Source organism: Amaranthus tricolor, chromosome 12, assembly GCF_026212465.1.
Source record: "Amaranthus tricolor cultivar Red isolate AtriRed21 chromosome 12, ASM2621246v1, whole genome shotgun sequence".
Taxonomy (NCBI): domain Eukaryota; kingdom Viridiplantae; phylum Streptophyta; class Magnoliopsida; order Caryophyllales; family Amaranthaceae; genus Amaranthus; species Amaranthus tricolor.
In genome coordinates this window covers 11,670,289-11,807,788 of record NC_080058.1, presented here as the reverse complement: position 1 = coordinate 11,807,788, position 137,500 = coordinate 11,670,289, and the positions used below count along the sequence as shown (strand labels likewise).

Genomic DNA, 137,500 nt, shown 5'->3' with positions numbered 1-137,500 from the left:
TTCGTGGGAAGGGGGGTGGCGCTAAATGAAAAGGGTGGCGAAATATAATAACTCCCAAACAAAACCCTGTACAAATATCATAAAATGGGCCTTTCGTTTCTTATTTGAAGTTAAATAATTGATTATAATAAAATTTATACTTATTTTTAGAAAAAAAAAAAATTCCCGTCTTGTATTAAAGTAATTTTGGTAAATTTGAGAAACATTAAAGGTAAACAATCAATTATAAATAACATGACACGAGGTAGAGAACTTAGTTAACAAAAATTAGCATTAACAACATTGATAAAAATAGTACCAATTTATTATAAAACTGAACACAATATAAACTAATTCTCTTATATTTAAAAAAAAAAAAAAACTCAATTCTTAAAGATGAAAATAACAAATTTAAGTTTGTGTTGAAGGGGAGAATTAATATAAAAATAAAATTAATTACAACGTATACTATTGTTTTAGAATCTAATTTTTTTTGGTGTTATCTAATACTCCCTCATTTCTCAAATGTTCTTCCATCATATTATTATACATACTAATAAAAATGTTGGAAAATAACAAGTGTCATCTTTAGAAGAGCCTTGACAAATGTAATTATTTTAGTAGATGAAAGTTGATTACACCATAATATTTACCTAATTTAGAATTTGATTTTTGTAAAATTGGAGCTAAATTAGGTAAAGCATTTATATTATTATGATTGCATATGCCTAATTTAGAATTTAATATATTTAATAAAATAAAAAAGTGGTGTATTCGATAAATTATACATACTACTAAAATGTTGGAAAATAACAAGTGTCATCTTTAGAAGAGCCTTGACAAATGTGATTATTTTAGTGGATGAAAGTTGATTACACCGTAATATTTACCTAATTTAGAATTTGATTTTTTTTATTTAAAATAGAGCTAAATTAGGTAAAGTATTTATATAATTATTATCACATATACCTAATTTAGAATTTAATATATTTAGTTAAATGAAAAAGTGGTGTATTCGATAAACAAAATAATAAAAATCAATATTTAATTTAAGCTTTTAAAAGTCATTATTCGATAAATTAAATCATGATAATATATACTTGCATTATTTTTTAAAGTTTTATTTTTAAATATATATCATACTAATAAATTCGTGCATTGCACGAGTTTTTATACTAGTTTGGGACACAACAGTATTTATGAAAGTTTGCCAAGGTTGGCTACGGGGATTTTTCATCTCTATCATGTCCTGAAAGTTGGCTATGGGCAATTCCCCTCTCTATCTTGTCGCAATCTGTCCCGAAAGTTAGCTACGGGCATTTTTCCTCTCCATCCCGTCGCCATTAATATTATGTGAGAATTCAAATTCGCGGGAGGAGGGAACTTCATCATCATCCAGTCTATCCCGCTCATAAGAAAACTATGATCAGAGTCTGGGGAGGGAAGGAAAACGACAACTCATACCCGTAAGAAGAGTGCGGTCAAAGAGTCTCTAGGCTCAAGAAAGATCTTCAAAGAAGCATGAGAACCTGTAACTACCCGGAAAGCCTACAACTTACACACATGATGACCATTAATAATAATAAAAAAAATAAAAATAAAGTACATATAAATAAATAAAAATAAAATTAAAAATAAAGATAAGAAGATAGAAATTTAAAAACGAGTAAAAGAGCATTATGTAAAAAATTAGGGACCATGATAACGAGAGCTAAGAGGTACAGAGTCAGAAATCTAAGACGTGAATACGACGCTGCCAACTAACCCTATCTCTGGTCATGTGCTTAGAGAGTTGTAGGTTCTGCAAGTCACTTTTAATTTAGTCTTCCCATGTTCACCTAGGTCTTCCTCGACTTCTCTTACCATCCACTATGATGCTTTTGATCCTTCTCACTGGGGCGTCATAAGTTTTCTCCGCACATGCCCAAACCATCTCAACCTGTTCTTACGCATCTTTGCAGAAAGAGGTGCAACCCCTAACTTATACCTAAACTCCTGGTTTCTATTTCTATCTATCATTGTGTGCTCATATATCCACCTCAACTTACGCATTTTTGTAACTTCCATACTCAACATACGCATTTTTGGAAGGTGAAAACTTGGGGCTATAAATTTTTCACTTTCACTTTCACTTTTATTTTTTTACTTACATCTTCAATCTCTTACACTTATTCTTCAACTTTTAACCTTCTTCAACCTTCAACCTTCAACATTTATTCAACCAGCATCATCCATTTTCAATTTGTTATCTAACATTTTTTAGTTTTTTTGATACTTCATATGTCGTTGTTATTTGATGATAGTTTATATATAGATTTGTTTTTCAATTTGTATGTTATTTGTAATTTTCACTTTGTGCTTCATGTTTTCTTTTGTTTTTTAGTTTTTTTCTGTTAATTTTATTATTTAATTTTGATAATTTTTTATTTGTATGTTGTTGTATGTTTTGGTAATTTTTATTGTTGGTAGATTTCTTTAATTTTTCTATTTATATGTAGATTTTTGTCAATTTTTCTCTTTAGATAATAGATATTGGTTTTTAGTTATTTGTTTATTTGTAGATTTTAATGTTAGTTCACATTGTTGTATGTTGATGTTGGTATGTTTTTGTTAATTTTTGATAATTAATTTTTTTTTTAAATTTTAGATAAAGTCCCCATGCATCTGGTGGTTCAAGGGAAGACAACGAGTCGAATTTAGATCAAATCCAACTGGACCTGAATCCAGATTTGTTTTCATAAAGAGGACCCAGATGAGGACCCAAATCCATAATTGATAGTTGTATATTTTATTGAGAAAAAGTTTATATGTAAATTTAGTATTTTAAACTTTTTGTAGGAGTATAATGTTTGTTACTATTTTCTAAATTAATATAATTAGTTTATTGTTTATATATTTTTTGTCGTATTTATTTTATTTGTTATTTTAGTTTTATGTATTTTTTAAATATTAATTGTTATTTTAATTAAAAATAAAACATAAATTATAAATTATAAACTCTTAATTCTTATTAATTAATATTAAAATATTAATAATAAACTTATTAATAATATTAAAATAATAAAATAAAATAATATTATCGCCAATATGACGCCAAATATGGCTACGGGTCCATTTTGTCTCCATCCCGTCGTCATATGGGTTATCGTAATAGGATGGAGACAGAATGGACTCGCAGCTATCTGGTGTAATTTTTTGTAGTAACTAGCAATTTTAAACTCTTTAAAAACTATTTATATGTATATGTATTTTGGTTCAATTTAGACGCATATATAGCCTACAAAATAATTTTAATACTAAAAAAATAATTATAATGTAAATGGTATAAAATTAAATTAAGATTCATTTAGAACATAGTAGTATGAAACCCATTTTACACCCTATACCAATCAAACCCATTGGGTCTAGTTTTGGGTCAAAAATTTTAGGAACCTAAGATTATTTATAAGTCTATTAAAAATTAATAGATCTAAATTTGAATTTGGATCCAACTCATGATCATTTCTATAGTCAACGTCAAATAATTTTAGGAACCAACGTCAAAGAGTTTAGATTGACAACTTGATATTTCTTGTGGGTTATTGTTAATTAATCCTCATGTTTTGAAAGTATAATTAATTAACCTTTAAGTTACTCTTAAAAAAATCATTAGATTAATGTAAAAAAATTTATTGTTGCTTTCCAATATTATAATAATTTATTTGGATAAGCTTTTTAAATAGGGTGTTATTTTACCCTTTGTAATTTTTTTAATTTAGTTTGGTCATTTATAGGGATGGTAATGAATTTCGTTAGTTAGATTGTGGATCAAAATGCGTTTTATTATGTATGATAAATTAAGTTTGAGTGCAAATAATAAAAATTGAAAAAAGTATATTATATTATACTCAATTATGATAATAAATCTTTTATCTTCATTCTATTAATAAAAGCAACTCATATCCTCAAACATGCTTTTCATTTACGAATTTTCACTAACACATAATACCACTAATCTAATTGTAACGAATAGGAAAAAAATCGTGATGAAATTAACAATAATAAGAATAGGACAAACATGATAAAAACCTTATGAAGTATTTCCTACATTTTCATATGTTCTTCTCAAATAGAATATATGAAATTTTGTGTCAAACTTTGACTACGATTGCCTATCGTTCTATAAGAAAAAACATATTTACGTGGAATCTTGTTATTAGATTCATCTCATTATAAACTTTCTAAATATCAACTTTTTAGAATTTTTAAAAACTCACAATTAAAATTATTTGATTTTAAAATTTGCATTGGAATCTGAAAAAAGTAAATGAGAAGAATGTTTAAAAAGGGGGTAATAATTCTAGAATTACATTGAAGTTGTCATCATTCTCACATATAATTATCAATAACAAATGAGTAGTATAATTTGACAAGTCTCAATACAAAATTATTTGTTAACAAATAAAGGGTACTTTACTAATTTTGATATTGAATTTGTATTATTTTTTATTTTTTAAATTTTTGTGAGAGAATTGAACCGGCCTATTATATATTTTTACAAATATTGTAAGTAGGCATTAAAAATGATCATTAGTGAAAAAAACCTCATTTGCTGCGGTTTTGGCCCCAAGCAATAGTGATAGCAGCAAATGTCCTACTTTAAATGCTGCGGTTCAAAACTGCAGCAAAAAAGGGCATTATTTGCTGCGGTCAAGCCAAAACCGCAGCAAATAAAGAGTAGTATTTGCTGTGGTTGCTGCGGTCAGGAACAAAACCGCAGCAAATAAGTGGCATTATTTGCTGCGATTTTGTTCCTAACTGTAGCAAATACCTTGTATTTTTTTTTCCTTTTTCGTTTTATCCTAATGATAATCCAATAATAATACAATGTAATAACAATGATTAATCCAATAATAATCTAATGATAATCACAAATAATCACCAATAATCTCTTTGTAATAATAAACTCTCGATCGTATATATAATATAATATTATGTACGTGTATATATATATATATATATATATATATATATATATATATATATATATATATATATATATATATATATATATATATATATATATGTATATATATATATGTATATATGTGTGTGTGTATATATATATATATATATATATATATATATATATATGTATATATATATATATGTATATATATATATATATACACATATATATATATATATATATATATATATATATATATATATATATATATATATGTATATATATATATATATGTATATATATATATATATATGTATATATATATATATACATATATATATATATATACATATATATATATATATATATATATATATATATATATATATATATATATATATATATATATGTATATATATATATATATATATATATATATATATATATATATATATATATATATATTTATATATAATATACATTAAAGTCCTAAAAAATCTATACTAATTACAATTTATCAAGGACAAAAATTAGCAAGATACGCGGCAATCTTGTCTTTTAATTCACGCATCTCTCCACTTCTCAGAGGGCGTGTTTCCCTCGGAATGTCGTTTAAAACCTATAATATAATATAAAATTAAAAGATTAATATAAACATTAGATTTTACCAATAATAATTATTTAAGAACTTAACAAATACTTATATTTTCGACTCCAAACTCCTTCGCGAATTTTTCAATATCGTCCATGTACTTCAGTGCGTAGTAGCCGCCTTCAACGGAAGAAGAAGGTTGTTGAAAGCACTAAGAGAAAATAGATGTTAGTATCAAAAACGGTTAAAAATGCATAAAATTGCAACTTAACACGTAATTTCTAGCATATGACTATGATTTTCAATTCTAACCACTTCAACACAATGATATATACCTAATAGTATTGTGTGCCAAGTTTCGTGCAAAACAAACCATGTTTGAGCTATTTTATGCGCAAAAGTGCCAAAAAAGCTTTAAAACGCATAAAATCGCAACTTAACACGTAATTTCTAGCATATGACTATTATTTTCAATTCTAACCACTTCAACACAATAATATATACCAAATAGTGTTGTGTGCCAAGTTTCGTGCATAACAAACCAAGTTTAAGCTACTTTACGCGCGAAATTGAAAAAAACGCTTAAAACCCTTAAAATCGCAACTTAACACGTAATTTCTAGCATATGACTATGATTTTCAATTCTAACCACTTCAACACAATAATATATACCTAATAGTGTTGTGTGCCAAGTTTCGTGCAAAACAAACCATGTTTGAGCTATTTTACGCGCAAAAGTGCCAAAAAAGCTTTAAAACGCATAAAATCGCAACTTAACACGTAATTTCAAGCATATTGTAACGGCCCGGTTAAAGTGACCCGGAAAAATCATGTGAAAACATGAATCCGGTTCACAAACGGACACAAGAAAACTCATCTTTACTCGGATCGTCAACGTTCCAACGGTAAAGGAATATGGTCAACAAAGAAAACAGCGTCAAACAAAACAAAACAAGTCAGCGGAAGTCTTTACATACAACTCGAGAGCCCACCGGCTTCTAGACTAACTAAAAGTTGTACAAGATAAAAGAAAACATCATAAACTTTGGTTACATAAACTGAGTTATTTCGACTCATTACAAAGTATGTCTAGACTTGATAGTTACGGGTTCTAAGCTGAATCCTCACTCCAGCCCCCTCCTGCAGTCAACCTGCTGCACGTCGTATGATAACACGTAGCAGGTTCCAAAGAACAACCAGTACACGTCAGAGACTTCATACATATATTAAACAGGTTGAATACAAGCATTGTGTTTACCCTAGCATGCAAAGGCTCTAATACATATTCTTTATTCAATATATTTCCAATCTTGTAACGTTGCCCGTCCTGTTCGGGTCGTACAAGTATAATTTCAAATTTGTTTTGGTGGAATACACTTGGGAGAGCTAATCCCAAGGCAACCACCTACCTAAGACGTTGCCCGTCCTGTTCGGGTCGCCAAAGGCTAAAGTATGCATACCCCCATGGTGACCGTAATGATCCACAACTGCCATGGGAAAAAAATGATTGATAATATTCCAATTCATTGTTAACCCTTTTGGTAACTTAACCATAAATTCTCAATTTCCACATAATTATTTCATATTATTTGAGGTGTCTAATCCTTATGTGATTACAATGCCACGATTAGGAATAAACCAACATTACTTGCACAACCATATAAATAGTATGGTCTAAGCGTGTACCTTAAACGCTGCAAACACACGTTGCTCAAGCACAATAGGAATTTCGCCCTCTTATAAATCGAGGTCCTATATAACACACACAAAACGATCACATATTTGATCGTGTTTACACATTTAATTCACTCCATACTACTAAGATATCACTAAGACTTGATAATTTTAAATGTTTTCATCCAATTTCCAATGATTCCAAAAATTAATTTCTGACCAGAAACTTTATTGGCCATTTCAGACAGTTTAGAAAATTCAAATGAAAAATCCGACTTCGCCGTTGCGTTCGGAACGCGTCAATTACCTTGGGTACCAAATTTTATAATTTCTAACATCCATTTACTATTTTTAATTATTTTAAGCGTTTAACGAGTTTTTAACGCAACGGTGCTTAAAACAACGGAAAACGACTAACGTTTCCGAGTCGGTACCTCTAACGAGGCGGAACAGCTGCTGCCGCCTACATTTATATATTATTATTATTATTTTTTTTTTATTCATTATTATTATTAGTTTATATATACATTATCAACCCTTTTTAAATCTCATGACCAAAATAACTCTTGCAAGGTCACATTCACAAAATCCTTCAAGAGACTTGAAATTTCATAAATTATGATAACTAAATTAAATACTTAATTCTCTTAACAAATTAAATTTTGTAGAGAATTACAAAACTAAATCACCCTTTTAAATCAAGACACACATATATATAAATATAACACAATCCTTCAAGTAAATCAAATTTTGCTAAAGGATATTAAACCCTTGGATGACTACATAACTTAATATATACCAACTTAATTTCTACTAACAAATTGAAATTTAGTTAGAGAAATTTAAACCATAAAAGAAATTTATTTGAATATCAACAAAACTCAATTCTTATAAAAAATTTAAACTTTGTTAAAGAATATAAATCAAGAACATAACTTAATCTTTTTAACAAAATTAAGGTTTATTAAAGGATTGTTAATGAAAATTACATAAAAATATACTCAATCCTCCTCAAAGTCATAGGATATCATCATACATAAAATGTAATTCATCTTAGAAAACCTTGTATATAAAATCTATAACTAGCAATTCAATTAAACTTACCTCTTTGATAAAAAAATTGAATAGAAGAATAAGAGAACAATTTTTTTTTCTTGAAATGCCGAATCACAAGCCCAAAGGAGAGAATTTTTCTGATTTTTTTTTTGTTCAATTGGAAGCTTAGAAGGGTGAAGAACTCAAATGGTTTTCAAAAGGATTAATAGGCAATTAAGGGATGAGCTTAATGTGCCTTAATACACACTTATGAGAGGAGTTACAAGACTCCTCCCATTCCTTCACACAACCGGTCACCCTTCCCCTTCCCTAATCTTTTATTTTTTTTATTAATTAATTAATTAATTATATAATTGTCTATTTTTTTTGTTAAAAGCAGAAAAGAAATATTACGCAATAACAACGTATGCGATAAAACGCGTTACCGTTAAATAAACTTACTTCGTTTCTTATAATTAAGCATGTAAAATAATATAATTTAATATTACTTATTTATTTTATTTTGTTATACTTTATTTTATTATATTTTATTTATTTTTAAACCCGATAATTTACGGGGTGTTACAGACTACCCCCCTTAAAAGAAGTTACGTCCTCGTAACTTGCATGGCAACGGAAAACGCTGAACACACATGTTATCATAACACAACACTTGCAAAAAGGCAAAACTACCAACCAAAAGATTTATCATTATTCGCGCGAAATTCCTATCGCCCTCTACCCCCCTTAAGAAGTTACGTCCCCGTAATGCTACTAACCTGAAAGAGGTGAGGGTACTTTTCTCGCATAGAGTCTTCCGTTTCCCATGTAGCCGCTTTATGCTCGTGATTTGACCACAGGACCTTTACCATAGTTATATTCTTTCGTCGTGTACTACGGACCTTCGTGTCCAAGATTCTAACCGGTTTCTCAGAGTAAGACAAGGATGTATCCAAATCTAAAGGTTCGGGATCTAAGACATGAGAGGCTGCGGCATGATATCGCTTAAGCTGCGACACATGGAATACGTCATGTACCTTTTTTCAAGGAGTTTGGAAGGGCTAACCGATAAGCCACCTTACCCACACGTTCCAAAAATTTCATATGGTCCTGTGAATCGAGGGCTCAACTTTCCACGAATACCAAAACGTATTACTCCGCGCATGGGTGACACGCGAAGTAATACGCGTTCGCCCACGGTGAACTCTTCTGGTCGTCGCTTCAAATCAGCATAAGACTTTTGACGATCCTGTGTCGCTTTCAAACGATCCCTTATCAACTTCACTTTTGCAGTCATCTGAAATAACAACTCAGGTCCCAAGGTCACCGCTTCGGTGAAATCATCCCAATAAACCGGACTACAACAACGACGCCCATACAAAGCCTCAAATGGAGCCATCTGTATAGATGCCTGATAACTGTTGTTGCAAGAAAATTCGACCAGGTCCAAATGTTCATCCCACGACCCTTGCCATTCCATGGCAATAGCGCACAACATATCTTCTAGAATCTGATTTATCCGTTCCGTCTGCCCATTCGTCTGCGGGTGGGAAGACGTACGATAAAGTAACGTAGTGCCCATTGCTTGATGCAAGGTTTGCCAAAATTGTGACAAATACCGTGTATCTCTATCGGACACAATAGTACGGGGCACACCATGAAATCGCACGACATACTTAATGTAAGCTCGAGCTAACTGTTCCATCTCCCAACGACAACTGATAGGGATGAAACGGGCTGACTTAGTCAAACGGTCCACTATGACCCATAATGCATCATTTCCCGCCTTCGTCCGGGGTAAACCCACAATAAAATCCATAGAGATATCATCCCACTTCCATACCAGTATCTCTAAAGGTTGTAGTAAACCTCCTGGTCTTTTATGCTCACTTTTAACCTTTTGACAAGTCAAACAGGGCGAGGCATAATCTGCAATATCCTTCTTCATCCTAGACCACCAAAACATTAGCTTAAGGTCTTGATACATTTTGTCACCGCCCAGATGGACTGAAAATTTTGTACAATGGGCCTCATCCAAGATACGTTCCTTCAAAGATTCTTCCCCTGTCAGCAAACACCAGCGACCATTGAACCTCAAGCTCCCATCTTCATGAACAAAGAATCCCTCCACATTTCCTTCCCGAGCTTGCTCCTTCAACTTCAATAGTTTCGGGTCTTTATCTTGGGAATTCAAAATTTCTTCAAAGAACGAAAGTCGAATAGACAAAGCATTCAGACATCCCTGTAATTCACCCTTACACACCACTTCCAAGTTCAACCTTGCAAAATCCCGATGCAACTCTTCAACTCCGTCCAAGGCGGACAACGAGTGATTGGACTTCCTACTCAACGCATCGGCTACTAAATTTGCTCGTCCCTCATGATATATGAACTCCAAATCATAATCTGTCATCAACTCTAGCCACCGACGTTGTCGAATGTTTAAATCGGGCTGAATGTAGAGATACCTCAGACTCTGATGATCAGTGTAAATCCTACATTTGACGCCATACAAGTAATGCCGCCATATTTTGAGAATAAACACTATAGCAGCTAACTTCAGATCATGGGTAGTATAATTAACTTCATGTACTTTCAATTGTCATGATGCGTAAGCAATCACCTTACGGTCCTGCATCAGTACACAACCCAATCCTTTCTTCGATGCGTCACTGTAAACAATATAATCCAACTTTGGGTCAGGTAGAGTAAGAACAGGGGCCGTAGTTAACCTTTCCTTCAAAGTCACGAAGGCCTGTTCACACTCGTCAGTCCACTTGAACTTCTTCTCTTTCTTCTTCAATGAAGTCATGGGCCGAGCAATACGCGAGTAATCCTTAACACAACGACGGTAATACCCGGCCAAGCCTAAGAAACTTCGCACCTCGGTGACGTTCTTGGGTGACGAACAACTTCGAACTGCCTCCACCTTTACCGGATCCACCGAAATACCTTCCTTAGAGACAAAATGACCCAAAAATGACACCTTATCCAACCAAAATTCACACTTTGACAACTTCGCGTACAACTTATTTTCTCGCAGGGTTTGCAGGACAAATCGTAGATCTTCCTGATGTTCTTCTCGGTCCTTGGAATAGACCAATATGTCATCGATAAAGTTAACGACGAATTTATCCAAGTACGCACTAAACACTTGGTTCATTAAGCACATGAACGCAGCTGGAGCATTTGTCAACCCAAACGGCATCACTGTGAACTCATAATGTCCATAACGTGTTCTGAAAGCGGTTTTATGTATATCCCCTTCAGCTATTCTTAGCCGGTGATAACCTGACCTTAAGTCAATCTTCGAAAAGATCTCGGCTCCTCTCAATTGATCAAATAAGTCATCTATCCGGGGCAACGGGTATTTATTCTTAACTGTTACCTTGTTTAACTCTCTGTAGTCGATGCATAATCTCAAACTACCATCTTTCTTTCTCACAAACAAAACTGGAGCGCCCCAAGGTGAAACACTAGGTCGAACATAACCCTTATCCAACAATTCTTCAAGCTGAGACTTTAATTCCTCCATCTCCTTCGGAGCCATACGATAAGGGGCCTTAGAAATCGGCCCAGTCCCAGGTATCAAGTCTATCGTGAAGTCAATTTCCCGTTGAGCTGGCATACCGGGAATCTTGTCAGGAAAAACATCCAAAAATTCATTCACTACAGCAATATCCTTGGGGTCCTCCTCCTTCTTTCCCCCTTGGCTGATATGACGTAAGTACAAAGGGTGTCCCTGCCTCATGAGTCTTTGCAATTCTAAAGTCGATACCAAATTCGTTCAGGGTCCTTTTTGAAATTTTCGATATCTAACCTTTTCCCTTCTTGGTCCTTCTAGCGTCACTCTCTACTCCTTACATTCTATAGTGGCTTTACATTTTCCTAACCAGTCCATCCCCAAAATTACCTCTAAGCCTTCCAAATCTAACACATACAAGTCACTAGGAAAAATGACCTTCCTTATTCTTAAGGACACTTCCTTATACAATCTATCACAATTGTACAATCTTCCCGATGGAACAACCACTATATAAGAAACTTTTTCAAATGTTCCTAAATTCAACTCCTCTACTTTACTCTTTGCAAGAAATGAACATGTTGCACCCGAGTCAAAAAGTACATTAACAACTACAGAATGAATGGTGAACGTACTTGTAACTACATCCGTTGCTTGGTCAGCTTCCCTTGCACTGACCGCAGTTACCCGTCCACCAAACGACTGTGCATTTATTCCTTCCACTTGATTACCCCCACGTTGCATACCTGACCCTTCGATTCGGTTTCCATCCACCCGGCCTTGTCCCCTAGTAATAGGTCGCTGAAACCTCTGATCAGTGTTTCCATGATTACCATTTTTGTACTGCAGGTTGACTTGCCTTTCGGAGTTATTCAAATTCTGCTGCCGGTGCTGCCCACCCGGCTGTTGACTCCCACTCCCTTTCTTGATGTAGCATTTATACTCCCTATGTCCCCTCTTGTGGCAAAAATTACATTCAACCAAATTCCCATCACAATTCTTTCCAAGATAGTTTCCCCTACATCTTCTACAGAAATATTTTCTTTCATTGCCATCTCGGTCCAGTAATGGCTTAGCAGGCTTCACGTCTCCCCTAAACCCAGAATTTGTACTAGATCTACTTCCCTAAAAATTTCCGAAAGTTCTAGCTTTCTTTTGATAAAAGTCCGACGAAATCCCTGATGTCTGGCCTGCAATCTCCTTCCTCTTCTCAGGGTCCTTACCCTTCTCTTTTTTGTTCTCCTTCCTCAGAATGTTCTCTATTTGAGACGCACGCTTGTACATCTGTTCCAGGGTGTTATAGCGGTCACTCTCAATATGTTTTTGAATGTCATATGACAATCTCAGTTCAAATCGCTGCATCTTTTTCTCCTTAGTGGGAACATCGTCAGGACAGTACTGAATATATTCCATAAACTTTCGGTAATATTCATCAACAGTCATGTCTCCCATCTCCAAACGAGCGAACTCGTTTGACTTATCTTTTCTCACGTGCAAAGGGTATAATTTCTCTCGCATAGCCCTTTTAAACAAATCCCAATTAAAGATTCCATTAGTTTGTTCTAATAACCCAGATCTATTATTTTCCCACCAATAGTCGGCTTCACCAACCAAATAAACGCAGCCTGGTTGACCTTCAGTTCCTCTGGGCATTCAACCACATCAAAAAGTTTTTCAAATTCCCTTAACCAGAGCTCGAGTTCCGATGGTTCCCCCTTACCATTGAAAGTCGAGGGTTTGCTCTGACTGATCCTCTTACTCATATCAGAGGCTAATTCCGACACAGATCTCTCTCGTGGAGTGCCCACATCCGTAAGAGCTCTTACTAAACTCCTTAGTGTACGATTGGCACTGTTTCTAGAAAGTCTCTTTCTTGACAAAGGAGGCATCTTATTTTAACGCCAAGCGTCCCAAGTGTCAGCACTCTCATCATAGCTTGCTAAGTCAAAGTCCTCATCATTTGCATCTTCCCCAGAATTAAAGCTGGAGTTCGAGTGCGCATCTTCTGATTCACTATCACTATTCCTAGGGTGGTCTATTGGTACTTCCTCCACGTCTTCTTCAGGATCCTCTTCATTTGAGCAACCCCTATCAAACCCAATCCCATATCCATACAGATCATAGTGCGACCCCCAAATGCCACTCTCATCTTCGCTGGAAATCTCTATATAATTAGGTGGTTCTCGCTTAGGCTCCCACATTTCGACATCACTCTCCGATTGAACCTCGGTTTCCACTAGTGGAGGGTCGGGTAGGTTCCGCTCCATCAAGGGTTCCATGACCACATCAGCGTCGTCCGATATGTGGGGCTCGCCCTCCTCCTCGGGTTCTACATTTTTCCTAGATTCGGACAAACGACGTAACTCATTTAGGTCTAAATCTAAATCATAACATACCCTATCAGCCTTTGCCTTAACCATACGCATCCTCTCCCTATAATCTTGGATACTTTCACCACTCCTTATTTTCCATATGTCAGCATTGGAGACTTCCCTTCAGACAGTTTCAGGGTCAAACATCGGTACCTCCCTCGATTCACTGGGGGTGTGTGAGTCCATAGGTGTCCTTCCCGTATTCATATTCCTGAACATATACACATAACGAAAAGGAATCAAGTAAGAAAATTGATAACTGCGGACACCTAGAACACTATATAACCCTAATGGTCCAAAGCAAGCTACATCACAACAAACACATTCAACGTTTTTTTTTTATCACATTCGACCATTCCCCAACTCTCATTCCTAAGGTCTGATATTCCTTTAGCTCCTAGGGAACGTTGGCTCTGATACCAATTGTAACGGCCCGGTTAAAGTGACCCGGAAAAATCATGTGAAAACATGAATCCGGTTCACAAACAGACACAAGAAAACTCATCTTTACTCGGATCGTCAACGTTCCAACAGTAAAACTCATCTTTACTCGGATCGTCAACGTTCCAACAGTAAAGGAATATGGTCAACAAAGAAAACAACGTCAAACAAAACAAAACAAGTCAGCGGAAGTCTTTACATACAACTCGAGAGCCCACCGGCTTCTAGACTAACTAAAAGCTGTACAAGATAAAAGAAAACATCATAAACTTTGGTTACATAAACTGAGTTATTTCGACTCATTACAAGGTATGTCTAGACTTGATAGTTACGGGTTCTAAGCTGAATCCTCACTCCAGCCCCCTCCTGCAGTCAACCTGCTGCACGTCGTATGATAACACGTAGCAGGTTCCAAAGAACAACCAGTACACGTCAGAGACTTCATACATATATTAAACAGGTTGAATACAAGCATTGTGTTTACCCTAGCATGCAAAGGCTCTAATACATATTCTTTATTCAATATATTTCCAATCTTGTAACGTTGCCCGTCCTGTTCGGGTCGTACAAGTATAATTTCAAATTTGTTTTGGTGGAATACACTTGGGAGAGCTAATCCCAAGGCAACCACCTACCTAAGACGTTGCCCGTCCTGTTCGGGTCGCCAAAGGCTAAAGTATGCATACCCCCATGGTGACCGTAATGATCCACAGCTGCCATGGGAAAAAAATGATTGATAATATTCCAATTCATTGTTAACCCTTTTGGTAACTTAACCATAAATTCTCAATTTCCACATAATTATTTCATATTATTTGAGGTGTCTAATCCTTATGTGATTACAATGCCACGATTAGGAATAAACCAACATTACTTGCACAACCATATAAATATTATGGTCTAAGCGTGTACCTTAAACGCTGCAAATACACGTTGCTCAAGCACAATAGGAATTTCGCCCTCTTATAAATCGAGGTCCTATATAACACACACAAAACGATCACATATTAGATCGTGTTTACACATTTAATTCACTCCATATCACTAAGATATCACTAAGACTTGATAATTTTAAATGTTTTCATCCAATTTCCAATGATTCCAAAAATTAATTTCTGACCAGAAACTTTATTGGCCATTTCAGATAGTTTAGAAAATTCAAATGAAAAATCCGACTTCGCCGTTGCGTTTAGAACGCATCAATTACCTTGGGTACCAAATTTTATAATTTCTAACATCCATTTACTATTTTTAATTATTTTAAGCGTTTAACGAGTTTTTAACGCAACGGTGCTTAAAACAACGGAAAACGACTAACGTTTCCGAGTCGGTACCTCTAACGAGGCGGAACAGCTGCTGCCGCCTACATTTATATATTATTATTATTATTTTTTTTTATTCATTATTATTATTAGTTTATATATACATTATCAACCCTTTTTAAATCTCATGACCAAAATAACTCTTGCAAGGTTACATTCACAAAATGCTTCAAGAGACTTGAAATTTCATAAATTATGATAACTAAATTAAATACTTAATTCTCTTAACAAATTAAATTTTGTAGAGAATTACAAAACTAAATCACCCTTTTAAATCAAGACACACATATATATTAATATAACACAATCCTTCAAGTAAATCAAATTTTGCTAAAGGATTATTAAACCCTTGGATGACTACATAACTTAATATATACCAACTTAATTTCTACTAACAAATTGAAATTTAGTTAGAGAAATTTAAACCATAAAAGAAATTTATTTGAATATCAACAAAACTCAATTCTTATCAAAAATTTAAACTTTGTTAAAGAATATAAATCAAGAACATAACTTAATCCTTTTAACAAAATTAAGGTTTATTAAAGGATTGTTAATGAAAATTACATAAAAATATACTCAATCCTCCTCAAAGTCATAGGATATCATCATACATAAAATGTAATTCATCTTAGAAAACCTTGTATATAAAATCTATAACTAGCAATTCAATTAAACTTACCTCTTTGATCAAAAGATTGAATAGAAGAACAAGAGAACAATTTTTTTTTCTTGAAATGCCGAATCACAAGCCCAAAGGAGAGAATTTTTCTGATTTTTGTTTTGTTCAATTGGAAGCTTAGAAGGGTGAAGAACTTAAATGGTTTTCAAAAGGATTAATAGGCAATTAAGGGATGAGCTTAATATGCCTTAATACACACTTATGAGAGGAGTTACAAGACTCCTCCCATTCCTTCACACAACCGGTCACCCTTCCCCTTCCCTAATCTTTTATTTTTTATTAATTAATTAATTAATTATATAATTGTCTATTTTTTTTGTTAAAAGCAGAAAAGAAATATTACGCAATAACAACGTATGCGATAAAACGCGTTACCGTTAAATAAACTTACTTCGTTTCTTATAATTAACCATGTAAAATAATATAATTTAATATTACTTATTTATTTTATTTTGTTATACTTTATTTTATTATATTTTATTTATTTTTAAACCCGATAATTTACGGGGTGTTACACATATGAATATTATTTTTAATTCTAACCACTTCAAAACAATAATATATACCAAATAGTGTTGTGTGCCAAGTTTCGTGCATAACAAACCAAGTTTGAGCTACTTTACGCGCGAAATTGACAAAAACGCTTAAAAACCCTTAAAATCGCAACTTAACACGTAATTTCTAGCATAAGACTATGATTTTCAATTTTAACCACTTCAATACAATAATATATACCTAATAGTGTTGTGTTCCAAGTTTCGTGCAAAACAAACCATGTTTGAGCTACTTTATGCGCAAAAGTGCTAAAAAAGCTTAAAAACGCATAAAATCGCAACTTAACACGTAATTTCTAGCATATGACTATTATTTTCAATTCTAACCACTTCAACACAATAATATATACCAAATGGTGTTGTGTGCCAAGTTTCTTGCATAACAAACCAAATTTGAGCTACTTTACGCGCAAAATTGATAAAAACGCTTAAAAACCCTTAAAATTGCAACTTAACACGTAATTTCTAGCATATAACTATGATTTTCAATTCTATCCACTTCAATACAATAATATATACCAAAGAGTGTTGTGTGCCAAGTTTCATGCAAATCTAATACAAATGTGGTTGTATCAAATGAAGATACCAAAGGAGCCCACACAAGGCTGCATACAGACCTCACGACACAGCAGCAAACTAGCGACCAGACCACCTTGCACGACACGTGGAGACCAAACCTATGCATCCAGGACCTAGGCTAAAGTGGAAATGGAATCTTGGTACTTGGATCTAGCTATCAAGGTCCTAAAACCATTCTAACAATCCCCGTGGACTCCTAGAAGCTGAGCTGAAGGAGGGCTGCTCGACAGTTTGCTAGATCAGAATTGTCTAAGTTGTTTGTGGTTGTTTCGTGTTCTTTTCATGATCATTTGTAGTTTTTTTTTCTGTGTCATTAATCAAAGCTTCCGCACAACATTAATCCTTGCATAACCAAGGCCTTAATCAGCCCCAGTTTCGCATCAAAACCAAGGACACTCTTCTAAGTTCTCGTTTTCATTCCGATACAAATATAACCGCAGTAATTAATCTTGCAACTGCTTATTTGCTGCGGTTAGGTACTAATAATGCAAATGATGATACTCACAAGTATGGCTTTGCCATTGATAAACATTAATTATTTCCTGTTTTATCCTATCTTAGCATGCACTTCTAAGTTCTAAACCTGTATTATTTACTAATCTAATTCATAGCATCATTTCAGAAAATTTCGTTCGTTTCAGTCGCAAATAAAATAACAATATGGTTTTCCAGTTGTAAATAATTGATCCATCAGTTCTGATATCCACAACCATGCTTCCAAGGACAAGGAGGACAAGAGCAAAAGCATTTTTCTCGACTCATAATCACTGATCTCTGAAATTCTCTTCAAAACAAAATCTTATATAATAGTTTGAATCGTTGCACAAATCATGTTGTTAAACAAACAATTAGAAATAAATTATTAGAAGGCATTAATACTATGAAAGCATATAAATCTAGAGGAATACATAAATTAAGCAATCAAATTTTAAATCAAAGCTTTTCCCAAACAATGTGATACAATTACCACAAGCAAATTGCACTGAAATTTGATCCCATTAAAGGGAGATATCAAAGCACACAGAATTTCCAGTTTCCATTATTATGTTTCTTCACTTTCCTTTTAAAACATTACTCAACATAAAATAGGTCGCACAAAAAAGATATCCCAGCCAATCTCACTTAAAAGTCTCTTAGAATGAAAATGAGGAAATATATTCATTGAAAGGAAAAATGACACCAAAAGCTTTTTCATGAATATCTTGCAAAACTTAAATGCTTAACAAATTAAAAGGAGAAAAAATACCTTAATGTCGTGGGTTTTGAAGATGAACAAGACCCAAGTTTGCAGATGAAGATGAAGAACGACTTTGAAGAAACGAACTGCTGTACGTTACTTTTGTGAAGCGTTTTTTCAATGGAGAAGATGATGAAGTTTGATGAAGTTTGATGAAGAGCAGATATGATGAAGTTTGATGATGAACTAACAAGAACAGTAGAAGTTTGAAGTTTGAGTATGGAGAAGATGAACCGCTGTGTTCGTCGTGCGTGTGTTCGTTTGTGGTAATGAAACAGAAGCTTAAGGGTTCGTCTTATGAAAATATAAACGTTAAAAAGCTGGGCGCCATTTTAATATATGCTATTTACTGCGGTCAAAGGGATAAACCGCAGCAATTGAGTGGGTTATTTGCTGCGGTCACAAGCATAATCGCAGTAACTAATCTTGCAACTGATTATTTGTTGCGGTTAGGTACTAAAACCGCAGCAATTAATGGTTTTTTTTTCTTATTCTTTTTCCTATTTATTGCTGCGTATATACAATAACCGTAGCAAATGATAAGTAGCAAATACGTTTTTTTTCCACTAGTGGATTTAAGTAGACATTTAAGATATAAAAAGTAAGCATTAAGGATAAGGTAAATAAGCATTAAGGATAATGTAAGTAGAAAATAAGAATATGGTAAGTAGGCATTAATCTTTAATGGTTTGGGCTTGAGATACGTCTCTCAAAGAGACGGTCTCTCAAGCATTAAGGATAATCTAGGAGGATTGTTTGATGAGCACAAGTCGTCGATTAATGCTGCATATGACGGCGACATGGACTCCAAGCTCCCAGATGACCTATTGAGACTATTCAAGACCATGGCCAAAAATGGGTTCTCATGGAGCAATGAGAGAGGCCCAGTGTCCCAGAGTAATAATGCTGAATCCGAGACCATCAAGGCACTCACCAGACAGATATCCAATATCACTAAACAGATGGCTAAGGTAAGCACGGTAAGCTCCTCCTCTAGTTCTAATAATGCTGCTAATTTATGTGATACTTGTGGTGTCCCGGAGCACTATTCGAGTACTTACCCCCAAGTTTACGAGGATACAAACGCCTTGTATAGTAAACCTCCTAGTGACCCACATTCTAACAGATGTAATGCAGGTTATAGGCACCCTAATTTGTCCTACTCAAGCACTAATGTGCTAAATGCACAGCATCAGCAAGCTCCATACCAACACCCTCCGCCGTACAAGCAGTACGCTCAGCCAGCTCAGCCTAGTCTCAAGTTTGAGATTGAAGACCTACGAAACTTTTTGTGTACCTACTTCCAAAACAATGTCTAACAGATGAAATTTCTCGAGACATAATTAGCTCGGGTAGCACAGCAGATCAATACTCGTGCTCCTAACCAGTTTCCTAGCCAGCCTAAACAGATAGGCAAGGTGCCTAGCCAAATAAATGTTTTGATCGAGATGGAAGGTAACAATTTGGCTGACATTCCTCTTCATGAAATGTCTTCTATGAAGCCAATTGGTGATACCAATTATGATACTGTTTGCTTTGAATCTGTTGAATTGAGACCTGACCATGAAAATGGGAAGAAGTCTAGAGTAACTGACATTAAAATTGACTTTATCCCTTTCCCTCAGAAGTTGGCCCAAGCCAAACTTGAGAGGAAGTATGAGAAGTTTTTTAAGTTACTCAATGACAACTCTTTAGAGTCGTCTTTTCTAGACATGCTAGCCAAGGCACCCATAGTTCCCAAAATGTTTGAGGACTTATTGTCTGATAAGCATGGGGGGACTATCACAGTTCCTAAGCTAGGAGACCCCGGTAATTTTAGTATTCTCGTTACTATTAGAGGTGTTTTAATAAACAAAGCTTTATGTGAGCTGGGTGCAGGTGTGAGTTTGATGCCATATTCATTGTATAAGAAGCTAGGAAATGTTGGTAAACTGGCCCCCTATGAGACTAAACTGCAACTTGTCGAACGTAGTCTTATCTACCCCAAGGGGATTTTGATGGATGTGTTGGTGGGTTTTGGATGGTATGTGGTCTCTTGTGATTTCTTAATTGTAGATATACCCGAGGACCCTAAGACCCCAATCATTCTAGGGAGACCATGTTTGGCAACTTATGGAACCGTGGTAGATTTTGCTAGGGGTAGAATTGTGATGGAAATAGATGATGCTAAGCATGAATTCAATATTGATAATTCCCTTGATTTTTCTCTGTCTATTGAATCTATATGTCACGTAGACACTCCCACGAAATCTAGTTATGAGTTAGATGTTGATGCTTTAGAGGCTTTTCTTGAAGGCACCAGGGGGAGCGAAGAAGTACTGAGTTGGGAAGGTATTTGTGATGAAAATTTTGATCTAACCCATGAGTTGTTGCAAGATGATGAATTTGGGCAGGACAACTGAGTTGCAAGACGAAAAGTCAATGCATGAGGAAAAGGAGGTGACAAGGGAGAGCTCCACACCTCTCGAGGTAATTTCTAGTGAACTTTTATCCATACGGAGCACTAATGTAATAGTCCAGGTTGAAGTGAACCGGATAAATTCATACAAATATGAATTCCGGTCCATACATCGGACATTAAATTAAATCACTTCTAGGACCGATGACGTTTTAGTGATAAAGAAATAAAATAGTAATGACGAAATAACAAGTCAGCGGAAGTCTAAAATTACAACTTGAGAACCTACTGGCCTCTTCAAACCAAATACAATCCAATTCAAAATGTACTTACTAAAATAAAAATAATAAAGTTTGGATGGATGAAATTCTAATAGTAATTTTGGGCACGATAGTCAGCTCGATTACAGGTTCTATTAGAAGAGTCCTCACACACTAGTCTCCACCTGCAAGTCAACCTACTAGTCGTCGAATTAAAACATCATAGCAAGTTCCAAAGCACATAACAATACACGTCAGAGACAACATACAATGTATTATGAGTTACACACAAGTAATGAGTGCATCTTAGCATGCGAAGGCTCTATTAGTTAAATGTCACGTTTGACTTTCTAGACTCCAACTCATGTCGTTGCCTGTCCAGTTCGGGTCGATAGTGTGTTCCCAAAATTTTGGAGGAATACACAAGGGAGAGCTAATCCCTAGGCAACCTCTGACCTAAGACGTTGCCCGTCTTGTTTGGGTCGTCAAAGGCAAAAGTATGCATACCCTCATGGTGACCGTAATGATCCAAAACTACCATGGGAACAATAACAATGGTATTCCAATTCCAATTAAATAGCCCCATTTGGGTAACTACTCAACCATCCTCAAATTTCAATTTAAAACTCTTTACAAATATTTTGGGGTTTAAATCTTACATGATATACAACATCACAATATAGAATGAGCACAACATTACTTTACATAACCGATTACAATTGTATGGTCTAAGCGTGTACCTTAGTAGCACGATTAAAGCAACTCAAGCGCTTCGTGATTTGAATCTCAACCTCTTATGAATCGAGGTCCTAAACACAACACACATACAAAAATCACGTATTAGAACGTGTTTACACATTTAATCCACTCCATACCATTAAGGCACTACTAAAACTTTATAATTTTAAATGATTTCTCCCAAATTTCAAAGGTTCTAATATTTAAAATCTAACCAATAACTTAAACGGCCATTTCGGACAGTTTAGAAAATTTAAATGAAAAATCTGACTTCACCGCTGCGTCCGGAAGGCATCAATTACCTTGGGTATCAAATTTCATAATTTCTAACTTCCATTTACTATTTTAAACTAATTTTAGCGTTTAACGAGTTTTGAATCCAACGGATAAGTGAAACGACAACTAAACACTCTCAACATCTCAGATCGGGGCGCGACTGCCAAGACAGTAGCTGCTGTCCCGATTTTTTTTATTATATATTTTTTTATTATTTAAATCATTAAATCCTTTTAATCATATCCTTATAATTACATGATTAAACCACAATACATACAAACCCACATTCACTACTACTAATTGAATCTCAATAGTGAACCAACCAAAAACTACTAAAACATACACAACCCAATATATATATACATCTACTCATATACAAAACTTCATTATTAACCCAATTCAAAATCAAGACATGAATAATCATCAAATTAAAATATTCTCATAAGTCATAAATCAATTTTTTTTATTCCTTTTAACATAAAAGAAAAATCATGAACTCATAAGTTGTGATAACTAAATAAAATAAATCCACAATACATAATTCTCTTAACAAATTAAGATTTTATTAGAGAATCATAATCTAAAAAAAAAAAAACAACTTCTTCAATCAAGATATATATAAACACAATCCTTCAAGCAAATTAAATTTTGTTAAAGGATTATGAACTCATGCGTGACCATATAAATTGACTCATATATTTTAATTCCTTCTAACAAATTAAAATTTTGTTAAAGAAATATAAATCCTAAGAACTTATTTAAAATCAATATGAATATAATTCTTATAACAAATTTAAATTTTGTTTAAGAATTACTAATCATGGAAAGCTATATATATAAAAAAATCATGACTTAATCCTTTTAACAAATTAAATTTTGTTAAGGATTTATAAATCATAGAAACTATATAAAATAACTCATGAATTAATTCTTCTAACAAAACAAGATTTTTGTTAAAAAATTATAAATCATGGAACTATATAAAAACATCATGACAAAAATTCCTCTAACAAATTAAATTTTGTTAAAGAATTGTAATCATGAGAAAAGATGCCCATGGATTCAGCAGAAGTTCGAAAGGTTGCCCTATTCGGGAATCTCCGGATCTCTAGAAAATAACTCATGACATAATTCTTCTAACAAATTAAATTTTTGTTAAGAATTATAAATCATGAAACTAAAAAAAAAAGACATACACAAACACAATTCCTTCTAGCAAATTAAATTTTTGTTAAAGAAATGTGTAATATATGAAAATAACCAAAATAAAACTAAGAACAATAATTCTTTTAATACAAATAAAAACAAAACTTTGATTAAAGAATTAAAATTTCAGAACTTAGAATTTCAAGGATTGAAGATTGAATAATACAATTGAACACCCAAAACTCAACTTAAGAATTTTCCTCACTTTTCCTCTCAATACTACACTTTGGCCAAAAATTTTGAAGCTAAATGTGAAGAAAATTTTCAGATTTTTTTGTTGTGAGTAGAGATTCAAAATAAGTTTAATCATCAATCTTAATTCCACCCTTAAGGCCTAGCTAATTACCCCCTTAATTAGCATTAAGGGAGGAGTTACAACCTCCCCAAAAGTCACTCACAACCGGCTCCCCCTTCCCCAAAATTATTATTTTTTTTAATTTTTTTAATTAATTAATTAATTAATTGTTCGTTTTAATTGTCAGATGAGAAAAACTGTTACGCGATAACACGCACGTACCACTTAAATAATTAATTTAAGTTAAATATTTAAACAATCAAATATCTAACTAAATTAAATAATCAAATAATAAATTAAATTAAATAATTATATTTTTCCGATATTTTAACGGTGTGTTACAAACTACCCCACTTAAAAGAAGTTACGCCCATATAACTTGTACAAAGTCCCAAAACAAGGGACTCTGACATGTAAACCCAAATTAACAACATCGACTTAAAACACGACAAAAATAAGATTTTTGTTTAAATTCGCGCGAAATTTCTATCGTCCGCTACCCCGTTAAGGAAGTTACGTCCCCGTAACTTTACTAACCTGGAAAAGATGTGGATATTTTTCACGTATGAAGGTTTTAGTTTCCCAAGTAGCCGCCTTGCGCTCATGATTTGCCCATAGTACTTTCACTATTGTGATATCCTTTCTGCGAGTATTACGGACTTTTGTATCTAGGACGCGAACAAGTTGTTCCGTATAAGATAAATTCTCATCAAGCTCCATGGTCTTAGGATCCAAAACATGCGATGTCGCAGCAAGGTATCTTTTTAGCTGGGACACATGGAAAACATCATGAACTTTCTCCAAAGAGTTGGGGAGAGCTAACCGATAAGTTAGCTTACCTACCCGTTCCAAAATTTCATAAGGGCCGATGAATCGAGGACTTAAATTTCCACGAGTACAAAAACAAACCACCCCACGCATCGACGATACCCTTAACAATACTTGTTCCCCTACTTCAAACTCTTCTAGACGTCGTTTCAAATCGGCATAAGACTTTTGACGATCTTGTGCTGCCTTCATCTATCCCTAATCAACTTTACTAGTTTTGTCATTTGAAGTAACAATTTGGGTCCTAAAGTAGCTGCTTGGGTGAAATCATCCCAAAATACCGGGCTTTGGCAACGACGTCCATACAAAGCTTCAAATGGAGCCATCTGGATTGTTGCCTAATAGCTATTGTAATAAGAAAACTCCACAAGATCCAAATGCTCATCCCACGACCCTTGCCATTCCATAGCAATAGCGCGTAACATGTCCTCTAAAATCTGATTTGTCCTCTCCGTTTGTCCATCAGTCTGCGGGTGAAAAGACGTACTACGCAATAGTGTAGTCCCCATGGTCTGTCGTAAAGTCTTCTAGAAATGTGACAGATAACGAGTATCCCTATATGACACAATTGTACGGGTTACCCCATGAAATCGTACAACATACTTGATATAAGCACGAGCCAATTGTTTCATCTCCCAACGACAGTTCATAGGAATGGAACATGCTAATTTTGTTAGATGATCCACTATGACCCATAGAGCATCATTACCCGACTGCGTTCAAGGGCAAATAAAGTCCATTGATATATCATCACACTTCCATACCGGTATCTCCAAGGGTTGAAGCAAACCACCCGGTCGTCTATGCTCGCTCTTAACCTTCTGACAAGTTAAGCAGCGCGAAACGTACTCAGCGATATCTTTCCTCATCCCCAACCACCAAATCATAAGCTTAAGATCCTGGTACATCTTATCACCCCCAGGGTGAACGGAGAATTTCGAAGTATGAGCTTCATCCAAGATACATTCCTTCAAGGTCAATTCTTCCGTTGGCAAACACCATCGGCCTTTAAACCTCAAACTTCCATCCTCATGAACGGAAAATCCCTCCGCTTTTCCCTCACGAGCTTGATCCTTTAACTTCACAAATTTAGGATCCTTATCTTGTGAACTTAGAATTTCCTCGAAAAACGAGGGTTGAATAGCCAATGCACTCAAGGAATGACCCCCTTAATTAGCATTAAGGGAGGAGTTACAACCTCCCCAAAAGTCACTCACAACCGGCTCCCCCTTCCCCAAAATTATTATTTTTTTAATTTTTTTAGTTAATTAATTAATTAATTGTTCGTTTTAATTGTTAGACGAAAAAAATTGTTACAAAATAAACTTGTTACGCGATAACACGCACGTACCACTTAAATAATTAATTTAAGTTAAATATTTAAACAATCAAATAACTAACTAAATTAAATAATCAAGTAATTAATTAAATTAAATAATTATATTTTTCAGATATTGGGGTGTTACAACTAATGTTGCCCCCAACAAAGATCACAAAAAGAAATGTTTTAAAAAGAAGTCTTGTAATAGAAAGAAAAAGAAAAGGCTTGTTGGGGACAGTTTTAAAAGTGTTGATCTTGTTGACGATGACACTACTTGGGTAAAGTACCTAGAAAGTGTGAAATTGAACACTTGTATTGAAAGCAACCTTTTCCTTTGTAATGATCTTGAGCCTAGTTGAATTTCATGGGTTGAGCTGAGTCGAGCTATAGACGTTAAACAAGCGCTCTGCGGGAGGCAACCCGTACTTTTTGCTAGATTTTATTTATGTTTTAGTTCTTTTTACATTAGACTTTCCCTATCTGTGCTTAAGTTTTTATGGTCATGTCCCTTTGCTACGCTGTAAAGCATTGAGGAAAATGCTTTTGATAAGCATGGGGGGAGTCTACACCTATTAGTGTAGATTTTTATTGTTTTTTGTAGTTTAGGATTTCTTTTTTTTTTTTCTCTTTCTTAGATTAGGATTTTTATTGCTTTTGTTATTATTTTTGTTTTGTTTTTCCTTTTTGTTTATCCCTACCTCAAAAAAAATAAAAATTAAAAATAATTTTAAAAAATGAAAAAAAATGAAAAAATGAAAAAATTGAAAAGAAAAAGAAAAGAGAGAATGCTAGCCAATAACCTGAAGGAGGTCTAGGCAAAAGGAGAATGAGTGTTCATCAGCTGCTATCATTGTTCGTCCTTTGCCGTGGCGCTTGACAGGTATATTTCTATTCCTATCTCTATTCTCATCTTTCTCTATCTTCTAGCTGCACTAGATTGTCATACCTTGACCCACTTAGCCATCCTCACTTAGATTCTCGCACATCATCTCTTATTTAACCATTGCATGTTATATGAGCTAAAAATTTTAAGCAACAATAAGCCTCCATCCTTTTTGTTCCAAAGTAAGTTTATTGGATTGCGAGATCCAAGAGCTCTAATATATAAGCCTTACAGTTATGGAGTTTGGGTGTTTGTTTTGGTAAATTATGCTGTGGTTGTGATGGCGTTGTGTGTTGTGATGGGTATGAGGTTGATAAGGGGTTTGGGATTTTTATGGGTTTACATGTGAGATCATTTTATAAGAGAAAAGGAGAGTAAGATAGGAAACCTCTTACTTTTGGGGAGTCATAAGTAGAGTCGGTGTTTCATGCTTTAAGAGGTAATGTTGTAACCGATGGTGCCATCCCGGTTTCAACATTGGTGTTTCATTAGGTAGGTTGTATTCTCTACATTTTGTGCTTTGATTCTCATATCCGGGGTTACTAAAGACCTATTTTTATAAGCATTGCAGAACACCCTATTGCTACTCACCATGAAAAGCAAGCATGGGGTAACCTATTACTTGCTTATTCATGTTTTCTATTCTGCGTTTTTTTGTATAGATTTAGCTAGTATATGCATTGTAATTTCAATTTCATTATAGCTAAATTTGTACTTTGTCTTTTATTGGAAAAGGGAAAAAGAAAAAATGCTTGAAAAGAGATAAGCCCAGCTAGGTTGAAACTCGAAAGGGCGACCTAGGCAAAAGAGCGGCATTGAGTGGGTGAGTAAGTGAGAATTGAAAAAAAAATTAATAATAATGAGTGGCTAGGACAAAAACCCAAATATAAGTTTTCAGGCAAAATGAGAGAAAAAGAGAGATTCAAATGTTCGTGTATTTCATCTTGTATTGGAGCTGGCGACATAAGAAGCGGAAGCTATAAGGTAGGCATTTGAGTAGGTCACCATTGGAGGGACAAGTATAGAAATTTTCTTTTCTCATGTTCTTTAGGAGACATAAGGAGTAGTTTAGGAACCGGAGACCGTGTTTTAACCTTGATTTCTATGTATTTTCACCTTAATTTGCTCGAGGACGAGCAAAAGTTAAGCATGGGGGAGTTTGATAAGTGCAACTATTTGCACTTATTATATATCATTTTATACTCTTTAACGATGGTTATTGTTAGTAATTTCGTGCTTATTTTAAAGAGTTATGCCACTTTACCCATTTTGGTTATTCATGTTGATTTTGAGCGATTTTGATCGTTTTTAAGCATAATTCTTATGGTTTTAATGATGACGGGTAAGGAGATTATTTCTCGTTTGAAGATGTTTTACAATGAAGATGGGTAAAAGAGTTGAAAAGTATTTAAAATACAAAAGCTTTGAGGTGAAATTTGATATATGCTCACTCTTTTGGTCATAAATTTTGATAGAAAGATCACATTAATGTTTGCGACATTAGAAAGTAGACTTCAAGAGCTTTTCAACGGTATATTATATGTCCAATTCTGACAACCGAGCAACAAATGACGACTGTTTAAAGTTCGCCAGTCAGAAGCAAAGTGACGAGTCGTCGCCTGAAAGCCACGACTCGTTGTTCCTGATGTGACGACTCGTCGCTTCTTCACTGAACTCTCATACCCAGGCAGAAACAAAGCGACGAGTCGTCGCCCCTGATGTCACGAGTCGTCGCATGTTCGTTAGAGCCAATTTTGTGCGTTTTGACGGTTAATTTTTGGAACCACTATATAAAGTGGCGGTTACCTTTTTAAAAAGACAGTTTTTTCTTTAGTTTTTCTGTGTTGAATTTGGAGTTTTTTCCTTTGTTTTTTCCATTAAGCTTTGTTATTGAACTTCATTGTTACACTTAATGTCCTTGCAATTTATTTTACATTCTTCTCCATTAGTAAGTTTTCTTTATTTATTGCTTATCATTTACTTTTGCGCATTGAAATCATTCATCATCTTCATGTTTACTACTTCAATTAAGTCTTTTTTCATCATGAATGGCATATTTACCATCATGTCTAGTGAGTAGTTTTCTTCTCTAGGGTTAGGGTATAATCCCTAACTCAAAGCATGGGATGACATTTTATCGATTGATTGTATGAAATTTTGGGTCTATAATTAAATCTACACTTAATGAATCTCGGTTTAAACATCTTTATTAACCTTTTCAATAAAACGGAAGTTTGAGATTAGGACTAATTTTGGATTGAGATATATTTAAGTTAAATTCCTACTAGTTTAGCCAATAAAACGGAAATTTGAGGATTAGCACTAGTTTGGTCTTAAATCAATATTAATCAATAGAGCAGAAGCTTGAGATTAATTAGATCACATTTAATTTTGCCAATGACTCAAGTTCATATAATCATGAGAGTGATCAACTCCCATGTTAGAATTAGGTGATGCCCGACATCCTAGAGCTTGTCATATCATATTCATCTTCATATTAATCATTGTTTTAGCTTTAGTTTTTGCATTGTAGTATTAGTTTCTCAATCAAACTACTTGTTAATCCGTGTCTTGTAGTCATAAGGCAAACAAATTAGTTAACTCGCCTCCTTGTGTTCGACCCGTAGCTACACGTACACCGTGCGCTTGCGGTAATTTAAAATTTGCACCATCATTTACCAATAAGGTACCTATATGGTGTTGGATCTTGCAAAGAGGTGCCAACATGTGCAGATAATTTCATATTTATTAGAAGTGGTGTTGCCACTTTCTTATGATCAGAGATTCCACAATCACTTAGTAGATCCTTACAAAACTTGTTTTGGGTTAGAATGATGCCTTCTGGGAAGTGCTAGTAACTTCTAAGCCAAGGAAGTAATGCAATTTCCCTAGGTTTTTGATACTAAAAACGTTGTCTAAGTGTTGTTTTATATTTTGAATCTCAGCTGTATTATTTCCAGTAAAGATGATATCATCTACATAAACAGCTATTATAGTAATGTAGTGTCCTTGTTTCTTAATGAATAATGAGTAATCATTCTTAGATTGAACATAATCTTGATGGATAAGTTCCTTGGTTAATTTGACAAACCATTGTCTTGACGCTTGTTTCAAGCCATACAATGATTTGTTTAGCTTAAAAACTTTGTTGCTGATATTAAGAAGCCCTTGTGAGGGTCTCATGTAAACTTCTTCTTTCAAATCACGATGTAAGAAAGCATTGTTTACATCAAGTTGATGTAAACTCCAATGTTTGCTTGCTGCAATGGTAAGAATACATCTAATGGTAGACATTTTAACAACTGGGGAGAATGTTTCATCATAGTCTTCCCCAAACCTTTGATTGTAGCCTTTGGCCACCAACCTTTCTTTGTATCTCTCTAAACTATCATCTACCTTTAACTTGACCTTAAAAACCCACTTGTAATCTATGGCCTTCTTGCCTATAGGGAAGGGAACAAGATCCTAGGTCTTATTTCTTTCAAGTGCAAGAAGTTCTATGTCCATAGTATTTTTCCAAAGGGCATTGAGAACTACTTGCTTATAACTCTTAAGTTCAATGTGTGTATGAGTTTGTGAGATAGTTGAAGGGACAATCAACTTAACAAGGCCACACCAGTGATCAGAAATATTACAATGAAAATCATCTAAGTAAGCAGGAGGTCTGGTTACTCTCTTTGATCTCCTAGGAGAGTTTTGTGCCTCTGTGTGACTATTCTTCTTCTGACTGGAATTGGTTATCATTGTTAGTATCAAGATTAGTATTAGCAGAGGTGTTGAAAGGATAATAATCCAAATCAGTAACAATGGATGTAAAGTCATGGTCAGAAGTTTGAGTATCAGTAGTGTTCTATTTGTCAAAACTTATGGGTAAGAAAATCTGATGTATTGCTTCTAAACTTGACTTAGGTTTTTTAAAATGATATGGAAAAAATCTTTTATAAAATATAAAATCTTTTGTAATGCTTACAACTTTGGTTGTAAGATTATAAACTTTATATCCTTTCTTTGAAGGAGAACAACCAATAAAAACACATTGTTGTGCTCTAGGCATAAACTTGTGTCTGTCTCTTTTCAAAGTGCTAATAAAGCAAAGACATCCAAGCACTTTCAAGTGTTGATAATTGGGTTTCTTCCCAAATAATTTTAATAAGGTGTGATTCCACCTAGCACAGATAATGGCATCCTATTGATTAGGTGCACTGAACATTTTATGCAATCCCCCCAAAAACTCACAGGGAGATTTGGTCGAACAAAAATGCTTCTTGCTGTTTCAAGGATATGTTTGTGCTTTCTTTCAACCACCCCATTTTGTTGGGTGTATCTGCTTAACTTAGTTATTGCTTGATTCCATGATGAATACAAAGTTGTAAGGCATCTCCCTCAGTTAACTCTTTTGCATTGTCTGTTCTAACACACTTAACTTTCAAATCAAGTTGATTTTCAATAAACAGCTCAAATTGAGCAAAAATAGAAGCAAAAGCAGATTTATTCTTAACAAGATACACCTAAGTCATCCTACTAAAATCATCAACAATGGTAATGAACTTGTTACACTTAGTTCTTGTATAAAATTATAAAGGACCCCATATATCTATATGTAACAATTGTAATGGTTGTGTTGATTTACATGAGGAGGTAGGGTATATATTTCTAGTCTGTCTAGCTAGGGGACATATAAATAGGGAGATGACCCATTCTAAGGTGCCAAAGCTTGGCCTTGTTGATCATCTGCTCATGAGAATTTGAGCTTAAGCTTCTTGAACAAGAGGCAGCAGCAGCATGGTTGCAAGATGGCATATGATTCAAACCATCATATTCATCCCAGAGTTTTAATCTTTATAAGAAAAAAATCAGAAATAGATATCTCAAGGGTCTGAATTACGTTGTTCATCTTTTCTTGGAGAGAAAACAACTGGGCATTAGAGCTTTGCCCATATCTTTCACAAAGTTCAGTCTAGATTTCCCTTGATGTTTTTTAATTAGTTACTTCTTTAATTAGTTGATGGGCTGTGTTAGTCTCCATTAATTAGTTGTTGGGCTGCATTATTCTCCATTATTCGATATTTTGATGCTTGCCTTTGATTAAAGACGAACCCGTTTTCTATCTGTATGTTTTTTCTGAATTTTTTTTTTGTTTTTTACTTATTTTATTGTTTTTAAATATGATGCTAGTTATTTTGCAATTTAATTTTATCATCGTTAGTAATTTTGCATATTCAAAGTTAAACAGTCATTGACAATTTGAGATATAAAACTGACTGAATTTTGATAGTTTGAAGTTCTTGAATGATATTTAATTGTTTATTATTTTGCAATTTCTAGATCTTAAATCGTAATGTCTTGTTCTGGTTCTAACTCTGGTAAAAATAAGAGAAAAAAATACATTAGGTAATCGAACAGACCCAGGTTGGGAACATGGTACTAGTGTTGATAAATTTAAAAGAAAGTAAAGTGCAACAATGATACAATCACCCATTGTTTTAGACGATTTACCATCTGATGATGAATGGATAGCTGAAATTGAAGATCATGTTCTCCCATCTGATGGACAGTGGTTGAATGCGCTAGATAGAGCTGCACGAAGGTTTACTTGATCGGTAGCACAGGAGATTAAATCAATGATGGAGAATTCAATGACAATGAAGGTATGGCTTTTTCCTTAATTTTTAGCTTGCTAATGCAACTGTCCTTGACAAGTCTTAAGGCACTGCAGACGCAGGCAAGATACTTAACAGTGATGGAGGCTGTCCCATTTGTGATCAAGTGCTATCTAAGAGGTGAGCTCTTCAGGTGAACTTCGTTGACGATTTTCCATGGAATTTACTCCGGAAAGTTCAGGGCACAGCTGCAACTTTCTATTGACTGCCTATTATCTAGAAGTTTCATAAATGGCTGCCTTTTTTAAATAATTATTAATTTATTTGTCTTTTATTTTCCATGTAGTCTTATGAGACCTGTGGATATAAATCCAAATGATGAATGGGTGAATGTGAGTTACTGAGTTTGCACTTTTCTACGTTTCCCTTTTATAGGCTTGTCTGTTTAACTTTCATATGGTTACATAGGCAATAATTTATGTATTTTTTTGAGTTCATTTTCTGCTTGATAATTACTTATAATTACTGCGTTTTTGCTGGTACTTGCAGATGGTAATGGCAGGAATTTCACCGCAAATTTGTATCCTTAAACCTTCAAAAGACTTCTATAGAGGCGTTAGATTATTGCTTGCCACAAAACTTCAGTGATTAATATACCTTAAATTTGTTGGCCATTTTAAGATTTGCAAATTCTTTCTATAAAAGGCCGTTTTAGTTTTTCTTTTTTGTATTATTTTGTCTTGCTCATATGCTTAGTCTTTCCTTGAACAAGGCTAGTGATGAAGAGTGCATACAGAAGTGTGATGTTTTATATCGGGCAAAAAGAACTAGAAATGCAATGCAAAATGAACGGGTTAGTAACTCAGTGCCGACAGAAATGTGAGGCGATGCAAGAAAGCTTCAGCGAGAAAATGGAGCAGGTGCATACTGCTTACCAAAAAATGGCGAAAAAGAGTCAAATGATGGAACAAGAAATTCAGAATTTGTCCAAAGATAAGCAAGAGCTACAAGAAAAATTTGCTGAGAAATCTAGGTGGATATTGTTTGGCAGCCTTATCACCTTCAGGCCTAAATACTGATCATATGTCTATCTGAAAATCTTTCCGTACTTATAATGCTGGAAATATGTTTGATTACTGGTGCCAGACAGAAGAGAAAACTTGATGAAATGTATGATCAGTTGAGGAGCGAGCTTGACTTAGTGAAATGTTCTGCCATACAACCAGCAAATGATTTCTATTCCAGAGCTGACCCTGATCTCTTTTCCAACCCCACAAACTTGATGGATAACCATGATACTCTAAGAAAAGGTAATATCATCTCTTTGTTTACTGTCATATTATAGATGCCCATGCTTATTTCCAATGAGAAGATTTTGTGTTAGTTTCAGAAAGCTATCCCTTTATAGTCAACAATACGCCACTCATATTGCTTCCACAATTTTTTTTTTTATTTTTGAAAGAGCTTCCTCATTTTTTATTTGTGCTTCCTTCGTTTCGATTTTTTGGCAAATGAGTTAAGTAAATGCTAGCAAGCAAATTAGATATGTAAGCTTCTTTACGGTTTCCAATTTATCATCACCTAAGGAAAAAAGCAAGTTGACTTATGTATTGCAGATGGATTGGTTTTTACTCCTGAAACTCCAGGGCGGTCAAGGGAGGATGTCTGGCCAGCAACAGCAAGGCAAAATAGTTCCAACTCTGGAGGAACGTTTGATGTCTCGGCTAATTCACCATCAAGGCGAGGACCAGTTCCCATGGATACTGTAACCAGGACTGGTGGCTATCCACCCTTTGGAACAGGAAATACCAACCCTTCCAATACTCTCAGGAATCTGGTTCTTTCTCCTATAAAACGACCTCAGTTATCATGCAACCGCCCTCATCTTTTTACGTAGGTAACATCTGTTTTTTCGAGGTACAACCAGGCACTGATTTGTTCTGAAGTCTTACATTGTTTTGGATTTGTCTTTTTCAGGATGTAATTAGGACATATATGGCTATTGCTTAACATTTCTTTTTCTCATTGTGAGCATTTCTGCCAATGAAGACTGCATTTACAAAGGAGAATCCGATACATGACATTCTATCGATATTTCAAAAGTCAAATTTGCAAATCGGGAGCAGACAGAGATTTTATTATTTTTGAAATCCATTTTTGTTAAAAAGTACTTTTAGTAGTGATTTGGAAAAGGTTTGATTTGACTCAAATAGTTGGTTTGCAAAAATGCCCGATTTGGAAAAGGTTTGATTTGACTCAAATAGTTGAGCTTACAAAAATGCCCCCATGCAGGATCGAACTACAGACCTTCAGTTTACAAGACTGACGCTCTACCACTGAGCTATAGGGGCTATTGATAATTACTTTTAACCTTCCTTTTAATAAATCAGCTAGTCTCTTGAGGAACAGTCTCCAATACAGTTCATTAAAGCTTGATGTCTACTTGTTGTATTTTTAATGTCAGCTTATATATCATCCTTAATGCATAATTACAGTATCCTTAATATCTATTTACAATATCCTTGATACATACCGAGTAAATGTGCATTTTTTTTATGGATCAACTTAATTTGAGATATTATAAGTACTGCACGTTTAATGCCACTCCCACAAATCTGTGTTAATAAATTTGAGATGAACACTTAAAAGAGACCATCGCCCACAAATTTGTGTTAATAAATTCCAAACAAACAAAATGTGATAAGTAATGCGAGATAATGGCTACTAAGAGAGAGGATCATCTGCTTCATATTTCTTTGATAAAAAAATAATTTATTAAACTATAATGTTATTTATCAGCTTTTAATTTTAGTTAATGCAGATGAAATTGCACTGAATAGAACTTAGGTGTAAAATTATAATTATATTATAAATTTGACTGTATTTCTTGATATTCTATTCCACATGTTTAGTGGTGGCCATGGTAAAGGAGGGACTAGGAAAGAGATTGTCAACTTTTTTTTAAATTCGCTAATATAATTTTCTGGTATCGGATTTTGAACAACCCTCACACACTTAACAAGGCTCTATTAACTCAAAAATGTAAAGCCATAATATCTGTAGCAAAAAATAAATATATCAAAAAGCCTATATGCAATTGTTTGCAACACATCCAAAATTTGAAATAAATGAGATTATTTATCTACTTAATTCCAAATATAAGATTCGGGAAAACTTATGTCCCAAAATAAGCTTCCGTACGTCCAAGCCTAGCCTCGGGTAAGTCGCTGTTACTAACAGCGAATAAGGGGAAAAAAAATTAAAAAGTTGAAAGTTGCTGTTACTAACAGCGACTATCAGGTTTTTAATTTTCCAGACATGTTCTTCCTCAGTTCATTTCGCGTTTTTGTTTTTCATTCGCAATCCCTACGATTTCTCCTTCTTCATTCCAACCTTGTAAGAAACTTCAATCATTCAACTAAAGTCATCAAATTTCAAGTTTGTACCAGTAATTAGTGTTGTAGTCTTCCTAGATCGACCTAAGGTAATTTTTTTTGTGTTTTTTTTCAATATTCGAAAAATTAGGGTTTGTTGTGTTTTAATCAATTTTCACATTAATGTATGTTGACAAGCTTGCAATTAAGTAATTCTTCTTGATCTACAGCTAATTGAGGTTCGTTTTTATTATAAATTTTTTCATTTGGTGGTGATTTTAAACTGTATGTCATGTATAGTGGGCATTTACACTTGAGCTCTACGATTATGTCAAATGTAGTTGTTATTTACATTGATCCTCATTTTTAAAAGTTTGTTCCAGAATTTGTTGTTGAATGTAAAATGTATAGTGGTCATATATTTATGAACTTGATGATGATGTTGATTTTTTATGTGTTGTTGTAGAAATGGCTTCATTTCGTGTGACTGTTGTATGCTTTGGAATGGTTCAATTCGATCAACTAGTAACAATGTTAAGTATGTTGGGGGAAAACGTAAACTGTTTGCATGCAACTCATACATGGATTTGAATGAATTTAAACATTTTATATGCTCTAGGATTGGCATTGACACTACAAAAAGTACTGTTAATTTAAGTTTTAAATACAATCTGAGTGGAGATTTGTTAACTTTTCCGGTTGAGGATGAGGAGGCTATAGATGCAATGTGGGAGTATTCAAGGTCTACCCCTAGTCATTCTTTAGAGTTATATGTAGAAGAGGTCCCCTAGGGAACGAAGATGTGAACGTTGTGGAAACAAATGCATTTATGAATATAACTTCTTCTACCCCTTCTCATACGCCCTTCCCTACCCAAGAAACCGAAAATCCCTTTATTCCATCTTCCTCTTATCCTTGTAATGAACCCAATCAAGTTCAATTTCAAGTCTCAAATGATGTTACTTTTAACTTACAAGATACAAATGAGCCTTGGGATGATGTTAATAGTGAGAGTAATGAATTCGTTGAAGCTTCTTCTGAGGACGATGTGGGTGTTGACGAGGAGGCTCTAGCTAATGACATGACCTTAGGAAACATTCCAACAATCGTTGCTCCTACACCCTATGCACTGGTTCCCCCTCTAGATGAACACTTTGAGGACAACTCTTGGAGGTCTTGGGATTGTGATACAACCTACACCGACGAAGGAGAGTTTCAAAAGGGTATGATGTTTGACAACAAGGATGCCTTGTTGGACGCTGTTAGATTGTATCATATTCGTAGGAACGTTGAGTACCGAACTGAGACTTCAAATCAAACCGTGCTCACGTTGAAGTGTAAGAGAGGGTGTGGTTGGAGGCTTAGGGCTAGGAAGAGCTCCTATTCACCGTCATGGGAGATTATTACTTATAAAGGGAAGCATGGGGGTTGTGTTTTAAGTACTGAAAACGTGTCAGCTGGGCACATTCATTTGACATCTTCCGTGATTAACTATCGTATTAGAAATTGTGTTGCTCAAGACCCATCAATTAAGGTTTCTGTTGTCCGTCAAATGGTGAAAGACCAATTCGATGTCGAAGTGACCTATAAGCGGGCATGGTGTGCTAAACAGCAAGCCCTTCTCTCCATCTATGGTACGTGGGAGGATTCTTATCCTCTTCTTCCACGCTTCCTGAAGGCACTGCAAATTTCAAACCCCGGCACCGTAATTGAGTGGTTCTTTAAGGAAGAGAATGATGTCGGTGTGTATGTCCGTCCTAGTATTAGAACTTTCCAACGCGTGTTTTGGGCTTTCCAACCTAGTATTGAGGGATTCAAGTATTGCAAACCCGTTATTGCCATTGACGGAACACATTTGTATGGTAAGTATCGCCATACGTTGTTGACTGCGATTGCCCAAGATGGGAACAAGGGAATATTCCCGCTTGCCTTTGCTTTGGTCGAAAAAGAATGCATAGCCGCGTGGTCTTGGTTTATGGGCTGTGTTCGTAAGCATGTGATGCATAGTCCAGGGTTATGCGTTATTTCCGATAGGCATGCGGGCATTCTAGCAACCATGGAGGAGCCGGAATGGAAACCTCCAAACGCCCATCATAGGTTTTGCTTGCGGCATTTGTTAAGCAACTTCAATCGTCAAATGGGTAATGTGAAGTTGAAGAAAATGTATGGTAGGACTGCAGAGCAAAGACAACCCAATAAAGTCGTCGAGGGATTGAAGGCCATTGGTGTTGCTAATCGTAAAGCACTTTTTTGGATTGATCAAGTTGGTGATATGTCTAAATGGTCAATATGTCACGATGGAGGGTATAGATACGGTGTTACTAATACCAACTTGGCCGAAGTATTCAATAACGTGATGAAGGGTGTGCGTTTCTTGCCTATAACTACTCTTGTGGAGTTTACCTTCTATCGTGTTAATGATTATTTTGTAAAAAGACGCGAGAACGCAAACGCATGGTTAATTGGGGGAAATAAGTACACTTCACACGCCACTAGAATTATCACCCGTAACACCGAGAAGGCAAACTACCATGAGATCATCGCATTTGACTACAGACGAGGCCTTTTCCAAGTTAAGACTGGACGTGGTAATAGAGGATCGGCCAAGGGTGGTAAAATACAAAGTGTGGATATGAGCGAGATGAAATGCACTTGTAACAAACCATCCATATTTCACTTACCTTGTTCTCATGTTCTTGCCGTTTGCATTAAACGACACTTATCCTATGAGGGTTTTGTGGACTCCTGCTACAAGACCCAGAGCTATGTTAACACATATGAATGCATATTCTTGCCGTTAATTGATAAGAGGGCATGACTTCAATACACCGGTGTTGAGGTGTTACACGATCCAGATCACATTCGTGGATTAGGAAGACCTAAGTCCAGGAGGATCGCGAACGAAATGGACGAAGGATCGCGGAGACGCAACGCTTGTCGACGGTGTGGTATTGACGGTCATAACACTAGAACTTGCACGTCAAGGTAAATAGTATCTATATTTGAGGAGGTTGACTTAACGTGCCCGGACTACGGTGCCGGGTCCTCATAGGGTGCCACATCATCACACTATCAATCCCCTCCCCTACCCGAGCGTCATTCGACTGCATCTTACTATCGTAGGAGGCGTCGTAAACCGTCAGAATTAGACAGGGTACAGGAGGAGGATTAGCATTACAATAGTTTTGTAATTATTGAACATTTGTACATACTCATTTGTAACCGTTGGTCTTTTGTTTGTAAATTGTAACATATATGTAGATGTATATATTTTTACCGTAGTATCACACGTTTATTATGAGTGAATTGATGTTAACTACTCAGACTTTTGGGCGATGAATCATTCCGCGAACAATGCAGCATGAATTTAATCAAAAACAAACATACAATCATATTCAAATAAGGATGTTGCTATCCAACATTCAACACAATTTCAAGCAAGTTCAACAAATCCAAATCCAATTACATACTTCATGCATTAAGTTAAACTAGCGTCCGTAACTAAGAAGGCTTATTTAACTTTCTCATAATTCTTTCAGTCTCTTCTTTCCTATGTGCCATATCATCCATTTGTCTCTTTAGATTAAATACCTCATCTTTAAGCTCTTGTTTTTCCTTCTCAAGCCGTATTATTAAGTCTCTCTGCCATTTTGTACCCTCCGGAGCAATCCAGCGAAAGTATGTGCATCCTAATCCGTCAGCCAAGTAGAAAGGGCAAGCAACAAATTCACGCCCTGGATCGAAGTCGCTCCAATCAGTATTAATCTCAACTTCATAACCACAATCACAAAGCTCTTCAATACAATGCTCTTTTGACATCTACATAATACATATAATATAGTAACGTAAGTGAACTTTCAAAAATAATATTTACATTTATAATAATAAAACTAACAAAATACCTTATGTTACCTTTAACAATTGATTGAAAAGAAGAAGAATGATGTAGAATGGATAAAATGAAGTATGAGAAATGATGGACCTATTTATACAACAACATTACAACGACTATTTTCACATTCCTAATGGCTATTTTTCTAATTAACAACGGCTAGTTTAGTTTTTAAATAAAAATAAATAAATAAAAACCTGATAGTCACTGTTAGTAACAGCGACTTTCAACTTTTTAATTTTTTTTTTATTTCCCCTTATTCGCTGTTAGTAACAGCGACTTACCCGAGGCTAGGCTTGGACGTACGGAAGCTTATTTTGGGACATAAGTTTTCCCGAATCTTATATTTGGAATTAAGTAGATAAATAATCTCAGTTATTTCAAATTTTCCAACACATCAGGCTATTCAAACCCACCCTTACAGATCATTTCAAAAAAATAAAAAAATAAAAAAAGCCACCCTTACAGAAGCAAAGAAATAATTAATTCATCAAACTAAAACTTCCAATTGACTCCCATATAAACCTCCATCGCCTTCTCATTCCCCGTACACCACTGAATGCACCACCTCTGCCTCCCATGGCATTTGCAGCAGCATCTCCTTGAGCACTCTCTGACTGCAGTACAAAAAATTGCCAAATTCATTATCTAATGTACCAAAAAAAAAAAACTACCCAAAACTTTTATGGACCATGAAAGTGCCTGGCCCCTCCAAAAATAACTAAGGTCTCCAGTCATATAAGCCATGATTCCATGTAGACGTAGATAATCCAGGACTTCCAAGTACTAAAAATAAGCAAAACTATATTCCCTTGTCCATGTGAGTTTGCCTCACCCTTTTGTTTGTGATAGCATTTTCTCCTTGGTGAAGTAATCTACCCTTTTGTTTGGGAGAATTTTCCTCTTTAGAACAAACTCAAGCGAACAGAGTATGCGTCATGAATCCCATGTACAACTACAGTCATTGTAAGCAGATCGGCAAGAACTGCAGCTAGTCAAAATAGCTGAGATTTTCCGGCAATAGTCCTGGAATGCTGTCTTAGGTGTCGACTAATTACCATCTAAACACAAAAATCAAATCCGCACAGAAATTAGCATTTCAAAACGCCACAACAAAGCTACAACGGCATTAGATCGCATACATCTATGGCGCCCCCACCAGGAACAACAGTAGAGTTCTTAACAGCTCTTCTATCTATTATGATAGCATCATGCAGGCTGCGTTCTGCTTCTTCAATGAATTATAATGACAAAAATGTTCTTGTCAATGCAAACTTCATAATAAAACAAGTATTAACAGCAGACTAGGTGACCAGTCACGCACCTGATCGGCTCCACTACGAAGAACGTTGGTGGCTGTATGACCAGATGGGCATCCACTGAAAATATTGAACCTCTCATTACCAACTTGTTTCTCCTCAAAAATCTCACATGAACCAAGAACCTTTCAATAATTCACATTATTCAATACATAAAAAAAATTAAATTAAATCGGAGGAATCAAATTAAGCACACCTCATCAATTACGTTGTTGACTGATGTTTGTACAGTTCAACCAGTTGCAGCAACAACACGGCCAGCACAGAAGATATCTCTATCAGCAAAATACTGCATCAAAGAAAAATTCAACATGGTGTTGAGCTAATATGGATGCACCAGAAACACTGAAATAAGGACTTACACATTCATTTCAATTTTCAGGAGGAAAAAAAATCTCCAAAAAGATAAGGGGAAGAAAAGGAAATCACAAAAAAGCAAGATTGACTACACTTGGAACCTAAGAAATAAGTAGATACTCCACATTAGGCATATTAAGATCAAATCACTTCATCAGGAAACCATGCCACATACGCCTAGAAATGATAGAACTTCTAGGGCTTGAGGAATATCCATAAGAGAACTCCTGACTCAACTAATTCAGAAGAGAGAGCCTAGAAACACAACAGAAACAAGAGAGAGCCTAAATTACCCCTTCGTAAACTAATTATTCCAAATAACTGATCATTGCAGTATCATAAAAATTGTTAAAATTTTGTGGGTAAAAGTTAATTCTCATCTTAGGAAATCTTACTTTTGTCCCTTTATTATTTCAAGTCTCAATTTACTGTTTTATTGAATTGGTCAGTTCATAGCAAAATGTTCCTATTCTTCGTATACCCTTTAACTCCTTAGATAATCCTTTATTCAAAGCTGCAAACTACCTTACCTGAAAACTCAATCCATATCTCCAAATATGTTATCATTCTCACCATTACCACGTATATCGGGTATCCAGATTATTTTTCGGATACCAAATATTCGTTTCATTTTTTTGCGTTTTTAGAAATTATTTTGTTGTTTTTTACACATTAAAATTTAAGCTCATTTCATTTTTTTCATCAATCAAGCTTATTTTCTAAAAGTTTGAAAAAAAATCATTTCTAAATATGATTGGATATTCAAAAGTCTAACTTAATTAACAATAAATTAGTTATGCAGCTTAATTGTAGTTGAGAGTTGTAAATATTAGTACATTTAATATAAACAAAGTTTTCTTATAGGCAAAATATATATATTAAAAAAATAAAATAGAAAATCGGATATCCAATTTTGCCAATATCCAAATCCGGATCAGATTAAAAAACCGGATATCTAGTCGGAATTATTCGAATTTCAAAAAACTGGATAAATTGTCCTGAACCGGATATGTTCTATTTTCAAATTAGTTCTACACAAACTGAAAGCCTTTTATGCTAAAGCGTTTCTCCAAACTCAAAATCCATAAATGTTTTCTCTTGCTCCCAGAAAAGCAATCAGCAACAATGGAAAGCACCATCTTAACGATTTTCTTTCTAGATCTATTCATAAAGACAACAATGAGGAATGTGTTCAAAGCTCATCCTTAATTTTCCCTTACATCAATAGTAAAGTATTATGTGATTACTCATAAAATGTGATTCACACATATGACTACCAAAATATCAGTCTATGAAGAACAATGGAGTAAATAAGAATTTGTGTACTGTTTTTCTTACAGAATGTTTATTACATCACTATCTATTTACAAAAAAGGAAGGAATATATATATATATATATATATATGTACAAGTACAGAAGCAAAGTAGAGTGCTGCACAAGAAAGCAAATAACAGAAAGTAGAGTGTTGGAGGGAAGGTATTAGGTGTGCTGCAGTGCTGTGGCTTATGGTGAGCCTTAGGTTGGTTATCATTAACACTTACACACTACAAAACTATCCTTTTCCCGTAACCATCTTCTAAAAGAGATAAACACCAATAATGAACGAAAGCAAGCCACTCAGTCTTGAGTCAAGATGTTGCAAAGTCATTACTTGTAGGAACCTTGGAGTTAAACTCAATCTGATTGGCTTATGTATGTTTTTCAATATACACTTAGGGGTTGTTTGCAGGGGCGAAGCTTGTGGGTGGGTGGGTGTGGGGGGCTTAAATATGTTCCTTTGTAATTATGGTTCGGCCCCCTTAGTAATTTATAGTATATGTATAAAAAAAGTCTAATATCTAACAAAGAAATTGGTGTACTTCATTGGTCAGTTTGTTTACCTTGAAACTTTAGGTATAGGGGATCAAAACTTAGCAACAACTTTATTTCTTTAAAATACTCAAATATGCAATGCAATTGACGGCTAGCCTAGTGTAGCCTACTGTATAGTAGTATAGGCAACATTATTATTATTGCCTCATTCCCAATCCTGTCTCCGTTACATTACTCAAATTAAAATTATAACTACTCAAATTCCTTTTTTTTTTTTGAAACTCAAACAAAATTACCTTTAATTACTCCATTTCGTTTTACTCCATTTCTTATTGCTCAAGGAATTCCTCCAAAATTAAAATTGAAGTATTGATCTCTAAACCAAAGTTGAATTAGTACTCAAGAAGTTTCTCAAAGCCTTAAAGGTAAATTGTTTCTAATTCTTATTCATTAATTATAATAATTCATTTTTGTTTTGTTTGAATTATTGGTTTGTAATTTGTAAACTTAGAATCAATGGATCATTGTTTGTTTTTATTTGAAAAATTTGTAATTGAGAATTTTGTGTTTTTTAATTTGTAATTGGGAATTTTGTGTTTTTTATTTGTAATTGGGAAATTTGTGTTTTATTTGTGTTCATACCTAAATAACATACCCAAATTGCTTTGTTTTATTTGTGTGCATAAATTTGCTATTAGGAGAATTGAGAAATTGTTTCCATAAATTTGTATTCATAACTTAATAAATTACATCATTGTGTTTCTTTATTTTAAAGTTGGAGTTTTAAAAATTGTCATTACTAGGTGAATCCATGAATATATAATAGATTAATAGTATGAACTATGAAGTCAAGAACACTAGATTTTTTTTTTCAAAATGTCCAATGTCGGGCAAGCTTCAATTTCAACTGTTCAAAATGAAACTCATGAGCAACAGCAAAATCCAGAAGGAAGAAAAAGAAATGACATTCCCACTACTAACAATAATCGTCCTCATAAATTTGTAAGAGTTGAGTTAGGTGATAATGGTAACCATTTTGTTGTTGAATGCAATCCTGGATTACGTAAACAAATCAATGAGTATCATCCCAATGATCGTGAAAAAGTAATGAGGGAGTATGTTAAATTGAAACCATTTCAACCCATTCTTGTTACATATTCACTATCTGGACGAGACAACCATTTACGTTCATTTCAGTCCACTTGGTTTTAAAAATTTCCCTGGATAGAATATTCAACAAAGGATGCAGTCTTTTGCTTTCCTTGTTTTCTTTTCACAAAAAAGTCTTTTGGTTGTTTTACACATGTTGGCTTTAAGAATTGGAAAAAAGTTAATAGTGGGAAGGATTGTTCATTTTTAAATCATATGGGGAACAAACCTGATTCTCTACACAACATTAATCAAAAAGCACTTGAAAGATTGGACAATACCGATCAACATATCAAATTTGTTATTTGATATAAATTAGTCCTAACAAAATAAGGGTATCCATTACCCTCAAGAATGGGATTGGGTTAACCTGATATTATACCAAACAAAATATGTGGAGTAATGGTAATTGAATTCCTTACTTCACATTAACAAAGTTCATACCAAACCCCCCCTAGTGTATGTATGTGTATCATTTCTTGTCGCTCATCAAGAACGATCCTGATAATAGTGGAAGGAGGTCACCTTTCTGATACGATCTGGCATTTCCATTGTCATATCACATTCTGCATCTATCTGTAACTTTTGAAGACGTGGCAGAGCTCCTGATATGCTTCTTAGACATTTTGTATCAGAAATATACAAACGCTTGAGACTTCTGAATCCATGCTCACCAAAGTCGAGTGTGTTTACATGTAAAAGATCGAGGTGAAGTGATTCAAGACTGCTCAAATTGTGAAGTACTTGAAGAGGATCCTCTAGCCACTCGTCCGAGAAACAAAACGACAAACTAACTAACATATTTAGCGTCTCCATCCAACTTGGAAATCTTGTTCGTCCTAAGTTGCCATGTATGACAAGTCGCTCGAGCTTTTGTGGGAGTATAATTGAGTTTAACTCCAAGGTTCCTACAATATTATCGACTATACTTGCATCAAGTGATCGAAGTTCATTCATTTGTTGCAATGCAGGGTAGAATATTAACCACGAATTCTCATCTATGTTATTGATTTCCAACTTCCTCAGTTGATTTAAACATCTAATTTCCTCTAGGCCATCACTAAGCGCGTCAACTTTTCCTAAGGTCTGTAACTCAATCAAGCTCTGTAAAACTCCCCTGGGGAATTTTGCTTTCCAATTTACAAGAAGGTGTCGTAGCTTACAAAGGCGCTTGAACTCTCTTGGTACTTCAATGGATCTACCGAACGATGAGTATTTTATCTCCAAGCTTTCTAAGTTTATGAGCTGACATATGAACCCTGGAAGCTTGTCAATATTACAGAAACACAAGCATAAAACGCGCAAGTTTTGTAGTTTTCCCACCTCTTTTGGGATGTCTTCATCAGTTTTAGTATTGTCTTCTAGATAAAGTATCCTTAGACACTGAGCAATCATGGGGAGTGATCTTAGCAGCATACAAGGCGATGCTCCATAGCTTATAGATATGATACTACGGATGCAATTATAATTACTAGCTTTGATATATGACACAGTCTGTTTACTGCAAAATTCACTGATATTAATCACTGATAGCCGCCTACACATTTCAAATTGAGTCAAAGCGTTACCTGACATAACGTGAGAAAAGATTAGATCCTCTGATTTGGACAATATTATTTCATGTAGAATATCATGAACCTTGATCCACCTAGCTTCGTAACGTGGATGTGAATTATATGAAACAATAACCAAGCCACTTTCGATTAGTTCATTAACATAATTTTGTGCAGTTTCTTCAAGAGTGTTGTCTGTTTGACCCTTTATGAAACCCTCTCCAATCCATAACCGTATAAGCTCATCCACCTCTAACTCTCGATCCTCAGGAAACATGCCAAAGTACAAGAAACACGGCTTAAGCTCATATGGCAACTCATGGTAGCTATACAACATTATCGTTCTTGTATCTTTAAATTTGGGGCAATTTCTAAGCTCACGTCCAAGATTATCGCGTACTATACTCCACTCTAATTGATTTCTCTCTTTCCTCGAAAGAACCCTAGCGACTGCCACAATTGCAAGCGGCAAATTCCCACATTTTCTCACTATATCACGTGATATCTGTTCTAATTCGTGTTGAGAATCAGAACGAGGTTTCTCCTGAAATAAATACTTACGGAACAGAAGCCGCGCATCTTCATCACACAACGGATGTAGAGTATAGATCTCCCCGCATAATGATGAGTTTGCCCAGTATCTTGCAACTTCTTCTTTACGGGTTGTCATCAATATTCTACTACCCGTTTGGCTAGGAAGTAAGGCACAATTCACGCAGTCCCATAACTCGTAACCCCAAACATCATCAAGAACAACAATGTATCTGTAAATTCACAACCAAAAACAAATTTAGAATTCAACATCATTATTAGCCTGCTCTAATATTGTAATTAGGAGTGTTTAATGGGCCAAATACGAGTCGAGCTACATTAAAGTAAATATGGGTTGGACCGGAATGAGAGTCCATCAAACTTAATAGGGGCTTTATATTGGGCCAACTTTGAAAACCCAGTTCAACCCAAGTTTATTAAAATATTCAAGCGGTCTTGCACGAGAACGTCTTAGTAGAAGACGGCTCATCTTCCTCCCCAGCCCAATTCCATTACTGGTTAAAAAAAAAGAAAAAAAAGCGAAAATATAATAACTGCCACGTTTGAAAACGCTATTCATGGAAATGATTTTCTAACCGCCAAAACTTCAAGCTAGACATTTAGGAAACAAAATCAAAATGATTTGCATATTCAATTCTTTACAAATCTCTGTAAATATTCAAGAAACTATCAAGAAATCGACATTTCATTTGTAAAACACCAAAAATCTCTCTAATCGAAGATTTAATGAATAAATCGATTATTGAAAATTATAAGTTCAAAATTGAGTTTGATTATAAAACATCAATTATCAATTTTATACGTCACAATTTTACTATTAACATACTCCCTCCGTTCTTTTAAGTTTTTCCACTTTACTATAACGGATAGTATCATAAATTCTTCCACTTTAGAATACTTTCTATTTTTAGAAAATTTTTATCCCACTTTTACCCCTTAAAAACCCCCCTTTTCTTTTAATGAACCCGGAATCATCCGGATACATTTATTACTCCTTCTTTGCCTTTGCATTTTTCATTATCACGCCTACTGCCTTCATGAACGGTCATTTCTTCCTCCTCCTCTTAAACAGTCATTTCTCTTTCTTCATGAACACCATTTTCATGGCTTTTCCCCTGTTTGTTCTTCATTTTTAGTGCATTTTAACTGCATTAAAATGTAAATCGGTTTATTCTCATCATTTTGAGGTTTGTTTTGTTTTTTTTGGCAAAGGTTCAAAATTTAAAACTCCCTGTTCTTGAATCCACCATTAACTTCTTGTTGAACCTTTAAGTATTTGCAATAGAAAACAACGAGTCTAAGAGTGACTCCACAATTCCTTCATATCTTTATGACGGTCTATGCGATTATGGTGAGTTGTGTTCTTGTTCCCTCAATGGTCGTTCCCATTCCTACTCCAATGAAATTTTAAAGTGGTCAAAAAAAGATCTTGAGGCATATCAAAAGGTACTTGAAGATGATGCCACATCTGTGTATCATGAATCTTCACCAACTTCTCCTATTGTTGAAAAGGTACTTGAAGAAGATGACATCAATTTGGTTGTCCCTGACACTCCTGAAGATGTTATTGCGTCTAGGGCAAAATTGAACACCAAAAAACGTGCTTAATGATTGTAAGGTTGTTCTGATTTTTCGTTTTTTTTGTTAATTAAATTTGAAAAATTGGAGCTGGTTTTATCTGTTGTTGTTTGATGCTGGATTATGATGATCTTGTATTTATGTTTGATGTTTGTTTTTTCGTTTGTTTTTTATGTGTTGTTGATATTGTGTTCTTCTGGTTTATTTGGGGTTTTTTCGTTCTTCTGTTGGTATTATGTTGCTGGTTTTAGGGTTGATGTTTGTTGCTGGTTTTATGTGTACAAGCCCCTGTGATGTCAAATTGTTGAACCTCTAAATTCTGAAAAAATTACTTTGATTACTTGGTTGAGTAGCATTTTGTAAACCATAACCCGTCACTTGATTTTTTAGCATGTTTAGTTACTTCATTTGTTGATGATAAATTGTAATCTGAGAGGTTTCATAACCTCTATGAAGAATCAGGGGGCTTTTTTCTGAAATTATGTAAAATAATGAAGTGACTTGCTATTCATTAACATGGGTTGTGATTAACAAATTGTTGCTCCTAAGTTTTTAAAGCTACAATTTTAATGATGATTTGAACAAAATAAACTGAGGGGCTTTGATGTTTGTCATCCTTGAGTTTCTTCAACTGCCTGATCATAAGCTTCTTGAATGATCTCTGTTGTTTGTGCAGCATCCTCATTTTCTGTTAATGCTTGTGTTTGTTGTTGATCCCTATTTGGGTTAAGAAAAGCTACAACTTCTCTAACCAATTGTATTGGGATTCTCACTTGAATCCTTAACCTGTCATTGTCTTCTTCAACCTTCTTTCCAAAGTGTGGTTGTATATAGTCATTAGACCCCTTAACTTTTAAAATCTCATTTAAATAGTGTTGTAATGAGATCCACACATTAGTTAAGGTCTTTGGATGTAACTCTCCGAATGCATCCTCAACTGTGATTAATTCTGTAATGTTTTTGGGCATCTTTTTATGTATAAGTGATTGTATGCTCCTAAAGAAACCCAAGTCTATAATATTACAATCCGGACTATTTGGAGGTTGTTGAGTAAGAATGAAAGTTAAACCCCCTTGCCTATTGTGTTGTTGCCATATTGGATTATCGTTTGTGATATGAACCCTTGCATTATCTTGTTGAATAAAAATAATGGAAGGTCCTTCACTTGGCCATTTTCTTAGTATGGCCGAAATCAATTGTTGTATGAGCATACTCCTATAAACTTCTTGATTAACTAATTCGGTTGATTTAATTTCTATTGAACCATTTGGTCAATTCTTTAAATCTCTTTGTGCTGCCACCGTATTGATAAAAGGGAAAATTTCAATTTTCGCATCAAACATACATTGACCAAAACGATTCCATCTAGGCCTAGCCACGGCCCCTAAGAACATGGCCTTAGGTATAAACTTTGATGACTTCGCTGCCATATATGGGACCTTTTCTTTGTGTGCTAAATAAACCCTTTGCGTTTACTTGGTTAAATAAAACCACTTCTCATCAATGTGAATATAATCGTACATTTCTTTGTAAATCGGGTGTCTTTGAATGGTGTCTTCTTGGATAAGGCTCAAAATCTACTCCACCCTCCTTATTTTGTTGGCATCGGTTAAAGCCGGGTGTAGTGGATTTGAATGAGCCTTTATCTCGCCTCTTTTTATCAACCTCCACACCGTTGATGGTGCCAAATCTAAACATGTTGCAACATCTCTAATGCAAGTGCGTTCGCCAATGGGTCTAGACTCAAGTAAGTTTGGTGGTACGACCACTCTTTTTCTTCCACAATTTTTGTACTTGGATTCCACAATGTATGGTTTGTTTGCTTTCTTGGTTTGTATTGCTCGTTTCCATAAATCTCGGATGGTTCTATGTGTGTAGCCATATTTTTGAGCTATGCGTTTGAATATACAATGAGGAAGTGAGTCACTAACCTTTAGTGACAACATCTCTTGGAAAATAAGTTGCCTAACTCATTCGTGAGTCTTGGCTTATGCTGATTTTGTTGCTGTGATCCTATTTTTTCCATATTCTGTTGCTCTTCTTCTGATTCAGAACTGGACTCTGGAACGTATGAATTCGATCCAAAGTACCAAGCCCCCTGTTGCTCATCTTCACTTCCTGAAGCCATTGAAGGCTAATGATGCGATTGAAGAATTTTTGTAAGTTGTTTGGAGAATTTTTGGCTACTGATTTTTGTAAGTTGTTTGAAGAATTTTGGCTACTGATTTTCAGCTATTTGAACAAGTTTTGGCTACTAATTTTTGTAAGTTGTTGGAAGAATTTTGGCTACTGATTTTCAGCTGTTTGAACAAGTTTTGGCTACTAATTTTTGTAAGTTGTTGGAAGCATTTTGGCTACTGATTTTCAGTTGTTTGAACAAGTTTTGGCTATTGATTTTTGTAAGTTGTTTGAAGAATTTTGGCTATTGATTTTCAGCTGTTTGAACAAGTTTTGGCAATTGATTTTTGTAAGCTGTTTGAAGAATTTGTAGGCTGTTTTGTGAAATGTTAATATAATATGATTAGGAATATGTAAAGTCATTTTTTTTATTACAAGCTTGTAATTTCAGATTTGAGGAAAAATTAATATCAATCCATGTAATTATAGATTGCCCAATACAAGGCTCTTTTGTTTTTTTTTTTTGTATGGAGGGCTGAATTTCCCCTAATGGTTGCTGCTGCTGGAAGCTCCAAACTTTCCTAATTTAAAAAGTTTGTTAATTTCCCTCCAAAATGTAAAGTTCTCTCTCTCTATCTTCATTAATAAAATCGGAATTTTTTTTTCATTTAGTTTTATTTATAATTATTTTTTCTCCTATACTTCTAATACAATCATTACTTCACACTACTATTTAATTATAATAATACCCACTATAACCCAAAGATTCTATCTTCCTTAATATGTGTGAAAAACCCAAATAAAAAGATCTTAAAAGAACGAAGGGAGTATTAAATTTGAACTAAATGTTGTACAATCTATCTATGCAATTTGAATACATAGTTTTTAAAACAATAATTAAAGATTATAATTCCAAATTTGAGTTAGATTATAAAACATCAATTATCAAATTATATGTCATAATTTAACTATCAACATATTCAATTTGAACTAAAACCTATACAATATCTTTATAGACTTTGAATACTTGTTTTTAAAACGATAATTAAAGCTTATATGTTTAAAATTGAGTTAGATCATAAAACATCAATTATCGCTTTATATGTCATAATTTAACTATTAACAATTCAATTTGAACTAATTACAAATATATATAAACGTGTTTAGCAATGGTGAAAACGTGATAATCAGTTGATTATAAGTAAACATAACAATTTTTTAGGGTTGGAATTAATAAAATATCCCAACACTAATTATTGGAGAGTAAAAATTAAATTAATAAAAAAATTACATTATATTAACAAGGACAAGACAATTATCTTAAAAATTTGTCGTCGGTGATACTTGCAACATCTGAATTTCACCTAGGATTTAAAATGTAGTTGCATGATTTAAAATCCCCTTAACCCTATGCCTCGAGATAATTTATACATTTTATATACTCCCTTGACTTCTTTCATTTTTTTATTGTCTACTTTTAACAAAATCTATAACAAAAAGATTCAAACTTAGAAAATCAATAAGGAATGAAGGAAATATTTAATATATTAAGTACGATCTTTTAAAAATTCACATGCTATATCAATATTTTATTGAGATATTACACCTCCAAAAGAACCACATAAAAATCTTTAAAAATTTATTTATCATATAAAAATGAAGAAAATATACTTAACACCTATATATTGATTTGCTCAAAACCAATAAACAAAAAAAAGTGGATAAAATAAAAAATGATAACATATTGAAAAATAAAAAACTAAATTTAAGTATTAGTCGTCGAAAAAATAAAAGCCTGAATTTAAGTATTAGTCGTAGAAAAAGAAAAAGCCATAAAAAACATTAGAAATAATTACTAATTCAAGTTCACTAATTAAGCTCTACGTAATCCGCTTTGATAATCATATATTTATAATTCTATAATTACAAATCAATGAACAATTATCATTAAAAGTACTTTGGTTTGATGGTTAAGTGCATAAGTGCTTGAAGTCTCAAGTCTGATCGTTCTAAAGATAATTTCTTTCTAATTTTATCATGGGTCCTGGATACATGCGTATCTTGCCTTTGCCCAGAACCGGCCCTTAATATCTTTGCATTAAGGGAAAAAAAAAGAAGTTTAAAGTGCAAAGAGAGCGAGAGTAGACTTGTAAGTTTAAAGCTCAAATATAAAAAGTTGAAATTGTAGAAGCGTACCTGGTGGCTTTGTTATGCGACAAGTAGTTCCTAATCTTGTTTACAATAACCTTAACATCTCTCTCATTTCCGAAATCTTGTAGTATATGAACTAATCTAAATTGCTCTAAAATTTTCAAAAGTACATCAAGTGGCCTATCAGATTGAGAGACAGTGACCCACGCCTTTAATTGAAATAGTTGTTTCACCTCGTCATACACTTTCTGAACAAGAGTGGTCTTTCCAACTCCTGGCATACCCTTCACAGAAACGATCAAACGACTCTGATGTGTAGCCATTTTCACATCTAACACCTCGATTAGCTTCGCTTTTGGCCTATCAAGCCCAACAAGTTGAGACTCATCGATGTACTCAAACCACATTCGTGGGTCGCGCTGCTGCTGAGAGGACTCTGTTGGATAATTTAGAATATATATAGAAAGTAAAGTATAAAGATATAAGTATACTAAGTATAATTAAGAAATAAGAAGTAATATTATTGACAAGTATTATGAAAATAGTAAGCTAAAAGTACTAAGAAATTAGTAAGCAGAAGGGTAAAAAGTAAAAACGCATATAAATAAAATAAAGCAAAAATTGGAAAACGGAATAGCCCTTCGCGGCTCGCGAACCTCTCATCACGACTTGAGTTCAGAGTTCAGACACTTTCTTTTTTTTGGCTGCTATTAGTCGCCGCTCGCGAGGCCTGGACCGAAATTTCGTAGACTTTATTTACCACGACTTTTTGTGGTTTTTTTTTACTTATTAACTAAAAGATGCTTAAGCTTTAATTTACCTAAAATAACTTTTCTAATCCGTCTTTAATTAACAACGAGAAGTAGAATCATGGGAATATGGAGTTTAGGTCCTATTTCTATACTACATTCGTTTTATAATATTTGCCACATTTTTTATTTTTAACAATTCATAATTTTTATTTTTAGTAATAAAACAATCATATAAATAACAAATATTTAAAATAAAAATAATACAAATTAAATAACAAACTCACCGGTTTGGTGGGTCCAGACCTCATCACTCCCCCTCAACTGGTTTATTTCCTTTTTCATTTCTTCAATGGAGTAACCAATATCATACTTAGATTTAAGTTGCTTTAAATGTTTCATACAACCAGAAACAAAATCCAACTGATCATGCTCTTGTCTAAGGAGATCATAGAACTCAATTACATCCTCAAGGTTGTACATGATGCGTCTAACTTTTTTAACTTTCTTCTTCACGTCATCGTCGTCGTCAGCATCTTTCTCAGCATTCTGCAGGTATTCATGGATTTCTTTCAACTCCTCCTTCATCTCCTTAATTCCATTGGGGATGCCTTTTATTAACATAAGCTCTACCTCCAAAAATTTTTTAGCTTCGTTCCATATAAAAGGCAAACTTTTCGCTGTAGGAAATTTCCACATTTTCTTTTTTTTTTTTAAACAAAAAGAAAATTTTGATAAAAACTAAAGAGAATAAATTTTGAAACCTTTATAGTTGATAATGAAAAAATAAGTCTATATGAAATTGTTCATCTCAGTAATGGATTTTTATGGAAAAACTAAAGCAGAAAAGTCAACTAACTAAGAAGCTGACAGGAAATTGTAGTAACATAAATATGGTTGGAAGCCCTAACGCCACAACCACAAACATTACAATGAAATAAAAGATATATCATTTTTTTAAGTCTACTATAGAGTATCATCTTTTAAACAAGAATATTTTTTTAAATAAATTATTGTTACCAAGGGCCAGAGGTGTGCAATGGCCCGAGGCCCATCAAACTCCAAACCCAACCCTTTATTAGTCGGGCTTTCAATAGATCAGCTATCATGACGATGAGACCATATCTAACAAGCGTCTACTTTAAACGGGTCGAACTGGGCCGGGTGGGCAATAAAGCCCAATCCCTTTAGAGCCGCATCCAGTTTCAGAAGATCGAACCCAGCCCAACCAGTTTAAGTAGGGTCTGGCACATTGCACAGGTCTAGCATGGGCATGCCACGCACACTCACTCAACAAACAAACCTTCAATTCACCTTTCACAGATAATTCTAATGCTTTGGTTAATTAATCTTTAATTAATGTTAATCTTTCATTAATCTTTGATAAAGACTTTATTTTATTTATGTTGTGTGTTTTACACAATGCGGTACCTTATGTCCTTTTTATATGTATTTATTTTTTGGAAAAATTATAAAAAAAAACTATCTAATTTATTGGTCTATTTATAAAAAGCTATCTTATATTTTTTTTTGCAAAAAAACTATATGTTCATTTGTAAATGACTATCACTTATGAAAAGCGTTAGTTGACCATTAAAATCAAGGGTTTAACCGATTGTAAAGGTTGAATAGTCCATCTAGCTATATCCAATTGGTCCTTATAATTTTTTTAATTAATTTTATAATAAAACATACAAATTAATAAAAATTGGAAAAAAAGGAAAAAATCTCAATATGTACACCTACTATTACCATTGCCACAAACATTCCCACATAATGCGACAAGGCCCATAACCATTGCAACCACCCTCACACACTCTCAAATTCGTCTGGCGGTCCCTACCTACGCTGTTAAAATAATCTAGAAAAATCTAAGATTTTTAATTAAACATAAAAATATGTAAATTAAAGAATTAAAAAATAAAAATATCTAAGATAATATAATAGAAAATCCTAAAAAAAGTAATTAAAAATAAAAATATCTAAGATATTTTAGTAAACCTATAACCAAACTCATCACTCTAAATACCCATTGATGTAATGAATTTTGGCAATGAAGAAGAATATTCATTTTATATATTCACTCATCTTCCTCTCCAAATAAATCAATTTACTATTTTACCATCTAAATTTTCCTACATTTAGTATAAAGAGCTAATTAAAACCATGACCTCTAAACAACCTAAACACATTAACCAATATACTCCACAATAAAATAAACCTATAAACACAAAATAAAAAATGACCTTAACCATTAATTACCCCCAAATTAATTGGGTTTCCACGTTTAAGGGAGAAAAATATAAACAATGGGCTAGGGCTGGCAAAAGCTGACCCGACCTGGTAACCTGATCTGAAACCGACCCGAAATTAGCGGGTTTGGGTTTAGATTTTTGACCCAATTAATTAAATGGGTCAACCCGACCTGATCTGTTTATTAAATGGGTTAGGTTCAGGTTGAATATTTAAACCCGAAAAAAACCTGTTTAACCCATTTATTAAATGGGTCAATCAGGTCAGGTCGACCCATATTTTAACCCATTTATTAACCCATTGAAAATTTTAAATAAAGTCATAAAGATGACTAGATAAGTGATAAATCATAAACCCTAAAAATCTAAAATAATCATAAACCATTAAATCCATTGAAAATTTTAGTCTTTTTATTTGGTGTCTACGAAAGAATTTTGTAAATTCAGTTTTATTACTAATCATCCTAACTTACTCTAATGTAAAGATCAGTTAACAAGGGATTTCTTATTTCTAATTCTCAAAATACTACATTTTTGGAGTACTTTCAAAAAAAAAACATTGTTGTAGTGACTAGTGAAAGCACAATATCCCACATCGGTCAAGAAAAAAGTACATTGTTGTAGTGACTAGTGAAAGCACAATATCCCACATCGGTCAAGAAAAAAGTGCAAGGTAATGCTATGCATATAAATAACAAAACCTGCTTCTATTTATTCTCACGCAACAACGCAGTGAGCACAAAGCAAATTATTCTTTTGCCTTTTATTAAAGAATACCGTGTGCTCGCTGCATTAAGTGGCATACGTTTATTTCTGGAGGAAGCCTTTAATTAAGGTCAAATGGGTTAAATGACCTGAAATATATGGATTTAATGACTTGAAAAAAAAGTAGGTTAAATGGGTCATTAGCAGGTTGACCCGACCTTGTTACAGATCAGGTCGGGTTTTAATTTTTGACCCATTTAATTAAATGGGTCAGATTCAGGTCAAGGGTTTATTGACCCATTTATATATATGACCCGAATCTGAAAATGACCCAACCTGACCTGTTTGACACCCCTACAATGGGCTATGCAAATTAGGTCGATATTTATCTCCCAAGATTTTTGGGAATTAGTATAAGAAGGTTATGAGCAACCACCCAAAGATGACACTAAAAAATATAAACAAAATAGGATAAGGGATAACTATGCCCTATCCCTATTATATCGTGGAGTCGACGAGGCAATACTTACAATGATCATGCCCGCAAAAACAGTTACGGAGGTTAGAGGATCCTAGAGACAAAATACAGAGGTTCCGAAAAGGTAATTCTTTTTAAACTCCAATCACTATAGAGAGAATTTGATAATTTACTAATGTTAGAAAATAAAACAATACATTCTTTTTTTGACCGAGTCACTAATACAATTTATCAAATAAGATCAAATGGTGGTAAAATAGAAAATGAGAATGTGATTCGAAAAATATTAAGGAGTCTATCACAAAAATATAACATTATTGCCACGACAATAGAAGAAGTTAACAAGAAAAATTTATCTCAATTAAGTATACCCGAACTAATGGGATCACTACTTGCACATGAAGATAGATTAAAAAGATTTAACGAAGAACCACTAGAACAAGCTTTTCAAGCTAAATTAAAACTTTCTAATAGTGAAAATAAAAATGGTCATTGTAAAAATTATGAAAAAGGACAAACATCAACTAATCGTAGGAAGGGGAGAGGAAATTTTAAAAATCAAGCGAGTCGATCAAATAATCAAACTAACCTTTAATGTAAATTATGTAAGAAAATTAACCACAATACTAATGATTGTCAGTATAAATGTAAGAGGTGTAAAAAACACATTCACTTCGATAAAGATTGTTGGTATCGACAAAAAGAAAAAGCAAACTATTCAGAAAACAATAATTCCGAAGAACAAATATTTTACACTAGATTGAATGCATAAGAAAAAGTAAGTGACATATGGTATATTGATAGTGGTTGTTCAAATCACATGACTGGCAATAAAAATTATTTTGTCACTCTTGACGAAAATGTTAAAACACACATCACACTTGGTGACGGTAAAAAAGAAGATGTCGCCGAAGAAGGGACAATCGCCCTTAAAACAAAAAATGGCTCATCAAAATTAATTCATGAAGTTTTCTATGTTCCCGGAATTGCACAAGATTTATTAAGTGTAAGCCAATGAATTAAAAAAGAATATATGGTTAAATTTAAAAATAACAAATGTCAAATTTATGATAAAAATAAGGGTCACATAATAACAACTGTCGAAATGGCTCCCAATAAAATATTCCCATTAAAAATGTCATTTGAAGAAAACTTGACTTTAAGCTCAATAAATGATGAATCCACATTATGACATTTAAGATTTGGACATCTAAATTTTAAAAGTCTAAAACTATTAAAACAAAAAGAAATGGTAATTGGACTATCATCAATAAAAAATGAAAGAAAATTTGCGAAAGTTGTATATATGGCAAGATGCACAGATTGCCATTTTCTACCGCATCTTGGAGGGTCAAGGCTCCTCTAAAGCTTGTTCATGCAGATATCTGGGGTCCTACGAAGAATCCGTCTTGTGGCGGAAAAAGATATTTTCTTTTGTTCGCAAATGACTACTCCCGCATGATGTGGGTATAATTCTAAAGAAAAAATCATAAGCTTGTTCCCATTTCATGCAATTCAAAGCCCTCACAAAAAATTAAAGTGGACATTTTCTTAAGATTCTTAGAACGGATTGTGGCAGAGAATTTACAAGCAACGAATTCAACAGCTTCTGTAAGAAGGAGAAATTAAAGGCGTACACCTCAACAAAATGGTTTGGCAAAAAGGAAAAACTGCACTATAGCAGAGATGGCCCGCGCATGATGTAGGGTAAACATCTACCCAAAAGATACTGGGCCAAAACTGTTCACACGGCAGTATATATCCTCAATAGATCTCCCACAAAAGCAGTTAAGGATTTAACACCATATGAAGCTTGGCACAAGAGAAAGCCAAGAGTAGAGCACCCTAAAGTGTTCGGATGCGTAGCTTATGCCCACATCCCGAAAGAGAATTGGGAAAAGCTCGATGAGAATGGAGAAAATTGCATATTCATTGGATACAGTCAGAAACAAAAGGATATCGCCTCTACAAGTCTGAATCTAATTTTATTCTACATTCTAACAAAATTGGTCTTTTGTTTAATTTCTTATATTAAAGTAATAATAAATGTCACCCTTTTAATTAGATGGAGTCAAGGAAAACAGGCCAGTTGCATTCATTAGACATAAATTTCTGAGATGAAAAAATGAGAAAACATGGAAAAATTAAAATTCAGTAGAGAATTGCAGTTAACATTTGATTCCAAGTATCAGGAACTCCAGGAAGGCACCAATGACTACAATCAGAGCCATGATCTCTAATGTTTTGGTTCACTTGTTGTTGAGCCATGTCTCTGTTATACACTGATGGATGACCGTCCCTCCGAAGCCCAGAAATGTTGGTGATATCTTGCAAATATACTGGAAATCTCATCTTTCTTAATACTTCTTTTAATACAACTATTGGTTCCGCAATATGTGGGTGGCTGAAATATAATAGTGGCTCCTTTTGTTTGTAGCATTTCCAACCATTTTCACTGCCATTTTTAATTACAACATTTTATCAAGCTCCCGTACTTAATCAAACCGTCTAATCAATGATATCGTCATTTTTAACTAAGTTTGCTGCATTTTGTGTACAAAAAAATGACTACCCTTAAACCCCTTTCATTTAAAAACCAATTGGTAACTACAAGTAACCCTTTAAGGTTATATGTTAGTCAAGCTCATTCCAATAAATTTCGATGTGGAATCACATATAAGTTATTTTCCTTACAATTTTCCAATAAACTCTAACAATCAAAATTTTGATGTTACAAACTTAATGAAACAATGCTAGTATTCAGGGTCGGTTTTTAGCCCATTCCAAGTAGCCGACAGCATAGGGTCTCTAAAAATAAGGGGCCACATACATTGTGGTGTTATTTATGTCGGGTTTTGAGCAACCTTTTTTAAGTGATTTGTTTATAAACTTTTTTATATTTGAAGTAATTTTAAAATATAATGTTAGAATGCATCCTAAATTATTTTTCTTAAAGTGGAAAATTTATATCTTTTGATATAATAAAGGGTCTCATATTAAAACAAATCTTAAAAAAAAATAGAGCCTATAAATTTTTGCTTTGGCCCTATGTTAGAGTATATAACATATTCTGAGACTTCAACCATAAGCTTAAATTTTTAATTGAGTTGGTTCCTAGACTGGTATCAGAATCTTTGATTCGATCAAAAAAATAAAAAACGGTAGGTTCGAAAAAATGGCGTTCCTACCCTAATTGTTTACTCCCACATATGAACTTGACGGGGTCCACATGTGAGGGGGTGTTGTGATGGTTTGTCACTCATCCACAAATTGAAAATGGTGTGCACATTTTAAAAGTTATTAAAGTCCTTCTCATTGCCATATAGTTTTAGGATGGTACATATCACCTTGGCTTATGAAGTGTGTGCACCCCGTGTCTCTCCATTAATATGCTGACGTTTTCTATAAGTTCAGCCTAATTTAACTGGTATCAAAAGCCAACGTGATAAAAGGTCACGGGTTCGAATCTCAACCAGCCTTTACGCATTCACAATTCTATCCCAATGGGCTCTAATGTGAGAGGACGTGTTAAAATATATAAGATATCTTAGAGCTTCAACCATGAGTTTTAAATTTTTGATTGAATTTATTCCTCAAGACCCTACTAATATTAATTTACTATTTTTGTCATATTATGCTATAGCGAATTTCAGAGTTTACCTGTTGTGCCTGGGTGACATGGTACGAAAAATGACACGAGTTTTGCGAGGATTTAAATTAAAATCAACCCAATTAGCCCAAGTTGTGAGTCCTTTTTGGTAGGCAAGCATTGGATTTAAATTGCTAATTACCCTGTTTCCTTCCATGAAGTAATCCCACCTGAAAGCATGTCATTTAGAATTAATTAAGCGTCAACCAGAGTTGTTTTTGACTATAGGCAAAATAAGCATTTACATAGGGCCTTGAGTTAGAAAGGACTCTAAAATCTAAAATATTTGGTTGATGAAATAAACACTTAAAAATTTGCAATTTATGATTAATTTCCTTATCAAATAAACACTTTTACGTTTATAATGATAATTATAATATTTAGGGTCTATCTCTGTTATTTTTCCAATATTCGTTAAAGTTTAAAATCAACCCTCTATAGAGAGGATTTATTTTTTTTAATTCACTTAAGATTCATAAAATATCAGAAAGTGCCAACTCAAAAATATATAATAAAAATTTAAAGGGGAAATAAAACTTACGTTCTAGTATTGATTGTATGAGTCCACCAATGTGCTGAATCGAATACTAATACATCAACCCCTCTCCAATATTTTGCATTTTCTTCTATTAAATCCAGATGTAAAACTCGCTTCTTTTCTGAATTTCTTTTTAGCTCCACTAATAATGGTGCCCATGAAAATTCTATTGACATCTCAAAATCCTGAAATTAATCACCATTTTTATTAATTAATTAATCATCATTCTTAAAGTTGGAGTATAATTAATTCATTCACATCATTTTATTATTTAATGATTTTTTATAATGTTTATCTACTAGTATTCTAACTTTAAGAATGTAAGAATTAAATATCCTTTCTTTATCCCTAATTTCAAGCTTTTTATATTTTCTTTTATTAAAAAAAAATTTCTTGCAAGCTTAGTTTAAAAGTGTTTTTATTAGATAGGAGGAATATATTTTATAAAATAAATCTCACTAAAAATAATTTATTTTTCATATAAATAAATTTTAAAATTTTATTTACACTTTCTCTTTCTCACTTTTTTGGACAAAATAATAATAGTTTTATTTTTTTAATATTTTCACTTTAATTACTATTACAATCGCATATTGTTAGCATTTGTTTATATCTATCATTACATTTCACCCAAATTTGATAAATTTTATAGCGTAAAATATACGTAATTAAATTTACATAATTTACACACTTAACATCCGTGCATAATTATTAAATGATTTAAATACTTGTTATATATAAAAGTGGAAGAGATGTAATTTTAATTACCAGGGAATGAAAGGCCATTGTCGGACCTTTGTAAGTGATTCTCTTATGAGCAGTTGGAATGACTCCTTGCACAAGGCATACAAGTGATTCCCATTGGTTTCTCATTATGGAATCTCCTACCAACATTATTCTCTTTTTCCTCATTTTTCCCAGAAATTCGAGTGCATCAAATCTTCAAAATACAAATATATTTGTATATTAAACAAACAAAAGACTTGGACTTTTCTTAAGCCAAACTAGTATTTTCTTCTTGAAATTCCATGTGCTAAACAAATTAGAGAATAAAATAAAGAAAAAATTACTCAATTTTTTACTGATTTCCCGAAAATAATCTCAATAATAAAAGATGTTCATTAAGAATGCACCAAATTATCTTTTACCTATACAACAAGTCATTTTACATAATAAAAAAAAAGTCTGTAAAATTAAGCAATACAAAATCAAAAAATTTAAAAAAGAAATTGAGTTAGTTTATTTTTTTATTTTAAAATTTATTTTTTAATATTTTTGATTTTTTTACTATTTGGGCAACATGTTCTTAAGTGATCAAGAATTTCAGATTATTTATGATTAATAAAAAATTTAGATTATCGTAGATTAATAAATAAAAGATTTGATTGTACTAGGTAAATTTTCCTAGATAAAAGGCACATATACATGTATACCTGGGGATAGAACAATGGAAAGGTTGCCACCTCCACTTTTGATAGTCAGAATCAGGGCGTCCGTTCTTGAGACAAGTTACAGCCGAGCTAAGATAAGGACAGCTTGGTTCATAAAGTGGGTATGATTCATCAAATACCCATTTTCCCACTGTATAATCACACGACCCGCCCCTGCCTTTCCAATTCGGTACCCGGTTTTGACTTTGGTCTTCCTCTTTTAGCCAACTTTCTTCCTCATCGTAGTCTGATGTTGAATTTACATGCAAAATGCTCCAACTAATTATGAATAATATGAAACATAATGTAAACTTCATTTTTTGAGTTTGTAGAAGCATAAGGTTTGAGTATCATCTATTATCTCTCTCTCTATACATATATATATATATATATATATATATATATATATATTAATATATATATAGAATAAAGGCAAATTCTCGTGAGAGATGATCTCTGTAAAAGTTAACTTCTAATTAGGCCGTCTCATTATATATTTTTTAAAATATTGTAAGTATGCATTAAGAGTGACGTAAGTAAACATATAAATTATTAATAGTAGGCATCAAGAATACGATAAGTAAGCATTAAGAATAATATAAGTTGATAGTTAAAATATGATAAGTAGGCGTTAATCTTTAATAAGTTAGACTTAAAATACGCCCCTCAAATAAGAAACAGACTCTTAAGTGACTAGAATAAATACATACAAAATGCTACTCCAAATGGAATCGGATTAAAAAAGCTCATGCTTTCAAGTTCTTACTTGGGTCAATTGCCAATTTGCCATTAATTGCGCTGGAATTGAATGCCCCCTGTTCTGTTTACATTATTATGCTCATTGCTCACTTCCTTTATGTCCGTCTCTCTTTTGCTTTTCTATTTAGGATATATAATTACTATGTTCAGTATATCTGCTACATCTAATTTTTATGCAGTTTAATACATTAATTCAAATTATTTAATTATAAAAAATATAATATCAATAATCTTTATGTTGAGACAAAACAAATAAAATCTTACTTGACTATGTTTTAATTTATACTATTAGATAAAAACTAATCACAATAAAAGATGATGAGTAAATAGTGCAAATATTACAAGTAATTTAGAATAATGGAAGTGGTAAATAATTAGCCTGAATTTATATAATTTTTTTTGGTTATGTTATTATTGGCTTTAAATTTATTTTGCATTGTCTTATCTTGGTTTGTTTTGGTTTCCTTTCGAAAATCTACTTGCTGGAAATTAGGCGAATAAGTACTTGTTTCAACCGAATTTCCGAAAAAGTTATCCCATGATGGATAAAATGAAGTTAAATATCTTTTCTGGCCTACGTGCCGGAAAATAGGCGAATAAGTATTTATTTCGACTGGATTTTTAAAAGAATTACCCATAAGGATAATCGTGACGTCCGCTTTTTAAAACGGTATAGTGGGTACACACAACGTTAAAGTGCTAATACATAGGTATTACCATTGGTAATTATGAAAGTCAAAGGTGATTAATTATGATTGTTCAACATAAGTCAAAGGTGATTATGGATGGTCAACAAAAGTTGAAGGTGATTAATAATGGTCAACGATCATTTAGGCTGGTCAAAGGTCATTTGAGTTAGTCAATAATAACTTAGCCTTAATAATATAGACTTTGATACTTTAATAATCGTAATTCACTAAAATTAAATTTTTTTAAAATTTAAAGTGTCTACTTCAAAGACTTATAATAAAAAGTCACAAATAGAATTGGAATTTTAAATTTGGATCAATATTAACATTGGAAAAGTTCTACAGAATAAAATAGGCGGCAGCAGCAAGCAACATCTACTGCAGTGTCTTGGTTTTAATTATTCACTTGAAATACTAACTAGTAATTAGTAATTAGTAATCATTCAGTAATGGATGCCAAGTGGACAATGTTTTTGGTAAAAAGCATTTGGTTAGAAAAATGTTTAGCTTAGATAGCGCAATTTTATTTGCCGTGACTTCAGGAAAAAGTGGAACAAACGTTAAAGTTCAAAATAGATTCGATGATTTCATATTTATTTAATCATGTAACTGAATTATATATAATTAGGTTTATTATAATTATATAAAAATTAATATGGACATAAAATTCGATTTTAAATCGACCTCAAACACATGATCCGAAATTCATATAATGACCAAAATGAACATCTCAAGGGGCAATACTCAATTATAAATTATGAATCTTGAAACAATTATGCACTTACATATTTTCAGTAATCACTAAATAAAATGAAATATATATTAAAAAGATAATAATTGTTGTATGTTAGTGCTCTCTCGATCTTTTAATATTTGTCAAAAAGTCAAAAAAAAAATTAAAAAGAATCTTGTGTTATTATGGAAGAAAGAAAGTATAAATGTAGTTAATAATTAATAAATTATTGTTTTTTCTCATTTGTCATTTTTGAACTATAATTAAAATAAAGACAAAAATGTGAACTTTAAGAATTTAATATACTAGAAACGTTTGATTATGTTAATAAAAGAGAAATAGCAAAATAATACCAAAGATAAGAAAGTTGAAGAGCGAGAGAGGAAAGCAAAAATTTTAAAACTTTCTTAATTAAAGAGAATGAGAGCATTAAATAAAATCAAAACTTAATAAAAATTATGACTTTTATAAGTATCAATTATGGATAAATTTTTGATTTTGTAAACAAACCAAGGACTTTTTGTAAAAACCTTACTGATTGGCTGTGTAAGACAGGTCATTACGGGATTTACTTACCCGAAGAACTCAAATTTCAAATCGTAATTCGTATAAAAGGTCACCAAATGTAAAACATAACTGTAACAACTAATACTAAATTCAAATATCTAAACCCGAACCCGAACTCGGACCCTAAGGTCACGGACCCAGATCCGACCCGGATCTATGGGGTCCAAAAAAAGTGTATTCATACCCTTAAAATTAGGGTCAGGTCAGGTCAAGAGCTCAATTGTTCGCTTTGTGAGATCTTAATATTTTGAGATTCGAAAGATGAAAAATATGATAATCTTTTATTAATCTTAGCATAATTGTTAAAGTTTTATTTAGCAATTTGCAACTTACAAACTCAAAACAAAAAAATAAAACAAAAGAATAATGATATTTTGTGTTTTTATGGCTGCCATGCTATGTATATTTCAATATCTAACTGTTTTATTTGAAGTTAAAAAGTCTTCCTGTACAAATGTCGAACCTTAAAGAAATTTACTTTCCCATTAAATTACTATATACCCTTAATTAAAAACGTTCCCCCAATTTATTACAATGATTCCAAGTATTGTCTTGATAAAATTAAATTACGAAAAGTGTTTGAATTTGGCTATATGCCCTTCATCTCATTACAAGTTGCTTATTTTTTTTATATTAAGTCACTTCACTACAAGTCCTCCATTTTTATTTATACACTTTTTCTTTACTTTTATAAACCTTATGACACCCTTGCATTTCTCAAATCATCACCACTTAAACCATAACCTAAACCATTAATAAACTAAACCTAGGTTAAAAAAACCTAAAACTAATTAAGCTAACTAATGATTTCCTCCTTGTTTATTACCCTAATCACATCGATCTCACACTTAACTTGCTCCCTCATTTGCTCAATTCTTCTAGAGAATTGAAAAAATCATGCATCTTACCAGAGAGTTATTATAATTGGTATTTTAAAATAATATATTAAAATTATTTAGAAATAATAATGCAAATGCAAATTACAATATGGGAATTTGTATTTTCCTTTGTTGATGGCTAAAGTACACTTACACAAAAGCATTAAGAAATAACTTGAAGATGATCTTTGTAACGACAACCGTTTCCCGAAAACTTGATACTTGTTGTAGGCGTGTAATCACTTTCCTTTTGTGATATTTCCCCCACAAAGATAATTGGGTTTTGACTTGAAAATTCAGAATGAGATACAAACAACACAACACCCCCATGAAACTTAACAACAAAGTGTTTAATGAATTATAAACTTTGGAAGTTCTAATAAAAAGTTTATAACTCTTTGAAAGAACACAAGTAAGAGAGAAAGCAAGGATATAAGAATTCAGAAATTGGTGTAAGTGACATCCTTCCCCAAGCCCCTATTTATATTAGTTCATGTATACTAAAAGGTCATGGACATTTAATCACCCATTGATGATCAAGTATAATGACCATCAATCAATACCATTATGATTATGGTATTCATGAGCATTATTCAACTATTAAGTCACTTATAACTTCATAATCAAAACTAAACAAGAATAGAATTCATTGCTCATTGATCAAAGAATACGAAAAGGCACATTTTTGTTCCAATTACTCTTTTGTCCTTCCCTTTGACCCCTTTGGACCTTGTATGTTTAGTACATTTTGTCCCACTACTATTTATAGTACTCGATGATAATTCTTAGGATTTAATATACATTAGATGTTCAATAAAAGTTGGCATTTTAATTACTTAAAGTTGGCATTTTAACTAAATTAAGTTAGTATCTTAATTAAATTAAGATAATAAACATTTCAATTACCTTTTTAATTGCCTTTGCTGTTGTAAAGTCTTGATCAATGAAACTTAACACTAGAAACTTATTATTCATAACTTTCTTAAATTGTCCAAAAATCCATTCAAATGACTATACCTCCTCTAAGCTATAAATACACAACCAAACATAACAGTACTCCAATAATTATTGATGACTACTATTGGACCACATATGAGATTATATTGATTAATTTGTTCGATAACTCGTATCAAATATTACCACATCTCCAGAAATTATATAGCCTTTCCACATCATAAAATCACACCAAAATAATGATGCAAGCTGTCCCTGATCATTTAGCTTTACATGGTAGAAAAATTCAGAATCCTTCTTTGTCTTCTCTATTAATTGTCTAATCACTGTTTGTGCATCTCCCCCTCTATAGCCTTCATCCTTAGCCTGCAATAAAGTAGGTATTTTAGCATAATAAAGTTGGTATTGTAACATTTCAATGTAGGCTTTTAAATAGTCAAAATGGTAAGCGTAATAAACGTGGGATTTTAAATAAGTTCAGTTGGTATTTTAACATAATAAAGTTGGAATTTTAACTAGTTTAATAAAAATGATGTTATGTTACCTGTTGAGAAACTTTATGTGATTTGATAATATACGCCCAAAAAACTCATCTCCCCCTGCATCTTGTGACTAAAATCTATAAGTTATGGTAGGTCTAATGTTTGCTTCTTCAAAAGATTTAAATGTATCAATCATCCACTCAAATCTGTGGAGATGTTGCCATTCAACCCTTGTTAGTTCATGTGTATGGAAGATTATATGTTGCTTAATATAGTATAGGCCACTCGCAATATCCAACTTTATTTTTACCCTTGCTTTACAATCAGTTCTTGTTGTTGGAACAACTTTGATCTTCTTTGACGTCATAGGATATTCTTGTATTTGTCTTGTAAGAGCTAAATGATGAGTTTTCCCTTCACACGAACAAACCAGGTACTTTTCAATGACTTAGTTTTTACTATTTTCTTTAGTCTATTTTCTTTATACTAAATCCAATTACTCTTATTGCTTGTCATAGGTATAATTGTTCAAGGTCTTAAAGACTTTGAGATGTAACTCCTTTAAGGAACCTAAATATGTCAATTTTTGATAAGTCAATTAGGATTCTTTCTTACAGAATCCGTCAATCCAATACTATCATCATTGTTGTTTATCAAGTCATCTTGATCTCATGTTATTTTAGGATAATAAGTTGTCATGTTATAAGTAACACTTAATACAAAAATATTTTAATATGCTAATGTTGGTATTTTATTATGCTGAAGATGGTGTTCTAATAAGCTAAAGTTTCTATTTTAGTATATTGTAGCTTGTATTTTAGTTTGTTAAAGTTGATTTTTAATATATTGAAGTTGGTATTTTATTATGACGGAGTTGGTGTTTTGATCTGCCAAAGTAGGTAATATAATATGCTGAAGTTGGTATTCTAGTATGATGAAGCTGATGTTTTAGTATGCTCAAGTTGGTTTTTCAGTATATCAAAGTTGATATTTTAGTATGATGATGTTGGTGTTTAATATGCTGTAGTTATTGTATAAATATGCAATATTTGGTGTTTTAATAATATGTAGAAGTTGGTGTTTTAATAATATGTAGAAGTTGATGTTTTAATATGCTGAAATTACTATTTTAGTATGTTAAAGTTAGTGTTTTAACAGGGTAAACTTGGCATTTTAATTAGTTTAAGGTTTTTGCTGTAACATGATAAAGTTGGTATTTTAAATGTTTACATTTGGTAATTTAGTATGCTGAAGTTGGTATTTTAGTATACTAAAGTTAGTGTTTTAGTATGATAAAGTTGGTGTTATAGTATGCCGAAGTTATAGTATTAGTATGTTGAAGTTGGTGTTTTAATATGAATATGCTGAAGTTGATGTTTTAATAGGTTAAATTTGGCATTTTAACTAGTTTAAAAGTTTTGTTATAATATGATGAAATTGGTCTTTTACATATTTAAAGTATGATAAAGCTAGTGTTTTAGAATGGTGAAGTTAGTATTTTAGTGAGCTGTAGTTGGTATTTTAACTTAATTAAGTTAGTATTTTAGCATGATAAAGTTGAAATTTTAAATAGTATAATTAGTTAGTTTGCCTCCATACAAGAAAATGATATTATTGTCTTCATCAACAATCATATTCTCTTCAACAAACATAATCACCAGTTGTTCAATTGATGAATCTTCATCAAACAACAATATCTATCCCAATGCAAATTATTTTATTGAATGGAACAATAAGTAGACATGGGCAATTTTGGGGCCGTGCAAGATGCCCAACCGCACGGGGTCCCCAAACCTAAAGAGTGTCATACTAAAAACTTTTAGTAAAATAACATACTATTGGATAAGAGTAGTTGGTGGAAGTTTTGCTTAATATATCAATGATCATATGTTCAAAACCTATTAATTACATTTTTTTCTCTCCTTTTTTATCTCTTTGCAAAACAACTCTTTACCTTCTAAATATTTTCTCTTACCCCATTTAATGTTTTACACATTCATCAAATATTAATTATCACTAACTTAATTTATAAAAATAATCAACAATTTATTTTTATAATTTTCAATCCTTCAAACTTCTATTATTAGTCATCAATCTATTATTATTTTTTCTCTTTCATTTTAACATTAAATAAGAAAGTTTAATTTTTAACAACTTAATTTAAGTTTAAGAAATTAAAATTGTGTTGAATTTTTATTTTAGTTTAAGACAATCTTTTTTTTTTAATTATGAAGGGCCCCAATTTTAGAAACTTATGAAAAATAAACAGGGCATCGGAATTGTTTGCTCTTGCCCTGTAAGTAGACATTATAAATCATATGTATTTAGTTGTCAAACTTATTCAAGTTGGTGTTTTGATTATCGAAATTGAGTTCTTTTCAATTAGTAGATTTAATTTGTAAGAACCAATTTGAAAAGAAAAAAAAAAAAAATATATATATATATATATATATATATATATATATATATATATATATATATATATATATATATATATATATACACACACACACACACGTTTGGTTTCCTTCGTGTGTCTTTTCGCATTGAACTTGAGATGAAAAATTATAAAAAATTCAAGACAAAATCTTCCATTCTAATCTTATGTTGACGATTTGATTGAATTTTACTTGATGATTTGATTAAATTTTGATGATTGAGAGAATAAATGTAGGGGTAAATGACTCAAGAAATGTTATTTTTCAATTTGAAATTCAACATAATGTGCATGAGAGAGAAAAAAACGATTTTCTTTATAAAACACGTGATTAACTTTTAGTTTTTTTAAGTAAGCTACATTGGATTGGGCCTCTTAAGAGGTGCATCCTTGAGAGACAGTGTCTCAAGAAAGCGGTTGTTCTTATTTTTTGTGTCCTTAGGATTTGGGCCAAATCCACCTTTTTCAGAGTAATCAAACAAATATTTTAGCTTAAATAATCCATATTTGCAAATGTAACTGAGTTTTCAAAAGAGTCATAAACAATTTTGTGAAATGATGTAAAAAAGGTTACAAACTTCTGAATATTATTTCTTCTCCCTGTATGTTTCAATTTTGATTTTACAAATTTATGTTCAATATTTTCTTACATAATTTTTATTAGTTTTGCGTGCTCTTATTTCATGGCTCATGACATGTTTGCACAATCTTGATCATGGCACCGACTTCCAAGATTTTACCTCAGCCACCTTTTCTATCTTATACAAAAATTAGATAGCGCTCAAGAGAAGGATTTTCAGGATTTGGATAAATGTGGTCAAACATGTAATGTATTGATTAAGATAGAAAAAAGGGCCAATGAAATTTTTACAGAATTAAAGGTGAGGAAAATGTTTTTTTTTGGGGGGAAGTGATGCAAATGCATCAAGTGATCAAGACCTTGCAAATAGCTCACAAGTACAAGACAATGTTCCTAATTTGTCACCTACGCCAATTGTACATGAAGGGCAGAACCAGGTCAAGGATGCTTTCCAAAGACTAAACATGACCTCAAGATACTGTGTTGGGAACAAGGAAGCCAAGACAACAACAAGGAACAACAGTATACACTTGAAAATGGGAACAGTCAGCAGGACCCAGGCCACAGGACTTTCTGACGACCAGTAGACCTTGCTAAGTCTCTTGAGTGCAAGCTCGGCCCATCTAGACCCTGAACAAGCTTGGGACGTCATCCTTGCACATGGACCAAGCCACCAAGGGTCCAGGATCTTACTAACAGTCCACGAAGAATCCTAGAGACTAAGTGGAAGAAGGGTTGCTCGACAGTTTTTGCCGAGTCAAAATTTGTCTAAGTATTTTTATTTCTGTTTTTTGTTTTCTGTTTGGGCGCATTATAAGCCTTGTAATTAACACGTGTTCTTTAAATAGGCGTGTGATTAGGATATAGCCGTTAAGGTAGTTGAGGACTCTATATAAGGAGGGCCTCACCCATGTAATAGACGTGGTTCAAGCATTTGATTTCATTTGATTCAATACGAGTAGAGGAATTTCAGAAAACTTGTTTCTGTTTTCCTTCTTTGAAGTTGGCGGTGACTTCATCAAAGGTATACGGTGTATCCTTTGATCCTTGTAGAGCCAAACGTTGTGGAGCAATCATTGATTCTGCAAGGAAACCGTGGGTACAATACCTGGAAGGCATTTTACATTAATCGCTGGCATAAGGACGTTGATATAGGCACTGATCATCATCATCAGAAAACCAAGAAAGGATTTCTTGGTTCTATTTTTGTGTGTTGAGTGTTCTGTTTATCATCAATTGTTGTTTTTGAGTGTGTAATTGATCAAAGCTTCCGCTACACATTAATCTCTGCATAATCAAGGCCTTAATCAGCCCTGATTTTGCATCAGGAAGGGAAGTCCAAACCCAAACCAAAAGGCTACAAGAGTGCAACATTTACATTTTTTGAAAATCATCACGATTAATTGTTTGGCATTGTGACACTATACAACATGGCCACTACTTTAACAAATGCGCAAAGTCACGTCGACCACTAGGCATTGCCCACAATGGCTTTGGCATGGCTCTTTGCCTTTGTCCAAGTAAACATAATGTCGTTTGGTGACACGTTGAATGAAAAAGTAATTCTTTTGATTCTAGATTAGGCTAGAGAATTTTAATAAAAAAGAAATTCATTCTATAAGTGTTGAAAATCGAATAGGCTTGTCAAAAACTTCATGTTGGGTCGAGTTAGGGTTTGGGTCATATATACACAGGTCAAAAACCCCTAGATCCATGCTCAATCCGTTTAGTTAATTGGGTTAAAAATCACAACCCTGACCCAACCTGCAACAGATCAGGTCGACCGGATTTCGACCCACTTAACCCGCTTATAGTTTTTTGTTTTCATTTTAAGGTTTCTAACATTGATTACTTCTAATTTTTTAGGCCTTAATTGATTTTTTTTGTTTGTTAGTCGTTTATTTTGCATTTACTATGAAAATTAAGAAAATATTAAATGAATTAAGTTTAGGTTATAGATATTGATTTAACTCAGAATTAAGTCGTTTAATTAAATGAGTTATACAGGTTTATTTCAGGTTTTAAAATTTTAATCCTAAACCTAACCCATTTAATAAACAGTTTAGGTTGGGTCGATCCGTTTAATTAATTGGGTTAGAAGTCTCAATCAAAACCCACTTATTATACGTTAGGTTCAGATCAAATTAAGAGGTCGTATCAACTTTTGTTAGACCTAAAATCAAATGATGTCACAAGAAATAAGAGAAACTAGGATTATACCCGTGCCATGCACGATGTAGATTCACTTTTTTTTTTTATATAGATTATTGTTTGGGTTCATATAACATGTACAGCTAGTCTCTTAAGAGACCGTCTTTTTGAGAGACGTACCTCAAGCCCAGCCCATTATAGATTAATGCTTACTTACCGTATTCTAAATGCTTACTTATATGATTCTTAATGCTTACTTACTGTATCCTTAATGCCTACTTTCAATATCTTTAATGTCTACTTACATCATTCTTAATGCCTACTAACAATATTTTAAAAAATATATAATGGGCCGACCCCATTAGAGATGGTCTCTTAAAAAGACCGTCTCTCACAAAAATTTGCGTAATATGTAAGAACTTTGACAAAATTCAACAAAGTCCTCCTATAGAAGCTTTCACCACTTCCTGATAATACATGATAATTATCAATCAAACAATAGCAAATTTATATTGAGTATAATCATATACATAATCATACTTAATTAAAGTGATAAGGATGTTATCATAGTGATACAGTTGAATAGTAGTATGATTAGATATTACCTCTTAAAACGTATGTTAGAATTATATATTGGAAATGAATACTTGAATTAGTGAACTTGTATGTTTTTGTTGATCATTGAAAATAGTATTAGTTGAAAAATCTTCAATCATACCATATGATGTTGCTACCTGTGTGTCTTGTTTGTGTAAAACATACTAAGGGTATTTTTGATGGCTCCTTGTTAATTTATAAGCTAAAATAAGATTGTATGAGTTACTTCTAATGTATACTACTTTAACTTTATTTTTCAAACTTTTAGCCTTCAACAAATTCTTAGTTGAGACCGTCCATGGTAAAGACGCCCTATACTGGGCCGGCCCACTTTTCAATTTTACAAAAATAAAATCAAAAATAAACTGAAATACGTGTAAAGTAATCACACCCCATCATAAACTTTTTCAATTTCCATTTCTCTTTCCGGACAAAATCCCTCAAACTACCCAATATAATAACTCTTTGAATTTCAGTCTTCAATCGCCATTTTCGACCATAAAGCTTTCCATCTTCAACATTTGCTTAGTTCTCATCAAAGGTATGTATCTTCTTCAACATTTACAAGACCATCAAAGGTATGTATTTATGCTTCATCTTCACCATTTTCGTTTTCAAATCTTTCATTATCATTTTTTTTGGGTTAATTGTGTTATATATTAGTTGGAATTACAATCCTCTTTTTTTAAAAAAAAAAATTAAGCTTCATCAATTGTGGAAATAGTGATGTTGAAGAAGACAACAATGGTGAAAAGAGTGATGTTGAAGAAGGAAAGTAAGTTGGTGTTTTAACCTAATTAAAGTTTGTAGTTTAATATTTTAAAATTTGTTTTTTTTTTGATTTTACTTGTTCTTGATTTTAGGGTTTAAAAATTAGAAAAGATAAGTGTTGGTGCTGTCTGGGCTTCTGTATTTACAAAGAAGATCATAAAGATTCCTTTTAAGGATTAAAATGACAACCCTCAACAATCAAAGGTGGCCGATTAAGTACCCAAACAAAGGGCTTATAGTAGCTAGATTATAATATTATGTATTTGGATTTATAATATTGTGTATTTGGGTTTATAATAGTAGTATTTGTCGTATTGTTATGAATGCATGTTTGGGATTATGTTGAAAGTATAATAGTGTGTATCTGGATTTATAATATTGTATATATGGGTTTATAATAGATTATATTTGTGTTTATAATTGTGCGTAGTTTATAATATTTTGGATTTATAAAGTAATGTTATAATCCCAACTAAATAATTTTATACTCCCAACTAAACAATGTTAAATCACAATTAAGCTATGTTATAACCCCTAATAAACTATGCTCTAATCCCAATGAAACTATGTTATAATGCCCATTAAACAATGTTATAATCCTAACTATATTATGTTATAAAACCAACTAAAAATGATATAACCCAGACTACACAATGTTATACTCTCAACTACATCAACCTATGTCAAATGTTTATATTTATAATACCAATTATATTATGTTATAATCTTAAATATAAGTTATTATAACCCCGAATATACTATGTTATAGCTCCAAGTATATTATGTTATAACGACAAATATATTATGTTATAACCCAAAATATATTGTTACTACACAATGTTTACTCCCAACTATATCAACCTATGTCAAATGTTCACAGTTATAATACCAATTATTTTTTGGTTATATCCCCAAATATATGAACATATAACCACAAATGCTTTTATTACAATTCTCCTAAAATCAGCCATTGTTGTCTTCTTCAACATCACTGTTTTCCACCATTGATGAACCTTAATTTTTTTTTTTTAAAAAAAAAACAAAAGAACCCAATAGCTTTTATTACCTTTCCTAAATAGTATATAATGTTATCTTCTTCAATATCATTGTTTTCCACCATTGATGAAGCTTTATTAAAAAAAAAAACCCACAATCGAATTCAAGCATCATCTCTTCCATTGTTAGACAAGATTTTCAGGTTGTAGAAGGTGTATGTTCGATGGTTAAAGAAGGGAAATGAAAAAAAATCAGAAAACATTTCATCTTTCAAAAACACAATAGTTTTTTTCTCTTGGGAATGACACGTGCGTGGTTTTTTAAAAACCGTAGCTTTTTTTTTAAATTAAAATATTTTCTAAATATAGTAATGTGGGCTGGGTTCTTTTGAAAGGCGTCTATATTATAGATGGTCTCTCAAGAGAAGGTCTGTTAGCCTTCTTTTGTGAACTCTTAATTTATAGTAGGGATGTTCAAAAATATCCGGTTTGGAAAACTCGACCCGGATTATCCAAAATTTGGTTCCTAAAACCTATTTTACCCGTTATCAAAAAGCGGATAATTCCGATCGGGTACCCAGTTTCCAAACTTGATATTCGGGTCGGATACAGATAGTTTTTTTTGGTAAATCCGGGTATCCGGTTTATTTTTTATTTTTATTTTTTAAAAATTTTAAATACAAATAGTTCATAATGCAACGCCTCCTAATTTCTGAAACCTGAGTTCAGCGCTTCTTTACTCCCTTCATTGTTAATTTTTGTCTTAGTTTCATTTAAAGCGCTAGTGAATTGGATGCTTAATAATGTATATGAAAAAGCTTTTGTCTTAAATTTATTATAGTAAGTGGGATTCCTAATTACTACAATACTACTTTACTATAGTGACTGACTGACCGATATCATTTTAAAGCCCTTCTGTCTTAAATTTTATGTTTTTCTCTTACATTTTAATTTTTTATTATTCATAACTAAATTAGGCAATGCTAGACAAAAAAAATAAATATAAAAGCAAAAACATTCTAATAAAACCGGTTAACCGAAATCCGGATATCTAATTTAATCCGGGTCGGAATCGGATCGCATTTTCAGATATCCGAAAAATACATTATAATAGTGACATGTGCTTATAAATTAGTAGATTGTACGATGCTAACGTATAAAATTATCCGAAATGGAAAAGTAATTAATCAACAACTCTAAGCTCTCGCAGTCTTTATTCAAAAAAAAAAAAAAAAAAAAAGAAAAAAAGGCTCTCGCAGTCTAACCTAAGGCGTAACCATCTCTACCCAGCAATTTAAAAGTGTTTATTATCTTACCATATCTCCGCTTTTGTCAATTTCTCACCTCTATCTTTGCCCTTACTTTGTTTTTGCCAAACCCTAATTCCCGTACCTCAATGAATTTCAAATCTTTTACTCAAATCAAGGTTTCTTTTATGCAAACAATTGCTTTCTGATGATCACATCAATATCAAATTCCTAGCAACTTCAATTTGAGAAATGAAGGGAAGTTCTGTTGAAGATCCTGAGTCATGGGAGGTAGCAGATGTGGAGGAAAGTATGAAGAGATTAATGCTTTCTTCCTCTGCTAAAGATTCTGCTTCTCTTAGCAATACTATTTCTGTTAATGATTTTACCTCTGCTTCGCTCAATTTGGCTTCTTCCAGTGGCGCTAATGCTGAAAATGTTGGAGGTTCAGGGATATCCGATGATGCTATTAATCAAGTTGATCAGTTCCTTCGCGAGGCTTTACAAAATCCCCGTGAGCGATTATCAAGTAAGATTGAATCTATATTATCATCTTTGTGATTTATATGGGTTGATTCTTCTGCTTCGTGTGATCTATTGATTGTCTGGCATTCGTGTGCCTTTTTCTTTTAAAAGGTACCAGAACAATCCAAATTGTATTATCTTCCGGTGCTTGATGAAGATACATAGACACAAGCTGATTCTTAAGGTCTTAGATATATTCTGTTATTTGTTGTTTTTGTTTGTTAAATAATTGCTATTAGTTTTTTCTCCGTTAGTTAGTAATCTTGTTTTCTTGTTTTTATCCGTTTTTGTCCTTGAGCCTCTTTTGTATAAGAGCTCTCCCTTTGTAGCATGTTCGATACAGATAGAATAATATCCATTGCATTCATTCATGTTCTGTTGTGTATCTCAAACCAAGCTTCTGTTCTTTCCAATTCAAAACACCTTATTGTATCATGGAATCAGAGCAGTCATATTGCTCTTGATCTTTCTGTTCTTTTCCTGGTAACCGTGTAGCTTTCTTCTGTTTCTTTTGGTTTACCTCCTTGTTTGCTTCTTTGTTCTTTCTCGTAATCAACCAAGAATCTTCTGTAATATGGAGCAAAGTACTCGTGCAAAATTAAACTACATTTCAACAAATAACAGAATATATCTAAGGCCTTAAGAATCAGCTTGTGTCTGGACATGTATCTTCATCAGTGCTGATTGGGTTCTTAGTGTCTGAAATCAGGAACTTTGGCTGAATTATTACTATTATGTTAATGTTATTCGTTGCTGCTTGACTGAAAATGGCCAACTCTAATGCGAATTTGTTCTAATGTAGTATGACAGCGTCTTAGATTACAAAGTCGTGTTGGTATGTGTATTTCATATTAAATAGCGCTTTTGAAGTTCCTGGAGTTAATATTCATCATCTTGGATCAATGTTTGTTTTCTTCCCCCCACAAGGAGTGCAGAGTGCTATGTTTTAAAAGGAAATGTTTCTTCTATGTGTCATATTAGCGTTGCATGTTAGTATAGGACTTTTTGGCGATGCTAATGGACTTATGATTCACCAGTCAATATCTTTCTAGAATATTCTGTAATATTTGGTGGATGATCCTTTCTGTTTGGGGTTCATGACTTGTGTGCACAATGGCTGTGAGTGCTAAAAATCAGGGGAAAGAAGAAGGTAATGATAAAAATGAAAAATGGACTCTTTGTTTAAAATAATTTTTGCCCTAATTTTGATCTTTTGGATTTTTTTTGTGTTTTAAAGCCATCTTATATATTTTTTCTAACATCATTGTTGGATAACTTTTATAAGGGGAAGGAGAAACTTCAAAATGCTGTTATGGGACACTACACTACAAGTGTATAATGATGCCTCCTAAGAATGCTTTGTAGTTCTGTCTCCAGACACTTAGAATTGCTGTTTGTCAAAGATTCTTTTTTATTTTATGAACTTTATAATTCATCTATTTTCACACTATATCTTGTGAAGTGCACCATGATGGAGGTGCTTCATTACTGGAAGGTTTAACGATTAGGTGTATTGACAAATGAGGTTTTGGTGATGATGTGCATCAATAAATAAAAAACAAATGTTGTTGGTCAGAAGTTCATCACATCAAGCAAGTCCATGAATGTGGTTGTTCAAGATCAAGATGTTATATGTCCCTACTTTTAGAGAATGTGGTGTGTTGGATGTGAGTCAAACTATTCAAATGTTAGGAAACTATGTCATTTTGGTGTTGAAACTATTGTATAGTGGCAAGTAGTGTTGGTCTCGGGGCGGGTTACCCGAAATCGAATCGGTCTTGAACCGTTGAAGAATCGTCCTAAAACCGCTACCATCGAACCGGTCCGAACCGCAAATCGTTCAGATTACAATGAAAATTCTGAAGACCCCATGAAACCGTTGGCAAAAACCATCCTGTGGAACCGCAAACCGTTAGGGTTCAAGTCCATTTTTTTCCCTTTTTTATTAATCATTTTTATTATTAATTTATCAATTTTTTTATTAACTATTTTTTCCTTCGATTTAGCAAATATTTTAAAAATGATTGACAAACAATAAATTTCGATAATAATCAATAATGGTATATCTACATTATTATAGTACTTTATATGATTTTTTATATTTATATTTAAAAAACATAAAAAAAGAACTGAATCGATGATTCTAACCGCCCAACTCTTTTGAATCGTTAAGGAACCGTCAACTCAATGGTTTGAATTGTTCCAATTATTAGGAATCGAAATCGGACCGGAATCGGAACCGGTCCAACCAGACCGTGGCCATCACTAGTGGCAATTTTTTTTCTTGGCTAATAAGTACTTTTTAGTTTCTTTATTTTCAATTATTTTGTATGTTATATTTAATAGTGGTAGTGTGGTACGTTCTTTCATAATGTGGATATGCATTGAAGGACTTCTTTTTCTAGGTTTTTATTTTCTTCAATCCTCTAAAGTTCTGCATAATGATGAAGAATGGATTACTTAAGAGGAGTGTCAGTGGTTGACTACATTGGTGGTTTTAAGTGCCAAAATCTTTTTATTCCTTGTTTTTGCTACTAATTTTTTGTTCAGCTGAGAAAATAATGATTGAGCTCCTTAGTTTGAATAATTTGGCAATTTGCACATTAAGGAATTTTTGGTGGTGTTTGTTTTTACTAGATAAAACATTTGATTTTCTTTGAGTAGTCCAAATATTTGCAACCTATTTAGTCAAACTTAGAATCAAACAACAGTCAAGGATACACTCATGGATAACAATTGAGCTGAAGATGATGGTGAAGTTTTGTTAAATGCATGCATTCTCAAATCGATCATCTCTTTTTTAAAGTGGGTTGAGATGGTGAGGTGGATTGGTGCACCTTATAATTATTGACAAGTCGAGTTTGATCGAAGTTGAGACTAAAGGATGGTATAATTATATCTTTATGGTTCATTTGTGCAATAGTTAAAAAGGCTTATGATGTCTCTTTCGCCAAACAAGTACTCTAATCAGCTTGATTTTAGATGGGGACATAGCTGCAAATAAATTTGATGAGTTTCACGTAGAATTTGATTTTTAAGTTGAATTTTTTTTCAGGAGCAGAAGTTTAATTGATGAAACAAATTGCTATTTGGAGTATGGGGTTGATTTTTGTAGTTACTTTGAATTTGATGCTCGTAGAGTTCTTTAAGGGATCACATTGCTGAATAATGCACCAAAACACTAGTCATTGGGTTTCTTATAATGCCTATTATGCATCATATAGTACAACCAAGATAAAATAAACACACAATTTTAGCATCGAGTGTGTGCTGCAACTCTAGTGTGATAACTTCTTCATTTAGTGTAATCATTGAATAAAAATGAGGTCAATCCATTATATAATGGCTGCTTTGTTACGGAATTGGAGCTTACCATTCCTGAAAACTTTGTTACATAACAACCAGTTGTTATTCTTACATATTAGCCATTATAATCTTCTTTAATATGTATTAGGTTCTAAAACGTCTATTATAAGCTTTAATTTTAATATATGTTCTCGAAAACTTGAATTACTATGATAAAATAGATTTATTCAAGTTAACAATTCACATTGCGTCATTTGATGTAGAATGATTCGTAACACTGTGAGGTACCTCATCCGTGACATTGCCACTGTTCAGCAATTGATTGTTTTCTATGAGCTTAATTACGTCTATCCAAAGTCTGATAAATGTGCTGATTTCAACTTCACTTTGTGTTTTTTGAGCTAAATAATATCTTTGAGAAGGCAAATTGCTTGCATTTTTATTACATGGTCCTAGTCCTTAGATTAATGAACTTCTTGTTGCTAAAGTATATTAGTGTGGGAATTGCCCAATCACTGCTCGACCTGAAGCCTATTTACAGTTTACTTCACGCTTTCCCTCGTGTATCTTCAGCTTTAATTAAGTTCCAGAAAATACTTTGCATGGTTATTTTGGATTTTGTATGAGTATTGTGAAATTGTTTAGTTCTGAATGATCTGAGTTTGGAGTGTTTCCTTTCTTAGGCATGTCTACATCCTTGTGAATTTTGTGTGCGGTCATTGTAACTACTTCATATCTACCTGTAGTGTTGCTAGTTTTGGCATAGAGTTTGGTGGTATAAATACCCCTTGGAACCAGTTAGCTCAGGTGAAATACGTGCTTGAGAGCATCTGGTTTTTGAGCAATCTGAGTTTGAGACTTAATCTTCTGAGCTCAGCATATATAGAATAATTCAGAATGTTTTTTTAACAAAAATTAGTTTTTTATTTTTGGTTATTTACTATAGAAGACTTATAATTTTGCTACTCATTGAGCATGATAATGTGAGAATTTCGCTTGCTTGCTTGCCTTTTAGACAGTAGCGACATTTCAGTAAATTAAGGTTTTTTTATACTGCCCCTTGACGATCTGATTTAGCTTAGGAAAATTTAGCACCTTTTTTAATCTATTGTCATTAATTATTGCAGTCGCTCCACAAGCAGTGAGGATCTGCTCTGTTATTTTTCTGTTTTAACTTAGTTACTTCAACACCATAAGTTTCACTTTTATTAATGTCATTGGCATCAGAAGGGAATTTAATTAGTATTTAATTCATGTTATTTTAAATCATGGTCTTCTCTTTGTTTACTGTTTCCTGTGATTTTGCCATACAAAATCATTTTCTTTACTAGTTCTGATGTCTGGATGTAATATTTGCATTGTCCAGTCTTGCGGATGGAACAAGATGTTGAGAAGTTCATTCAGGATCCTACTAGACAACAGATGGAATTTCAACAGCTTCCAACTTCTTATTTAAGGCTGGCTGCTCATCGTGTGGCTCAGCATTACTTTCTACAATCCATGGTCTTGCTAGATAATAGTCTCCCTGATGGATCTGGTTCTAGAATTATTGTCCAAAAGACTACAACTGAGTGTCGGTTGCCTTGTATACGTCTTGCTGATATTCCTGTAAGTTTGCCCCAAGAAGACAGTGGTGCCATCAAGGTCGCCATAAAACAGAGGCCTCAGAAACATTCAAGTTTGTTAGTTGGTTGTCATTCAGGTTCTTCAAAATCAAATCACTCCAAAAGTGTTGAGGAAAGGAAAGAAGAGTACAACAGGGCTCGTGCACGCATTTTTAACTCAAATAACCATATTGGTTCTCCTAGTGTGAAAGCTGAAATTGAGCCTAAAAAAACAGATAGTTTACAGCTCACTTCTATGGGAATGGCAAAGGTTGATGATAAATCTGCTCCAGGAAGCTCTGATGTGAGCAGCGGAAGGGCTGTTACTGTAGTTGATTCTTCGAGCGTTAACAATAGATCAGCTAGAAATAAGACAGAAAAGGACCCTGTTAATAGGTACAGAGCCAATAATAGGGTAGCTATCTTTAGAGACCGTGAAATCGACCGCAAAGATCCTGATTATGACCGCAATTATGATAGGTATGCTATGCTTGTGTTTTATTGAGTCTTCCAATTTAAATAGTTTGCTTCTCACTCCCTTAGATTCTTTCCTGTTAATTATTGGTTTATGTACTTTATCACAAAAAAATATCATTGGTTTTTGATCAATCAAGATGGCAACAGTTAATTTTGCTAACCTTGAAGTCTCCCTTTTATTTCTTGAGTGGGGACGTTGGCCTAAGTCAATAATAAAATGCCACATCTACACCCCCATATCCTCAATCCCCCATATCACTAAGAGAATAATGGAAAAGAAAGGAAGAGCATGACCGTAAGACAGAATACAATGGAAGCAATCCTTGTAGCGTGAATCTAAAAGCTTTCATATTCAAATTATATGCCCTAGTAATTAGTATCCATGTGTCCAGGCAAAGAGCCAAATGAATGGTAGCACAAGGAAAAAACTAAAAAGTACATTGGTGGCAAATTAAAATCATATAAGCCTCAATTCCTCAACCATCTTCAAAGCAAGCATGAATGCACGTGCCTGTGAACCTACATGTGCATTTGTGTGTGTGTGTGTAGAAAGGAAATTAATTTGAATTACATTTTCTTTATTTGAGGGGCAGGATGTAGGTTTCTCACTGGGTTAAGCTATAATGCAGACTCCATCAAAAAAAGTTCAAAGTAGACCTCTGATGGTCATAGAATGAAAATTTGGGGTTTTTGGCTGATGTGAACTGAACCCGATGCATTATTGTTTTTGGTCAGCAGTGCACTAGAATGAAGCATCTTGCAGAGTGGAGATAAAAATGGGGAAGAGAGGGGAAGTAGAGAGCCGAGAGGGGAGTTGTTTTGTGGGAGAAGGGAGAAAAAAAGTCAGCCTTCAGTGTTAATCTGCATAACTATTTGCACTTCTCTTTTAACCTTTCTTTTAAAATAATTTTAAATAGTTAAATAATGCGTCCATTGTAGTTCTTGTTCTTGTACGTTGGAGTTTTTAGCATTTCAAGAAATGTGGTTGGGAGTAGGAACCACAATGATCTTGACATATTTGCTTTAGTAAAGGGGAATGTTTTGCGAAAAACCGAAAATCAAAAGGATGAAAAATATACCCCAAAATAGAAAGGAGCAAGTTAAGAATAATACCAGCAATAATAAAATTTTATAAAATGTATGCAACTGATCCCATGTTCTTGTGTCTATATTTGCATTTTGGACTCTGAAATGAGTTCCAGCTCCCTTAAATATAGAATTTCACGTGTCTAACTCTTGGATACGTACTAAATCTGGGCTTTATCCAATTTTTGAATGTAATCTGCTTGAAGTTTATATCAGTAGAAAGGCAGCCCCCTTTGAATTACAGTTCTCTGTTATAGTGGACGGGAAGACTTTTTTAAACTGCCAGAAACTGCTTTATGCTGCAAAATTTCTGTTCATTTATACATTAATAATTATGGATCATCACTCACTTTTGGCTGATATTTCTCTAGTATCTCTGGGGACTGCTTTTAGATATGTTCTAGCTTTTTTAGCCTTTTAGCTTCTAGTTCTGGAAAGTTACCTTTTTTGCCCTTCCAAACTTTGTTTCTGAGATCTCATGTAGTGCCAAATAGGCTAGCAGTCAAGTTCCATGTCGCTTTTGAGTGGCCCCTATTGATAACTGATCATGGGTGATTCTATTTCTGATTCTTTGGTCGCTTCTGTCTGTCAGTAATGCAGAATTATATACTACAATATTCAAATAGAATTCTTTGCCTCTAGTAATCTTTCTGGTATTACATAATGTTTCTGTTGTATTGTGAAATCCCATTTCTTTTCACGTTTTGAGAACTAGTTAAAGGGAACTGTTTAAAAGCACCATATATACCACATCATCCTAATACTGAATGGTGTCAATAATACAAAATATTATCACTTAATATTGAAAGTAATGACCTCAAATACATGTCAATAATTAGATTGCCAAATGAGCTATTATTTTGGTGTACTTAATTTGAAACAAGATGCTTTAATAAAACATGGCTCTTAGTTTCTCTCAATTTACATCTTAAATATAATGCAAAAGCTTCCGTTCCCTCTCTAATATTCAAGGATGGTACTTTTTCCAGGTACGTTCAAAGGTTTGACCCTGGATTCGGATTTAGTGCTGGACCCTATACCGTCCAACCAATGTACTCTCCGGCCCTTAATTACAATACAGAATTTCCTCAACTTGGGTCAACTCCTAGGCCTCAGATTTCTGCTGATCCACCACGGCCTCTCCCACAGCATCTACCTGGACCATGGGTGTCTCCATCTAATCCTGCAGGTCTCAATTATGGTCATCCAGAGACTATGATGGCCGCATATAGTCCAAACCATGTCAATCCTCGTTCTGCATCTGCTATTTATCTACACACCACTCAGTACCCCCCTTGTCAACGTCCTGGAATACCATTCATTCATCCCCATGAACATATTCACCAAACATATCAACAGGTATGCAATTATTCATTACATTCTCTGGGATTTAATGTTGGGAGTGGGAGCCAAGCAAAAAAATAGGTTCCTTTGTCATAATTTTGGGTTCTCTTTCTCCTATGGAGCCAAAGAGAGACCGAGAGAGATGGGATCCTACTTTGCTCAACAGCGTTTGTCTACCCAATTAATTCCTTTTTTGTTACAGTTGACTGTGTCACTTACCCTTTGCCAAAGTTTTAATTTTCTTGTCATACTCTACTCCTTTTTTGTCTTTTGAATATCATTTTTGGTCGGTGTAGTTCTTTACATAAGTGTGTGAGGATAATATTCCCTTTCCCCTTGTATGATTTGTTTTACTTAATCTTCTTCAAGCAAATTTTAATGGTTGTAAATTTTCTCTATAGATCATCTTATGGTAGTCTTGTGCTGCCTCTCTTGTGTTATGCTTGTTTGCATGTTCAGGTGCTACTCTAGTGAAAATTTCACTTTACAACTTTTCTGCTATTTATCACTGACCAGTTGTTTTTTGCTTTGTTTTGTCTCTATTTTAACAAGTGGGTAGTTTAGCTTTAGTTTTACGCAAAAGCATGAGAAAGGAGAAAATACGTGAAATGAATGAAAAAAAGAAGTATGGTTTGTCACCTTTATTCAGTTATGGGGCATACTATTATATATTTCTAATCTCCCATTTTTCTTGAAAATTTTCATGGTTTTGTAGCAGTAAGGCCTGTGTGGGTGTAAATGTTAGGGTTTTTTTTCCTTTTGGTTTGGAAACAGAACATGGTTTTACCTTTTAAGTGTCAAGTGTGTTCAATATAAGTGGGGTAGTGGAGGGTATATCAGGGACTAAGCTTTTTTATAGGATGGTATAAGAAAAGATGTTTTTCAAATTGCTTAGTTTGGATCAAGTTTCTCTCTCTTTTTTTCCTTTTGGCTATATATTCAGCAAAACAGTTGTAATATTCCTTGCAGGATGAAATTACCCTAGCCCTAATCCTTCTGTCCTTCCATTTCATGCTAATAATTAGTGTCTTCCAAAAGCAATCTTTGTGCATTTTGAGTATTATAATTATAATTATAATATAATATTCATTAGTGTTGTCAAGATTTCAGGTGTAGCCTTAAATCTTCTAAATTGCATAAACTTTTTTGTGTGTACCTTTTCAAGATACCTCCAGACAATGGTTAGACTTTAGAGCACCACTTGCATTGCAAAAGATTTCAGATCTTGACCTTTACTATGGCAATTGCAAACATGTGATAGTAGCTCCTACTTCTACCTTGAATTTACCTGTTTGCATGGGTGGATTCCTCATGATTAAAAAAGAAAACAAAAAAACGTATGAAGTGTGTTTCCTGACTAAACGTCAATACAATATAACGTGTTTGGAACTGGAGACACTGGTTAGACTTTAGAGCTCCACAGTCCACATGCGTTGGAGAGGCCTTGTGACCTTGGACATAGCAATTGCAAACATGTAATAGTTGCTCCTACTTGTAACTTAGATTCATCTAGTTCTATGGCGTGGGCTACCCCATGCAGACCAGGTTTCTGAAAAGTTTATTCAAAAATTGTACGAAGTGTGTATCCTGTTTAAACTCGAGCAGTCAGAATTCTGAATTAGATGCTTTCTTTCCATATTGGTTGAGGCATGTTCTATTGGGCTTGAGAATGGGTAACTATACTGAGCTGGTCTTGGAGCATATTGGAAAGAAACTTTGGTAGACCAAAAATGATACTATTAATGATTTCCGTCTTCCTGGAAGTTGAGAGTTGTTTTTCTGGAAATGATATACTTGAGATTGTTTTATTAGGTAGGAGAGAATAGAGAGATAAAATGGAAGGCTTGAATAAGATTTATGTTAGCTCCAAATTGAAGAAACGGTAATCCAGGTGATCAGTGGCATAATGGGTCATTGTGGTGCACACTTTCCTGCATTATGTGGAGTTATATTTTGAATTAGTAAAACCATGCTTTCCTGAATCTCAATTAAAGTGTTATTGCCAAAAAGAGAGGAAACCTTTTCCAATGAGGAGGACGTTTGGTATGGAGGATAAAAAGAAATAGAATGGAAAGGATTAAGTAAAGAAAATGGTATCAATAAGTGTTAAACTTATTGGTTGTTTGGCATTAATATGGTAAGGGAAACACTAAGGTGATTTCCTTTCTTCTTGTTATACTCAGAAAATGAGGGGAATCAAAACAAGGGTAATGATTAACCCAAAAAAATGGAATCGGTTAAATTTTTTTTTACTAAACAATAACTAATTGGATGCTTTAACTCCTTCCATTACCCAAGTCTAAAAAATTTATACCAAACGGATCCTAAGTGTATTATTTCTTGATTTTAGATAGGATAAGTGATTAGTGGGATTTTAAGATTGTTAAGTGATTCAAAACTTTTGGATCGTTAAGGCCTTGATTCTATGTATTTCCATTTGTAACTGATATTTGTGTAGTCTACTAGGAGCCATCAAACTGTGTTTGCATGAATAGCTATTTGGCAATGTTTTCTATATTTTCTCCCCTTTTCAAAATGCTTGGATTGCCTGCCACCTATCAAGCTGTTGGATCAGGTTCCAAGCCTTGAAAAGTTTAGGGAAATAAGCGGAACAAATGGATGTATAACAACAATGTTATTACTATATGGGGAACAAATGGATATTTACTTGCTGGTTATTATTAAATACTTTGTTATTAATTGTGTGCTCTTACTACTTTGTGCAGTTGCAACAGCAGCACCATGATGCATCCCTTGGGTTAGCCCGGCCCCGTTGAGGGGCTTGGGCTTGTGCCTGCACCCTGCTTGCATGGAATTTTGTATGGCAGCACATTCTATGTGGCAGGGTGTACAGGCATAAGAACTGAGGCTGGCTGGAATGATTACAATTGAAATGCTTGTGCAACAATTAGCCAGCCTGTCCTTAGTTTGCGTTTAGGCTCCTTGCATAATTGTGCAGGGCATCCTGTGATTGGGAGGCATCTCAATCTATTGCTGCCATCGGTGACGAAATTGTGAGAACAGAAAGAATTAAATGTATTAGCCTGGGCAGGTGCGAGTTTGTTTGGATAAGGTACGTTAAGCACTAATACTTCATTCAATTTATATTGTCAACCTTAACTCTTTTGTTTGGATACATGTGTCATGTTGATTTACAAAACTAAGTTATCTATTCAATTTTTTGATGGAGGACGGAAACATATAACATGAAGGATCAAACCAAAATTCTGGTAAATGTTCCCAATAAATGGTGGTGTATCTTTTTTTTTTTTTTTTTTTTTTTTTTTTATGATTTAAAAAACCTTGTCATCCATCATGAATTGGGGTGAAAAGGAATTGCTTAACTAATAGTTTTGGACACCATCTTTTTCAGAACATATCTTTAGCAGCTGATATTTTTGTAATAGCTGGCTGAAATATATTTAATAAGAACTTGTAATCTGTAATGATTTGGGAGAGGATAGAATTGCTCCACTAATAATTCGAACGTTTAGCTACATCTGTTTTGAACATACTTTAGCCACTGATATATTAGTATAAATGCATTTCTCTTTGTAGTAACCGAACAAGTGTGGAGAGGGAGGCAAAGCCAAACTGGAATTTACTGCTCATTTAGTATCACTGGTTTGGACTCTGGATGATCAAAGCGGTGTCAATATCATGAGGCAATGGGAATAGCTTATAGTTTCAGAGATGTTTAATGGAGATAATGGATGCATAGCATATCATTATTTGTATTAATATAGCAGTATTTGACTTACCAATGCATCTGCTATGACAGTATAAGCCCATTTTACAATTTTCCATACTAAACCAGATTGACCGACTGTTCAACACAATGTATTAATGTGTTAAATCTCTTTTTATCAGTTCACTGTTAGGCCCCGTTACCCGTGCAATGTAGGATTCTAGGACGTATTGATTTGTCTATATTGGTCTTCATGTCGTATTTTTGTACAGAATGAGCGTTATTTGGTAGGGTGTAGAAATTGAAGTTCCGTCATCCCTGATGGCCATATCTTTGTTGGCTCAATCCATATTAAACATTGCTACATATTCTGAACTGGAACCCCACAATATCAGCTGTCTTGGTTAGTACCTCCGCAAATTGCACAAGCGGAGCTACGAGCTTCCATAGATATAGATTACACATTTTGGAAGAGTGTTGCCCACCTTGACTTCAGAAATTTTGCGGTTAAGGCTTTCACTTCATGAAGTGCCTTTGCTATTAGCCCTTGTTCTACCTCCACGTGGTGTATTTATTCAAAACCTTTTCAATCTTTGTTCTCGCTTGGTATAAAGATATTTTGCATTGGAAATTCGATACTACTATTAGTTATTCCAACTAATCCTTATCAACTCAAATTACGCTCTAACTATTCAAGTATAGGGGTTGTTAACTGATAAATATATCTAATTATTCTTTAATCACTCAAAATACATCCTTATTATTGTTGCTAAAAATAAAGGTGGTTTGGTCATTACGCGATAGTTGGGTGTATATTGAATTAATTGATAATATTGTGTTTTGTGCAGGTCAAATATATTGGGTTTATTAATATTGAAATTTTGTTTTGTATAAATCATCCCAATAAATGACACATGTTCAATGTTTACACTTCGCTCTAAAAGAACAAAGTTGAGTGAGAGGATGAGCTTGTGCCTTAAAAAGACACATTCTTAACTTAGTCTTGTTCATGATCCATCATCCATGGGTAATCCTACTCTAGGAATTAGAGATTTTTGGAGTTGTTAAGCAAAAATAAATAAATAAATAAATAAATAAACTAAGAATTAAACATTTTCCAAAAGTAAGCGTGAAAATCCCAAACCTATGGTTTGGAGCTATTCGCAGTTAGTAACTGCAAACAGGTCAAAAAAGACAAAATAGCTGTTCGCAGTTAGTAACTGCGAACAACTATTTTGACCTGTTTTTGTGCAGCATGCTGTTCGCAATTACTAACTGCGAACAGGTCAAAACAGGTCAAATAGCTGTTCGCAGTTAGTAACTGCGAACAACTATTTTGTCTTTTTTGACCTGTTCGCAGTTACTAACTGCGAATAGCTCCAAACCATAGGTTTGAGATTTTCACGCTTACTTTTGGAAAATGTTTGATTCTTAGTTTATTTATTTAATTTTTTTTTTGCTTAACAACTTTAAAAATTCGGAATTAGAAGTGGTAGATTGCAAGTTTTTGTGAATGGAAGTTAATGGTCTTGAAGGAGGTAAATGCCAAGATAGCTACATTTCCCTATATAGGCCCTCTCTTGAGAGACTGTCTATAGTATAGATGCCTCTCAAGAGTCCAACCTACATCTCCCTTTTAAGTTGTTTTTTTTTAAAAAAAAAAAAAACTGTTGCTTTCTTCAAAACAAACTGTTGCTTTCTTCCTGCGCGAGTGTATTATATTCGGGAATATGAAAAGTCTAATCATTAACTGCCTCTTCCCCACGCTAATTTATCCCTTGAAAATGAAGAAATTAGTTTTTCATACTACAATGGAAGATTTAGTGCTTGAATTCGATTGTGAGTTTTTTTTTTAAAATAAAGCTTCATCAATGGTGGAAAACAATGATGTTGAAGAAGACAACAATATATACCATTTAGGAAAAGTAATAAAAGCTATTGGATTCTTCTGTTTTTTTTTTAAAAAAAAAATTAAGGTTCATCAATGGTGGAAAGTAGTGATATTGAAGAAGACAACTATGGCTAATTTTTGGAGAATTGTAATAACAGCATTTGTGGTTATATATTCATATATTTGGGGATATAACCAAAAGATAATTGGTATTATACCTGTGATTATTTGACATAGGTTGATGTAGTTGGGAGTAAACATTGTGTAGTAACAATATATTTGGGGTTATAACATAATATATTTGTCGTTTATTTGGGGTTATAACATAGTATATTCGGGGTTATAATAACTTATATTTAAGATTATAACATAATATAATTGGTATTATAAATGTGAACATTTGACATACGTTGATGTAGTTGAGAGTATAACATTGTGTAGTCTGGGTTATATCATTTTTAGTTGGTTTTATAACATAATATAGTTAGGAGTATAACATTGTTTAATGGGTGTTATAACATAGTTTCATTGGGATTACAACATAGTTTATTAGGGGTTATAACTTAGTTTAATTGTGATTATAACATTGTTTAGTTGGGGGGTATAATATAATTTTGTTGGGATTATAACATTACTTTATAAATCCAAAATATATAAACTACGCACAATTATAAACACAAATACTTCCTCCGTTTCTTTTTGTTTTTCCCATTTACTTTATACACAGTTTTCAAAACATATTTTAAACCTCAATGTTGGCTCTCTTAGGTTTTGATGATGACTATACTTTATATAAACAAATGTATTTTTAGAGATTGTATGCAGGTCGATATCCGATCGTGATTAAGATCGTTGATAGTGTCTATGACTTTGTCTATGAACGTGTACTCGTCAAAAGAATCTAATGAAGTTAGATAAGGTATATCGCTTAGGATGTCAAATGTAGACAGGAGGTCTACTGCTCCCAAGTTTGATGATCTGACGTTACTGAAAAATGGAAAAAGTACATTGTTCCTAGACTGGAGTCTGAAGAAGTTAGTCTGCTGGAAAATTCTGATTATTATATTTTCTGATTTTTTAGTTGATGTTTTAGTTAAAATTAATTTGTTGTATTATTTAATAATTAAGTTAATTGGCAAAATATTTTTTAAACCACCTTAAAATAAGCGTGTGATTTTAAAATAGTGGAATATTTCTCTCCTTAAAAATAGGCATTTATTTTAGATCTAAATTAAGTGAGTAACTAACTTACCTATTATTAGAAAAAGGGGAACCGTAGCTTTTTGCTTAAGCATCAAGCTTCCACTTATTTCTCCTTTGTTATGGGAATAATTACAAGTGTTTAACCGTGAGTTTTCCTTGTAATTCAATATCCATATTATTCTCCTTAATTTTAGGGATAAGGGAATAATGGGTAGTTACTTTCTTTTTATTAGCTAAATAAACTCTATAATTAGAGGACTTGTTTGTTCCTCAATTTTTGCATTCGTATGTAGAATCTATACGAGAGAGATTGATAAAATAACAAGAAATATTTTGTTCAAAAATTGCCAATTAACTTATAATATTTTCTTGTGCAACTCTTTAATTTTATCTTTAGAGAATTTATCCTTGTAAAGGGTTTTTGAGAGAATTGTTGTAACTAGGCTTGGGTAAGTCTAGGGGAGAATTAGAAAGCTTCGAAGAGAATAGCTTTGAGTAAAGCTAAGAGAGAAGCTTCGAGTGAAGCAAGAGAAAGAGAAAGAGAAAGAGAAGTTGGCCTAGTAAGAGAAGCTTCGAGTGAAGCAAGTTGTTTTATGTAATTGTAACGAATTGCCTAAAACATATTGGAGAGTTTTGAAATCCAGAGGGGTCGTGGTTTTCCTTCTATTTAGGCCTAGAAGGTTTCCACGTAAAATTGTGTTGTTTCTTTTACTTTTTCGCACTAAGTTTAAGTTTTAATTCTTCAATTTAATTTCGCAAAAACATGGCTAAATACTTAAACTTATTAAAACAACAATTCACCCCCCTCTTGTTGTCGTTCCCATCTCTAACACTGTTTACAATTGGTATCAGAGCCTTGTTCCTCATTTGATCAGGAAACCCTGAGAGCAATATCCTGGTATTTTTAGAGATGTCGATAATGAATGAACGAATGGAAGAAGGGTACTCTACTCAAAGGCCACCTATGTTCGATGGAAAATTCTATACATATTGGAAGAATAGGATGTAAATCTTTATCAAAGCCGAAAACTATCAAGTTTGGAGAGTTATCGAAATTGGAGACTTTGAGGTAACAACTACAAACTCCAATAACGAAATCATTCCCAAACCCATAACCGAATATGAAAAGGAAGATTTTCAGAAAATGGAGATGAATGCTCTTGCCATCAAGTTACTTCATTGTGGTCTTGGACCAAACGAGCATAACCGCATTATGGGTTGCAAATCTGCCAAACAAATTTGGGACCTGCTGGAAGTTACCCACGAGGGAACAAGTGCAGTAAAGTGTTCCAAGATTGACTTGTTGATGTCAAAGTATGAACGGTTCGTTATGAAACCTACATCCAAGAGATGTTTACAAGATTCACAAACATCACAAATGAACTTGTCTCTTTTGGAAGACATATTCCCACCGATGAACAAGTAAGGAAAATTCTAAGGAGTCTCCCTCAAGATGAATGCTGGAGAGCCAAAGTCACAGCAATCCAAGAATCAAAAGATTTCACAAAGTTCAATCTGAAAGAGTTGGCTGGTTCCCTTATGACTCACAAATTACATCTGGGAACAGCAGACAGTTCCCGAAACAAGGGAATGGCTCTGACAGCAGCTGATCAAGAAGAGTCAGAATGTAATGAAGAGGAGGTTGCCATGTTGGTACGAAAATTCAAGAAGTTCTTCAGGAACAGCAGATACACCAATCAAAGAAACAATAAAGAAAGAAGATCTGCCAATACAAAATCCAACCTTGAATGCCACAAATGTGGAAGTACAGATCACTTCATCAAAGAGTGCCTTATGTAGAAAAATGAAAAGGGCAAGGGAAAGGCAAGGGATATAGGAAGACTACCAAACAAAAGAAATCTCAACAAAACCAACTTTCGCAAAGCCATGATAGCTACATGGGGAGAATCCGAGAGTGATGCTGAGACCGAAAACCCCGAAGAAGAAAAAACAGCTAATTTATGTCTCATGGCCTCACACGAAAGCAAGAATGAGAAGTCCAAAGGAAAAGAGGTAAAGTCTTCTAATTCATTTCCTAACCATCTGTTTAAATTAAATAGATATAAATTAATTGAGTTGCTTGTGGAGACACAAGATAAATTGAAAGAAAATAATGATAAATGTCTCCAACTTGAAAAAGACCTTAAGATTAGTAAAGACCATGTTTCTTATATAAATACCTTTAGATCCGATGTCCAAAATAGATTCTTTAATTTGCTAGATCAAAATGTCATTTTAAAGGAAACAATGGAAAGAGTAAAAAAGGAGAAATTATTCTTAATGTTGAATTGACTCAATATAAATTACTAAGCTTAAACAAGGAATTAAATGACGCATCTATCAATGATTTATGTTCTGATTTTCAAAAATTGAAAATCAACTTAGAATCCAACCAAACCGACAATGATAAATTAGAACTTGAATTAAATTCAAGAAGAAAAGGGAAAATAAAAAATGTTCCCAAATGGATTCTAAATGCTAAAAGTCAAAATTCAAAAGGCCTAGAATACCATAAGAATAATAAAAAGAAAAAGGTTTATGTTGATCTTCTAAGTAGCAAAGTCTGTACCTTTTGCGGAAAAACTGGACATCTAAAAATCCAGTGTGCCAAAAGGGAACTACATATTGTCTCCAATAGAAGCTATGTCGATCGTATTTGGATTAAGAAAGTTGATTCATGTGAAATCGACAAGGAACCCAAGAATAACTGGGTTCCTAATTCTAACAATTAATTTTTCTTGCAGGTTCTAATGAGGGGGAACAACTCATGGTATCTCGACAGTGGGTGTTCCAAGCTCATGACAGGTGATAAATCAAAATTTCTCTCACTGGAAACCTATGATGGGGGAACTGTGACTTTCGGTGACAACATGAAAGGTGAAATCATCGTCAAAGGAAAAGTAGGAAGGTCAAGTTCCCATGCAATTGATAATGTATTGTTGGTTGAAAATTTAAAACATAACTTACTAAGTATTTCTCAGTTTTATGACAAAGGTAACTCTGTAAACTTCACTTCTGAAAAATGTATTATTTCTAGGAGTGACACAGGAGACACTGTTCTGGAAGGGATCTGAAAAGGGAACACTTTTGTTGTGGACATCAACACTTTTCCCAGAGCCTGACTTGTCTCAGTGTCATAGAAGAAGACACTCTTCTTTGGCACAAACGTCTAGGTCATGCTAGCTTTTCTTTGATTAATACCTTAAGATCAAAAGACCTAGTAAAGGATTGCCATCCATAAAATTCCTAAACGATGAAATTTGTGATCCTTGCGCCAAAGGAAAACATGTGAGGTCGTCCTTTAAACCAAAGAATGTAGTGACCACTTCAAAACCGCTTGAGCTAATCCATATGGATCTTTGTGGACCTATGAGAATCCAAAGCCGTAGTGGCAAACAATATGTATTTGTTATTGTTGATTATTATAGTAGATTTACATGGACTTTATTTTTAGTAACTAAATATGAAGCTTTTAATGAGTTTGTTTCTTTTGCTAACAAAATACAGAAATCTAGTAATAATCAATTTATTCACATAAGGTCTGATCATGGTAAAGAATTTGAAAATTCAAGCTTTATGAATTATTGTAATGAACATGGAATAAGTCATAACTTTTCCGCACCTAGAACACCACAACAAAATGGTGTGGTAGAAAGAAAAAATAGAACATTAGAGAAAATGGCTAGAACCATGTTAATTGCTAGTGGTCTTCCTAGGAATTTTTGGGCCGAGGCTGTCAATACTGCATGCTATATTTTAAATCGTGTACTGATAAGACCTATCACTTCTAAGACACCCTATGAATTGTTTAAAGGTGTAAAACTGAATATTTTCTATTTTCGTGTGTTTGGATGTAAATGCTTTGTTCATGTTAATGAAAAACGAAACATAGGAAAGTTTGATGAAAGAAGTGATGAAGCAGTATTTCTTGGCTATTCATCTCATAGTAAAGCTTATAGAGTTTACGACAAGAGAACTATATGCGTAGAAGAATCCGTTCACATTATTTTTGATGAAACTAACTTTATGACAAGTGAACATGATACAATAATGTTAAAATAGGTCTTGCAAATGATGAAGATGTAACGAAAGAGCAAGATCAAAGAACAGTAGGAGAACAGCTGATTCAAGAACAAACCGAAGTACCAGACAATACAGAACAGCTAGTAAATAAGGACCAGCAAGCTGTTCCCAATCTAGCTGTTCCCATAAATGAGCAAACTGATCCAGTTGAAGATGAGCAGAATAACAATCAAGTTAATGACCCTGAGCCTACAACAGTTCCCACAAGAGAATTTGTGCCCAAACCTTGGAGATACAAAAAATGTCATTCACTTGATTTGATAATCAATGATTTGAATAAGGGAACACAAACCAGATCCCAAATGAGAAATTTCTGTGCACACTTTGCGTTCCTCTCAACACTTGAACTCAAGAATCACGAAGAAGCTTTAAAAGATTCCGAATGGGTTATTGCCATGCAAGATGAACTAAATGAATTTGAAAGAAATAAAGTATGGCACATAGAACCCAAACCAAAACACAAGAAGGTAATTGGACTAAAGTGGGTTTTTAGAAACAAATTGGATGAGCATGGAATCATAGTGAGAAACAAAGCAAGGCTCGTGGTTAAAGGATACAATCAACAAGAAGGGATTGATTATACTGAGACATTTGCTCCCGTAGCGAGGTTAGAGGCTATCAGAATTTAATTTCTTTTGCTGCTTTTATGAATTTTAAATTATATCAAATGGATGTGAAATGTGCTTTCCTGAATGGTTTTCTTGATGAAGAAGTCTTTGTGGAACAACCCCCTGGCTTTGAAAATTCCTCTTTTCTTGATCATGTCTATAAGCTTGATAAAACTCTTTATGGGCTAAAACAAGCTCCTAGGCAATGGTATGAAAGATTATCAAAGTTTTTGATTGAAAATAACTTTGTTAGAGGTAAAATTGACAAAACCTTGTTCTTTAAGATTAGAGGTTCTGATATTTTAGTTGTTCAAATTTATGTTGATGATATTATTTTTGGTGCTACCAATGAATTGCTGTGTAAAGAATTTGCTAACCTAATGAGCACTGAATTTGAAATGAGTATGATGGGAGAATTAAATTTCTTCCTTGGTTTGCAAATTAAACAAACAATTAATAGAATCTTTATTCATCAACAAAAATATATAAAAGAACTTCTTAAGAAATACGGTCTAAATAATGCTAAAACTAACCACACACCCATGGCTACAAATGTTAGATTAGATGAAGATTCAAATGGTATTGATGTTGATCAAACTACGTATCGAGGCATGATTAGTTCTTTATTATATCTAACTACAAGTAGACCCAATATTGCTTTTAGTGTTGGTTTATGTGCTAGTCAATCAAACCCCAAAGATTCACATCATACAACAGCGAAAAGAATTCTGAGATATTTGAAGGGAACAAATGACTTGTCCCTATTTTATCCTAAAGGTGATGTCTATGATTTGAAAGGTTATAGTGATGCAGATTATGCAGGTGATCTAGTAAACAGAAAAAGCACTTCAGGTATGGTACAATTTTCTTGGCTCTTGTTTAGTATCTTGGTGTTCCAAGAAACAGAATACTGTTGCATTATCCACTGCAAAAGCAGAATATGTGGCAGCAGCTTGCTTTTCCCAAATGCTTTGGATCAAACATCAGCTAAGAGATTTTGGTATTAAGTTTGAATGTGTACCTATTTATTGTGACAATACCAGTGCCATATGCTTATCTAAAGATCCAGTGCATCATTCTAGAGTTAAACATATCCATATAAGACATCATTTTCTTAAGGATAATGTAGAAAATAAAAATATTATTGTTAAGCATGTTAATACTAATGAGCAAATAGCAGACATCATGACTAAACCACTTCCAAGGGAACAACATGAAAAGATGAGGTTAGAACTTGGCATGATTAAGCTACACTAAAGTTTATGACAAACATTCTCCTCAAGGCAAAATGAAAATTGGAAGGCTGATTCATCCATAAAAACCTTGGTTAAGAAGTTAACCATTAAAAGGTTCAGGTATGCAGTTATTTAGAGTACGTATTATGTTTGCTTTCTTGAATGCATGTTTTAATTGATCAAACCATAGCAGCATTTGTTTTAAGAAGATAGTCCTCATATAAAAAACAAAAAAATAAAAAAATAAAAAAAAGGGTGAGGACATCTTTATCTATTTTCTTAGATTTTATTACCAACATTATTATTTAGGAAAAATTATAAGAAACTACCTAATCTATACCTCTTTTTTAAAAAACTACCTTCTGTAAATGTTTTTGCAAAAAACTACCTTATATAATACAAATCTTTGCAAATGACTACCTTTTAACGGATTTCGCTTGTTGACTGTTAATCACGTGAGTCTCAGACTTATTAAATCTTTCATTCTTCTTCAATGAGGGTCCTTATTCTTCTTCTTCAGAAGCTTTAACCCCATTGATTCAATTCCTCCATATCTTTTATCTGAAATCAATTAAAGCAATAATAAAAAAGAAAGTGCAGAAAAGGGTTTTAAATTGTCCCTTGGAAATATGAGATATGGAGGAATTGAAGTTAAAGGAGAGGGGGAAAACTTTCTGAAAGATGAAAAAAACGGAATGGGAAAATGGGAAAAGGCACAAAATAAAGCTTTCTGACAGATTAGGAAAAGGGATGGGAAAATGGAAAAGGAAGAAGGTACTGTTCAAAATCCATCTTTCAAAGTCAATGAAGTAATAGCATTCAAATTCCCTAAATTGTTAATAAAAATCGAAAACCCTAAACAACCTGATTTACTACCAAATAGGACTTTGAAATCGAAAACACTAAATATTAACTAATTAAATTGTCATTATATGAAAAAAAATCTGAAATTTCAAATTTTATCTAAACCCTAACTTTCTTTAAATCTTGCCACAAATAAATTGCATCAAGTAAGATAAACAAATTGAAGTCAGAACCTGTCTTTCCCTAAACCCTAACTTTCTTCTCGTGAAAGTCACTTTGAATTTTGCTTCCTCATCCTGAAATTTAGACAAGTTGAAGAACTTGAAGAAGAAGAAGAAGAAGAAGAAGAAGAAGGACCCTCATTGAAGAAGAATTACATCCTCCAAAGTAACTTCTTCTTCACTCGATTGCATCAATGGGGTTAAAGCTTCTGAAGAAGAAGAAGAAGAAGGACCCTCATTGAAGAAGAAGGAAAGATTTTTAAAGTCACGTGAGACTCACGTGATGGTCAACGGCCAAAAGTAACGGTCAACAAACGAAATCCGTTAAAAGGTAGTCATTTGCAAAGATTTGTATTATATAAGGTAGTTTTTTGCAAAAACTTTTACATAAGGTAGTTTTTTTTAAAAAAGGGTATAGATTAGGCAGTTTCTTATATTTTTCCTATTATTTATTGATGGTCAACATTACATTAATGAGGGTCGGATCAAAAACGGTTATTAACTACCAATTCATGAATTTACCCACTAATCCACTTTGTTCACACATGCAATTAATTAAATTAATTGTAGTGCAACTCCTCAAATAACCGTCCTTTCATCATCAATATAACCCCTCACCCTCTGTCACACCATCTCACATCATCACTCTTACTTTACCAACTCTCAAACCGTCAATTTCCCTCATTCACTCTCACTTCTTCTTCACATTTACAATCACTATGAAAACTTCAAAATCAACATCAAGCAAAAAGGGGAATAAGAGAACACCCAAATCCTCTCAACCGAAACCTCTCAAAGTCGTCAATCCTTCACCATTAATCACAGCTCCACCATCTACCTCCAAAGAACCACAAAACTCCGACACACCAAGCATATCTACAATACATGCTGGAACCAAACGCCCTAACGACACTCCAAAAGGTAACTCATCATCCAAACCAACAAAGAGAGCCAACACTCAATATCTCTAAATATACATAATAAAAAATGCATAATAAAAAAGTATACATTAAAACGAATCTAACGAGATCTCACATGGATATATTTTATCTTCTAAATATGTGTCAAAAATATTAATCAAATTCCTCTCTCCTTAAGGTGGAATATTCCAAATGAGAAGAACATTAGAGAACGGAGAGAGTATAATCTATTATAAAACCCATATATACATTATTGTAAATCCAGATACACACTATTATACTTCAAACATAGTCCCAAATATGAATACATAACAATACGACAAATACCATATTATAAACCCAAATACACAATATTATAAATTCAAATACATAATATTATAATTCAAGCTACTATAAGCCCATTGTTTAGGTACTTAATCAACCACCTTTAATTGTTAAGGGTTATCATTTTGAATCTTTTATGATCTTCTTTATGAATACAAAAGCCAGGACAGCACCATCACTTATCTTTTCCAAATTTAAAATCCTAAAATCAAGAACAAGTAAAATAAAAAAAAAACAAATTTAAAATTTTAAAATATTAAACTACAAACTTTAATTAGGTTAAAACACCAACTTAATTTCTTTCTTCAACATCATTATTTCCACCATTGTTGTCTTCTTCAACATCACTATTTCCACCATTGATGAAGCTTAATCTTTTTTTAAAAAAAGAGGATTGTGATTCCAACTAATATATAACACAATTAATCCAAAAATAAAAAATAAAAATGAAAGCTTTGAAAACGAAAATGGTGAAGATGAAACATAAACACATACCTTTGATGGTCTTGTAAATATCGAAGAAGATACATACTTTTTGATGAGAACTAAGCAAATGTTGAAGATAGAAAGCTTTATGGTCGAAAATGGCGATTGAAAACTGAAATTCAAGGAGTTATTATTTTTGGGTAGTTTGAGGGGTTTTGTTAGGAAAGAGAAATGAAAGTTGAAAAAGTTTCTGATGGAGTGTTATTACCTTACACGCATTTCAGTTTATGTTTTTGTTTTTATTTATTTTTTTTAAATTGAAAAGTGGGCCGGCCCAATATAAGACTCTGATACCATGTTAGGCTATGACAATTCGTCACATAATCTCACCCTGGGCCACTCATGTGGACACGGGACACCCGTGGGCTCAGACCCACAAACCCACGGGTCAAGATCGTTGACTTGCACATACACTTGGTGAGGTTCATTATTTCCTATAACCATATAATTGTAGGAAGATTAGCCCACCCAGTATATATGCAAGTTAACAATCCACTATTTTATCGATGTGGGATCTTATCTCACATGTGAAGTATTTCCAACACTCCCCCTCACATGTGAGTCACATCATACCAGAAACCACCTTCGGCTCTGATACCATGTTAGGCCGTGACAATTCGTCACATAATCTCACCGTGGCCCACTCGTGTGGACAGGGGACACCCGTGGGCTCGCGCCCACAAACCCACTGGTCAAAAGCGTTGACTTGCACATACACTTGGTGAGGTTCATTATTTCCCAAAAATCATATGGTTGTAGGAAGATTAACCCATCCAGTATATATGTAAGTTAACAACCCACTATTTTATCGATGTGGGATCTTGTCTCACATGTGAAGTATTTTCAACAATAACATACCCTTTAAACTTAGAAGCTAAAGTACCTTGGACTAATGACTCCCCAGCAACAACATTAAATAGGTTATATTGCATAGCCCGTGTCATGTAAGATTGACAACGTACCCCTATTAATATCAATTCTTGTAATCTTCTATTGATATAAATATGTTATACAATAACAATAAGGAAATTGGATGTGGCTATACAAGCTTAGGAGACAATAAAAAAAATGTAATTTAGATGAATAAAAGATACAAAAGTTGAATTTTTATGTATATCATTAATTAATAGAAGGTGATACTTATATCATCCGAGAGCACATGATATTTTTAAAATTCTGCTAAACAGATCCATTAAGTGTATATAATTTTGCAAATTAAACTCTAAAGATCTTGAATTGTATTTTGAAAATTATAATTAAAAAAAATCCACTTTTACCATATTTGATAATAAAAACTCCACCTTTTGATTGATATACTAAAACTCTCACTTTTATATTATTTATTCATATAAAGTACTTTTGTATTAGTTTACTTTTTAATATCCGTTCGTATAATCTTTCATTGATGTACATATGTGGTATAGTAACAACAAAGAGCTTAAATGCAACAATATAAATTTAGAGATAGCAACAAAAAACGATTTAGATGAATGAAAGAAATAAAAGTAGAATTTTTATGTACTTCTATTCTATATTTATTAAGGTGATACTTTTATCATTCAACAGCATAAACATGATATTTTTAAATTTAATTTTCGTTGTTTTATTTAACAAAGATCTGGAATACCACACGTGCACACCACATGAGAGTACTGGATAGTGAATAGTACTGATATAGGGTAGCCAATCCTCCAGACTCGACAGCTAAAGAAGCAAAAATGGCGAGACTGCAACTGCTCCAACTGCAACAGCATCCTAATCTCTTCAAACCATGCTTTCTCTTTCCTCCGAATAAACTTACTAAGCTGTATTCTGCTACCCCTTCTTGTCGCACCTTTTCTTCATTTCGTTGTTTGTCCTCTAATTCTGATCACATCAACCAGGTTTTTTTTTCTGTCTCCATTGCCTACGTGATTTTTTTTTGTTTGTTATCTCTTCTTATTCATGTTTGATTTTAATGTGTATATGTAGAGCTCTTCCAACAGTGAATCAAATGGGTCGATTATTGGGGATTTTCTCAACTATCTCAATGAATCTTGGACCCAATTTCATGCTACTGGTACGCTCCATTTTGGCCTATTCATACCAATGAGTATACTGTTTCGCATATATATGCTTTTTTTGTTTGGCAATTGGTAATGTTTTGTATTTATCAGATATTTACTTTATTCTAAGGATTGTTATATTTGTTGGCAGTGTATTCTTGGATAGAAATCTACCAAATTTCATTTGCTCAGTTATTTTCTGCTTGAATTTATTAGGATAATTTTTTAATTTGAATTGAGGACAAGACAGACTGAGAATTGTTTAAGGTGTTTTATGTTAGCTGCGATGGAGTGTTGAGGAACGAACAAGGATGATAGAAAGTTGGTACTTGCGGGATTTAAAGAGGGGGGATCGAAGATGACGTGGTGGGCTTAAGTTGAACTGATATTAACCTTATCAAAAAGAAGAAAAATGAAATGATATTAGAATCTAAGTTTACCCGTTGAGATGGTAGATAGTCAAAATGAATGGAGATGGAGAATTTATGTGGACTATTAATGAGACACATTTATGGTTCATTTAGCTGATCCAATCTTTTTGGATTGAAGCTCTGGCATTATTGCTGTTGTTTTTGTATTCTCCATTTATAAACATGAATAGCAAGTAGGGAATAAAACCTGCATAAATTTATCCAAGCAAGCGATAAATTAGAGTAAAAGGCCAACAATGGACTCTGGAAAGTGGAAACTAGTGCACATCAAGCATCTTGGTTTATATAAGCCTTGATCCTTTCACTATAGAAATGGATTTTATTAATCCTCAATTAGGCCAAAGATGAGGGAAATTGGACATAATGAATAACTAGATGCCTCTAAGCTATGTAAACTTGATGAAAAGGGACTTGATAACCATTCTCAAAAGGAAAAGCCATGAATAATACAAACTTCCATTGATTTCCCTAATACCAACTTTTGATTAATGATGAATAATGCAAACATAGGGGAGTGTTTGCCTAGAATAATACCAACTTTTGTTTATAGTAGGTTATTGACGAAAAAACAAAGGTAAATTAATGGTTAAACAAAAGTTTGGTATTTTTCGAGTAAAAAACCCTAAGTTGGTATTATTCATTGTTAATCAAAAGTTGATATTATTGTAGGGAAATTAGCGAATGTTTGTATTGTTCACGTTAACTATTTCTTCTCAAAATCATCATGTGTGGGCTATGGCATGCATGATCTCTATCCTTTTATCTCCCATTTCGTGCTTCTTTTTTAAACATATTTATCCCAGAGCACTTTTTTTTTTATCTTTTGCTTGAGATTCATCATTCATCTTCAACCTATCTTAGTCTTAGCTACCATTTGGTTAACTATCCTAGTGTTGGAAAAGTCTGACTTTGTTAGTAGCATTTTTTTTTATAATTGGATTATTTTAAACTACTCCACCAAATCAAGCAGCTAATCTATATGAAGTTCTTTTTTTTTTTTTTTTTTTTGTTTTGGTGTTCTTGGTTATTGTCGCATTCTAAATTAGCATTTTAGCGTTCTAAGTTGTTTTTTGTTTCTGTAGTAGGAATGAATCTATATAACTCAATTTTTATCATTGTGAGCGATGAGGCTTGAAAGTTGGGCCAATTTTTTATACGAGGGACTCTCATTGTCTTGAGAAGAGTAATCCTTCACACAACCATCATCATTAATATTGAAAATTTCAAGCTCAATTTGCTTTATACTTAGTCAATTGCTTCCTTTGTCACAAATCAGCTCTAATATTTGGAATAACACAAATTTTTATGAGGTAAGTTGTGTGATTATCAATTTCTATTCTAGTGAAGGAGATTGTGGTTATTTTTATCATATTAGTATTCAATTAGTCTAAACTTCTAATTGGGGGGGAGGGGGGGGGGTTAGTTTTGAGTAAGGTAAGCATAGGTGGATCCAAGGAGAGAAGTAATGAGTGATAAACAAATGGTGGGTATATGTTAAAATAGAAATCTAATTTTAAGAAGTTTTTTGGGATTCACATAAACTGTTGCACTGGCTCTATCATGAATAATACTCTTAGCTTAAGGGATTTTTTTAAAGACTCTTGATATTGCTGTATACTATATGGAATTTATGGATAAAACAAGGATCTATGATCTTCAGCTTTTGTCATTTCTGGCTACCTATGTAACATTACCCTTCTCTCCAGTAATTTTGACTAACATACTCTATGAGAAGTTTTATTTCAGGAAATAAATTTCTAAGACCTTAGTTTATTGATCATGGTGACATTGAGTTGCAGCTGAAGCGAAGAGACAACTGCTTGTGGCTGGATTCCACCTGCTGAACGAAAATGAGGAGTGGGAACTTGAGCCTGGTGGTCGATACTTCTTTACAAGAAATATGTCTTCTTTGGTTGCTTTTTCCATTGGTGAAAAGTAAGATTGAATTTTGTTAAAGCTTAGCCTGCTAGTAATTGTTATCTACCTTGTAATAATTATATGAAAATTATGAAGTTTCGGTATAATTTGTGATACTCATTTCTGATTTATGATAGCATGCGCTTCTATGTTGTATGTTCTCTTTGCTATATTTATATTACTTGACTTGTGTTGTAATTTAATACCTTGTTTTACTTGTGTGGACCTAAAACTAACCATGATTAGCTGATTTGCTTTGTTGTCAGATGTAAACATAAAACTAATACTCAATATGTATGAGATAGAGTTCTGTCTGATAGGGTATTTGTTGCTACTCTTATGCTATGTAAGGTTAAATTATAAATGTACTCAATTGTAATAACAATTGTTTTCTTTTGTTAATTTTAAGGGGGGAGATGGAGTTGCGTGATAAGAGAAGTCCTAAGAATACTTTTTTTCTCTTTTGCCTTCTTACTCATGCTCCATATCCTTGCTTTAAGTAGACAAGAATTTGTTGGATGTTTTTGTATTGTTGAAGAATGTCATGGAAAAACAGGATATAGAAGAGAATATGACAACAAAGAAGAATGGATGGAGGAGGAAAATATATGTAAAATTATAGGAATTTGATTCTTCATTCTTGTACAAGTAGTGCTAGATAGGACCAAATGAAATATAATAGTATCCTTGTTATTGAATATCCCTAATAAGATTAAGACTCTGGCATTGTTGTTCCATTGTATAGCTAAGTTTGAGTCCTGCAACACTCTCTGAATTACATCCTAGATATCTATGTATACATACAAAGCTAAAACAAACTCTTAACATAATGCTAAATAAAACTCTAACAGATCTCCTAAAATATAGTTGTATAACTGAATCAGTTATTCTGTTTGCCATCTGGCCCAACCAACTTGTTTTTATTACGCTTCTTATATGTTATGAGCTGGACCTTCCTCATTTCCGGTGTGACATAATATTGTTATTTTTTCCCGTATAATTCTAGAGTCTCAAGAAATCCATATAGGAACAAAAACCCTATAATGAAGTGCAAAACCCTTGATTCCAACAATTTGGGGTTGGCCACTTGAACCAAAAAAATTAATGTGAGATATCATCATTAGTGTCACATGATTCATTAATCTCTTCGCGAATTAAAAAAGACGAATTAGGGCTGACTTTAGACCAACTTTGTGCGTTTTGTGCAAATTGTGAATTTTAAAGCGAATTAACTAACGGATTATTTTACACTGATCATCATTAACAAAGATAATACTTTATATGAGCATATCTTTGATATTAATATATAATTGTTACAAAACTTTGTGTTTTACATACTAGAAGGATCAGGATACTTGTAATCCTTTGAAATAGTAGAAAAGCATTAAAAAATCTTTGCTTATCTGTATTAGTTATCTTTTAATAGTGCACAGTATCTAAATTTTGATTACCAGAACTGTGCATGTATGAATTTGTGTCTTTGAATTTTTGTTTTATATGTGAGCGTGTCTACACACATTCTTTTACACTTATATTAAGGAAAGAATTGTGGTATTTATCCTTATAGTGGATGTTCAAATATTAAAAATAAATACCTTTTATCCCCATGATAGCTGCTGCAATTTTTGTGCTCTATAGTTTGATGTTGTTTAATTATGCTTTTCTCTAGTTGGGTCATTTACTTAACTATTATAAAGAGCTATGCAAGTTGACTAGAACTTTACTTTCTTTTATCGTTTGAGTTTACTCTAAATTATTTATTGCTAATTGAAATAATTGATGACACAATTCAAAACGTAAACTTGTATGTGTGATAATTACATAATTATTTCCAGACTACATGTCTATAACTTATTCTTTCCAAAGATAACTTTGTTTGTGGCACTCGTAGCTATTCTGCATTAGCATGGATGCTCGACATCCTGAAGATTTTTGTAAATATTAATCACCTCATAATATTTAGTTGTTAATACATGTTTTCTTAACTTAAAATTTTGTAACTGAACATGACTCTTGAAACATAGACACGTTAAGCATATGCTCTTCTGGAGAAGTATCTTTTGTGATTGTCTTAGTGCTTGTATTTTTTGCTAATTTTGTGTAGATATTCATATTGGTTACTTAAAAGGCATGTTCATTTTTTTGGGGGTATCCCTTATTTCTATTGGGCTAAAGATTTATAGTTCTTTAGTTTCGAATTCTAATGAGCAATAGTAAAATGACTCATTAAATCACGTGCACTTCGTATTTTTGCGATGTAGCTGATGATGTTATCTACCAAGGGTCAATTGGAAACAACTTCTATGTTAGTTTTGTTACTAACAAGAGTAAGGTTGCCTGACTCCCCCAAACCCCACCCTAGGTTGGAGCCACTTAATGGCATTGGGGTAATGAAATGTTGTTTTTGCTGGAATTTTTTTCTTGGGGGGAGGATGGGGTAGGGGTAATATAAGTCATATAAAGGAAGATTAAGGTGAGCGAAGATATGAATAGAGGAAAGGAGATGGTGGTGATGGGGCTAATGTATTTATAGTATGAGGTAAGGGAGGAATGGGGAATTATTACCTATTTAAGGGGGGTAATAATTACCTATTTAAGGGGGGTAATAATTACCCTAGGGGGTGGGTAACTATTATCTCTCAAATGAGGGTAATAGTTTCCCCTATCCTTTATTCTCATCACATCACCACCATCCCATCTTCTATTCTATAACTTCCATTCACCTTTCATTTTCTCTTTATACTGACATCTGCTCACCTTTCTTTTCTTTAGTTTAAATGATACCTCTTGGACCTTGTCTTACTTCCGCCCCAAGCATGCTCAATAGAAGTTTTCACTTGAAAAATATGTAAGGAAGGGTATATCCATTTCTGATTTTCTCAAGTTGCCCCTATGTTACTCAGACTCTTCATTTTGCTTCACCTACCCATGTCCGATCCTTGATGCTTGGATATTTTGGTATGACACTTAGACACTTCATTTTAGGCGTAAAATTGAATATTTAGACATATACGACACTTGGACACATACCAGTATCCGACATCAGTACCAGAGTCCAAGTAACATAAGAGTTACCCTATTGCTTCGTTGTATATGCCAAATTGCTATTACATTGCCTTGTCTTTATCTTGCATTGGCTTCAGAAAATTTTAATCTCTTGACTTCATTATAATGTCCTGGAAAGTGGAAACAACCATTATTGATCACCATTTGCGTAGCTTGTTACTAAGCTTAACAAATTGTGTAAAGATGTGAAGCATATATGAACTGAAAGCTGTTTTTGTTTTTCAGGTACAACATTGGCAGTGGATTTCATGTCATTGCAGCTCACACTGACAGTCCGTGTCTTAAACTAAAACCAATTTCAGCATCTTCAAAACCTGGATATCTAATGCTAAATGTGGAGACCTATGGAGGGGGTTTGTGGCACACTTGGTTTGATAGAGACTTGAGTGTGGCTGGAAGAGTTATAGTGAAAAGTGAAGGTGGTTCATTTACTCAGAGACTAGTGAAAGTAAAGAGGCCATTGTTACGTATACCTACTCTCGCTATTCATCTTAACCGGTCCGTTCTTTAAGTCTGACAAAATTAACTCTTAAACATTATTATTTCTTTATCTTTTCGAGGCTTGGATTTTTCTATTAGTTGTTGAATGGGAAGTTTGTACAAAGGCTATATTACTCATCAACTAAGTTAGGTAGCTAGCTGATGTTTTCAGTTTTCTACATTCTTTAGCATAGAATCTTGTTATGAATTTTTTGAGCCCAAAAATTTCCTGGGATGCAGAACTATTCAAGTTGAGCACTCTAATATCAATAGAAAATGGCAATAAACTTATTGTTTGCCCCTCCCAGCGGTGATCAAACTTGTTATTTGAGGGAGGTTGGGATTTTTGCTTGATCCATAATATCTCATTTACTTTTTCTTTTGCTTCTCATTAGAACAGTGAATCAGGATGGTTTCAAACCTAACCTTGAGACGCATCTTGTTCCATTGCTGTCCATAAAACCTGAAGAAGAGCTTTCAGAGTCCAAAGAAAAGGGTCCCAAAAAATCTTCTAATGCTTGGCATCATCCGCAACTTCTGGAGGTATAACTAACTTGAGCTCTTACTTAGTTATGTGCACTTAATTACATGGTTTGTAGTATGTTATGGGTCCCCTAGTCAAGTTGTTCCATATTAGTTAATGTCATTACAGAAATCAAATTAAAAAAGAAGCTGTATTTTGGATGTCTCCATAACGGACCCTTGTGCTCAAGTCTGAGTAACATGTCCTTGCATCATAGGCGAGCATATACTGATCCTAACAAAGGAAAAATAATAAACACTTTTCTTTTCTAATTTTTGATGCGCCTTACTAATTATTTGCAGGTTTTGTCAGAAGAACTGGATTGTAGTGTTGAAGACATAGTGACTGTTGAGCTTAATGTTTGTGATACTCAACCCAGCTGTCTAGGGGGCATGAACAATGAGTTTATTTTTTCTGGAAGATTAGATAATCTTGCTTCAAGTTTTTGTGCCCTAAGAGCTTTTATTGATTCTTGTGCATGTCCCAAAGATTTGTCTAATGAAGATGCTGTACGGATGGTTGCTTTATTTGATAACGAAGAGGTACAGATTTTTTGAAATACATTTTCTTTTTCTTGTTGAAGTGTGATAGTGTTGCACTGTAACAACAATCCATTCCAGTGCATTGTGTGACAGTTGCCCCAACCATAGTTACGTTGGGGAGGAAGGAATTCCATTGATTTCGCTTTCACACACTCTCTCTATTAACTTCTAAGCTTTAGACATTTAGTCATGTACTTATATTTGTTCATCTTATGTTGTGTCCCGTCCCCACACACACACACACACACACACACACTCTTTTTGTTTGTCTACAACTTACAAATTTATCCTCAACTAGCCCTTCTTTCACCATGAATGTATTCACTCTATTTCTTCCGCTATACCATGATTTTAATACTCATTCTCTCTCCTCCTTCCCCACCCACATGATTGCACATCCATGGCATTGCTCTTCTTGATTTTATAGGCCACAATAATGTTGAGTAAAAAAATGAACATAGTATGTTTGAATATTATTTATCAAACACTTGTTTTGCAGGTGGGTTCTAACTCAATTCAAGGTGCTGGTGCACCAACAATGTTTCAAGCTGTGAGACGCATAGTTAGTTGCTTGGCTCATGAAAATATTGGTGAGGGCGCTGTAGAAAGAGCAATACGACAATCCTTTTTAGGTATATTTTATGCGATACAAAATTAATGGTTGGTGGATCTCTGTGATTCTTGACCTAACACTTCCTACTCTTTTTTGCTGGATTCATGCTTTCTGATCATTTAAATCTATTTGGTCGCTTTTTTTATTGTGTTATGGGGTCTTTTCATTGTTAGATGCCTAGAGTAGTTAACTGGTTAAAGGCAGTAGATAGGTTAGTTCTGTAGGCCAATTGGTGAGAGCTAGTAATTGGGATTAACAAACCCAAAAAACATCTTGCTATCATACCACTTTAAAGCAAAATCAACTGAACTCAAAGGCCCCTGGCCCCCTCTGAGAATCAGACATTGCACTGTGTCCATGTAGCAAGTGGACAGAAACGTTCAATCATGGCACACCTATTTCAAATTTCTTTAGAAGCAAAGGTTTTTGGATATTCCATTTATGTTGCAGTCTATTAGCCACTGCTCCAGATCCTGCTCTTTAATTTTTCTGGCCTCAAATGCTGGGTGTGCTATTTGTGATTATTTCTGTGATAACGGAATGCATGCTTTAACAACCTATGATGAATTGATGATCCTAATGAACAGGTGGTGGCATGTCGATAAATGTCATAATTTTTAAATTGACCATGTTCTGAGTTGTGGCTTTCCTAGGCAATATTTTCCATTCTTTTCATCCCTTAAAAGGATCCCTGAATGAGAAGTCCAACAGGGGTATGTTGCTTAACTACCTTACCCGTTTTGAAACACAACATGGTGATACATTGGTCTATATCCCTACGGATGTGATCTCCTTTGCTGATGGACTAAACCGATTGGAATGGGGTTTCAATCTTGGAATTACACTTGCTAATGGAGAAAAACGCAATTGCTAATATTTTAGTTATTTTTTTGCTTTTAGAAGTGCATTAGAATTTTTTCTAGTTGTTTGCATCTTAGTTTCTTGAGGTATTCTGCTTGGAGCATAATATCTAATTTTGTTTGGACCAATGAATAATAGTCTCAGCTGACATGGCTCATGGAGTACACCCAAATTTTATGGACAAACATGAAGAAAATCATCGGCCACAAATGCAAAAGGGGCTCGTAATAAAACATAATGCAAATCAGCGATATGCTACTAGTGGGGTTACTGCTTTTCTTTTTAAAGAAGTAGCAAGAATCCATAACCTACCTACTCAGGTATTTAAGTTTTTAACAAATTATTGCCCATGAGTAAGTCTTTTTCAATTATTATATGTGATTGATCTACCACTTTTCTTTGATTATCTGGTTAAAAATCGTATTTTTTTAATATATATTTGAGTTCTTATTAAATTTGAAAGGAATTTCATTGATTTTGTGTTTCTCATGAATTTGATAATTTTTTTGATAGGATAAAATATTTAGCCTTAGAGTGCAATTGAATATGTTGTCCATCACTTTCTTAAATGAGCATGTTGCATTGTTCTACCCTTCTTCAAAACTTTGAATCAGATGCTACGAAGATTTATTAAGATGGTAAATTGTACCCAGCCATGTCTTTGATTTCTTGAAGGAAGCTGTTTCCGTAAGTCTTTTAACTGTGTCTGTCACAAAAGGAAGACACCTTGCCAATTGCCATATAGAAAGTATCATCGGTGACAACACAAACAAAAATGTCAAAAGATAGTGTACTAGAGATCACCATACAATGATTGTCATCATTAGGCTTATGTTATTGATGATCATTGCCGAGACACCAAGGAAATGAGGGAAAAGAGGGTAAAAGAGGCAATTAAGAGAATTCTCTTGGGAATGTTTTCTGTTATTTTGTTACAAATATCTATCTTGTTATTTCTTGCATAAGAAGATACCCTCATATATGCAATTTAAAGAAGGGGAGGGAATGAAGCAAATCATGCTTTTGTATTGAGAAAATAGTATTCTTACACTTGGCAGTCTAGACTAGAGTCCCTCGAAGAGCTATTCTATCTTTACGCAATACAATACTCTACTTTATATCTCTACTCTAACACCCATATTTACGTGCAACGTTCACGTCACTAACCTACCCCCTAGTCCCCTCAAACGCCCTTGCTCCTCCCTTACATCACCACAGAAAATACTTGTGTATTACACTCCATAGCTATGGATCTAACTAAAAGTTTGATTTCCATCCTATCGGACACCAACAGTTCCCACTTAGCTACTTCATCCTCATTTTGTCGTTCCATGCAACTTCTTATTGTTGACCCTATCAGGTTTGATGATGACCAAACCTTTCTAATGTGGTTGCTGCTTAAGTGTTGTGATCATGTGATTCGAAATAGGGTCTTGTTGATTATTCTAGAGTAGGAACATAATGGCTTGAAGCAATGTTCCAATAAGAGTTGCTGCTCTATTGCTGAATTAAGAATGTTTCTGTTCCTCAAAGGAGCTACTGCATTGTTGCATTGTTCCTATTGTGCCAGCATGTTGCAGGATAAGAATGAGAGCAGTGAATTCAAGTCTTGGAGAATATAACAATGTGGCTTTTAAGAGTTTTTGAAGCTTTTAATTTCCTAGTTGTTTGTATGGATATAAATTAACTAGTTGCATAAAAAAGATAAATCTTCTATTTGGTAGTTGAACGGTTTTTGCGAAAACCAGTGGAGTTTAAAAGACTTCCTTTATGCTCTCCACTACTTTAGAAACTGCTTCTATAGTGACTATACTATTTCTGCTTTTCTCAACAGCCTATATGTGTCTTTATATCTGTTGTTAGTAAACATTACTTTTCCCTTGTTCCTTGGAACTTAAAAAGAAAGGTAGCAGTTGCAGCTTACAAGGCAATTATTCTTGCCTTAATTTGCTATAAAAGTGGAGCACTTGGAAAGATTAAATTACAAACTTACAAACTATTCTCTAGATATACAAGTTTTTGCTGCCAATAAAAAGTAGGTCTTTTTTATGCAAATAGTAAGTTTTTATCCTTATGAGTTTTTCTGTGAATGGGGGTATGAGTTGGATTTAAATGAACCAGTACCACTTGATTTGGGGTTGATTCTAGAAGAGAAAAAAGTTTGAGTCGAAGTAGGTGAGTTCAGGAACAACGGGTTGTTCCTGTTGGGAAGTTGAGTTTGTAGAGAAACTCAATGGCCTAGAGAGTGTGAGGTTGATTTAAATAATCAAAGTCAACAATGCCAGAGTCTTAATCCTAAAAGAATTGGGTCTGCTACATGAATGATGAACCTATCAGTTCCACTGGTCGTCCTCATGAATTCTTCTTCTCCATTCATTTCAATTTTCTACCATCTCAATTTGTAAGTCTAGGTTATTTATTTTATTTTCTACTTCTTTCCTCCAGGTCATCTTTGCTCTTCTGCGCCCTCTTTTTAAGTCTCTTGAGCTCCAATTTTCTATCTCTCTTACCGATTCGCTGATACCTCGTCTTTGCTCATGCCCAAACCATCTTAAACGATTTTCTTTCATCTTTTCCTTAATATTTTCAACTCCTAAACCATTTCTTATATCTTCGTTTCGAATTTTATCCCTCAAAGTATGCCCACTTATCTATCGAAGAATTTGCATATCCGCTATTCCCATCTTTCTACTATGTTTCTTTCTAAAAGCCCAACATTCTATTCCATATAGTAGCGCCTATCTAATAACCACTCAATAAAACGCACCTTTTAACAAGGACACACGTCCATCACATAATATTCCAATAGCCACTCTCTATTTTTTCCAGTACAAACCTAATTATATGGGTCACATCTTGTAAATAGGCACTAGAGTGTCCATCCATTGGACATCTTATTTGTCCTTCAGATCTTGTTGAATAGATCATTTAGTCATGTCATCCCAATCATCCTTAGGCATCTTCATACCTCAATAGGTACCATTTGGCCTATTCATCTTCATACCTCAATAGGTACCATTTGGCCTATCCGCCTTTTTTTAGTGTTTTCTTCGAAGCCCCATCACCTCTGATTTTTGTATGCTTCGCATAAATTCTCTATTTTCATCTAAGGGAATTATTGTTGTGTCTCCTACAACATGTCCTTATTCTTCATTAAAAACCTCATCAAAATAATTCGTTCATCGATCCTTGATGTTCCTGTCCTGAACTAGAATGTTCTTATCCTTATCATTATCCTTAATACACTCCACTACAGCTATGTTAGTAGTTTTTGCTTGCTTCATCTTTCTCATCCTATGTATATGCTTTTCTCCTTCTTTAGAATCGAGTTTGTTAAACGCTTTCAATTCTGCCTCACCAATAGCTACTTTTGTCTTAATTTTGATTACCTTATACTTGGCTAAGTTTTTCTCATTCATGCATTATCCTATTGCAAGATAATATTTTTTTTCTTTTCCTTGATAATTGTCTTGACTTTCTTATTCCACCATGTTGTATCCTTTTTTACTATGAAACTACCACGTGATTCTCCTAAAATTTCCTTAACTTGTTCGAATGATGCAAGTTTTCATCTTTGTCCAAGTATCCTCTGCATCCGAAGTCATCTTCCAATCTACTTCTAGAATAACTTTCTCGGGGAAGACTTTAGCATTATCATAGAATAAAAATGAGGCCGGATCGCATCGTATCGGCCGCGTCGTTAAGGTTTTCAAAACAAACGAACCGATATTTCCCGCGTTGTAAAGGTGTAAAAAAACCGCGTTGTGGGTCGTATTAAGGGATATCTTATGGATTTGATCGATATTTAGACGATATGATAACTGCATCACCCCCGTAACCGCATCAGCGTTTCGTTACCGCGATCACAACCGTTACCGCATTTTTACATTATGAACACTATCATCTTTTGATCTCCAGCATTTAATCTTACGTGGTTCTTTAGTTTTCTTTACCTTTGTTCGCACTTGAAGGAAAACATCTAGGATAAGGAGTTTGTGTTGGGTGGCTACACACTCACCTGTGAGAACCTTACAGTTTAGGAAACTACCTCTATCTATTATTCTTGTCAAAAAGTTATCAATTTGGGTTCCATTTACTCTAGTTCTAAAAGTCACCAAATGGTTATCTCTCTTCTTAAACCATGTGTTCCTAGTTCTAAAAGTCACCCACAAATCATATGAGAGTGCAAAATCCTAAATGGACTCCCTTTGTATTCCTAGTTCCGAAGTCAAAAATTAATGAACGTTTCCATAGCCACTGCGACATACCCCTACGTTCCCATTCAAATCACCTTTGATATAGAGCATCTTATTCATTGGTATATTTTGCACCATATCATCAAGATCCTCCCAGATTTTCCTATTAATTGATTCCTCTATCGCACCCCCCCCCCCCTTGGAGTGTGAATAGGTACCTATGACATGCAAAATCTCTTTACCATATAAAATTTCCACTCTTATAATCGTATCGTTCTTCTACTACATCCTTAGATGTCCGTTCATCCATAATGACACTAACTCCATTCTGATTTCTATTTTGTCCCGAGCACCAGAATACATAGAATTCCATCATTGAAGCCCCGCCTGAAGCTTCACCTTGCACAATTGGTTCATGAAGAAGTTGAAGAGGCTTCTTAGAAAATATTAAAGTAATGGCTCTAAACAGCCTAATGTTACGGTTCAAATAAAATACTCTTGGTTAAAGTGAGATACTAGTACCTTTTTTATAAGTTTTACTGAAAAATTGTACATGAAATGTTATCAAGTTTCAAATTTTTTATTTGTAGATGAAAAAAAAGGGTACACATTAGTCTTTACTCTCTAGTATCAAGTTAATACTCTTACATTGGAGCTTTTCGTGCTTATTTTTCTTGTAAATATAAAAATTGTAAATTTCATTTCCTACATTTCCAAAATTTCAAATTATCGTTTCCGTTTTCGTTTTTGTTTCTCGTATCATATCGAATTTGTTTCTGTGCAGCACTGGTTAATTCTCTGATACAAATTTGCTTACCTTGTGGGCAAAGGGGTGAGTCTAGCTTTTGCAATATACAAATTACAGAGTTGTGGTGGGATGTGTGGATTGACAAGCTTTGTAGCTTTAGATACCTATTTTTAAGGGGGTAGATATATTTCTTCACTTTTGTAGTTTCTTCTTCTGACATAAGTTTCATTTTGGTTCCTTAATAGGTTTAACTAATAGGCAATGATTTGGGTTCTGCAGATCAAGACCTGCTCCTGCATCCATTACTTTTTCTGTTGAGTCTAATACATAACTTCATGCAATAACCACTCAAGCTTATTGTTCTGTGTAGGAATTTGTGGTAAGAAATGACATGGGCTGTGGATCTACTATTGGGCCCATACTTGCTACAGGTGTTGGGATCCGAACTGTCGATTGTGGCATTGCTCAACTTTCCATGCACAGGTATCAAAATGCTCTATTCTGCTGCTGACGATAGTAAAAAGGCTGTTATTGAATTGACAAATGATCTTAAAAATGGGTACTATTGCGCCTAACCTTGATGAGGCACTAGTAATTAACCATGAACTATACTAGCCCATTTGTTTAACCACCACAGGTACATTACTTTGTCTTTCTTCGGCCTCATTAAAGGAATGTACCTGAATGATGACCAAGTCCCCTGCCCCAATGTTTGACCACAAAAAAGTGTTAATCACACTCAACATTTATTTCCACTCATTCTTCTTGACGGGGTCAAACAATTATAATTCTTTAGTTTCAGATTATTCTGGATTATATTAGAATATCTTATTAAATCATGTGTACTCTGATGATGTTTGTTACCTAGGGTCAATTAGAAATTGTCTTTGTTATCATTTACATGGGTAAAGTTTCCTCTCTCATGTTTGATCTCTTGTAATTTATGCTACTTGGAGTCTTCATTATTATCACAAGTACCCATATTAGATCTTTGACCCTCAAACATGGGTACGATGGTTGGATACTTTACTTTTGACCAGTAAAATGGAATTTGTCCATAATTTATTCATGTTATTGAACACATACTTATGTCACATCAGACATGAGTTCCAGAGTCTGATTAATACACCTTGTAGTGCCAGAGATCTCAATATGGACATTAGGTCCAATGAGTCAATGATCCTAATGCTTTGATCAATAAGATCACAAACTCGAATTTGCATCTTTGATGTAGATCTCATATTTGAACCGCAATGAAAAACTCCCATCAATTGTGGGAGAGACTTTCATCCTCAAAAACTATTTATCTCCATGTGGTCATTTGTGTAGACAACTACAATTTACATGTTCTAGATCAAGAGGTTAATATCCCCAAAGTTAAGTGATATTTGGAGTGGTAGCTTTGGAATCCTCGTAACAAATAATTTGACTAGCAAATAAGGTGATTGTCCAATAAACAAAGATCCAAATTTTAGTTTCCATTTCATTAGACCATACTTATTAAGAAAGCTCCAGAATTTGTCAATCTGGATCACTGCAAAAAGATATGTAACTAAACACAAGCCGTTTCTTGATCTGTTGAGTGGGTGAAAACATGTCGGTAGAACTGTAGAAGTAAATATTCTAGTCCAGGATGATCTGATGCAGAAAGCATGGTCCATAGTATATAGTGTAATTGCTGAAACTTTTACTTAAGTAATCAAAGTTGCTAAGTACTTCTATAACTTACATTTAACATACTTAATATTAGAACTGTGTAGTGAGTAGTGACTAGTAAGTCATTTGTTCAGTGTGCTTTCAGTATTCTGCTCTTCAGGTCATATATGGGTGATTAAATCTATGGATTTTTGTTCATTTGAGTTATAGCTAGATATATACTAGTTACCAATTAGCTTATTGTAGAGAATAAATTATTAGTAGTTAATTAGTCATTCAGTTTGGATGTGGTTCGGTTTAGACTAGTTTTGGTTTCAGGTAAACATTGAGCTATCTTCTTCCGATTACATTTTGGGTGTTCGTCGTTTAAATCTTGTCAATAGGTACAGGTTAGTTTTTCCAGGTCTAGATGTATATTGATATTGGGGGTGGGGCGAAAAGAGAAATGGATGTAATTTTATTGTTTATGTTACATATTCCCTCATTCCCTTAAGAAACATCCTATTTGCAACTGATGCAAATTCAAGGGGACATAGTAGTACTAAATTTCCACTTTTAGTGATAGTACGCGAATTTGATACTGATGCTATATGACTTCTTTTCTATGTAGTGTGAGGGAGATATGCGGAAAGGTTGACGTAGATATTGCTTATAAGCATTTCAAAGCATATTACCAAACATTCTCGAGCATCGACAAAAGATTATCTGTTGATTAGCATGTCAACTTCAAGCTTTTTTCTACTCTTCCATAATGTGCATCAGTAGATGGAACATCTTTTCCACATTTGGTTTTCTGTTGAAGTGTTGAGACTGCAGTCCTTGAAGTTAAAATTATATCTCTTCATTTACTAGTCGAAGATTCATCGAGCTTCTTCCTTCGGGGCATCAGTTTAGCGAGATGTGACAGAAAATCTTCTTATCAGTTCCACATCAGACAAATGCAAAATGAACAACTTTCCTAAAATGGAACTTTGGAAAACAGTCAGCAAAAAATGCAAGGGAAAGAAGTGATCAGGAAAATTTGCATACTTCTAGAGTATAACTGGTAACAGTCGCTTATCAATTGGTTGTATCAGAATTTGATTGTTAACTAAAGTGGTTACAAATACTATGATGTTATTGATATTTATATATTTTTTTTTAAATTTAGACACTTGTACTTAGACCAGTTTGACCAAGTTAAATTTAAAAAATAATAGAAGTGATAAATTATGTTGATGGGGAAAAAATGTTACAGATAGATAAAAATGTTATTAAATGACAAATGGGTTAAAGTATCGTTATTGATATAATGTGCATATTGTAAAGGCCACTTTTTTGAGACATTGTCAAGCGTTTTAAGTTTGAGAAGGCGATTGAAACAATGCCTCTTTAACGGGCAAGAATCTTAATCTGATTTTTAATATTTATAATCTTAAATACAATATATTTTTGGACTTAAACATCACCAAGAATATGTTTGGCCAATTTTAATGAGATTCATTTTTTTTTTTTAAAAAGGTAATTTCAAAGTTAAAAAATTATTAAACCACACCTAAAAAGTAGTCATTTCAAAGAATATTGAGAAATTATGTTGTCAATTGAGTACAAGTAAAGGCTATACCTTTGACCCTAAGTTTTTGTAGCTTGGACATCCTCATGGGTCATGCCTTTTCTAGTTAGAAACCAGGGAAACATCATTGTCAATATCATAGGAAAATCCAATTCTTACTACCAAATGTTACATCATTTCTTAATTACCTCTTTTTAAGCTCTCTGCACCCAAACAAAGAGTACATATCTTCATCCTTGCATGTAGGAGTAACACAATGATAATGATTATGGTAATCATCATAATAATGATTAACCAAGCAATGCAACAACCAAGCAGGTAAAACCTAAACATTATATTTCCTTTCACCAAACATCCAACAAGTCTTTACCTTAAAACAAACTCATCTCTCCTACCTCTTTACTCTTAAGCTGCTACTTCAATACTTTTCCAAATTCCATCATCAAATCATCTTTATTTCCAACCATGGAAACTCCACTCTCTGATTCCTCCTCCTCCCCCTCCACAGTCGATTCCTCTCGGCCTTTTCCCTCTGTCAAACAGGCAGTCGCCATCTTTGGAGAACGTGTTCTTCTTAAACAATTCCATTCATCTTCACCTTCAAAACCGCCCCCTAAATCAGAAAATGGCACATCAAATAACCCATCAGATTCGTCTGCTTACAAACCTCCTGCACCAAGTCCTCCAACTCCAACATGTTCGAGTACTATTTCGACCATATCATCAAACTTTCCTGTGAAGGAAACAGCAAGTGAAATCAGAACAAGCCCTGAAACTCAAACACCAAACAATGATAAAAACAATAATAATAATTATGGGAAAATCGTACATGGGAACGACTTAGTTATGATGTTGATGGTTTTAAAGAGACTTGAAAGCGAATTACAAGAAACAAAGATGGAAGTGAAGTTACTGAAAGAAAGGGAATCAGAAACTGAAGTAGCATTGGCTTCTTTAAATGCAGAACTTCACAGGAATATGTCTAAAATTGCTAAAGTTGAGGCTGCACAAGCATCAAAATCAGCTGCTAAATCAGTTACATTGGTTGATGAAATACAGAGTGGAATTAAAGATAATGAAGAAAGGAAGAAATGTGAAGCGATGGTTAAGAATAGTAACGTTGATTCTCCAACATTAGCTCAAATATTGAGGATTACTGACTATGATTCTTATTTTGGAGACACTAATTATATCAAGAAAAGTATGAAGAAGAAACCAATTATTCCTTTGCTCACTGATTTGTTTGTATGGAGGAAGAAATCCCCTTTATTCCCTCAACCCTTGTTTAGATTTTAATGTTTTCATTTATTCATTGTGTAAACTGTCATGGAGATTTTATGCTTGTCAAAGTTTTTTTTCCCTTTTTTTTTAAATAAATGTTGAAGTGTCGTTTATTATCCACATGTGAGATGTCCGTTTGATACACATAGAATCTTCTTTGGTTCATCATTTCGTGATCATCATCAGAATTTGTTAAAAGATCGTCTTTTCCATTGAAGGGTTTTAAAAATAAGTTATACGTGGTATTGTTACTGTTTTGTTTTTGTTTTCCAACGAAGGACCAACAAATATACACAAATTCTTATGAGGGACAGTTTGATCATCTCTAATTGGATCAGTCTAATATATATTTTTTTGAAATATTGTAAGTAAGCATTAAAACTAATGTGAGTAATCATTTAAGATATTGTGAGTAGGTATTAAGGATACGATAAATAGGCATTAAAAATAATGTAAGTAGACAGTAAGTTTTAATGAGCTGGGCGGTCTCTCAAGAGACTAGCCGACAATTATAAGACCTTTTATGTATCTTGATGAAATTTTAGGCACACGCACTAAAACTTAAGAGCTAGTTCCTTCAAAGTGCTCAGGTTTATGATCTTAAACCACTCTAAAAGAGATACAAAGTACATATTGGTTGATTTAGAGTATAAAAGGTTCAGTCCGTCTTATATGAGACCGTTTTACGGTGAGACAAACTTAAAACAAGAAGCTCATAAGCTAAAGTCTATTATTAAGCTATTTAACCCAAGTATGAGGCTTGTCTCACAGTAAGACCGTCTCATACATAAATTTGCGTAAAAGTTTTTAATAAAGTTTAAGTAAACTAATTATAATAAGGTATAATAAGTATAAGCCCGTTGCAAGTACTATGAAAATAGGGGGTCAAATGTACTATTAAATTAGTAAGGACAAGAGGGCAATTTTCTCAGTCCAAGGTAGAAAAAAGGATGCAATTGAAAGTGCGAAATACAAAAGGTTAGCGACAAGTCGTTGCTTCAGAGCAGCGACTTCCTGCATACTTTCTGGAAAATAGAAAAGTTGTACAGAAGAAAATGCCGAATCAGCGTTATAGGAAAAGTTTATTCAGCTTAAAAGCGACGGGTCATCGCTTCTGAGCAACGACTCATTATGAGGTTTTTGGACTTCTATACGCGAGGTTGTCTTTGGGTTTTGGCTGTTTGGGTTTTGTCTTTAATCCTAATCACCCACTAATTAGTCAATAAGTTTTTGTTTGGACGGAGAAAAATGGAGGGAAAAGAAAAGAAAGAATATGAAGGGATGAAGATTTCCTTGGTTGGATGGCCGAAAAGAAGGAGGAGGATTTGAAAGGAAGAGATTTAGAGGGATAAGTTCCTTTATTTTGTTAACATCTAAATCTCTCCATAAGAGGAAGATTTAGAAGAAAAATAAAATTCATTTCTTTTTCATCCCCTTTCTTCCTATACAAACAATAAAATCTTTACCCTCTCTTCCCTTTCCCTTCCTTCCCTTTCTTCCCTTCACCTTTCCTTCATTTCTTTTCTCTCTTAATTTTATATCCAAACATAATATAAGTGACATAAGGTTATGAGGACATGGGGAAGTGGAGTTTGGAGCCCAACTCTTATATTAAGGGGGGTCATTTGCACAAATTTACAAATAGAATTATGCTGCCTTTTTCCTTTATTGCTCCCTATTTTTATTCTCTACAAGTTTATAAAGTGAAAGAAATTAGCAACTTCAATTCATTTTATTTCTAAGTTTACTCTATATAATCTTTTATTTTTCATACTGCTTAATTATACTAAGCTTATAACTGAATGCAAACCATTGCATCTCAAAAATGAATTCAAAGTTTTTAAGCCTAAGCAACAAGTAGATAGAATACTGCTTTTAGGAAAATTAGATTGTATCTCGGTTTGATATCAAGTTTTTGTAGATAGTATTGTCTTAAAGCATTTTTGGTTTATGGTTAGATTTATTTAAGTCTTTTATTTCAGTTGTAATTTCAATTTTTAGATTATTATAGTAGGAATTAACATGAAACACCCCTTGAATGGAAAATCAAAGAGCAAGTCACACAATTGATTGTTTTAGAGAATGATTTCCATGGTGGATATCATCAAATAGGATGAAAGAGGGTTATAAATGGATTGACATATATCCTTTATAAACATAACATTATATCTATGAGTGGTCGGTCTTCTACAGTTTAGTTTAAGTTTGACTAATACGTAAGATAAAATTTTAAGGATAATGTAATATACAATACGTTTTTAGAGATGCAATATAAATTACAAATTAAAAATTTTCAAAAAAAGTTGTACGTCTGAGTAAAAGATGTCGTAATTTATTATGACAGAGATTATATTTCTAAGCTATATTATGACCAATAAAGGAATACGAGTTGATCTATCAAAAGTGAAAGCTATTCTGAATTGGTAAGAGTATGAGTAATGGTGTGTAACACCATTTGTTCTATCTATTTCTTTCTCCTACTCTCCATTTTCAACATCATTTTTCTCTAAATTTTACATCTAACTTACCTATCCCACCACATATATTAATTATTTTCCTCTTCATATATATATATATATATATATATATATATATATATATATATATATATATATATATATATATATATATATATTCATATTTTAGATTATGTGGAAATCAATTAAATTAGTGAAAAACTAAAAACAGATATACATAAAAATTTAAATAGTGTGCGACTACTTGTAAGATTAGTGTTGAAGTCCTAATTCTTCCTTAGTATAAACCTTTCCAACCTGGTGGACAATTAATTTTTTCATTTCCAATGCATACAATCTGTACAATCCATCATACAAATAAAACCCTTTGTTATCCATAATAGAGGAGTCATTGCAAGTCTGTAATAGTTGGCCTCCTTTTAAGTATTTTTAGTAAATAATGTTGCTCTTATTGCATGAACAAAGTCGGTAAGGCAACTTCTTGTCTTAGAATCATCTATCAATTTATCATTTGCATTGGAAGAGTGACTGATTCGATTCATATTTTGGGTTTTTAATGGATTATATTCTTTTGTTGGAAGATGAATTATATAGTGAATTAGATATAATAATTAGTGAGCATTTATTAAAAAAAATGTCAAAGTATAACAAGATTGCAAATCTACTTATGATAAGATTCTTATTAATAAGATAAGATAGCGATTTATTTTTTAATTGTAGTTATGACTTATAAAGATAAGATAAGATTGCAGTATACTGTAACTAAAGATAAGGTAAAATTGTAATCTACTATTTACAAAGATATTATTGTTGAAGATAAGATGTGCTAAAAAAATATGTATTAGTTATAATTATTTAGTGCATTAATTCTATGAATAATAATGATAAGCGTACAAATATAAATATAAGTAATAGTAATAACAATAGTATAATAGTAATAATTAGACCTGTGTAATGGGCCGGATACGGGCCGAGTCAGACTCAACTTAAAACAGGCCGGATCTTGCAAGACAAAAAACAGGCTTTAAATGGGTCGGGCTTGATGGCCCACCCGATCCGGCCTGACCCCTCCATCTAAACTCTTTAAATTTTCTTGCATGTCATGATAATTATTTGGAAAAAATCAAATCCAAAACCGTTTAAGAGCAGTAATTCTACAGTTGTTCATAAAATACTAATGAAATCTTCCATGTATATATATATACAGTAAAAATGAAAATGTTATATTATTGGTAAAATACTAGTAATAAAAATAGGAAGGCCCGTTTAGGATCCGCTAAAAGCCCGTTTTTAGCCCGCTTTGTATATAGTAGAAGTTGACCCTTAAAAGTTCGGTCCATTTAAAACCCGACCCGTTAAGAGCCCGTCTAATAAAGGTTTGGGCCCATAGGCCCGATAGGCCCCCCGCCCATTGCAAACTTCTTGTAATAATATACTCTATGGTTAAATAACTTTATTTTAATAATTAAGAAAAATAAGAGTAGCAACAAGAATCTTACTACATTAACTAAAACAAGAAAAAAAAAAACATACACAATCAAATTACTTAAAATAAGAAAGCTAAAAAAAACTAACTAGTTAAATAGCGTTTCCTGCAGCTTATCCGCGTATTTTGCCTTATAAGAGATGAATTGATTTATTTGGAGAGGAAGATAAATGAATATATAGAATGACTATTTTTATTCATTGTCCAAAATTAATTACAACAATGGGTATTTACAGTGATGAGTTTAGTTACACATTTACTAAAATATCTTAGATATTTTTATTTTTTAATTTCTTTTTCTAGGAACTTCTATTATATTATCTTAGATTTTTTTTTTAATTCTTTAGTTTAGATATTTTTTATGTTTGATTAAAATCCTAGATTTTTCTAGATTATTTTAATTCTCCCCCTAATCTGAAAAATCTTGAACTTTTAGTTGTCTTCTGAACTCGATAAATCTATCAGTTGATATGAGTTTTGTGAAAATGTCTGCGAGCTGTTCATCCGTCTTGCAGAATTGTAGTTCGATCTCTTTCTTGTCTACTAACTCACAAATGTAGTGATGTCGTATCTCGATGTGCTTTGATCTGCTTTGAAACACTGGATTCTTCGTCATTGCTATTGTTGACATGTTATCACAGAACATTGTAGTTGGTGTCTCTTGCTTATGTTGTAAATCGATTAATATCCTTCTGAGCAAGACGGCTTCACATGTTGCACTTGTTGCCGCAATGTACTCTGCTTTTGCTGATGATAAAGCTATTGTCGCCTGTTTTTCTTATAACCATGAGACCACTTTGTTTCGAAGCTGAAATGCGTACCCGCTTGTACTTTTTCTATCATCCACGCTTCCAGCCCAGTCACTATCGGTGTATCCTGTGAGTTTGAAATCTTTTTCAGTTTTGTACATGATCTCATAGCTTTTTGTTCCCTTAATGTATCTGAGAATCCTCTTTGCTGCTGTTAGATGATCCTTGCTCGGTTCACTCATGAACCTGGATACGATGCTGACAGCGTTGACTATATTTAGTCTTGTACGTGTGAGATAAATGAGAGAGCCGAGCAAGCTTTGATACATTGCTTCGTCGACTTGGTTTGCCATCGTACTTTGATAACTTCTCATTGATTGCCATTGGTGTAGCCAGCGGTTTACATTCACCCATGTTGAATTTCTTGAGAAGGACTTCTGCATATTTCTCTTGTGATAGAAATATTCTTTTTGGGCTTTGTTTGATTTGTATGCCAAGGAAGTATTTCATTGTACCAAGGTCTGTCATCTCATACTCCTTGATCATAGCCTTTTTAAATTCTTCCATCATCGTTGGATGTGTGCTTGTATAGATTAGATCATCCACGTACAGGCATAAAATGAATAAGTTGTTACCTTGTGTCTTGATGTATAGTGAAGGTTCACTCGGACTCTTGATGAAACCATGCTAGAGAAGATAATTCTCAATGTTGTTGTTCCATGCTTGAGGTGCTTGTTTGAGTTCGTACAGAGCTTTTCGAAGGCGGTATACTTTGTCTTCTTGGCCTTTAATGACGTATCCCTGCAGTTTCTCGACGTAGACTTCTTCTTCGAGTTCTCCATTTAGAAACGCTGATTTGACATCGAGCTGAAAGACTGGTAGCTGATGTTGTGATGCTAATGCCACGATTGTTCTGATTGTCTCCATGCGGACAACTGGTGCATATGTTTTGTTAAAGTCGATTCCTGGTTGTTGCGCATATCCCTTTGCTACGAGCCTTGCTTTGTACTTATTGATGGAGCCATCATCGTTATGTTTCACCTTGTAGACCCACTTGAGTCCGATGACTTCCTTGTCTTGTGGTTTGTCTACAAGTTTCCATCTGTGATTCTTCTCGATCATTTTGATTTCTTCGTTCATAGCCTCAATCCATGTTTCTTCTTGTGCTACTTCTTGAAATGTTTGTGGCTCACTAGAGAAGAGAGCCATCATTGCTTGGTCACAATGGTAATCTTGTTGCCATGATGGCGGTTGCCGGTCTCGTGTTGATCTTCGGGCTTCTTGATATTGAGGAGTTGAACGTGATGCTTGGCTACTTGAACTTGGGGATGATCTTGTACTTCTAGGTGTGCTTGGACTCGGAGATGATGGGTTTGTTGGTTGGTCTGCTCCGTCTTCTTCACTTGGATTCGCAAGCTTCAATTTCTTTTTCTTTCCACGTCCATTCGGCTGTTTCGTCGAAAGTTACATCTCTAGAGATGATCAATTCTTTAGATTCAGGCTTGTAGAGGCGATATCCTTTTTTTTCGTGACTGTATCCAATGAATATGTAATTTTCTCCTTTCTCATCGAGCTTTTCCTGATTCTCTTTCGGGATGTGGGCATAAGCTACGCTTCTGAACACTTTGAGGTGCTCTACTCTTGGCTTTCTCTTGTGCCAAGCTTCATATGGTGTTAAATCCTTAACTGCTTTTGTGGTAGATCTATTAAGGATATATACTGCCGTGTGAACAACTTTGGCCTGGTATCTTTTGGGTAGATGTTTACCCTGCATCATGATGCGGGCCATCTCTGCTATAGTGCGATTTTTCCTTTCTGCAACACCATTTTGTTGAGGTGTACGCCATGCTGTAAGTTCTCTTTTAATTCCATGCTTCTTACAGAAGTCGTTGAATTCGTTGTTTGTAAATTCTCTGCCATAATCCGTTCTAAGAATTTTAAGAGAATGTCCACTTTGATTTTCCGTGAGGGTTTTGAATTGCATGGAGTGGGAAAAAGCTTCTGATTTTTTCTCCAGGAAATATACCCACATCATGCAGGAGTAGTCATCTACGAACAAAAGAAAATATATTTTTCCGTCAAGAGACGGATACTTGGTAGGACCCCAGATATCTGCATGAACAAGCTTTAGAGAAGCCTTGGCCCTCCAAGATGCGGTAGGAAATGGCAATCTGTGCATCTTGACATATATACAACCTTCGCAAATTTTTCTTTCATTTTTATCGATGGTAGTCCAATTACCATTTGTTTTTGTTTTAATAGTGTTAGACTATTAAAATTTAGATGCCCGAATCTCAAATGCCATAAGGTGGATTCATCATTTATTGAGCTTAAAGTCAAGTTTTCTTCAAATGGCATTTTTAATGGGAATATTTTTTTGGGAACCATTTCGACAGTTGTTATTATCTAACTCTTATTTTTATCATAAATTTGACATTTGTTATTCTCAAATTTAATCGTATATCCTTTTTTAACATTATTGACCCTTATTTTTATCATAAATTTGACATTTGTTATTCTTCAAATTTTGTGCAAGTCCGGGAACATAGAAAACTTCATGAATTATTTTTGATGAGCTATTTTTTGTTTTAACGGCGATTGTCCCTTTTCCACTGACATATTCTTTTTTACCGTCGCCAAGTGTGATGTGTGTTTTAACATTTTCGTTAAGAGTGACAAAATAATTTTTATTGTCAGTCATTTGATTTGAACAACCACTATCAATATATCATATGTCACTTATTTTTTCTTGTGCATTCAATCCAGTGTAAAATATTTGTTCTCCGAAATTATTGTTTTCGGAATAGTTTGCTTCTTCTTTTTGTCGATATCAACAATCTTTATCGAGGTGAGTGTGTTTTTTACACCACTTATATTTATACCGACAATCATTAATATTGTGGTTAGTTTTCTTACATAATTTGCAATAAAGGGTCAGTTTGATTATTTAATCGACTTCCTTAATTTTTAAAATTTCCTTTTCCCTTGCTTCGATTGGTTGATGTTTGTCCTTTTTCATAATTTTTACAATGACCATTTTTATTTTCAGCATTATAAAATTTTAATTTAGCTTAAAAAGTTTGTTGAAGTGGTTCTTCGTTAAATAGTTTTAATCTATTTTCATGTGCAAGTAGTGATCCCATTAGTTCGGGTATACTTAATTGAGATAAATTTTTCTTGTTAACCTTTTCTATTGTCGTGGTAATAATGTTATATTTTTGTGAGAGAGTTCTTAATATTTTTTGAATCACATTTTCATCTTTTATTTTACCACCATTTGATCTTATTTAATAGCCTATATTAGTGACTCAGTCAAAAAAATGAATATATTGTTTCCTTTTCTACCATTAATAAATTATCAAATTCTCTCCATAGTTATTGGAGTTTAAAAAGAATTACCTATTCGGATCCTCTGTACTTTATCTCTAGGATGCTCCAAGCCTCTATAGCTGTTTTTGCAGGCATGATCGTTGTAAGTATTGCCTCGTTGACTCCTCGATATAATAGGGATAAGGCATAGTTGTCCCTTATCCTATTTTGTTTATATTGTTTTATTTTTGTTTCATCCTAAAATGACTCTTTAGTGTCATTTTTGGGTGGTTACTAATTCCCATAAATTCAGGGAGATAAATATTGACCTCATTTGCATAGCCCATTGTTCATATTTTTCTCCTTTAAATGTGGGAACCCAATGAACATGGGGGTAATTAATGGTTGAGGTCATTTTTTTATTTTGTGGTTAGAGGTTTATTTTATTGTGGAGTATATTGGTTAATGTGTTTAGGTTGTTTGGAGGTCTTGGTTTTAATTAACTCTAATACCAAATATAGGAAAATTTAGATGGTAAAATAGTGAATTAATTTATTTGGAGAGGAAGATGAGTGAATATGTAGAATGACTATTCTTATTCATTGCCCAATTATAACAATGGTTATTTATAGTGATGAGTTTAGTTACAAGTTTACTAAAATATCTGAGATATTTTTATTTTTTAATTACTTATTCTAGGAACTTTTATTATATTATCTTAGATGTTTTTATATTTTTAATTCTTTAATTTAAATATTTTTTATGTTTAATTAAAATTCTAGACTTTTCTAGATTATTCTAACAGGTTTGGCTTGTTACTCAGCGTTTCTGCTCTTGTGCTTTTTCCTTTTAAGGTTGATTTAATGCTTTCTTTGAGTGATGCTTAACATGAAAAAAATTATAAGCTTGATTTGGGGGGAGATTGGACCGTAATATTTGAACTTTGTAATTTTAATTTTGTGGGTGATTCATATTTAACGAGTAATTTCCATTTTGCTGATAAATTGGATTTTGTTGATAATTTGGATTTTTGCTCAATCTAATATCCACAATTAGGATTATTATGCTCCTTAATTACGAGTGAATATATATGAAGAAAAAGAATTAGATAAAATAAGAGAAAATTAGAATAATTTGAGAAAAGAGAGAAATATAGAGAACTTGGAATTGAGCAATATATTGCAAAATCATACTCTATTTATTGAGACTAAAAAAATAAAGTATATAAATTTTTGTATTTGATTAATAAATAATTCAGAATCTGCAAATCGTAATTCAACGACTAATTTTACATGATGTTATCTCATTGGAAGTTGTTTTGCACATGCGTTAATTGGTATGTGGATGAAATATTGGTGTGTTTGAATAAACGAGACATTGGGTTTCCTTTTTTCACTTTGTTTTTGCGTCTCTATTTTTTGCTGAGTTTTGTAGTGCCACGCAATAGTTTTGCTTAGTTTGGAGAGGTTTCAAGTGGTTGGGTTTCCACACATTTGTGTCACAATTACACAATTATGTTTGAACCAATTCAATTAAAGATAATCTCTAAAAATCCCGTCTCTCACAAAAATTTGCAAACATTAAATAATGTTGAGTCAGTTTTGCACTTATACTTCCTCCGTTCCATAATACCCGCTACATTTTCTATTTTTGACAATTTCATATTACTTGCTACATTTCTATTTTTAGTAATAAAACAATCATTTAAAGTTCTACCTACCCCTATTTTTATCCTACTCTATACCTCATTAACTTTTATACCTACAATTATTTAATCTTTATCTATTTCCAACTAAAATTAATATTCCCTCCGTATTTATTTTCTTCCATTAAAAACCCACCTTATCTCCCATTAAACCCACCATCCCACTTCACACATTCTCCCATTTAAACCTACCTTTCCAACTCCCTCACATAAATGGTAAGATTGTTTTGAGCCGTCAGATGCAAAATGTGTTGATCCCCACCGTTCATTTTAATACCCTAATTTAGCGCCCCGTATATAAACCCACCCCCCTACCCCATTCCAAACCCTAATCAGTCGCCCATCCCCCATCTCTCTCTCTCTCTCATTCTCTCTCTCACACAATTCTCTGAAGAAATCTCTAGAAATGTTGATTTTGGTTTTTTTTATTCTTTACTTCCAATCGTTCACGAAATTGGGATTTGATTTTCTTTGGTTTTTTATTTGATTTTCCATTAGATCTAGGTTTTTCGAGTTGATCCTGTAGGTTTTGGTATAGTGTTTATATTCTGCTTTAATCTGTTTCGGTTTAATCATCATTTGGTATGGTCTTTTTACTCTTGGTTTTTATTTAGTTTGAGTTCCTCTTTATGGGATCTGGGAATTATTTTGTAACATTATCATGTTTTGTGTTTTTCGATCTGTTTTCCATTTACTTGCATGTTGTTTTGATTTTGATTATGTTCTTATTTTGTTTTCTGATCTAGGTTTTATTTTGTAAGATTATCATGATATCATGATTTTTGTTTTCTGATCTGTTTTCCTTTTACTTGCATGTTGTTATGAGTTCCTCTACATGGGATCTGGGTTATATTTTGTAAGATCTTTATAACATTGCATGTTGTTTTGATGTTGATTATGTTCTGATTCAGATCTATTCTATTGTAGTTTTATGTTAAGTTGTTTTGATCTAATTTTGATTTTGATTATGTTTTTATTTTGATTATCCCTTTGATTTGGTTTTAATCCGATAATCATGATCTTATTTTACTACTTCCTCTGATCTGTTCTCCATTTATGATAATTTTGCATGTTGTTTTGATGTTGATTATTTTCTGATTTTGATTTGAATTATCCTTTTGATCTGCCATTAATCTGATTATCATGATCTTATTTTGATAACTTCCTCTGATCTGTTTTCCATTTATGATAATCTTGCATGTTGTTTTGATGTTCATTGTTTTCTGATTTTGATCTCCTCTGTTGTAGTTTTATGTTATGTTGTTTTGATCTGATTGTGATTTTGATTATGTTCTTATTTTGATTATCTTGTTGATCAGGCATTAATCCGATTATCATGATCTTATTTTGATTATTTTCTGACCAATTTTTCATTTATGGTAATCTTGCATGATATTTTGTTTATTGATTATGTTCTGATTTTTTACTATCCTTTTGAGGCTTGCATATTGTTTGTTTTGTTTATTGATTTTGATCTGTTGTGGAGGTTTTATGTTATGTCATACTCATGTAAATGGTTCTGTTTGGTTCTGATTTTTATTATGTTTATTAATATTGATCTGTTTTTGATTTTGTTAATTAATTTTGATCTGATTTTTACTATCCTTTTGAGGCTTGCATGTTGTTTATTTTGTTTATTGATTTTAATCTGTTGTTGTGGTTTTATGTTATGTCATATTCATGTAAATGGTTCTGTTTGGTTCGGATTTGTATTATGTTTATTAATATTGATCTGTTTTGGATTTTGATTATTAATTTTGATCTAATTTTTAGTATCCTTTTGAGGCTTGCATGTTGTTTATTTTATTTATTGATTTTGATCTGTTGTTGTGGTTTTATGTTTTGTCATACTCATGTAAATGGTTCTGTTTGGTTCTGATTTTTATTATGTTTATTAATATTGTTCTGTTTTTGATTTTTTTTTATTAATTTTGATTTGATTTTTACTATCCTTTTGAGGCCTGCATGTTGTTTGTTTTGTTTATTGATTTTGATTTGTTGTTATGGTTTTATGTCATGTCATACTCATGTAAATGGTTCTGTTTGGTTCTGATTTTTATTATGTTTATTAATATTGATCTGTTTTGATTTTGTTTATTAATTTTGATCTGATTTTTACTATCCTTTTGAGGCTTGCATGTTGTTAAGTTTGTTTATTGATTTTGATCTGTTTTGTTGTAGTTTTATGTTATGTTACACTCATGTAAATGGTTCTGTTTGAATCTAATTTTGATTATGTTACACTCATGTAAATGGTTCTGTTTTTAGTACTGATTTTGGTTTTATGTAGTTTTGATTTTGGTATATTACTTCCTCTGTTCTGTTTTCGTTGCTACATAAGATTACGTTGCTTGGTTGCCTTTGGAGATGGAAACAAAGGAAAAATCGCTCGACTATTAACTGATGTCCAAAGAGAATGTATCAAATATGACAATATCTTTGGTTCGTGGTATGATCATTATTATCTGAATTGTGGGGAATTAACTTCTCTTGATGATCCTGAACAAGAAACCCCACCTTGGTACTACGGTTTACTAGATGAGGAGGATTATGCATTATTTGAGAAGGTGGAACCTAAACAAAAGCGGCCACGCAAGACGACAATCCGTGGTCTTCACACATGAGCATTCTAACTTTTATTTGATTATTCATAATGATGTTTATGCTGATGAAAAATGTTGTCTTGTTGGCTATGCTATGTATTGTGTCCCATACTTATCTACTTTCTCAAAGTTGATTGTTATTTATCTAATGAAATATGTATATTGTAATGTGTTTCATTGCCACCTTAGATTACTTGACATGAGCATGAGATATTAACATATTTATGACTTGCTATCTGATGTTGTTTCATTGCCACAACAATTTCTTGCTATGAGGCTGAAACTTAATGAAGTTACTGATTTGGCAATGGTTAATGTGTTTTGTCTTAATGCTGTTTCAAGCACTAAGATGAGGCTGAAATACTTACATTTGTACAATTTCAAATGATGTTAAACATTAATTCTAAAAGTTAAATAAACGTACACAAGTGAAACTTGGATTGATGAATGATGTTTAACTTGATTAGATTTTTGTGTGTAATAACCAACTCAATGACTAAATGGAGAGGTGTGCATAAGTTCATAGTTACAAAATGTTGTCTTAAATGTTCTTTCCTTTACAAAATGTTGATCCATGTCTACATAATATTGTAATGATTTACAAATTGTCTACTTAACTAAAGTTAGACAACCCTTGTGATCCAAAAATATACGGGTGTTAATCCATTTCTACATATTGATAATTAATTTCAATCTTCTTGTGGAAGATCATTGAGATTAATTATACCATGAGATAAAAATTGACATACTGCATCTATAAGTTCTGGAGGAACTTCTAATTGTCTTGGCAACATAACCAACCTGTCCAATCTTTGTTTTCTAATGTGTGGATTCTTGTAATTATTACCACTTCTAGCATGCATAGTTGATATTGTATCCACGTGTAGTTCAAAAGTTTTGGTTCAAAAGTGTCGTATGCATCATTGACCGCCTTGATCAAATCTTTGAGGTCTTTCGGGAATGACTTGAATTGAATTGATTGTAGTGCACTAAACAAACTCAAATCTAAGATGTTCATAACTGGATTGGATGCCGGTTGACAAACTAGTCTTATGTTAAATCCATCTTTGTTAGCTTCTTCATTGAATGCTTGATCATTTGTTAAAATATGTGGCTTGACATTATCTTGTTGAATCCACATATCTTTGACTCCATTTGCTGGCCATTTCAATCTGATTGCTAGTAGAACCTAGGTTGCACTAAAACGGACACGGACACGGACACGGACACGACACGGGTACGGGAAAACGCCAACTTAAAAATGGCGGACACGGGGACACGAAAATGGTAATATAATAAATATATCAAATTAAAGATAATTTTACAATCTTTCATTTGATATATGTAAATAAACACTTTATAAACATAAAACTCACATAAAATGCAAATAAGTACCAAATAAACAACAAGAGTATTTGAAAATAGTCATACAAACCAAATCAAAGAAAACCAAATAAAATAGGTAAATTTAAGTTTGATCATCACACATCATCCATATGACATCCATCATCATCCTCCGCTACAAAAGTAGTTTCCAACTCGGGCTCATCGAGAGAAAAATCCGCCATGCCAAGACAAATAGAATCTTCTCATTTAAAATTGTAAGTAATCATTTAAATGTTATAAGTGATCACTTTAAAACAAAAAGTATATATGTGAGACCGTCTCATTTAAGAATTAGTGATGAACATAATAATACTAACCAATCAACATAAGTAATTTACAAATTTTAAGTGATTGTGGTGCGGTTTGGGGCAACAAATGGTGGTGCGTGGTTTGTGGCCTGCTGCGGTGGCCTAAATGCATGAGTAGATGAGCAAAGAAGGTGAGGATGTCAGTACTCAGTAGTGATTGTGGCGCACATATTGAAGGAGAAGGCGGCGATGCTAGCGGCGCTCACATGTGGTGGCAGAGAAAGAAGAGGAAAAAAGAAATTTTATTTATTTATTTATTTATTTTCTTAAAAATACGTGTCCTTGACTGCTTGCCGTGTCCACTTCCGTGTCCTTGCCGTGTCCGCGTGTTCGAAAAAATATTAAAATATTGGACACTTCATTTGGCGTGTCGGACACGGATTTTCGCGTGTCCGTGTCCGACACGGGACACGCCAGTCTAGAGAAGTGTCCGTGTATTCCAGAGTAGAACTTCATTGATTAGTTTATCTCAAATAACATCTCGTGTAACTTTTGTTATTGCTCTTAGTTGTGGTGTACCTGCTGATCTGTTTTCTGACCTTCTTATTGGATAATAAGTGTTTGTGAATGGAAAATTCCTATTTTTCCATCCCACAACACTTCTCCATTAGTACTAATTTGAGGTCTTGCAACAGCTGCTATAAACATTACTTTACCTATGAAATTTTGCACATACCTTTATGGTTTTTCCTCTTCCCAAGGGAATAAATAGTACCTTTGTGTTTTCCTACTCATGTAGAACCATTTTTCATCGATGTGTACAACATTATACATCAAACTGAACTTTGGTAGGTTGTCTACAATAGGTGGTATTATTTGGGATAGAAAAAAGTTGAGTCTTCTTATTTTGTGGTCATGAGAAAGTTTTGGTTTAATTGAATTGTATGTGCTCTACCAGAATTCATCATTCAATAAACTTGTGTACTCCTCATAAATGTAAAATTCATAATCTATATTAAGGATTTCAAAGTAAGAAATAAATACCTCAATACCTCTATATAAAGATTGTGTTGTTGTGGTTTTGTTGGTTTTGTAGAATTAATGAGAGAAATAAGATTGGATCTAAATTCTTATAAACAATTTAGAAGGGGAAGATTGCAAAAGTAGGCAATGAATTGAAGAAGTGAAGTACAATGCCTCTATATATGTACAATTTCATGTACTTTGTTGTAATTTTATTATTGACTTTTGGTGAAAATTTGTAATGTTAGTAGGAAAATTTTATTTTGGAAGGAAATTCAATGTGAAATCACATAAATTTTCCTTTTTGTAATCTAAAATCAAATTAGTAGCTCACCTAATAAAAACTATTTTCTTTTTTCTTCTTCAATCAACAATAATAAAATACTATAGGCTATAAAGAAAAGCACCACCTAATATTGTAGTTCAACCAGCTTTTCTTAAGAAATGTGACCATAAAGTATATAATAGTGGAGTCTCAATGGAATTTGATGAGGCGTTACGCGAATGCGATATTGAGTCAACCACTCAACCTTGCCACCAACAACTACTTTAAAATGCTTTATCAACCACTCAATCTTTGCCTTTGATCTGTATTAAATACTAAAAACTAAACAAATAATTCCCCTAATCTTCAGAATTTCCGATCATCCTACTGCCCCAAGTACTACTCATATTCAATTTAACATCATGTCTCAGGTATCGTCCAAGCTCCTTCCTTTCTCTACGATTTCCTTCATTCTTGAATTTTTATTTTTTGTTTCGAGTTTGATTACTGTTTCAAAATTGTGAGTTGTGTGATGATAACTATTTGTGCTAAATTTCCTTTGATTAATGATAATATCGCACATCTAATTGATCTAGCAAGTTAGGTCATCATTAATTCCTGTTTTGGAACATTATTGCTACCTATAGTTTGATAATTTCGTTCTGGATACTTCTTCCAAGTTACTGTTTTTCATTTCGGGAACTGTTTATTCTATTTGGGGAAATCACTTAATCGGTTTATGATTCCGAAATTCAATAACTGATTTAGTTGTCTGCTGTATTGCAACTGTTTTAATTAGATAGGATAAACCTTTGCCCCATTGAGATTGGGTGAATGTTGCAATTTCACTGGGACGGAGGGAGTATCTTTCATTAGTTGAAACTGGGCCACCCCTTGGTTCTGGCCTGTGTAATGGCTTAGCCCGGTGCTTGCCTACTTTTGTTTATGAGTGTCTTCCTGTAATGCTCAATTCACAATTGGAAGCTATGTTAGGATGGTTGTCAAGTGGTTGACTTCAAAAGTTTTTAATAAATAAATAGTTACAGTCAAGTATAATTGCACGCAAAGGAGGAAATGGTGGAGTATTTGAACTGTTTCCCTTGCTTATAATGGCATTATGATCAAATTATTGGTGGGCATCAAAGAGAATGAGAGATAATATAAAGTTTATATAGTGAAAAGTATCATTAGTTTTTTTGTAGTTGAGAAAATTTTAATATTACCTTGATTACATGGTATTAAGAGATAAATGGTGAGAATTGAGTATGTTTTACAAGTATCACTTTTTCAAGTAAGACCATGAGTTTGATTCTCACCTATCCCTCCTCTATTTTCAGCCTGCAGTGTAATTCAACAAAAAAGTTAAATGGTAGGGTACACAAATTAGTAAAAAGGAAAGTGGTATCATAATAAAGAACTCAAGAATAAAAGAATGGTGCAAGTAATAAAAAAATTGAGGAAGTAAATTTAGAATTTGTTGATTGTTGAGCATTGTTTTGGTTTATGTGAGTGACTAAAAGTACAATTGTTTGGGTTATTTTTATTTATTATTTAGTGTTTGAAATTGTAATATATGTTTAAACTAGATCTCAAAACTAAATTTATAGCTTTTAGTCATTCTTGATGATTTGATCTTCTTTACGGTGCATCATTCCCTTAAATGGGTACAATGTTTTTACATGTAAATCTGATACAAATGAGTGTTGGTGATCTGTAGACTGTTGTTCTCAAGGTTGCCATGTCATGCCAAGGCTGTTCAGGGGCAGTCAAGCGAGTTTTGGATAAAATGGAAGGTTTGTTGTCTTCTATCCTTGTAAAATTTTTCCGGGTAGGAAGCTCCTATTCTATTGATTCATTTTGAATCTTATGCTTTCTATTGATAATCAGCTTGCGTTCAAATGAATTAGTGGTGATAAGGTAAAAGATTGAACTTTAATTTGTGTTGAAGCATGGGCCTCCATATGCAATTGATTTGAAAATGTACAAATATCAAACTGTTTCAATTTTCTTTTAAAAAATGAGATGTGAACAAAACGAGTATGTGAAGCTACCGTACAACGCTGTATGGTTTCACATGGCACATGTATGGTTACTTCTTAGTTTTCTTTGATACATGGGGAATTGTTTAACTGAAAGTACAAAATGGTTTGTTTCCAAAAAATTCACAATATGAATAACTATTATCAGTTTGACCTGTTTAATTTCTTGTTCTTTCATTCTAAAGGACATATCTTTGGTTTTTTGACATGGCATTAGATTTTGTTTGCTTGAAGGGTATCACCTGAACAAGTTG

At 33.4% G+C, this 137,500-nt stretch overlaps 8 protein-coding genes and 2 non-coding genes across 23 annotated transcripts in view; 6 read left to right on the top strand and 4 right to left on the bottom strand.

Annotated features, from left to right (window-relative positions):
• Positions 1 to 23,599: 23,599 nt before the first annotated feature.
• On the bottom strand, positions 23,600 to 25,131 carry LOC130828571 (uncharacterized). The gene is made up of 2 exons (XM_057694536.1): positions 24,649 to 25,131; positions 23,600 to 23,746 (listed from the first exon to the last, which is right to left on the bottom strand). The coding sequence occupies exons 1-2, from the start codon at positions 25,129 to 25,131 to the stop codon at positions 23,600 to 23,602; spliced, it is 630 nt and encodes a 209-aa protein (XP_057550519.1).
• Positions 25,132 to 31,195: 6,064 nt separating this feature from the next.
• On the top strand, positions 31,196 to 35,451 carry LOC130797349 (E3 ubiquitin-protein ligase CCNB1IP1 homolog). Of its 12 annotated transcripts, none has more exons than XM_057659938.1 (9): positions 31,198 to 31,512; positions 32,715 to 32,791; positions 32,860 to 32,936; positions 33,090 to 33,135; positions 33,293 to 33,323; positions 33,521 to 33,776; positions 33,890 to 34,053; positions 34,360 to 34,636; positions 34,721 to 35,451. In XM_057659938.1, exons 2-9 carry the CDS (start codon positions 32,765 to 32,767, stop codon positions 34,725 to 34,727), a joined length of 885 nt encoding a protein of 294 aa, XP_057515921.1. In that variant the 5' UTR covers positions 31,198 to 31,512; positions 32,715 to 32,764; the 3' UTR covers positions 34,728 to 35,451. The 12 variants fall into 12 exon arrangements, with proteins under 12 accessions (XP_057515918.1, XP_057515921.1, XP_057515920.1 ...); XM_057659937.1 differs by having other exon boundaries at positions 32,699 to 32,791; XM_057659933.1 differs by having other exon boundaries at positions 32,715 to 32,936.
• On the bottom strand, positions 35,023 to 35,094 carry TRNAT-UGU (transfer RNA threonine (anticodon UGU)). The gene has a single exon. It is a non-coding gene; the product is annotated as a tRNA-Thr (tRNA).
• Positions 35,452 to 44,475: 9,024 nt separating the features above from the next.
• LOC130797348 (putative disease resistance RPP13-like protein 3) lies at positions 44,476 to 54,222 on the bottom strand. The gene is made up of 3 exons (XM_057659929.1): positions 53,636 to 54,222; positions 52,645 to 53,035; positions 44,476 to 46,964 (listed from the first exon to the last, which is right to left on the bottom strand). The coding sequence occupies exons 1-3, from the start codon at positions 54,045 to 54,047 to the stop codon at positions 45,137 to 45,139; spliced, it is 2,631 nt and encodes an 876-aa protein (XP_057515912.1). The 5' UTR covers positions 54,048 to 54,222; the 3' UTR covers positions 44,476 to 45,136.
• A 2,101-nt stretch (positions 54,223 to 56,323) lies between these two features.
• On the top strand, positions 56,324 to 56,439 carry LOC130797376 (U5 spliceosomal RNA). Its single transcript, XR_009038844.1, has one exon. It is a non-coding gene; the product is annotated as a U5 spliceosomal RNA (small nuclear RNA).
• Positions 56,440 to 58,695: 2,256 nt separating this feature from the next.
• LOC130797347 (protein trichome birefringence-like 36) lies at positions 58,696 to 62,749 on the bottom strand. The gene is made up of 5 exons (XM_057659928.1): positions 62,404 to 62,749; positions 61,739 to 61,910; positions 60,974 to 61,155; positions 60,444 to 60,602; positions 58,696 to 59,238 (listed from the first exon to the last, which is right to left on the bottom strand). The coding sequence occupies exons 1-5, from the start codon at positions 62,736 to 62,738 to the stop codon at positions 58,935 to 58,937; spliced, it is 1,152 nt and encodes a 383-aa protein (XP_057515911.1). The 5' UTR covers positions 62,739 to 62,749; the 3' UTR covers positions 58,696 to 58,934.
• A 13,527-nt stretch (positions 62,750 to 76,276) lies between these two features.
• On the top strand, positions 76,277 to 88,462 carry LOC130797345 (uncharacterized). Of its 3 annotated transcripts, XM_057659927.1 has the most exons (6): positions 76,277 to 76,769; positions 81,438 to 82,155; positions 84,228 to 84,597; positions 87,309 to 87,655; positions 87,773 to 87,812; positions 88,141 to 88,462. In XM_057659927.1, exons 1-4 carry the CDS (start codon positions 76,493 to 76,495, stop codon positions 87,357 to 87,359), a joined length of 1,416 nt encoding a protein of 471 aa, XP_057515910.1. In that variant the 5' UTR covers positions 76,277 to 76,492; the 3' UTR covers positions 87,360 to 87,655; positions 87,773 to 87,812; positions 88,141 to 88,462. The 3 variants fall into 3 exon arrangements, with proteins under 3 accessions (XP_057515910.1, XP_057515908.1, XP_057515909.1); XM_057659925.1 differs by lacking the exon at positions 87,773 to 87,812; XM_057659926.1 differs by lacking the exon at positions 87,773 to 87,812 and having other exon boundaries at positions 88,118 to 88,462.
• A 13,220-nt stretch (positions 88,463 to 101,682) lies between these two features.
• Positions 101,683 to 118,341, top strand: LOC130797343 (probable aspartyl aminopeptidase). Its single transcript, XM_057659923.1, has 10 exons — positions 101,683 to 101,928; positions 102,017 to 102,104; positions 104,321 to 104,456; positions 107,730 to 108,002; positions 108,380 to 108,527; positions 108,810 to 109,049; positions 109,549 to 109,681; positions 110,662 to 110,843; positions 115,838 to 115,950; positions 117,734 to 118,341. The coding sequence occupies exons 1-10, from the start codon at positions 101,764 to 101,766 to the stop codon at positions 117,837 to 117,839; spliced, it is 1,584 nt and encodes a 527-aa protein (XP_057515906.1). The 5' UTR covers positions 101,683 to 101,763; the 3' UTR covers positions 117,840 to 118,341.
• A 515-nt stretch (positions 118,342 to 118,856) lies between these two features.
• LOC130797344 (uncharacterized) lies at positions 118,857 to 120,170 on the top strand. The gene has a single exon (XM_057659924.1). The coding sequence runs from the start codon at positions 119,141 to 119,143 to the stop codon at positions 119,969 to 119,971; it is 831 nt and encodes a 276-aa protein (XP_057515907.1). The 5' UTR covers positions 118,857 to 119,140; the 3' UTR covers positions 119,972 to 120,170.
• A 15,240-nt stretch (positions 120,171 to 135,410) lies between these two features.
• LOC130797342 (copper transport protein ATX1) overlaps positions 135,411 to 137,500 on the top strand; it is a 3,273-nt gene continuing 1,183 nt past the window's right edge. The window contains exons 1-2 of the mRNA XM_057659922.1: positions 135,411 to 135,638; positions 136,925 to 137,000. Of these exons, the coding sequence (XP_057515905.1) occupies positions 135,630 to 135,638; positions 136,925 to 137,000 (85 nt within the window). The 5' untranslated portion in view covers positions 135,411 to 135,629. The remainder of the gene's footprint in view (positions 135,639 to 136,924; positions 137,001 to 137,500) is intronic.

Excerpts from the sequence above, each read along its gene's own strand:
- LOC130797349 (XM_057659933.1), top strand. The coding sequence starts at position 32,794 with ATGGCTTTTTCCTTAATTTTTAGCTTGCTAATGCAACTGTCCTTGACA. Across the intron at positions 33,136-33,292 it reads CAAATGATGAATGGGTGAAT|ATGGTAATGGCAGGAATTTC; the intron begins GTGAGTTACTGA and ends TGGTACTTGCAG. Across the intron at positions 34,054-34,359 it reads CCATGATACTCTAAGAAAAG|ATGGATTGGTTTTTACTCCT; the intron begins GTAATATCATCT and ends TATGTATTGCAG.
- LOC130828571 (XM_057694536.1), bottom strand. The coding sequence starts at position 25,131 with ATGAAGGCAGCACAAGATCGTCAAAAGTCTTATGCCGATTTGAAACGA. Across the intron at positions 23,747-24,648 it reads AATATCCACATCTTTTCCAG|AAGAATTATGTCATGAGTTA; the intron begins GTTAGTAAAGTT and ends TTAATTTGTTAG.
- LOC130797344 (XM_057659924.1), top strand. The coding sequence starts at position 119,141 with ATGGAAACTCCACTCTCTGATTCCTCCTCCTCCCCCTCCACAGTCGAT.
- LOC130797343 (XM_057659923.1), top strand. The coding sequence starts at position 101,764 with ATGGCGAGACTGCAACTGCTCCAACTGCAACAGCATCCTAATCTCTTC. Across the intron at positions 108,528-108,809 it reads ATCATCCGCAACTTCTGGAG|GTTTTGTCAGAAGAACTGGA; the intron begins GTATAACTAACT and ends AATTATTTGCAG. Across the intron at positions 109,050-109,548 it reads CTTTATTTGATAACGAAGAG|GTGGGTTCTAACTCAATTCA; the intron begins GTACAGATTTTT and ends CTTGTTTTGCAG.
- LOC130797348 (XM_057659929.1), bottom strand. The coding sequence starts at position 54,047 with ATGTGGAAATTTCCTACAGCGAAAAGTTTGCCTTTTATATGGAACGAA. Across the intron at positions 53,036-53,635 it reads GGTCTGGACCCACCAAACCG|AGTCCTCTCAGCAGCAGCGC; the intron begins GTGAGTTTGTTA and ends ATTATCCAACAG. Across the intron at positions 46,965-52,644 it reads TCGCATAACAAAGCCACCAG|ATACATTGTTGTTCTTGATG; the intron begins GTACGCTTCTAC and ends GTGAATTTACAG.
- LOC130797345 (XM_057659925.1), top strand. The coding sequence starts at position 76,493 with ATGAAGGGAAGTTCTGTTGAAGATCCTGAGTCATGGGAGGTAGCAGAT. Across the intron at positions 76,770-81,437 it reads TCCCCGTGAGCGATTATCAA|TCTTGCGGATGGAACAAGAT; the intron begins GTAAGATTGAAT and ends TGCATTGTCCAG. Across the intron at positions 84,598-87,308 it reads TTCACCAAACATATCAACAG|TTGCAACAGCAGCACCATGA; the intron begins GTATGCAATTAT and ends TACTTTGTGCAG.
- LOC130797347 (XM_057659928.1), bottom strand. The coding sequence starts at position 62,738 with ATGCTTCTACAAACTCAAAAAATGAAGTTTACATTATGTTTCATATTA. Across the intron at positions 61,156-61,738 it reads CAATGGCCTTTCATTCCCTG|GATTTTGAGATGTCAATAGA; the intron begins GTAATTAAAATT and ends GATTAATTTCAG. Across the intron at positions 60,603-60,973 it reads CATACAATCAATACTAGAAC|GTGGGATTACTTCATGGAAG; the intron begins GTAAGTTTTATT and ends ACATGCTTTCAG.